The 110,916-nt window shown below is 42.6% G+C and overlaps 2 protein-coding genes across 2 annotated transcripts in view; one reads left to right on the top strand and one right to left on the bottom strand.

Moving 5' to 3' along the window:
- Window positions 1-1,191: 1,191 nt before the first annotated feature.
- On the top strand, window positions 1,192-83,339 carry LOC116578429 (serine/threonine-protein kinase ULK2-like). The gene is given in 28 exon segments (XM_032322761.1): window positions 1,192-1,316; window positions 2,531-2,623; window positions 3,738-3,779; window positions 14,882-14,914; window positions 15,415-15,451; window positions 19,803-19,976; window positions 21,059-21,132; window positions 22,710-22,811; window positions 23,960-23,996; window positions 23,999-24,017; window positions 25,349-25,431; window positions 28,893-28,940; window positions 29,270-29,358; window positions 34,843-35,014; window positions 48,264-48,324; window positions 56,652-56,789; window positions 60,161-60,306; window positions 62,242-62,322; window positions 64,235-64,521; window positions 66,040-66,227; window positions 66,820-66,923; window positions 73,479-73,628; window positions 75,171-75,379; window positions 77,040-77,218; window positions 77,857-77,975; window positions 78,350-78,507; window positions 81,338-81,473; window positions 82,268-83,339. Coding segments are annotated over 28 exon segments (3,108 nt in total). The 5' UTR covers window positions 1,192-1,226; the 3' UTR covers window positions 82,327-83,339.
- A 26,265-nt stretch (window positions 83,340-109,604) lies between these two features.
- The window catches only part of LOC116577915 (predicted GPI-anchored protein 58), a 1,570-nt gene continuing 258 nt past the window's right edge, over window positions 109,605-110,916 (bottom strand). Inside the window, exons 1-3 of the mRNA XM_032321706.1 lie at window positions 110,909-110,916; window positions 110,599-110,768; window positions 109,605-110,526 (exon numbers count right to left, since the gene is read on the bottom strand). The exon at window positions 110,909-110,916 is cut by the window's right edge and continues 258 nt beyond it. Coding sequence (XP_032177597.1) covers window positions 110,096-110,526; window positions 110,599-110,768; window positions 110,909-110,916 — 609 coding nt within the window. The 3' untranslated portion in view covers window positions 109,605-110,095. The remainder of the gene's footprint in view (window positions 110,527-110,598; window positions 110,769-110,908) is intronic.

Here is a 110,916-nt window from a genome sequence, read left to right on the forward strand (position 1 = left end):
CCTTAAAGCTATTCAAAGGTAAGCCTGAGAGCAAACTAGCAGGATATCTGGTGGCTGGAAGCAGGGGTTCTCATTATGAGGGCCGTGGAAAATGTATTCAATACCGAGTCTGCGTGCATAAACATTTCTCCGGAAGAGGGTCTTGAGCAGTTCTCAGCTTCTCACAGAAGTGAAGGGACCCCCAAAATGTGCAAAGCCCCTGCCCGACTACATCTTCAGGGACCCTGGGGAGTAAACGCAGACCGGTCAGGGAAGACACGCAGCTTGGCAGCACGACCTCCGCTTTCCGGGGAAAGCCGGGCTCTAGGAGATGCTCCTTTGCTCTGACCGGTTCCCTGAGGTCTGTACTGCACAAGAGATGCCTGGTCCCTCCTGAAGTTGGGAGTTCACGACCCGCTTCCCCGAAGCCCGCCTCCCAGTGGGCTCCAGCCCGGGGCGTGGCAGGCTCGAATCTGCTCCCAGACCCAGCACGAAGGCTGCAGCGTGTAACGAGCTGTGGTTCCAACGGCTCGCATCACGACCCGCTTCCCCGAAGCCCGCCTCCCAGTGGGCTCCGCCTGGGCGAGGGACTGGGGACGGGCCTCGACGGCAGCGCCGCGCCCCGGGACCCGCGCGCACTCATTTTCCTGGCGGAGGGAGCCGGCATCTGCGGGCGCTGCGTCCTACAAGACGTGCTGACGTCGCGGAGGGCCGGCAGTCGGCTCGGGAGCGGCCGGCGCGCGCGTGTGCGTTAGGCCCCGCTGCGAGGCAGGGAGGCGCGCACGGACGGTGGTTGTGCTGGTCCTAGGGCGGCGGCCGCCTCCGCAGCAGCACCCGGGGCTGAGGGGGCCGACGCGGCCGGACGAGCTGGGGATGGGGCGGACCGAGCCCCGCACCTCTCCCGGTCGCGCGTGCGGCTCTGGGGGTGCACAGTGACGGCTGCGGCGCCCCTGGCCGGGCAGCGCTGAGGCCGCTTCGCCAAGGGAGCCTTCGGCCGGCGGCGGGCCGGGCCATGAGGAGCGGCCGGCGCCGGGCCAGGCCTCGCTGACCCCGGCCCCGCGCGGAGGCCTTCCCCGTTTCTGCTCCGGCCTCTCGGCATGAGTGTCCGCTCGGGCCGGGGGCCGCGGCTGCCCCAGTCCGGCGGCCCGCGGGCGCGCTCCGGGCCGGCGGGCCAGCGGTGTTGAGCCCGGCCCGCCCCGCTGCCGCTGCCCGCCCTCCCGTCTGCTGTATGCCCCGGGGGCGCGGCCATGGAGGTGGTGGGCGACTTCGAGTACAGCAAGAGGGACCTCGTGGGACACGGGGCCTTCGCGGTGGTCTTCCGGGGGCGGCACCGCCAGGTGAGCCCCGCCGGCGGGGGCGAGGCCGGGGTTTCGTGGGCCGCGGCCGGACTGGGTGATCCTGAAACTTGGCGACGCCGCGGGCGCAGAGGCCCCCCGGGGTCGGCTCGCCGCCCTGAGGCCTGCCATTGTGCGCGCTGTCAGTGTCGCGGGGTTTGTTTTGGTCGGGCGAGGATTGTTTTGAGGCCGAAGCCGCTAGGCAGCGCTCCACCTACCGACGGGCCGCTCGGCCTCTGATTTCCTCCTTGCAGAGTGCCTGGCAACCGGAGTGCACTTAGGGGCTCACCGCCCTGGGCCGCGGGGACGTGCCTTTCCACCAGAATGTGCCCAGGATACGAGTCGGAAAGGACAGCACGGTCCCCTGCCCAGCTCGGGGCTCGGGCGTGGACGCACCTTAGGTTTTTCCGCGCCCTGGGCTGCCAAGGCTTGTCACTTTTGAGGTCGATAATTGCAGACCCAGCGGAAAACGGGCTGGTTTCCCGTTAGCCCAAGACTTTCTCAAACTCGGGGCGGGGTGGTATTGCATTTCCCGGCGTTGGTTCCTCTACGCGCTGACGAGCCCCGTACCACCTTCCCTAAGTGGGGTTAGACTGGCGGGTGGAAAAGATGGTTGGACGCTTCCTTTTTCCATCCCAGTAAACATGAACGCAAATTCAAAAATGTCTTAAAGCTCTTGCTGTTCCACAAACAGGGTCCCACGAGGTTTTCGAATCTAAAAAATTTGGGAAGAGCACGTAGGGAGTGGAAATAATCAGAGGCGTTTGAAATAAATCCTTGTTGTTCGCAAGGGGCCTGTTAAAAGTGGGCTTTTTTTTTTTTTTTTTGCTTATCAGAGTAATAAAAACTTACTTTCCTTTAATATGAGAATAACCGCAAACTCTACGGAAAGTAATTAAAAGAGGGCTAAATCTTGCCAGGCGATCAAATACCGCCTTCTAGTTTATTATCTGCATTTCTCTGTAACTTTAAAGTGGCTGTAAACTTTGTCCTTTGTTTCACTTCCTGCTGGTTACTATGTGGTCTTCATAGTTACTGTTTTTAGTGGCTGTCTTGTAGGACATTAGCTTTTAATTTATGCAATCCTTTTCCTATTGGAGATTCAGATTCTTTTCCATCCCCCCCTCCCCCCAGTGTTTATGAATTTGCTAAGAACACCTTGTAGATGATGTTTCTGTAAAACAATTTCCCGGAATAACACTATTTTTCCTTTTCAGAAAACGGATTGGGAGGTAGCTATTAAAAGTATTAATAAAAAGAACTTGTCAAAATCACAAATACTGCTTGGGAAGGAAATTAAGATCTTAAAGGTATGCTGCTTTATGTGGTATTTCATACTGGGTTAAAACTTATTTTAAATTAATGCATGATGACATCTTTAGTAATTTTGGCCCTTGGAGCCAGGTTTGAGAATTTTCACCTGTTGCTCTCATTTTTGCATGCTCAGTTTTTTGAGACATTTGAGTACTCAGAAGCTATTTTTAAGAATAGAGGTTTGTGGCCTGTGGCCAGCGCCTAGAGGGATTCTGTGAAGACTGATTTTAGCTTCTAATTTCTTCTTTTCTCTATTGTGTTACTGTTTGAGAAGAGGCACAGTCTTCTTATCCCTTTAGCCCTTCTCTTGATCTCTTTCAGGTGACACTTAAATATGGGGGTGGAAATTGGGGGAAGATAGAATCTTTTTTCCTTGTAAATCGAAAAAAAAATTTATTTACCTTGGAAGTGGTCTTTTTAGATCACTCACAAGCAGTGTTATCCAAGTGCTTTGGGGAAAAAATGGTCATCCAGTCAAATACATGTGGAAAATCCCGTTTACTGCATACTTCTTGGAGAGTCACAAAGCACTTTGCTTAGTAAAGAAAATCTGAAAAATTACGCAATGAAGAAACTGGCTTAGGTGTGTTTAACTTTGTGTTCCCCAAGCTGGTGTGAACATAGAGCTCTCACCTCAAACCAGCTTTCATCAAAACTACTACTCTGTGGAGAGCTCTTTGGTAAGAATTATAGCTCTTTGAGCTAAGAATCATGCTTCGTTTTCTTTCAGGCAAATAATGTGCTCTTAAAAAGCACTTCGGAATTTCATGCCTTTATTGCTGTTAGAAATGTATATTGAATTCGAAAGACCCCCAGAGAGTCTGGTCATACTAACTGTGACATTTATTTTGTCCGTGAGAGTACGCACCTTGTTAAGTGTCTAAGTAGGAAACGATCTTGGTGAAGAAGCATTTAGGGTTCAGGTAGTTTGATTGGGCACATTTCCTCTTATTCTTTGTAGATTGAATTGTTCTAATCCAGTAATGGAAGTGTAGTATATAGAAAGTATATAGTACGTATATGTGTGTGGACACTTAGTATTTATTTGCATGTTAAGATATATTTATTAGAGCGATCACAAATATTTTAAATTCTCAATTTCCTTAACAGGAACTTCAGCATGAAAATATTGTAGCACTCTATGATGTTCAGGTACCTCCTTATTATTATTATTATTATTATTTCTTAATTTGCATGTTAGTAAAGAACTTTGCTGTTTCTTACAAATTTAAGTGGATTGTAATAGAAATAGAAAATTGCCTTATTCTTGTTGGAAAGGTATATAATTTGAATTACATGTTTATTAACTAAAAAACTGTTTAAAGTAGTGTAGAGGGATAGGAGGGAATAATGTGCTGCACGAGTATAGTTATAGTTGTACTACAGGAGTAGTGTTGCTTTAGGTCAAGGAGAGGAATACTGATACCAGATCTAACATTTCTTTTTTTCCCTACCATTTCTGTAATAAATGTAGAAAGGACTGTTGTGGGCTATTTAAAAATCAGAGCTTTATTTTTACTGCAGAAGCAACATTTGTTAATTGTAGAAGTATTAGGAAAAAAATAAAAACAAAGAAAGCATACATATTCATCACCTGATATATCTGTGTTTATCACCATGGCATACAGGAGAGTTGAAATTTATTTGGAGGTGGGAAGGCAAAGTTCTGAGGTTCTCTTCTAAGGCAACATTTTTCCCCTTGGAAATCCTTTTAAAATGCCCAATTTTGGAGAAAATTACTATTTTGGGAGGGGCAGAGCCCCGGAATAAGTAGTTATCTTATATTTAGGGGCCATATTGTGTTTTAAATTCTAGAATCACTGTTGTCTAGTGTGGTAGCCACTGTGTGAGAGCCACGGTTGATCTGAGATCTGCGGGGAGGGGCGGGGAGGGCAGCAGACTCGGCTTCTCCCTGAATTCTCACTAAGATTCTTACTAGGACTAGGGTGCTTGATTTACTTTATTTCCTTCTTTTGTTTTTCTTAGTCTGGACAGTTGAATCCCAGTAAAGTAAATGGACATGTTATATGAGCCTGCTGTATGTGTTTCTAGCTCAAACCTTTTCTGTGCACACTTCCATTACTCGAATTCATTTGTTTTCTGAAGCTTGGAGTGACTACTATGTGCCAGACATTGTTCTAAGGGTTAGGAATAAAGCTGGGAGTAAAACAAAGTCCTTGCTTTCAGTGTGCTTAATTTTAGTGGGGTGACACAAAATGGACTATGAGACAAAAGGACAAAACGTCCTTCATGTGCTTCTTTTTTGCATGTAGTGACTTTTCACGTAGTCCTATCATACTATGAAGTATTTAACTAAACCCACGTTACAAGATGTTTATTTTTTTCCATTGTAGAAAGTGTTATGAGGGTAATAAATAAATTCTGAACATAGCTTGGATTCTTTACATTCAGTTTCTAGCGTTGGAATCACCAGGGCAGATAAATAGCACACAGAGTTGTAAAGTTTTTGACTGTAGTGTGTGATTACTCTCCCCCCAAATTGCAATTTAAATTTCGTGTGTAGACTATGCGAGTGCTGTGGGATGTGCTCATTACCTGTTTAAATGTGCTCATTCCTTTAAGAAATTGAAAGCAGCATAGCAAGAAATGGGAAAAAACTTTAAAGTCAAAACTAAACTTATCTCACCATCCCTGGTTGAAATGTTGATTCTCCTCAGAGCTGTTTGTGTAGTTCATCTTACTCTCTGGAGACAGAGGGCACCAAGTGGTACAAGTCAGTGCCTGGTACAAAAATTGTTTAAATGATATTAACTCTTAATTTCCCTTTTTTTTTTTTTTTTAAAGATTTTATTTATTTATTTGACATACAGAAATCACAAGAAGGCAGAGAGGCAGGCAGAGAGAGAGGAGGAAGCCGCCGACTTCCTGTGGATCAGAGAGCCCGATGTGGGGCTCAATCCCAGGACCCTGGGATCATGACCCGAGCTGAAGGCAGAGGCTTTAACCTGCTGAGCCACCCAGGCGCCCCTAATTTCCCATTTTTTGAGAAGCACAGACAACCCTGTCAATTGCAGAGGAGATTTGGCTTTCAGAAAATAGAGAGTATACTTAGATTTCATTCTATTAGAAAAATGTTCTTAAGCACTAGCTTTGGTTGTAGAGTGAGATATTTAGGAGTAACAAGTACTCAGAAACCTGAATTATCAAACGATCATGAATTTTAAGATGACTGCATTAAAATGTTTGTATTTTGTGCATTGTGTACTACTAGAAATATGTACATTTATGGAATATCAGTCAAATACATTTTTGAGCATTTGACTAAGGAGTAAACAGTCTTAACCTAATATTTTAGATTTGCTTCCTTAATTGCTTCCATTATGTTGGTAGAGACAGTACAGTAATTTTATCTACTTGAAATAAACATTGTTTTTCCTGGCCATCAGTTTTGGAGATTTGTCTAAAGTTTATGGATACACTTTTATAAATTGAGAACTTCCAACACTGTAAAAAATCAAGTTTCAGTTTAGATGACACTTAAAAAGCAACATGTTTTCCCTAATGAAAAAAATTAATATATCCCCATAGTTAAAATAATCATTATGAACATGAATAAATTAGAAAAGAAATAGCAATTTTCAGAGATAAATTGAGTTTTCAAAATATATATATATATGCAGCTATAATCATTTATACTTAGATTTTTAAGCTTTGCATTGTGAGGGACTTAATAGTATTTTTATATAAATGCAACTTGTTTTATTAGACTTAGTGTATTTTGGATACCTTTTCATATCAACATAGTACCGTAGGCTAAATGATAATTACTTGAAACCCATCTGTGGCCATTTGGGTTGTTTCTTATTTTTCCCTGTTAGAAACAGTGCTGCAGAGAAAGCTGTGTACATATCTTTACTAATTTCAATGAGTGTTCCTGTAGAGTAAATTCCTGGTCATGGAATCATCTGGTAAAAGCTATTAGCATGTTGCCTTGCAGAAGGTTGTACCAATTTATTTTGATTTAATGACCTGGTTAGTTGTTTTTTTTTTTTTTTTTTCCTTAAATCATTAATGCATTGGCCATCTTCATGTTTTATTTGCTTTTTTGTATTTCTTCTGTGACTTTCCTGTTACCATTCTGTGGTGCTTTTGTTGTGTTCATTGTTCTTACTGATTTCTTTGTAATTAGTATTTCTTGGATGAGTTAATTAGAGTATACAGGAGTAGAGTGGTAAACAAAATAGAAATGGTCCTTGCATATTGGGGAAGAGGACACAAGCAAATAGCTACTTATTCTAAGTGTGCACCATGCTGTGAAGGAGAAGAGGACAGTTAAGACCTTTGAGAAGAAAGCGTATGGGGCTGAGGGGAGTAGGGCTCCCCACTTTGTGGGGTGGAGAAGACTTGGTGAAGAAATGGTGTTAAGCTTGATGGAAGAGTGGGAGACGGCCAGGCTTAGGTACGTGGGAGAAGGGCAGATAAGAGCCCCAAGCAGAGAAGTCTTCTGTATAGAGCAGAAGGGAAGGATGAGAGCTTGAGGAGCTGGGAGAAGCCTGGGTCAGGGGTGGGAGTGCAGGGGTGAGGGGAGGGGGGTGGTAGCTGGTGATGGCCTTAATGCTGGCAGGAGCCACAGGCAGTCTTGATTCTGACTTCAGTGGCACTAAGTCACTGAAGACTTTTAAGATCAAGAGAGAGATACCATTTCTGTTTTTCAAAAGATACCTATCTTTGAGCCTTGTGGACAAGAGATAAGTATTGTCAGGAGTACTTTACCGGCATACTTGTCAATTGTCAGGATAAATATCCACCACTAGGTAATTTCTAGTGTTGTGAGGAAAAGATGATTCATTTAATAAAATGGTGCTGGCAAAGCTGAGTTGTCTGAGAAAAAGTAGTATGGATCCCTATTCTCATCATTTTCTTTCTTTCTTTTTTTTTTTTTTTAAAGATTTTATTTATTTATTTGACAGACAGAGATCACAAGTAGGCAGAGAGGCAGGCAGAGAGAGAGGGGGAAGCAGGCTCCCTGCTGAGCAGAGAACCCAGTGTGGGGCTCGATCCCAGGACCCTGAGATCATGACCTGAGCTGAAGGCAGAGGCTTTAAACCACTGAGCCACCCAGGTGCCCCAGTTCTCATCATTTTCCACAGTAATTCCCAAATGAATTAAATGAATTAAAAAGAATGTAATTTCCAAATGACTTTAAATATATAAAATAAAGAGCAAGAGTCTTAGAATAATATATATATTTTAAGATTTTATTTATTTATTTGTTTTTTTTGAGACAGAGCACTAGCAGGGAGGTGAGTAGAGGGAGAGGGAGAAGCAGGCTCCCCCCTGAGCAGGGAACCTGATGTGGGGCTCGATCCCAGGACCCTGAGATCATGGCCTGAGCTGAAGGCAGACGCTTGACCGACTGAGCCACCCAGAGCCCCAGGAATCTTAGGATAATATTTAGATGACTATAATTCAAGAGTTGGAAAGGTATTTTAAGTCAAGAAACTCAGAAGCTATAGAATTTTTCAAAAGTTGCCTTATGGCAAATAGTACCATGAACAAATGGACAGCCATAAAAAGGAACAAACTTGATACCTGCCACAGCATATTAATTTTAAACATAAGCTTGTGTTTCAATGTCCTGATTGGGTGGGGGCCTGTGGTGCAGGTCCTGAAAGAATTCACTAAGCACAGAACAGAGGAGGTAGACGTTTGCTGAATATGCCGTAAGGGAGCAGTGGGCAGGAGGGAAGGGAGAGACTGTCTTTGGAGGAGGCAGTGGTGGGGACTGTATTTATAATGCAGAGTGAAGCGGTAGGGGCACATATGGAACTTTCCATTTTTTGGTATCTACGTGGTTACGTTGGTCACTTAGGCTCTGTGGCCATTTCGAGGCGGGTCACTTAAGGAGCCTGTTTGCAGCATGGAGGTCGTTGTGGGTCTTTCTGCCTGGCTCACGTTTCCATTGCTCAAGCCTATTGCCTAAAAGTGGCCCCTATAGTGCTGAGGAAAAGAAGCCAGCCATATACAGCTCCTGTATACGATTCCGTGTTTGGGAGCTCTGAGAAGAGCAGAACTGAGTGAGGGTAGTAGAAGTCAGGGAAGGCGTAGGAGAGGGTGGTGCCTCCAGGGAGCCAAGGGGGTGAAAGAACTTTCTGGATGATAGAAATGATCTGTCTTTCGATTGGGAGGGTGGTTACACGGGTCTATGCATTTGTCAAAACCCCTGAAATGTATACTTCAACCGGTGTATGTTAATGAATATACATTATACTATAGTAAAATTTTAAAAAAGAGGAAGTATTTACAACACAACAAATACCAGGCTAATATCTCAAACATATAAATTGTCTCACAAATTGGTAAGGAAAAGATAACCCAAAGAGACAGTAAGCGAAGGATATAAATTGTTGGTTCTCATAAGAGAAATAAAAATGGCTAATGTGTGAAATATTCTCTCTCTCTCTTTCTGACAAATAAATAAATAAATAAAATCTTTAGGGGGAAAAAAAAGGGGCGACTGGGTGGCTCAGTTGGTTAAGCTACTGCCTTTGGCTCAGGTCATGATCCCAGGGTCCTGGGATCGAGTCCTGCATTGGGCTCCTTGCTCAGCCGGGAGCCTGCCTCTCTCTCCGCCTCTGCCTGCCTCTCTGCCTGCCTGTGTGCTTTCTCTCTCTCTCTTTCTGCCGAATAAATAAATAAATAAAATCTTTAAAAAAAAAATGGCTAATGTATGAAACGATATTCATGAACAAGTAGCAGGGAAATGTAAATTAAAGAAACAGTGAGATGTCCCTTCTTATACATCCCTTTGGCAAATTAAAAAGTGCCTCAGTTCCTACTGGTGGAAATGAGGAGGAGGTGTACAGTGTTCTCATGGATCGCTGGTAGAAATGGGAGTTGTTAGAACATTTTTGGTATGCTGTTGGACAATATTTTGCTTCCACACCCTGTAAGAATATTCTTAGCGTTTGCAGTCAGACTAATCCCGGTGATGTAAGTCAGGGCTTATTGGTCCTTTGCTCGGGCTCTGCAGCAGCTCCCCATGTTTATCAAAGTAAACGCCAAAGTTCTTATTTGCATGGCATGACCCTAATATCTCTGACCCGCCTCCTAGTTCCCTGGGCTTGCTGCTTCTGCTCCATTCACAGGGGCCTCCAGCATGGTCCCTGTAGCAGTCCTTTCTCAGGGCCCGCCTCTTCCTTTCCCCTAAGGCCTTTCTTCCCAGGTACACCGTATATACGGATATTTCTCTGTCTTTGTAGTACATATAGACATATTCTCAGCCTCCTTGAGGTCTTTACACAAGTGTTATGTTTTCAAAAAATACATTTCAGCTTTCTTCAGCCACCCTCAGTAGAATCGCAGTCCCCTCTCCAGCACTGTCTCCCTTCCCTACTTGTTTTTCAAAGCACTCATCACCCTCTAACAGATTTTATATACTCAATTCTTTTGTTTGGTGTCTCTCCCTGACTCTTACCTCTTAGAACTGAAGCTTAACGAGAATAGGGCATCTATCTCTATCCTCACCACCTAGAACAGTGTCTTGTGTATAGTGGGCAGTTAAAAAATATTTGAATGTTACCATTAGAAATACACACTTTTTACTACAAGAAAGTTGTGAAAAGATAACATACCAGCTGGAAATACTGACTATTTGGAGGGGTGGAGATAAGCAAAAAGGTGGAAATGGATTATGTTAAAACATACAAAAATGTAAGTATGTGCCCCATTTGTGTGTGAGTGTACGTATGAAGGCGTAAACTATCAGGTCAGTCTCAGATGGTGAGATGAAGGTGACTGTTTACTTCTTTCAAATGTGTTGTATCTTAAGGTCTTGCAATAAACATTTTGTAATTGAGGAATAAAAGTGATTTTCTTTTTTTGTGGGGGAGTATTCACTTCTGCTTTCTTTCTTTCTGTAATGCTTGGGCAGTCTTCTGATTATGAATTTGCATTCCAGGTCCTTTAATGCCAGTGAGGCAGTACATACATCTAAACATTAGTTTTTTTTTTTTTTTAAAAGATTATTTAATTATTTATTTGTCAGAGAGAGATGACAAGCAGGCAGAGAGGCAGGCAGAGAGAGGAGGAAGCAGGCTCCCTGCTGAGCAGAGAGCCCGATGCGGGGCTCGATCCCAGGACCCTGGGATCATGACCTGAGCCAAAGGCAGCGGCTTAACCCACTGAGCCACCCAGGTGCCCCTAAACATTAGCTTTAACCATTATGGTTAAAGGTTAGGTTATGGTTAAATGGTTAGGAAAAGGAATATTCTCTGTTATAAATCAGTGGGCATAGGTGTCTGTTAAAGTATGTAAACCACTGGCTACTCTGGAGAATGGGCAGGGGTGGGTATGGGGACACTGCGGGTGAGGGGTCTGGGTGATAGCGGTGGCACCCCTGGAAATGGAGAGGCCTAGATGGATGGGTGAGACATTTAGGAGACAGGGCTGATAGTAGCTGTGTGAGGTGAAGAAGAGGAAGCAGACTGTGTGAGGTGTGTGTGGTGAAGTAGCTGTGTGAGGTGAAGAAGAGGTGAAGCATACTCCCCGTGGAGCTGGGAGCCCTATCTGGGACTCCATCCCGGGATGCCAAGATTCAGCCATCCTGAGGCCCCGCATCTGTTCTTTAATAGCCTTTAGGTTTCATATCACGTAGGGAGTTCTCCACTATGAAATTATAAAAATGACCCTCTGCCATTTTCTTCTAGTCTTTGTGGTTTTGGTTTTTTGTATTTATGTCTTTGGTCTCTGGAATTTATGTGCAGAGAAATGATATAGGGGCTTATCTGATTTTTCAGAAGGGTAACCCAAACTTTTACCTGTTGTTGAGTACAACTGCAGAAGAGGGTGATACTTTCTGTGGGCCTGTTGCAAAGAATCAGACAATTTGAAGAATTACTGGCAAATCGGGTTTAGATTAGGGAAGTCCTTTGTTATCACTTATTAAGTTTGTAACTGGGGCCCAAGGGTACATGAGCACCTGGTGCCTGGGGTCCCAAATGGACCAGATTTGACCACTCACCACTAACAAAACACAAAGACAGAGAAATGAGTGGTGGTGAAAGGAAAAAGGAACTTTTCAGTGCGGCCAACACTGAGAAGACAGCCTAGAGTAACTCTCAAAAGACGATCTCCAAAGTGCTGAAAATACTTCAAGGTTCATGTAAGGAAAATGTGGGGCAAAGATTGGTTGGTACATGCAAGTGGACAGGAAAGGCCACCCTTAGGTGACCTGGGGGCTCTCTGAAGGCCACCTGATAAACATAACAAAAGAGCCCTTCATCTCTCATCCCTTAGGCGTTTACAAGGATTTTCTTTCTTCTTTTATGAGTAACCCATAGAAGTCACCTAAGGGGTGGAGAATGAATCAGGAAGAGTAGCAGACAAATGGTGAGGGGTGGGTTTCAGGAGTCCAGACTTTGCTTTCAATTTTTCTCATGCTCTTTACTGAATTGTTTTGTTACTTTAGTTTCTCCCTTTCTGATCCTGAGCATCTGATTTCTGCTGGAAAGAGCACCTAGTCATGCTATCTGGTTTTTAAATTCACTTTGTCTTTATTGTTCTTTCAAATTACAGAAGTAATAGGCCGTAAGTGGAAAAACAATTTAAGTAGTCTAGCAGTATATAAAGTAAAAAAGAGATGCCCTCTGCTGATAGCTCCCTTTATTTCTTTTTCCAGAAAAAAACCACTGTTGTGCGTCCTTCAAAAGACTTTATTTTTTATTTATAAACACCACCCCCTTGGTAAAGGGAGATGATAACCCAAGCCGGCTTACTCTTAGGATGCTCTCGGGCTGGCTAATACAAAGTAAACCCAAGGAGAATAATCCTGAGGATTGTGTTTTTAGTTGAACAAATTGTTTTTTAAATTGTTTCATCTAAATTTTTGTATTCTGGCATAGAGTTCTTCATAGTAATACCTTGCTTTTTTTTTTTTCCCCTTCTTAGGGATTTTCTATCTTATTAAGGAGTTTGAGTAGGGAAATGATAAATTGAAATTCATTGTGTTTAATTCTGTGGATGGAAGTTCCCCAGGGAGGAGTTGAGGATGAGGATTTCCTGAGTTTTAATCCAGGAGATCAGATGTGTGTTCAGCTTTGGGAAACCCTCCATGGTCTGGCTCACAGGCCTTCTGACCCTCCAAGTACCTCTTCGATTTCCACCCTAGTGCCCCACTACCGTCGGTGTTTCAGTTTGTCCGCAGACACCCTGAGTGGTTGTTTGCTCATTTTGCGGACTCTTTCCTGGCTCTCGGAGCTTACTTCTGCTCCAGATGTCTTACGTGCTTTGCTTAAAACGTGCGCTATTTTGTAGTGGAGGGTGGTGTTCAAGAGAAAATGATTGAACCTTTGGAGGTTTGTATGGCTTTAAATGTGGGCAAGAGAAGACTTTCATGAGACATCAAGGATGTTAAAATATTTCTTTCCATGTCTTCATGTGGAGTCAACAGTTTAGCCCTCCCTAAGGAATTCCTAGTTGTCTCTTGTCTTCAGTAGTTAGGATGTGGTGCTATTGTATGGTTAAGCAATACTGATTTGAGATAATATTTTTGTACTTCATACTTAGGGAGAAAACGACTGTGGTTTAATGAGATCGTAGTATTTTTAGGGATGATAAGGCATTTTGGTCTGGATTTGATCAGGTTAGATGGCTAAACATAGACCGATTCACCATAGACATGATTTAGCTAAATTAGAAATGTATTTTTGTTTTTTTTAATGATAAAAGGAAATAAGTATTTCTTGCAGACTTGCTTTTCTGGCCTGCTGGGAGCTGACGGCTCTCCACTTCCTTTCTGCTCATGGAAGTGCTGCTGTTTAGGGAAACCAGCTGTCTGTTTCAGGCTTTTGGCTTGGCTCTCCATGCTGGGTGTGATCCTGCTTGGGCAGGACTGTGGTTCCTGGTTCCCCAGCACAGAGCAGAAGGCGCTGCCATTCTTCTGAACTTCCAGATGCCTCCCTGTGAGGGCGGCGGGGGCTGGGGCTCAAAGAATTGGGTACAATGTGTTTGAATTTTTTGTCTAGTCCTTTGGAGAATTAAGTGAAGTAAATCATCCCAGGTCACGGAGTTTCTTGCAGAACGTTATTTAGCTCTTGGCTTGTGGCATCCAAACCCTTGGTGAACTCCGTGAAACCACTCTGTGGCTGTCCCTGTATGGCTTCTCGTTGCACAGAAGAGCTCTAGACTAGAAGCACTGAGATGCCAGTTTTTATTTCCAGTTAGTGTGACCTGATAACTTTATTGATAAAATCCAATAAAAACAAATAGTTGTAAAAATGAAGTTAAGAATGACCTACAAACGGATGTCCAAAGTTTTTATTATTAGGTTTAGCAGACATTAAATTATTTTGTTAAATTGCTTTAAGCCTTTTAAAATTTTTTATGTTTAGTTTCTATAATTATCTTATGTGGGCTAGTACCAAATAATTCCCTGATTGGCGCTGGTTCTTGAACTACACTCTGAGAGATACTGCCTTACCTCTCCTCTTACCCTCTGCCAGAACTCCCCATTCTTACATTTAGGATATAAGTGAAGCCAAGTGCTTTTGGGAAGGGCTATATCTTGAATCACATTTGAACACTGTCTCCAGTTAGGCTATAGGAAGCACAATTTAAAATTTAATTAACACTGTAAAAATTATTATTGAACAATCAAGAAGCCAGTTTTTGAATTACCCAGGCAACGGATCTGGATATAATATAGTATATGACTTTGAGAGATGTAGTAAAATTTCTGAAATCAGTTCCTTAAAAATCAGTCTGTTACCAAGACATATGAGGAAATAAATGTCTTTGCTTTGCCAACAATTCCCAGATAATTTGATTGCTTCCAAATAAACATAAGAATCAGAAAAACAAAAACCTAATCATCCTGGGTCATGTATTCCAGAAATCAGATTGCGCATTTAGCATTGCTAGATAGGATTATGCAGTCATTGCTCAAATCGTAAACTTTCCCAAATGGAAGTGCTTTTCTGAGGAGCAGCGACTTCTTCCTGCCCCCCACAAATTTACCATAGCTATGACCGAACAATGAATTTTTTTTTTAGTTCTTTCCATAAACAGAATTGAACAAATGACTATATAAGTGTCATCAAAACTTGGCTTGGCTTTGAAGTTGGGATGCTTAAATTATTGTGTTGGTTTTAAATTTCACTTACTAATAAATTTTGTGATTTTATTTTACTTGTTTAATAATTAATAAGTATAGTATTTTTATTAACTGCCATTATTTTTTTTTTAAATTTGTGCTTCATTCTTTCTCTAAATTCTATTTAATGTTTACTTTTCAGGAATTACCCAACTCTGTCTTTCTGGTGATGGAGGTAGGTAGTATATGTGCTGTTTAATTTACTTCACATTCCTTCTGGTTAATATGTACTTTAAAGTGGACAGTAGAGGGGTGCCTGGGTGGCTCAGTGGGTTAAAGCCTCTGCCTTAAGCTCAGGTCATGATCCCAGAGTCCTGGGATCAAGCCCCACATCGGGCTCTCTGCTCAGTGGGGAGCCTGTTTCCTTCTCCTCTCTCTCTCTGCCTGCCTCTGCCTACTTGTGATCTCTGTCTGTCAAATAAATAAATAAAATATTAAAAAAAAAAAGTGGACAGTAGATTGTTATTTGAAATTTTGAATTAATAAAGTCCATTTAGTGACTTAGATTCTACTTTATAAGGAATATATAATTTAAAATCTATACCATAATTCTTCATTTTTCAGGCTAGATTTACATTATATAGAAACTACTTTTAATTAAAATTAGCTGATCATGTATTGAATTAATCTTGAATTGGTTTCCTTATTGTAATTATCTTTTCTTTTATGTATCAGTACTGCAATGGTGGAGACCTGGCAGATTATTTGCAAGGTAATTTTTGTCTGTCAGTGTTCAATAAAGATAGTGCTGTGGTCTGTTGAATCCTCAGAGTTTCTTCCAAAATAATGCTGACCCTGTTTTCTGCACTTGTACAGAAATGTTCAATAAATATTTGTGTATCTGTTTAAGTGTGATTGCTTTGCTGACCAACTGTTGTTATTTGTGGTTTTATTCCTAAACTTGTGGATAAATGTTCCTTCTCTTTGGTACTGTTAGAGAGATGGGTCCTCTCCCCAAGAGAGAATAAGACCAGATGGTTTTCATCTTCAAAAGACTCTCCTGGGTTGCCAGCAGTGAACCTTTAGTCCCTTTCATTTCTTTCAAAATTAAAAAAAAAAAAAAAAAATCACAATGCAAAAAATATACCTAAGAATGTGTTTATCAATGTGAATCTTTCTTGTAAATTAAAAAGTTACAAAGGATTAATTAAAAGTAACATTGAAATTTTTCATGGCAGAGCTAAGATTTTAGTACTAGATGGTGCTTGAAATTCTGTATCCAGAATGTGTATGGGCAGGATGGATATAAGGCATTCAGATCAAAATGTGTCTGTCTCCCACAAGTATGGTTTAAAATTGTGTTAGGTGAGGCCAGCTGTTGATCCCCTAAAATGCAAGGGAAATATGCAAAAAAATCTCAACCTCTAAACCAGTCATGGCGGTTGGTGGTGACCCTAAGACTTAAAAAAGGGTGTGGACAGTTTACGAGAACATAATTAAAATGTTCAGTTTCACCTACTAATTAGGGAGTGCAACTGAAAGTGAGCTTTGAAAAATCTTTGAAATATGAAACATCGCTGACTTTCAAAAGCTGCACCGAGATTAATAGGAAGAGCCCTGGGAGTGTTGCCCCCGTGCCTGCTTGGTGTGGCGGTGGGTGAGGTGGCCCCTGGGCGCCAAGCTCCTTGCTGCCCATGGTGGCGGCGGGCCTGGGTGCATAGGGGACAGCGGCGACCCTAGGACGCTGACGACCGTGGACGCCACACGGTCCACCGCCAGCAGAGCTCCAGCGGTCCGCATACATCAGCTGGCCGGCTGGGCACTGCAACTGCCACCTCGGAGAAGGAGAGAGCGGGCGTCCTGTTCGTCCTGATGGGTGAGAGGCAGGCCCCAGGGGAGCTGAGACCCCACCTGGTCCCGCGTGCTCCTGCCCTGAGGGGACCGATGCTCCGTGGCTCCTGCTTACCTGGGCCAGTCCTGCCTGCCCTGCCTGCTGTGGGCCCTCCGCAGCAGCCGAGCAAGGGCGGCAGGACCCCTCCGGAGCCAGCACGCCTTGGGGAGGCACGGGGGACAGAGACAGTGTTTGGAAGCTTGGTTTTTGGCTGATTGTTGCAGAAGGAGAGGAGGGAGTGAGTGACTGAAGGAAGGAAATTGGTGTCCCTCCCCCGAGTTAAAAAAAACATAAATAGTGGAAGCCCTGCCTGAGTCCTTCCCTAGTCCCACTCCCGTGCTTACCCCCTTACCTTGAATTTGGGAGTTTATTGCATGTGAAGTTTTGTATTTTTTCCAACCAAGATTCTTTTTTTTAATCCTTATTTTATATATATATATCTCCCCACCGCCAATGTCAGTTGCTAGTAGATAGAATGCAGTGAGTCAGGCACTTTCATTGACCACTGGCGGAAAGAAGTTCAAGCTAGAAAACACCCTGCTTCTGCCTGCCCAGTCAGAGAATCTCGAGTTCCCGGGTAAAAGCACCTTCCACCGGGGTCAGATTGAGTGGCTCCATATCAGTTCGCTGCCCTCATTAGAGTATCAGTTTCCCTCAGTAACAGAAGTCCTCCTGGCTGATGCAGGCGCTGCTGCTGGTGTCGCTTAAGTTAGCTTCTGCAGCAGTTTCCAGCGTTATGTTGAGCTCCTATTTGATATCACAGAGCAGGAGTGTTAGAACAGGAGACCCGTGAGTGAGGCCTTCACGAGCTTGAGGACTGGAGTCAGGCAAGCTGGTTTACAGCAGGGCCCCCTTCACAGCGCTTGACTGCTGTGGTTTTGCTCAAGTCCTTGAACCGCTCCCTGGTCCCTCTCTGCCACAGTCCTTAAAGGAATCCCTTATTGTTTGAAAACACTTGTAAAGACATAGAAAAGAAATCCAGACCTCAAGGAATTTTCCAGAGTTAAACCACCCAGTAAGACAGCTACCAATGTCATGGGGCTACGGAGCTCCTAAAGTGTGGGCTAGTCCGAAGACAACATGCAAATGTGAATGTATTTGATTTTGAACATTTCAAGGAAGAAAGCAATGATATCTCTCTGAGGATTTTATGTTGATTACAAGTGAAATTGTTTTGGGTGTATTAGATTAAATATATGTTATGTAAACCCGTTTATTTTTAGTTTTTAAAATGTGGCTACTAGAAAATTTGCTTTGATAAGTAAAATGCCATTCACATTTTCAAAAGACAGAAAGCAGATTCTATGGATTGTAAGTGAAAAACATTTTAAATTAATTAACAAGTCGTACTTTAACATGCATTCTGGCAGGATTCATTGAGTGTGGCAGCTGTGCTGAGTCTCCTCCCTCGGGGCTAACTTGCTCAAGAATTTATTTATTTGGAACAGTTTTGATGTTGGCCATGCCTTTGAAATACTTAAATTTTATGGGAAATTCAGTTTATAGGGTTGTGTTGAGAAGTATGCATTCCATGTTCATAGAACTATGTGAATGTTTACTATAGTTTGTGTACAAAAACAGCTTAGACTGGATCACTCATCACCACCCCCCCACCAAGAACAGTGCTAGAATTTGGACTCTGAAGCAAATAAATTTTAAGTATACTCAATTGTATGTAATGAGGCAAAAATTCAAGGTCGAGCAGCTGCAGTCATTTAAAGTAGCCCTAGAATGAAAATGTAAATGAATGAAATGTAAAATTGTTCATTCTAATTTTTGCAAAGTAACAAGTAAAACATTACAAAAATAAAGATCTAATCATTGGTTTGACCCACCCACTAAGATCTGGAAGAATACGCTCCATATTTTTAGCAGTGCTTATTTCCAAGGGATGGCATATGGAAGATACCACTTTTTATATGTTTTAGTGTATTTATAATTTCTTTTTGTTTTCAATGAACATCAAGAAAAGAGCCCCAAAGGATTAAAAAAAAAAAAAGTAAAACAGAAAAAACTATTTATAAACCATGGGGACTTACCTTATTTGAAGATGTTCAGGACATAAAATGTCATTATATTATGTCTAAAATGATCTTAAAACTAATATTTCACTTGTTCCAAGAATAACATTATTTTTATCTTCTTAATTGCATATGGAAAGTTTATGTAGATCATATTCTAGAGTTGTATGTTCACATACAGAAGTATGTTCACAAATGATTTAGTAGGGAGGGTCATGGATATTAAATCCCTAATGTAGATTCAAGGAATCACACTTGTGACTTTTAGATTCATTGTAATAAAAAGCTTATCTTTGTGTACTGACTATATTTGAATAGTTACTCTGTGCCAGGCTTTTTCTAAAATCTTCATTACTAAAGGTGCTATGTTGTTGGACTTTTACAACACCACCATGGGTTAGTCTGTTTCCAGCTTTTCTTGATGGGGAAGTAGGCCCCGGAGGGTTCATCATCCGGGGTCATGCAGTGAGGAGGTGGAGGAGCTGGGATTTGGAGAGAGGCAGCCTGACTCCCGATCAAGCTGTTAACATTACGTATGCCCCAGCATACACACAGACACACTGGAGTGGCCACCGTCTTATGGCTACCCTCCAGTAACATCCATACTGTCTCTCTAAGGTACTGAAAACAAGTAGAAGTGCTCCTTCTTAAAAGTGCCTAGTGATGAGAGATACTGTGGTGGGACAGGAGTGTTGCGGCAGGAAAGACGAGGGAGAGCCCTGTGCGAGCGCAGACCCCTCACAGCTACGAGTGGTGGAAAAAGGTCCCAGTCTCCATTCATTGACCCCACCTGCATTTAATTTGTGCTCACATAATGCCCGGAATGAAATCTGGACGTTTATCCCAGACTGTTGGCTGATGACAAGGGGGCACTTCTATTTTAGTTTGCCGGGGCGCCTCCCATTTGCAGGGTACCTGTTGTGCTTAGAGTCACGTGGGCACCTTCACTGGTAAAAAAACAGGGGAAAGAAAAACACCAGCGAAAACAAGAGATGCAAATTATAGCAGTTCTCTTTACAGCAGATCAAGTGAAACGTTTGAGGTGTCTGCTCTCTTTTCATAGACTTAAATTATTAGAGTAAAACGGAAAAAAAAATGTGACTCCCGGTTCCTCATTCCCTCTCTGTTCTTAACTTGATTCTGTTGATGGGAGATGCAGATGGTATTTGATTTTGTGTGCTTAAATATTTATGCGATTCCTTTTCTACCAGCTAAAGGAACTCTCAGTGAAGATACTATTAGGGTGTTTCTGCATCAGATCGCAGCTGCCATGCGGATTCTGCACAGCAAAGGAATAATCCACAGGGATCTCAAACCCCAGAACATCTTGCTGTCATATGCGAATCGCAGAAAATCCACCATCAGTGGTATTCGCATCAAAATAGGTAAACGGCCATGTAGTGTTTGATGCAAAGGACAGCCTTGAGACTGTAGTTTTAGAAAATTTTAGCTCAACTTTGTTGGAATGATGGGTTTTGTTGATGCAGATTTGAAATTTTAATTGAGTTCAGCAAGGTGCATTTGGATATGGGAACCCTGTACATTACTGGCAGCCTACCCCTAGTCTCAGAATTGAGGGGCCCATGTTAGGAACTCCAAGCACCTCCCAGCACTAAACGCTGTTCTGCTTCTCATCAGAAGGAAGCTGATGTATGGTCGTCGTAGATGCAGTTGAAGAAACCGGGCTCTTCACAGCTCATGGAATTGTAACACAAGGGATCTAAGAGACCATTTAGATCAACCTTCCTTTCTTTCTTCCTTCCTTCCTTCCTTTCTTTCTTTCTTACAATTATTTGAAGCAATTTGTAATCCTAGGTATTTTTTAAGCTTTTCTTTGTGTGCTTAGAATTTTTTTTTTTAACCATTATGGAAAGAAATTTCTGGAGGTACTTGGGTGGCTCAGTTGGTTGGGTGTCTGCCCTTGGCTCTGGTCATGATCCTGGGGTCCAAGGATGGAGCCCTACGCTGGGTTTCCTGCTCAGCCGGGAGTCTGCTTCTCCCTCTCCCTTTGCCCCTCTCCCAGCTCACTCTCTCTCTCTCTCTCTCTCTTTCTTTCTCTCTCTCTCTCAAATAAAATCTTTAAAAAAAGGAAGTTTCTGATTTTATGTATTTTACACCTGGATCTGGAGAAGGGAAAAAAAGAAGTTCTAATTCTCCACCTGGCACTGATACTTAGAGCAGTATTAATGAATTGTCTATTACAATTAGGGTTTTCTCTCACAAAGCTTGGTGCTCGCTCCCTGAGTACGAAACCGGCAGAGCAGGGACTTGTACAGTTGGTGATCACTTCCCGTTCTTAGCTTGTTGAAACTGAGGTCGAAATTTTCTTCCTTGGCAGGCAGGCTTACCCAATAAGCGACAAATTTCTCACAGTTCCTTTGTGCCCTCTTGTGTCTTGAAGGTATGATCTATGTGAAGTGTGAGTAAAGATATGTTTTGTTTTTCTCCCTTTTATTTTGTGGACTAGCGGATTCTGGGTTTGCCCGTTACCTGCAGAGTAACATGATGGCTGCAACACTGTGTGGGTCCCCAATGTACATGGTGAGTGAGGGTTTTTTTTTTTAATTTAATTTAATTTAGTTTAATTTTTTAATTTTTTATAAACATATAATGTATTTTTATCCCCAGGAGTACAGGTCTGTGAATGTGAGTGAGGTTTTTTTTGTCCTTGCCTGTGTATGGTGCCATTAGCACTGGGATTTTAAGTATGATGTTCGTTTCTAGTTCAGGTGTGATTTTATGTGTAGCCTAAACTGTTGTATTACTAACAGTGATTGTATTACTGGTAATGCTTTACGTCATCTTTTGCTTTAAAATAGTGGACTATAAAGGTCACTTTTACCCATTAGCTGATTTTTTTTTTTTTTAAGTAGGCTCCAACACCCAGCATGGAGTTCTTTTAGCTTAAGTTTTTAAAAAAACTAATTATGAGTGGTAAAAAATTCCTTGTTCGAGTAAATTGAAAATACAGATTCACGAAGCGTGGTCATGCTGTACTTGGTGTATGATATTAGAGAAAACAACAACAACAACAAAACCCTCTTGGGCATTTCCTCATCTTCAGGGTGAACATGCTCATCTTTTCATGTTGTTTCTCTTGACAAGATCTCTGGGTCATAGAAGATTTTTCAGTTAGTGTTAGAAGTAAAGCTGAAAAATTGTAGTTCCATCTTCATCCTTCCGTACGGATGTTGTCATGTCTGAAAAGGGAAGGCTATGAAAGTTCCGGACCAGTGGGAAGCATCAGGCCTGAAAGTAGCTTAATTCTGGAGCTTCAGAATTCTGCCAAGTAAATGCATGTACCTGTCTCAGTTCTAAGTGTAAATGGGCTTATGGTCAGTAAGGATTTCCTCTGATCTAAGTCAGTGAGAAGCTTACCAGGGATGACAGCTAAAAATGGTACAAATGGAAAATAAATTTCCCTGGCTTTGAGTGTGTTTGACATTTCTGTTTAATGTTTGTCCAGATTACTGGCATTTTAAAGCAGCAGCATCCAGTAAGAGGTGGGAAGAGAGCTGTAACAGAGCAGCAGAGAAGACAAATGCCTTTGCTTTTAAGACAGTCCTTACTGTATTTTCATCATAGTTTGTGTATTATTTTAAAAGCTTTCAAATGAGCGGAAAAACAGGGAGTAATACAGCAAACACTTGTGTACTTGTTGTCCATTTTTAACAAAGGTAACATTTTGCCATATGTACCTTGATCTTTTTTTTTCCCCCAAGAAAGAAGTAAAATATTTCAGCAACAGCCCAAGTCCTTTAAATCTTTCCCTCTTCCCACATCCCACTCTTCTACCCCAGAAGTCACCTCTGTGTTGTAGCTGGTGTGTATTTTTATTATAACCTTAATACTCTAACTGCATTGCTGTCCCATAGTAATACATAGAAATGTTCGTTTCTATACATTGCTTCTTTTCATGCAGTGTTGTTTTTGAGTTTACCAGTAAATCCCAGTGTACGAATGTGGTTTAAGCTCACAGCAGGATCACCTGATTAGGGAAGTGTCATAGTGCGATCTCATTTTAGCATTTGTTAGGAGCGTGAACTTTACCAGTTAATTTATCAATATTAGTAAGATAAATAACATCATGCATGTGTCTGGTATGATTTTATCCCCAGGCTCCTGAAGTTATTATGTCTCAACATTATGATGCTAAGGCAGACCTGTGGAGCATAGGAACAGTGATATATCAATGCCTAGTTGGAAAACCACCTTTTCAGGTAGCCTGACTTTATATCTGTGCTCAGTTTTGGGATCTTCTCATTTTGCAGTTGCCTTTGACTTAAGAAAACAGGGAACACTTTGAAAACGGTGCTTTTGGTTCCCTTGTGACTTGTTTTGATTTTGTTACAGGCAGAAACTGCTATAGTGAGCCAGAACATCTTTTGCTTTTCCTTTTTTTATCTGCCCTCCCTTTGTCGTTGGCCTGGACATAAAGCTCGCTTTATGTTTCCCAGGCTGGTGACAACTAGCCAGGGACAGGACTGACACCCTGGTGGGAAGTGGTGTGAACAGTGATGTTCCATGCTTCCTGCTTACCTGGGTGTGGGAGGCCCTGCACTCCACATGAGGGCAAGGCCTGGTCTCGGAAGATGAGCGGGACCGCCTCCAGCTTCCTGGTCCTGGCACTGCTGGGTGAGAGAAGGCTGATGGTTTAGTTTTGGTGGACATTATTTGGGGTTATTCTCCCCTCTTCTCCACTCCGCTCACATCCTGTCAGAAAGAGGCCCTCCAGAACGAATCGTGATGAGTTCCTACTGCCCAGTTACAGAGAGGTTTTTCTGAACCTGAAAACTGGAACAGAGTAAACAGAGTAAAAAAGGATGTAAAATCAGTGCCCCGCCTGGTTTAGACACTTACCCTCTCAGCCCCGTTGGGGACAGAGGGGCAGCAGGAGGGGCAGGTGGAGGGGGGCGCCACTAATCCTGCAGCTCTTACTGTGTGGGAGGGCGGCATCTGCTGTCGAGGAGGGACTGAGAGGCAGCTGTTGGTTTCTTTCCCTTCCTTGTGCCCTTGGCAGTCCTAAGAGAAAATATACCCTGATTGTACACAATAAAAATGTAGGTGTTAGGCTGGCAGGGTGACCTCCAGAGTAGTTGTTCTGAACTCTTCCTAAGTTTCGGACTCCTCTGGGAGACTGACCTCGGCAAAGATACCCTAAGTCCAGATAGGCAGAATTCGCACAAAGTTCCAGAGGTTTTTAAGTTCCTGGTGCCCATCTGTGGCCCCTTCTGCAGCCCAGGACTTTCAGGTTCAGAATATGTGCTTTATAGCCAGCATTTGAGCATGGATCTCATGATTTGAACTTTCTGCCCCCATCGTCTAGGGAATAAAACCTTGTTGTTTTTGTTTGTTTGTTTTTAAACAGGCCAATAGTCCTCAAGACCTCAGGATGTTTTATGAAAAAGCAGGAGCCTAATGCCTAGGTACGTATTTGGTTATGCTGGGTTTTACTGTCTGTGAATGCAGCATTATTTGAACTCGTGTTACCGGTTTCCAGTCTTGAATCTTTCTTCAGTTGACAGTAATGGGAGAACATTCATTTTAACCAGAAATCTGAAAATTACTGGTGCATCACAGGTGCCTGGATAGTGCTGGCCATTTTTTTTTTCTTTTTTAAAATGTAAAGTATATTTAAAAGGGAAAAAAACACACACACAGAAGTTTTACATGTTCTTGGGGGGAAGGGAGACACAAACAGAACAGATGTGTGTGAACTAGGCAGTCAGTCCCTCCCTCGGTCTTCCCTGCTCTCCAGGATGACATGGGCTGGCTCTGTACCTCCTGTAGATATGTACACGTACATGTTTTGTACAAATTACATCATACTTGGCAAATTGTTCTGCAACTTTTTTTTACTGTACAGTGTATCATAGACACCAGTTAGCGTCAGGATATAGAGAACTACTTCATTCTTTTAAATGGTTCATAGAGTTTCATGGCTAAATGTTTCATATTTTGCTAAATCAGATCCTTGTTTTCATTTTTTGGTTACTCCAAACAGTGTTGAGTGAAGTGTGTGTGTGTGTGTGTGTGTGTGTGTGTGTTGGTGTACAGTCCTGTGTATTTCTTTAGGATAGACTCCTGGACATGGAATTAGGAGACCACAAGGGATGCTCTCCCAATTAGCTAATGCAGCACCGCCACAGAGTGCTTGTTTCCCCAGGGTTTCACCAACACGGGATGTTATCACAGCAGGTGCCTCACAAACAGAAGGGGACCAATTGGCTCTTTAATTTGCATTGTTTCCTTTACTAGTAAAGTTGGTGCTTTTTCATTTGTCTCATGTCCTTTTGCAGTTTTTATTCTGTGAATTGCATGGTCCTATTACTCATTTTTCTATTGGTTTGTCTTTTTCTTAGTGGATTTTAGGAAGCTGTATTATTTCTCACTCGAATTGGAGCTGTGCCATTTTCCAGACAATGGGAGGTGGCTCTTCTTCTAATAGAGAGTTCTGGCAAATATGAGTGCCAGGCTGATTGTGCTTCTGAAGTGCTTTATGCCTGCACATACTCAGATAATATCAATAAACACAATGCAGGAACCTCCCGAATTGATGCCCTTTCTCAAAGGCAGTTGCTTAGTATTTTGTTTTGTTTTTCTTCTGGAAGGAATGAGGCTTTACCATGCTCTTCTTGGTTTAAGGTGTGTTTGTGAATCTACATATACATTTTCACTTACCATCGTGAAGGCGAAAGTCGTGTGTTTAACCTGTATAAACTCACCACTTAAGAGTCTTTTTCTTCCTTTCCCCCAGTATTCCCAGAGAAACATCACCTTACTTGGCTAATCTCCTCTTGGGTTTGCTTCAGAGAAACCAGAAAGATAGAATGGACTTTGGTAAGTAATATTTTCAAATTCTGTGTGCGTTCTAATTTGATTTCTGTGTATCCCCCAAAAAGTTATTTTTAAAAAGATACTATAGAGTTTTCAGGAGAAAATTCAAGTCAGTTTCTTTCTTTCTCTTCATCTTTTTTCTTCCCTTATTTTGTAAATATTTATTGAGTGCTCGCTATGTTCTAGATACAGGGGGTAGAGTTAATGAAGAAAATCCCTGTCATCACATAGCACATATTCTCGTGCAGGAGAGGCAAACAAAGGGTAAAGTCAACGCACCATAAAGAAGGTGATAAGTGCTCTGGGAAAGACAAGGGAAGGGAAATGCCCATGGGGGAGGGATTGAAAGTTTAAATTCCATGAAGCCCCTTCTGAGGAAGTGGTCTTTGAATAAAGACTTGATTGATGGACAAGGGATAGTGAGACAGTGGGCGGTGTGCTTGTCTGTGGGAAGAGCTCGCCAGGTGGAATGAACAGCCGGTACAAATGCCCAGGGCTGGGAGTGCCGTGTCAGCTGGAGGAACAGTTAGAAGACCAGTTAAAGACGTGGGCTTTTGCTCAAAATGTGTAGGGGAGAGTGTGAGCTCAGGAGTAATAGGATCTGACCCATGTTTTAGAAAGGATCATTCTGGTTGCTTGTTGCCAACAGACTGTGGAGCGGGGTGGTGAGGACAGGAGCCCGGGGACCAATCTGGGGACTACAGCAGTTACCCCAGTGAGAGAGGAAGGGACTCAGGCTGGAATGACAGCCATGGAAGTGGTCGGGAGTCCCTTGAATTCTGCATGTTTTTGGAGGTAGAGACCATAGTATTTACAGATGAATTGGATGTGGGGTGTGAGAGAGAGAAGACTCAAAGATGCCTCCAGGGTGTCTGGCCTGGGTGCGTGAAGGAATCGAGTTGTTTGTTACAGACATGCTTGAGGCTCTGTGGCCAGAGTAGGCTCTGGGGCAAATCAGGGGTTCAGCTTGGATCTGTTAAACTGAAGACACACATTTAACGGAGGGATGCAGATGCCCAAAGGGCATTTGGAGTCCAGAGGAGAGGTCTAGGCTGGGGATGTATTTCGGAGATCTGGGAGGAGGCAAAGGAGGAGAAACACTCCAGAATCCTGGTGGAAAGTCCCTGGCCTTGAAGATGAGGTTTCAGGAGACAGGCAGGGGCCGCTCCGTGGCAGTTTGGTTTTCACGGCAGTGTGAGGGCTGTGGGAGAATGGGCTCTGGGTGCTCCGCAAGGCCTGAGTTCAGATTTTTACATTCTGAAGGCGAAAGCCGTATCACTGATATTGAGCCTTTCTTCTTTTTATAATATAATCATTTAAAGCTAAACATTTCTTTTTTTTTTCTTTAAAGATTTTATTTATTTGACAGAGAGAGATCACAAGTAGGCAGAGGGGCAGACAGAGAGAGAGGGGGAAGCAGGCTCCCCGCTGAGTAGAGAGCCCGATGTGGGGCTCAAACCCAGGACCCTGGGATCATGACCTGAGACAAAGGCAGAGGCTTTAATCCACTGAGCCACCCAGGCGCCCCTAAAGCTAAAAATTTCTAAGTATTTTAACTTTACACGGTCTAGGAATGCTTAATACTATAGGGATTGTCCAGTCTTGGAAGGCTTTGAAAGAACATTTTCCCCTGAAATTGTCTGGGTCTCAGCTCCTCTTTGGGGGCAGTTTGTTAACTTGTTTTTATCAATCTCATGTAAAAGATTGTTCTTTTCGATCTTACTCGTAGCAGTCATATGTAAAAACAGCATGACTTAAATGTCAGACCAGAAAAGCCATAAGACATGTTCAGTGAAAATGCTTTTTAAATTAACCTTGATCTTGACATTTTTAGAAAGAAATAAAAAAGTGTTTGATTTTTCCTGTAGTAATTAGTTGTAATATTAATAGAGATTTGCAAAACCTTAGTCCAGAGTTTTGGTCTCTTCATGTGTGTTATGGAAGTCCATATAGGTTCCTGGATAAGACAGACCAGGGTTTGAATTCTCATCCCTCAGCTTGCTGGCTTTGACGTTGGAGAAGATACATGGCCTTTATGCACTTTATCCTTGTCTGTAAAAGGAAGATAATCCTGTGTGTTAAGTTTGTGAGGATTAAATAAACTGGTATGTGAAGCACTCAGTTTGTTGTCCTAGCAAATGTCCTCAGTAGACAATAGCTCTGGAAGTTTCCATATAGGGGACAAGGTGAATAGTCTGAACATGTATTTTCTTAAAGTTTTGTAAAGTTGGAACTAAATTTCAGCAAATGGACTTGGTAAATATTTTTATCTTTCAGGGGGAGAAATTAAATTGAGAGTTGCTCTGTAACCATGAGAAATAGGGGTCAATACTGAAACAATAGACTCATCAATAATAGTTTTAAAATACTAGATTATATATTAAGTATTTGTATATTTTCCCTGCCATAGCAATGGATTTGGGATGTGGTTTCAGAGCATTTACATTCAGTTCTTTTCTGTTTCATCCCTATGATGTTCATTGTAAAAATTAGCATTAAAAATCTTATATGTCAAACCAGAATTTATGTATATGTATAGTAATTTTTGTTCCAAAAATTATCTCTGGTAGAAAATATATTTTTTTTCAAAACCCTCCACATTTCTATTCCTTAGCAAGTCTTGCAACTGATATTTACACTGAGTGGCTTTTGGTGATTTATTTCAGTAAGACCCCCAGGGCCCTTCAGAGTGGAAGATACGCTAGCCTGACCCTGAGTTAAGCTTTTCCTGATCTTGTACCTCCTCATTTAAATCCCATGCTGGTGTCACGCCGCCCTCCTTGCCTGCTCTGTGAGATTTACTAGCATACAGGTCTGGGACAGGAGATTAGCTTTATGGGTTTTTAAAGAATTAATGAAATATTTTAAACACACAGGAAGGTAAAGTAAAATAATGAACGGCCATGTCCTCCTGACTTATTTACCTTTAATTAGCAGACTTATTATGTAGGTTTTATCCTTGGTAGACAGCCAAAGAAATTAAATCAGACTTAGAGATTTTTAAAAAAATGTGAAACCAGCTGCAGGAATATCTCTTCTGGGATAGAAGGATGGGATTTATTATATAAATCAGCTGCCTGGATTGCCTCTAGGACAGTTAACCCCAGCCGTGCTTCCGTATACACTTTGGGGTCCTGCTCACAGCCCCCTGCCCCCCACAGGAGGACAGGGCAGGTCCCCGAACATGCCTGCTTTCGTGGAGCCTGCTGCGTTGGGAATGCGTGTTTGCAAAACTCACAATTATTATTTTAAATTTTTCGTGAATTAAGATTGATTTATAATCTGATAATTTTTATAGAGGATTTATAAAAATCATAGGCTTCTACAGCGGAAGGAGATGGAGGCTACATAAAGAAGTTAATAATAATTATTTATGATCTCAACACTGTTAAATACATCAACAAGATTAACCCGTCTGCTACTCAACCTGAGCTTAAGGGATGCATTCTCCATTTTCATTACAGAAGCATTTTTTAGCCATCCTTTTCTTGAACAAGTTCCAGTGAAAAAATGTGAGTACCTTTTTTTTTTTTTTTTTGCATTTTTGCTTGAAGAGTGAAGGCAGACAGACTTAAAGGAAAAATTAGTATTTTGTGTCACAAATTAATTTTTGATTGTGCTTCTCAAGATTTCATTGAGCTTTATTTATTGAATTCCAGTCATTTTTTTTCCCCAAGTCCCAGTTGAAATATTTGTAGTAATTGCTGCAAGTTTAGTTTTACCCACAGGAGCTGTAATAAGTAGGTAAATGAATCTGGTCAGCACAGCGATGTCGTCTCTTAGACGAGCTGTGTAAGTCTCTGCAGCGCACATCTCTCTTCACCTGTGTTTCTCCCCCCAGCCTGCCCAGTTCCAGTGCCCGTGTATGCAGGCTCCGTCTCTGGGAGCTCCTGTGGCAGCTCTCCATCCTGTCTCTTTGCCTCTCCACCAGTAAGTTTTGGTTTTATTAACTATAATTTCAGAGTGAGTGCTATTGCCTCTGTCCCTAAGGGAGCCTGGGATACATTGTGGATTCCCTTCTGATGTGCAGTGTTTACTAGAACTTACATTCTGACGTGCCCATTCCAGTGCTACTGCTGAGCTTTGGACAGAGAACATTATTGTTGAGTCAGATGGACCTCGATTTGCACTCTGCCCTCTGTAGCTGTGTAAGCTTCAGCAAGAAATGTCACCCCCCGGGCCATTTTCCTCTCAACAGCGAGTATCGTACTCACAACTTTTGATGCCCCGTGGGTTGGAAAGGCTGACAGCTGCAGAGTACCCATCAGAGGCAGGGAGGCAGTAACTTCATTTTCTCCAGCTATCATCGCATCCGTCTGGGTGTTTATCGTACGTAGAATTTCCACTGGTGGTGAGTGACCGCGGAGCCACATTCCTCACACTTCAGTTCCCTGAATGCCGGTTCCCAGCCCTTCAGGACTTGCTCCACCCCAGCCGCCTCCCTCCTCTGGGCTTCCCTGGCCATTTTCTCTGTGGTTCTCTTTCCTCCAGCCTAAGTGCTGCTTCTAGATCCGGAGAATTTCTGCTCTGTGCTCCCAGGGTTTCACTCTGCCGTCTTCCGACCCTTCCCCCACTCCTTGCTCTGGGCTGTGACCTTGAGGCTTTCCCATCAGCTGAAGTTCCAAGGGCTCTTGTGTCAGCTCTGGTGACTGTTTTCCAGATTAGCCTGGCAGACGTGAATTTCTTGAATTCTGCCGGTGGAGGGTGGGGCAGTCATAAGAGGAAGTGATTGTGTAATTAGTGGGTTCGCCTTAGAGGTTTAAGAACATGGGACTCGGGAGCTTCTGCACCCCGTACTTGCTGCATTAGCCAGGTCCAATGACTTAATCTCTTTGAGCCTGTTGCTCCTAGGGAAAGCGAGTGTAATTGACCTATTTCATAGGTTCTTTTAAGTGTAAATGAGCAAAAGCACTTTACTATCATGTCTGGTACACAGTACTCAGTAAGTGGCAACTGCTGTTAGACTATTGTTTTCAAGGAAAACCTAACAGCCCATGGCTAAGGCAGATGCTGAAGAAGCCGATTGCAAACAGACAAAAAAAAACCCTTTTTGCCTAACCCTCCAGACTTAAACCAAGTTAGAAAAAGCAGATGGGATAATAAGACATTATATTCCCCTAAATTTTTTTTAAAAAGCTAAGAGGGGAAAAAATGTGTTGTGGATTTCCTGCTTCAGTCTGGAATATTAGAAAACACTGGATTTGGAGTGACTGGGGAGAAACGCGGAGGAAGTGTACTGGCATGGAGAGACCGTTGGCTTTATCTGGGGTCAGGCCCATCTGGCCTCAGCACTGGCCAGGCCGCTGGCTCATGCTTCACCTGGAGCAGCTCAGCTCCAGCGCTGAGCCGGGGCCCCCTCCTCTGTAAGGTAGGCTTCATGAACAGCAGCCTTGGGCGTGCTTGACAAATTGTAGCTATTATTATGAAGTCTCTATTTGATGCGGTGTGAGACGTGAAAAGCGAAGTTGATGCTTGAGAAAGGAACCACAGGGAAGAATCTAATTATGAGAAGATGTGGGAGAGAGCAAGAAGAGAGGAGCCTGTTTGTAGGATGACCAAGGAATGAGATAGAGGGGGTCCAGTAGGAGGTTCATTGACTTGGAGATTGCTTTGACTGGCGAGAGCCAGTTGGGGTTTTCTGTTGTGTGGGGCAGCATTGAAGGGGAGAGCGCTCGGAGCTCGGCTCAGGCTGCTGGCCAAGAGATGGAGTGCTAAGAGAGGTGAGGACATGCCAGGGGGAGAGAGGAAGCATATTTAGATGCTAGAAACTTTGGTGGGAAAACCATTTTTAGAAGGCTTTTATTAAAAGCTAATGGTTGGGCACCTGGATGGCTCAGTCCATAAAGCATCTAACTCTTGATCTCAACCCAGGGCTTGGTCTCAGGGTCGTGAGTTCAAGATCCATGTGGGGCTCCACACTGTGCGTGGAGCCGACTTAAAAAAAAAAAAAAGGCAAAAGAAAAAAAAAGGCAGCTTGAAATGAAAATAAAAAGGGAAAAAGGAAAGCTGAGGAGTAAAAGGAAATCCAGAATCTGTATAATTTCCAGATAATGAGAAATAGGATGGTTTAATAGGCCTTGCTTTTAATGTAAACTGCCAAAAATAAGATGGTTTTATGCATGCCTCCCCTTTCTTCCTACGGCTGGAGTAGACTCATGTGGAGGGTTGATACACACAGGCATGCACATACAACATTCTCTTTTTACATTCTCACACAAATACCCAGCTGCTACTTGATTCCAGACAAATCTTGAAAGGAAAAAAAAATCCAAGTCAGTCTTTTAGTTACGATAGTGGCTATAGGTTAAATGCTGTTTAGATCATGTTTCTTGGTTTCATAACATTTATTAAACACCTCGTCTGTGTAAGGTTCTGGTTGATACTAATGAATGAAACGACCAGGTCCCTTACATTAAGGAGCTTTGAATTTAGTTGTGTGGGGACGAGGTAGATAAAGCAACCACTGTTGGAAGCTTATGTGTGTGTCTCATTATTGCCTGTGGGAACATGAATGGGGAGCATGAAATCAGAGCAAGAACTCAGGAAGGCTGCTCAGGGGAGGGCATTGAGCTGACTTTTGAAGAAAGACCTAGCAAGGTGGATTAGTAAAAGAATGGTATTATAGGCAGAAGAATTCTCATTCATGAAGTTCCGGAAGCATGACGCCCTGAAGGAACCCTGGAGCCTCTCTCGGCCCACTTAAGTTTGTTAAAATTAAGTGAAATTTAACATTTTGTAACTTAGGCTAGCCACATTTCAAGTGTTCAATAGCTGTCTGTGGCTAGTGGGTCGCCAGCACACCGTGCGCTCAGATGTAGACCGTCTCCATCATCGCTGGAAGTTCTGTGGACAAGGCTCCTCGGAGCAGTCCAGGCTGGGGGACACAGAGTACTGGTGGCATGCGGAGGGGCAGGTGCAGCTAGAGAGGCAGGGGGCTGCTGTCTCTTGACGGGATTTGGCTGTGGGAGCCATCAGAGTGCTTTTAGGTGGAGGTGTGCTGTAAGCCGCCGCAGGGTGGAAGCCGGGGCTTGAGAGCAATAGAGAGTAGAGTGGTCGCTCTGTTAGAGCACGGAGAACCCACAGACTGTTGCACCTTTCTTGTTTTGTTTTTTCTTTTTCCGAGAACGAGGGCCTGAGCTGCAGGGAAGGTGGGGGCCAGGTAAGAGAAAGGTAGAGTTCACCAAGCTTGGAGCTGCTTGAACGGGAGACCGAATGGATGGATGATGGTGAGGTCACTCCGGCAGGGAGCGCGGGGAGCAACGCTTTGGAGCAGGAAGGTAGTGAGTTAGTCCAGTGCTCACTGGAGAGATCTAGGCCGCAGAGGTGAGGGGGTACTTGGAGGGTGAGAGTGGTCGCTGCGGTGCGGATAGAAATGTGAGGAGTGCGGGCCATGATGAGCACTGGGTGTTCCACGTAACCAGTGAGTCACTGCACACCGCATCAGACGCTAATTACGTACGGTGCAGTGGCTAACTGAACAGAATTTTTAAAAAATGTGAGGCGTAGAGGGTCCAGAGTGGCACCTTGGGGAACTCCACACTCCATCCCTCTCCTTTAAGGGATGGAAGAGAAGCCGGCACCCACAGAACAGACTAAGAAGTGGGAGGAGAAGCCGGTTCACTGAACGAAGGGGTTGAGCGTCGAGTGGTCTGCAGCGCGGGTGAAGCAGAGTGCGGGTAACACGACGTGGCAGGGGGAAGCCTGGCCAGCCTGGTGAAGACCGTGTGACTGCACAGGAGAAGGCAGAAAAGGGGTTATGGTGGGTTGAGCGATACGTAGGAGGTGAGGAGCTTGTGTCAGTGAAGATTGATAATTTCGAGAGACATCGTTAAAAAGTAAAGAAGTGAGAGAAGACGGTGATTAAAAGGACTGCAGGGATTTGAGGTGTGAGAAAATGGAATGAGTTTATGCACAGAGGGGAAGAAAACCAGAGGAAAGGGAGAGGGTGAGACCGTAAGGGGCAGAGGGAGCTGGTCCAGGTCTCTGAGGAGGTGGAGGGGACCGGACTTAGAGCACGGGGTGGAGAGACCAGCAGGGAGAAGATCCCTTCCACTCAGATGCTGTGGCTGCAGACGGTTTGACAAAGGCATGGAAGAGCTTGAGAAAGGGCCTGCCTAAACCACTGGAAAGAAATTGTGGAGTTAGATGCTTGGAATCACATCTCAGCTTGAGCACTTTTTAGCTGTGGGATCTTGGGCAAATTTCCTAAACTTCTGAGCTGTCTGTTTGTATCCATGTATGACATGGGTTTCAGAACAGGACTGGGGTTAGGTAAGACATGGAAAGCACCCAGCGGGGTCTAGTCCATGGTAGACGGTTGGTCATGTTAGTCTTTCCATTGTCCCTTCCCTTTATTACTAGACACACAAGGTCTCTTTAAAAAGTGATGAGGGGATTGTATGTCATGTGTGTCACACACACACACACACACACACACACACACACACATACACGATAGGAGATCTGATACAGATTTCATTGCACAGTGACATTCGAAGGAGCCCTAGCAGTGAATTGGGTGTTTAGGACATGGGTTTAAGATCAAAGGGCATTGTGTAGTATTTTTCCTTTTCTTAACTAGAAACGAAGGTTAAACAAGGTCATAGAGGACTTAACATAATAAATTAGGAAGTTCATTGTTTCAGAAAACCATTGTGTAACCAAGACATTTAATTAGAGGTGTCACTTGAGTCCCTGAACTAGGCAAATGCCACAGGACATACAACTGCTTACATCTGTGTATTTGCTTATATACCTTTTATATGCTTTCCTTTCCTTCCTGTCCTATCTCCTGCAAACCCACTCCTCCCCCTAACAAAAGAAGAACAAAAGCAATGTACCCACAGCCTGTAAGGTTTTCCAGATCTTGCTTTCTGTGAGCAAACGTAAATCTCTAGGCTTGAACGTAGCTATCCTTATCGATCTATTTACTTTTTTGCATAACGTGGTCTCTTGCTTTCCTGTTTATAATGTTTTCTTCACTGGAGGTTTAAAACTTTTTAAAATGTGTGCAGGATGTTGTTAGTCTAAAGTCCCTGGACATAGTGTTTTAGTCATCGAGTGAATAGTTTTTGAGTACCTGCTTTGCTAGGCCAAGAGCCAAAATGGGGCATGTTGAGATGATGAAAACACACCTCAGAAATTTCAGGAGAGGGAGACATGTACGTGATAAGTGGTATGATATATTTTTAAGTATCATTTTTGGAAAAAAATGATAGAAGTCTTTATATGAAGACACTTTAAACTGTGCTTTTCTAAGGGAAAGATTTTCCAAAGAGATTTCTTTTTTCCAAAATTTTAAGATGGAATTAACTTTATGCCCACTTTTATGAAGACAGTATTCCTTAGTCTAATGGCTATTCTGACGTGCATTTTATTACTAGGCCAGTTTTAATTTTATGTTGTTAATTTTAGTCCCTTCCAGATATGCAGCATATTCAGGAAGAAAACTTATCCTCCCCACCATTGGGTCCTCCCAACTATCTACAAGTGTCCAAAGATTCTGCCAGTACTAGTAGCAAGAACTCTTCTTGTGACACGGATGACTTTGTTTTGGTTCCACACAACATCTCGTCAGACCACTCATGTGAGAATCTTTTCTACTTGTACACATTATATTTCTTAATTTACTAGACTAGCATTTATTTTTAACCTTTATATCATGCTCTCTCGTGCAGGGCACCTTTTCAAAGGGGCACTTTATTTAGTTGTGTGAATTCCCAGAACTATATACCTACCATTCTAAAATCTGCTCAGTCATCTTCCATGAAGCAGTAACTTTGGATTCTGAAGGTAGATGAGAAGTTTGCAGGAAATGATCTCAAATTCTGTTTGTATCCACACAGAAAGAAATAGGAAAGTCAGCAGAATTAAAGGAAGACCTCTGTTGCAAAAACCACCTTAAGAGTCAAGGGAATTTAAAACCAGTCTGGATGCCCTTCAGAAGAGACTGGCATGAGGTCAGGAATGAGTTTCACAAATATATGGGGAGAATTTTTATAAAGGAAGCAGAATCCAAGTTGACTAAATACGGTCAGGGCTCTGAGGAGCAGTAAAGGGCACCAGAAGACCTACAAAAAAGAAGTTAGAGAAAACCATCAAGAAAGAAGGAACTGTGGTTTGGTGGTAAAGGAACGGGATCAGAAAAACTAGAAATTGGGTTCCTTCGATAATTGAATAGTATCAAGTTGACCATATGCAGGTTGGAGAAATTCATGTCCAGAGGTCTGTGTAGTAGTTTGTCAGATACCAATGGCACAGCTGCTACTGTTAGGCATCATGCCAGGTGTGAAGGCCGTCATCCCCAGAGCATGCGCTTTGGGGATGTATCCACTGGGGAAGGGGGCGCAGGGACAAGGCTGCAGGAGAAGGTGGGGCGGTTCACCATCGGTGCTCCGACAGCTGGGAGTTCCCTGTAAAAATCCAACATACGGTGGTTTTCTTCTATTTTAAAAAAGGAATTAAGACTTTAAAAATTATGCAGTATTTCAAGCAGGAAATAATACAGCAGATACGCAAATCCACCCCCATTCTAATTTTATTTATGTCAGTGTTTAGCCATGTTGTTTTAGATGTCTTTTCTTAAGGATAAAAAATGCTGTATAGGTACAGCCAAAGTCCTTTTCCTTGTTCCACTCTTGCTGGAGGTTAATTCTTACTGTAGATTTTTTTTATACTTCCGCATATCCTGTATCTATAAATGATGTACAGTGTTCTTGTGTTTTTACAGTTTTAAGTAAATGGTATACGGAACGTTTCTATAGCTTGTTTTTTTATTCATGTTTCTGTTACATACCTAGATACATATCTAGATACGTATGCAGTTCATTTTAATATCTGAAATTTACAGTATAACTATATTTTATAATACAACTCAACCACACGTTTTTCCATTTTTTGCTGAGGTTGACCTGGATAATTTCTATCTTTTCACTGTTCAAAGTATATTGTAACAGATGTCCTTGTATCAGAGTTTCTTCCACATGGATGCTCTAGAAATTTTCGACTTCAGATCTATAAAATATTGGTACAGACAAGTTGTAGGCAATCAGTAGTTTGTGCCATGCTGCCCCAATGGAATAACGGTGACTTATAAGAATTTTTTTTTTCATCTTTAAATCTTTAACTTTCCCTGGAATTCACTTTTGTAGATGGAATAAGGTAGGGATCTTAGTATTGAACATTCTGTCCTTTCTCTGTTGATAGACTGGATTTGTCCTGTTAGGTTTATATAAAGAATTGGGTTTGTTATAAGGTGTTCTATTCTGTTGGTCTATTTGTCTGTATTATAATCATTTTTAAATTTGTGTGTGTGTGTGTGTGTGTGTGTGTGTGTGTGTGTGTGTGTGGCGGGGGTGGGGTGATGGTAGAGAGCATTTTAGTATTCTTTGGAATCACCCTGGCTACTCTTGACCGCTTTTATCCCCATGTAGTCTAATTTCAGCTTGACAAATCCTACAAAAAAACATTTGGCGATTTTGATGTGAATTTGATTGGTTGATTTTGTAAGACCTATACAGGAACAGTTAATGATCTTTACAATATTAAATTGCCAAATCAAGAAAAGGTGTTTCTCACAAAATCATAGTAATCATAGGGGAAGAGAAGGAAAAACGAAATAAAAACAGAGAGGGAGGCAAACCATAAGAGACTCTTAACTCTAGGCAACAAACTGAGGGCTCCTGGAGGGGAGATGGGTGGGTGGGTGGGGTAACTGGGTGACGGGCATTAAAGAAGGGACTTGATAGAATGAGCACTAGGTCTTTTAGCCATCTGACAAACCACTAAATTTTCCCCCTGAAACTAGTAATACCCTATACATGAACTAACTCGAATTTAAATAATAAAAAAAGAGTATGCGTTTCTCTACTTATCTAGGTTTCCTTAATGTGTTTTGATAGATATTTCTATTTTCCTACATAAAGGACATTCACATCTTTTGTCTTATTCTAGTTACCTTTGTTTTTTTTTTCCCTTGTGTAAATACTGTATTTGGTGATTTTTTTTTCCAAAACCACTCCTGTCAAGGTCTCTGTGCTTCCAAATCTCAGGTTATTTCTCAGTCTTCAGCTTTTTGATGTATTTACAGCATTTGTTATAGTTAGCCAACCCCTTTTTAAAATTTTATATTTTTTATTTTTTTAAAAAATATTTTTTTGTTTATTTGTAAGAGAAAAAGAGAGTGAGAGCATAAGCAGTGGGGGAGAGGCAGGCAGAGGGAGAAGTGGCTCCTTCCCAAGCAAAGAGCCCAGTGCAGAACTGGATTCCGGGACCCTGGGATCACAACCTGAGCCAAAGGCAGGTGTCCACACACCCTTCTCTTTATTAAAAATTTGTTATTGTAAAATACATCATGCTTATATTTTAAAAACATTTTATTTATTTAGAGAGAGTAAGAGCAAGTGGAGGGAGAGAGAGGGAATCCCAAGGAGACTTTGCACTAAGCCCAACATGGGGCTCGATTTCATGACCGAGATCATGATCCAAGCTGAAATCAAGAGTTGGACACTCAACCGACCAAGCCACCCAGGTGCCCCAAAGATTTTATTTTTTTTAGAGCAGTTTTAGGTTTATAACAAAACTGAGAGGAAGGTACAAGTTTCCACATATCCCTTGCCTCCCCGTTCTCAGCATCACTCACCAGAACAGTACATGTGTTGCTGAGGATAAACCTACATTGACACATCACAGTCACCCAAAGTCCATAGTCTACTTAGAATTCATTCCTGATGTTGAACATTCTGTGGGTTGGGGGGAAGGTATAATGACATTTATCCATTATTATAATATACAAGGCATTTTTTAAAAAGATTTTATTTATTTATTTGACAGACAGAGATTACAAGTAGGCAGAGAGGCAGTCAGAGAGAGGAGGAAGCAGGCTCCCTGCTGAGCAGAGAGCCTGATGTGGGGCTCGATCCCAGGACCCTGGGATCATGACCTGAGCTGAAGGCAGAGGCTTTAACCCACTGAGCCACCCAGGTGCCCCAATATACAAAGCATTTTTACTGCCCTAAAAATCCTCTGTGCTCCCCACCTGTCCCTCGGAAACCACCGGTATTTTTTATTGTCTCTACATTTCTGTACCACAGTTTGTCCATTTACCTATTGAAGGACACTTTGCTTCCAAGTTTTGACAATTAAGAATAAAGCTACTATAAACATCTGTGTGCAGGTTTTTGTGTGGACATAGTTTGCAGCTCCTTTGGATAAATACCAAGGAGCATGACTGCTGGCTGGTATGCTAAGAGAATGTTTAGTTTTGTAAGAAAACACCAAACTCTTCCAAGTGGTTGTACCATTGGTGCATTCCCACCAACAATGAGTGGAGTTCCTGTTGCTCCACATCCTCACCAGCATTTGGTGATGTCAGTGCTCTGCGATGGGCTGTTCTGGTAGATGTGCAGTCGAGTCTCGTTTTTATTTGCATTTCTCTGATGACATCTGATGTTCAGCATTTTTCATGTGCTTATTCACCATTGTATAACTTCTTTGGTGAGGTGTCTGTTAAGATCTTTGGCCCATTTTTCAACTGGGTTGTTTGTTATCTTGTTGAGCTTTAAGAGTTCTCTGTATATTTGGGATAACAGTCCTTTATCAGATGTGTCTTTTGCAAATATCTTTGTTCAGTCTGTAGCTTATATTCCATTTTCTTGATATGGTCTTTCACAGAGCAGTTGATTTTAATTTCAATAAGTTCATCACTAATGATTAATTCAAACATTAAATAAATTTCTTTCACGGATTGCATGTTTGGTGTTGGTATCACAATACCCAGGGTCCTCTAGGTTATGTTGTCTTCTACAATATTTGCTATTTTTTTCTTTTATATTTAGGTCTGTGGCCCATTTTGAGTTAACTTTTTTTTTTAAAGATATTATTTATTTATTTGACAGAGAGAGACACAGTGAGAGAGGGAACACAAGTAGGGGAAGTAGGAGAGGGAGAAGCAGGCTTCCTGTGGAGCAGGGAGCCCAATGCAGGGCTTAGTCCCAGGACCCTGGGATCATGACCTGAGCCAAAGGCAGACGCTTAACGACTAAGCCACCCAGGTGCCCCTTGAGTTAATTTTTTTGAAAGGTCTGTATCTAGATGCATTTTGTTATTATTGTTGTTCTGTGGATGTCTACTTATTTTTTTTTGTTTTTTTTTTAAATATTATTTATTTATATTTGACAGGCAGAGATTACAAGTAGGCAGAGAGGCAGGCAGAGAGAGAGAGAGGAGGAAGCAGGCTCCCTGCTGAGCAGAGAGCCCGATATGGGGCTCGATCCCAGGACCCTGGGATCATGACCTGAGCCGAAGGCAGAGGCTTTAACCCACTGAGCCACCCAGGCACCCCTGGATGTCTACTTATTATAGCATTATTTTTTAAAGACTGTCTTTGCTCCATTGTATTGTCTTTGCTCCTCTGTCAAAGATTAGTTGACTAAATTTTTGAAGGTCTCTTTCTGGTCTCCCTATTCTGTCCCATTGATCTATTTGTTTATTCTTTTGCCAGTATAACACTGTCTTGATTACTGTAGTTTTATAGTGAGTCTTGAAGTTGGGTAGTGTCAGTCCCTTGTCCTTCTCCTTCAGTGTTCTGTTGGCTGTTGTGGGTCCTTTGCCTTTCCATTTAACCTTTAGATTAGTTTGTCGATATCCATAAAATGACTTGCTGGGATTGTCATTGGGATTGTAGTGAATCTATAGATCAAGTGGGGAAGAACTGGCATGTTGACAATATTTAGTCTTCCTATCCAAAAACATAGAGTATCTTTCCATTTATGTGTTCTTTGATTTCATTCATCAGAGTTTTGTAGTTTTCCTCATACAGGTCTTATATGACTTTTGTTAGACTTATACCTAAATATTTCATTTTGGCGGGTCCTGATATAAATGGTGTTGCTTTTTTAATTTCAAATTTTAGTTGTTTATTATTGAGATATAGGAGAGCAATTTAATTTTTAAATATCAACCTTGTATTCTGCAACCTTGCTTTAGTCACTTATTAGTTCCAGGAGATTTTTTGATCAATTCTTTTGGATTTTTTTTTACATAGGTAATCATGTTATCTTCGAACAATAGTTTCATGTTTACCTTTCCAAGCTGCATACCTTTCATTTCCTTTTAACTTATTGTATTAGCAAGGACTTCAAGAGCTGTGTTGAAAAGAAGTGGCGAGTGAAATAGGACTTCCTTCAGATTATGAAACTGTAATAACCACAGCCAATAGAGAAATCAATGGAAGAAAAAGAAAGAGAGAAGACATCCTTATATTTTTACCCAATCTTGATGGAAAAGCTTGGAGTTTCTCACCCTTTAGTATGGTGTTAGCGGTAGCTTTTTGTAGATATTCTTTATCAAGTTGAGACAGTTCCCATCCATTCCTAGTTTACTGTGAGATTTTATCATGAATGGTGGTTGGATTTGTCAAATTCTTTTTCTGTGATGTTCTGTCTATCAATGGGATAGATCACATTAATTTTAGAATGTCGAACCAGCCTTGCATACCTGGGATAAATCCCATTTGGTCATGGCATATAATTCTTTTTATACATTGCTGAATTCAGTTTGCTACTATTTTGTTGGAGATTTTTGCATCTGTGTTCATGAGAAATACTGGTCTGCAGTCTTCTTGTAATGTCTTTTTCTGGTGTTGGCATAAGGGTAATTATGGCCTCATAGAATGAATTAGGAAATATTCTCTCTGCTTCTATCCTTAGAAAGAGATTGAAAATAGATACTTGGTATAGTTTCTTCCTTTAATGTTTGATAGAATTCACCAGAGAACTCATCTGGGCCTCATGCTTTCTGTTTTAGAAGGCTATTAATTACTGATTCAATGTCTTTAATATATAAAGACCTATATTCAAATTGCCTGTTTCTTCCTGAGTAAATTTTGGCAGATGTGTCTCTCACAGAATTGGTCTGCTTCATCTATGGTGTCAAATTTGTAGGCATAGAGTTGTTCATAGTATTCCTTTATTATCCTTTTCAGTGAGATCCCTACTGGTGTCTCTGCTTTCATTTGTAGTATTAGTCATTTGTATCCCCCTTTCTGGTTTGTTTGTTTTTTTTTTTCCATCTTTTGTTAACCTGGTTAGAAGCTTATTGATTGTTGTGTTTTCAAATTCATTTAGTTAAAAATCTTTAAAAATTTCTCTTGAGATTTCTTCTTCTGCCAATTTGTTATTCAGAAGTATGTTTTCAGTCTCCCTGTATTTTGGGATTTTTCAGTTACTTTTCTGTTACTGATTTCTGGTTTAATTTCGTTATAGTCTACAAGCAGAAACTGATTTCGATTCTTTTAAAAAAATTTTTTTGGTTGTTTTGTTTTGTTTGTTTTAAAAAAGATCTTATTTATTTATTTGAGAAGGAGCACAAGCAGGGAAAGGGGCAGAGGGAGAAGCAGACTCCTTTCTGAGTGGTGAGCCTGATGCACGGCTCTGAGTTGAAGGCAGACGTTTAACTGACCGAGCCTCCCAGGAACACCTCTTTTAATTTTGTTAGGATGTGTTTTATGGCCCAGAATGTAGTCTATCTTGGCAAATGTTCCATGTGAGTTTGAGAAAAATGTGTATCCTGCTGTTGTTGGATGAAGCTGTCTGTAGATGTCAATTATATCTTGGTGATTAATGGTGTTATTGAGTTCAACTGTGTCCTTACTGGTTTTCTGCCTGCTGGATCTGTCCATTTTTGAGGGATAGGTGTTGAAGTCTCCAGCCACGTTAGTGGTTTCACCTGTTTCTACTTGTAAGTTTTACCTTGTATAGTTTGACACCTTGTATAGTTTGACGCCTTGTTAGGGGCATGCATAATGTTAAGGAAGAATTGCTATGTCTTCTTGGAGAATTTATATTTATGTAAATATAAATATATCATTACATAAGGCCCTTCTTTATTCCTAACTTTTCTTACACTGATGTCTGCTCTGTCTGAAATTAATATAGCTATTCCTGCCTTCTTTTGATTAATGTAAGCATGTTAGTGGTAGCATGGTCTGTTTTTCTCCATCTGTTTACTTTTAATCTGTGTGTCTTTATATTCAAAGTAATTTTCTAATACACAACATGTATTTGGGTTGTGTGTTTTAATCCGCTCTGAAATCTGCCTTTTAATTGGTGCATTTAGGCCGGTGACGTTAGAAGTGTTATTGATAAACCTGGATTAATATCTAACATTTGTTACTATTTTCTCTTCATTGTCCTTGTTCTTTGTTCCTGTTTTTGTCTTCCACTCTTTTTCTGCCTTTTGTGGTTTAACCTGACAATTTATTATGATTTAATTTTCTTTCTTTCTTAGCATATCAGTTGTACTTTTTTTTTCTTCCTTTATTGGTTGCCCTAGAGTTTGCAATATATATTTATAACTATTCCAAATCCACTTCATTATTTTTAAAAAGCTTTATTTATTTATTTTAGAGAGGGGACATGTGTAGGCAGTGGGGAGGGGTAGAGGGGGCGTGAGAGAATCTCAAGCAGACTCCCGGCCGAGCGTGGAGTCAACAAGGGGCTCAGTCTCACGACCTGAGATGGTGACCTGAGCCAAAATCAGCAGTTGGACACTTAACCAACTAACCCAGCCAGGTGCCCCAGTCCAGGTCCACTTTCAATTTTTTTTTAATTTTTTATTTTTTATAAACATATGTTTTTATCCCCAGGGGTACAGGTCTGTGAATCGCCAGGTTTACACACTTCACAGCACTCACCAAAGCACATACCCTCCCCAATTTTTTTTTTTTAAGATTTTACTTATTGGGGCGCCTGGGTTGCTCAGTGGTTAAGCCTCTGGCTTCTGCTCAGGTCTTGATCTCAGGGTCCTGGGATCGAGCCCCGCATCGGGCTCTCTGCTCAGCAGGAAGCCTGCCCCCCACCCCCACCCCGCCTGCCTCTCTGCCTGCTTGTGATCTCTCTCTCTTGCTGTCAAATAAATAAATAAATAAAATCTTTAAAGATTGTTATTTATTTATTTAAATTTATTTAAATAAATCACTAAATTTATTTAAGATTTATTTAAAATCTTTAAAGATTTTATTTATTTATTTATTTGACAGCGAGAGAGAGAGAGAGAGAGAGAGAGCAAGCGAGCGCACAGGCAAAGGGAATGGCAGGCAGAGGGAGAAGGAGAAGCAGGCTTTCTGCTGAGCAAGGAGCCCAATGCAGGGCTCGATCCCAGGACCCTGGGTTCATGACCTGAGCCCAAGGCAGATGCTTAACTGACTGAGCCACCCACATGCCCTCCAGGTCCACTTTTAAATAAAACTGTACTACTTCATGGTAGTGTCAAGTACCTTATAGTAACAAAATTCTAATTCCTTCCTGCCATCCCTTGTATCATCGCTGCCATCCATTCTAGTTGAATATAAGAATCCATAAGCCTATCCCTGTATACATAAGACATATGCAGTAAGCATACATAACTGAATATACTATTGCTATTATTTTGGCAACAAATCCCCTCAATTTTTATTGTCTGAGAAAGTCTACTTTTCCTTCACTTTTGACAGATAATTTTGCAGGGTTCAGAATTCTAAGTTGGTGGTTTACTTCTTTTAACACTTTAAATACTTCGTTTCATTCTTGCTTGTGCGATTACTGAGAAGTTAATGCAGTTCTTTGTTTCTCTCAAAGTATAGTGTTCTTTTTTTTACTTCTTTCAGAATTTTCTTTATTTTTAGTTTTTCTGTTAATTTGAAAATGATCTGCCTACCTGTAGTTGTTCTGGGCATTTATCCTGCCTGGAGTTCTCTGAGCTTTGTGAATCTGTGGTTTGGTGCCTGCCCGTTCTTTTGGGGGAAATTCTCAGTCATTGTTTCCAGTATTTCCCTCTGTTCCTTTTGTCCTTTCTTCTCTTTCTAGTAATCCCATTACACATGTTACACCTTTTGTAGTTGTCCCACGGACCTTGGATATTCGGTTTTTTTTTTTTTTTTTTAATATTTTATTTATTTATTTGACAGAGAGAAATCACAAGTAGTCGGAGAGGCAGGCAGAGAGAGAGAGAGAGGGAAGCAGGCTCCCTGCTGAGCAGAGAGCCCGATGCGGGACTCGATCCCAGGACCCTGAGATCATGACCTGAGCCGAAGGCAGCAGCTTAACCCACTGAGCCACCCAGGCGCCCCTATTCTGTTGTTTTTTAAAGGAAATCTTTGTTGGGGCACCTGGGTGGCTCAGTGGGTTAAGCATCCGGCTCAGGTCCTGATCCCAAGGACCTGGGACCGAGCCCCTCGTCAGACTGCCTGCTCATTGGGAAGCCTGCTTCTCCCACTCCTTTCCATGCCCCCTGTTTGTGCTCTCTCTGTCAAATAAATGGATAAAATCTTACAAAAAAAAAAAAAAAAAGCTTTGTTTTCCAGTTTTTGAAGATTTTGGCAATAATGTTCTCTAGTTCAGAGCATATTTCCTTAGCTGTGTCTGGTCTACTAATAAGGCTACCAATGGCATTTTTCATTTCCTTTACAGTGTTTTTTAATCTCTAGCATTTCTTTTTGGTTCTATGTTAGGATTTTCATCTCTCTCTTTATATTACTTGTCTGTTCTTGCTTGTGATCTACCTCATCCATTAGGGCTCTTAGCATATTAATCATAGTTGTTTTAAATTTCCAGTCTGATAATTCTAACATGACTTCCATATCTGGTTCTGAGGCTCACTGTCTCTTCAGTCTGTGTTTTTTGCTTTTTGGTATGCTTTGTTACTTTTTCTTGATAGTCATACATGATGTCCTGGGTAAAAAGAACTGCTGTAAGTAGGTTTTATAGAAGTGTGATGGGGAGCTGTGGGGGGAGGGGGAAGTGTTCTGTGACTGGGTCTCAGTACTTTAGTGAGCCTAGGTTTCTGGTCTGTGGGCTTCACACATGTTTCCCAGTTTCTTTCTCCTGCCTGAAGATGGGACAGGATGGCTCTAGGGCATTAGGGTTGGGTATTTACCTGCCCCCAGCTCAGTCTGGGGCTTAATTCGAGCAGGTAAAGCTCTGATTGTTTCCCCTGAAGGCTGGCCCTGCGAAAAACAGAGTGCTCACACCTATTTAAACCTGGTCCCTTTTCTCCTCCCCCTCCAAGAGGCAGGAGTGGATTTTTTCTGTTTACTAAGTGAGCATATGAGTTTCCCGGGATAAATCTGACAATATTATGGGCCTCCCTGTGACTAGATCCTTCTGGAATTTTTAACTCTGAGAATTGTCCACAGTGATCCTCTTGCAATTGTCAGTCCCAGTTCATGTTTTTCTGTCCTGGCTGTGCTTTCCTCAAGCCTTTTGCTGGTGAGTCTCTTCTCAGATAAACCACAACTCCGCGGGTGTTTGCCTTTCTGCCTCTCTAATCCTGCGGCATCAGTTTGCCTCGGTCCTTCTCTCTCTTTTGGATCCAAGAACTGTTGATTTTTCAGTCTGTTCAGCTTCTTACATGTGATACTGGGCCCAGAAGTCCCCATGTAAGATCTTTAAAACATCTGTACAATTTAAAAGTAATAATAAGACAAGTACCAGAGTGCACTCTGATTTTCTTCTTTTGTCTGATTTTATTTTTGTTTTGTCTTATTGCTCTAATTTTAGGGAAATTTCCTTGATGTTTTCTTTTCTTGAGTTTTTCATTTATGTTCTCATATTTTTAAGTTTTAGAAGCTTCCCCTTCTTTTGAGCGTTGTTCTGATTTCAGTGTGTAGTATTTTATCTCTAAGGACATTAATTACAATTTTTTTTAACTTTTCCATGAAAAATACTTCTTTTTTATCTCTCCCAGGTTGTTTTAGAGTCTGGGTTTCAGATTAGATTCCTTCCTTAGATGTTTGGTAATTGTCATATATTCATAATTAAGAATGGAAAATTAGAACGTTGTTTGAAAGCTTCGTATGTGGTGGGTCTTAAGGACAATGAGTTTACACTGATGATGTATTATGTATTCTGCTTCCTTTTCGGAGGAAATCTCCTGGAGAAGACTCCCTCATACCATGTGGGGGAAATTTCTATTGGCTCTTGGGTCTCCTAGGTCAAATAATGCTTCAATCAACTTTGTAACTTCTAAATTTTTGTGGCTATTGACTTTTCTATTCTTTTTGCCCTTGTGAACTTAGGTTCTCTTTTCTCTCTTTCTATAATATGGTATCATATCAAAATAACAATATAATTAACTAAAACCATTTAAAATCATTTTATGGGGGCCCCTGGCTTACTCAATTGGTAGAGCATGTTAGTCTTAATCTCATGGTCAAGAGTTCAAACCCCACGTTGGGTATGGAGCCCACTTAAAAAAACAAAAAAGTCTTTTTGTGGGTCTTTTTGTCCTTAGGGTAATCCTGTTAGGAATGTCCAATCAAATTACTAAACTTAAAGTCACTTGAAAAAAATTCCCTTCTAGTGATAACACTGACAGATTGTTACATAAGGTTATGTATGACGGAAGATGATAAATGTTTTGCTTCATTTTCACTTTTGATTTCTAGGGATCTTTTTTTCCTTTTGATTTTATCTTGTTTCATAATTATGTATGGCCCCAAACTCAAAGCTAGAAAATGAAGTACACTTAGTGAAATATAGCTCCTATCCTTGCCCCATCTACCTTGTTCCCTCCAGTACCATATCAGGAGCTATTCTCTTTAAAATAGGTCCCTTCCTCCCTCACTTCTCTTTATTCTCTTACCCTGATTTATTTTCCTTTATATACATTTTTAAATATTTATATTATTTATTTATTTTGAGAGAGCGTGTATGTGTGGAGCCGGATGCAGGGCTCCATCCCATGACCCTAAGATCATGACCTGAGCTGAAATCAAGAGTCTGATGCTTAAACTGAGCCACCCAGGTGCCCCGTTTTCCTTTATATTTCTTATCATGTCTGACACTATTACCTTCTTTCCTTACTAGAATAGAAGCTTCATGGGAGCAGGGACTTCAGATGTGCCAAAATAAATGCATTTCTCCATTCTTATTTAGGGCCCTTCAGAAGGATATTTGTGTTTGTTTCCTTTTTTTCCCTTTTTGAGTATGGGCTAGCAGTGTAACCTATACTTTTTAAAAACTTATTTGGTCAGCACTGCTATTTCATATCAACACATTGATTATGCCTTTACAGCCATTTAAAATCACCCAGACAGTGTGATATAATGGACATCCTAGTGACAAGAATGAGGAGAGCCTGCGTTCTGAGCTCAGCTCTGTTCCCATGTATAGATGATACCGGAGTAGGGACGCTGGCCTGTGGCAGGTGCTACTGTGCCTGAGAGGCCCCAGCTTCCACGAAGTCTTGTTCAACAACCCATGCAAGGCAGGAAGTGTTATGCGGGATGGGGGTGCTCCAACATTGGGGTGAACTAGACTTTGTTTACAGTCAGTTGTGCTAGAATGTCACTTGTGTGTTCCTAAAACTTAGCACTCTCTAAGTGCTAAGTGGTTAGTAAAAACCACAGAGTTCATGGGCAAATTGGAATTGAGGACATAACACTCAAAAACGTTGGTGTGTGGCATATTAAAAGGAACATCATAAAAATGTCAGCACAGTTTTTACTATGCATGTTAAATGGTGAAGAAAGATATCAGACTGAAGTAAATATGACACTTTACCTTGAAAAGCCCTGATGTTTGTTTATAGAAGTGTTACACTTTACCTTGAAAAGCCTTGATGTTTGTTTATAGAAGTGGGCACTGAAGGGTTCCACCTATGAATTCAGCTGGGTGCAGTGTTCAGTGTTTTTACTCATGGTTTTTACCTGCTTTTACTCGTGGAGGAAAGTGCATCTTAAGCAAGTGATAAATTTGTGTGGTGCTCAGTTTTTTCCGAATAATCATGTTGGAATGGTTTACATTTTTTTAAGCAGGTGGCAGAGCAGAACTGATGGTATTTTTCTCTTTCTCCTTTAGATGATATGCCGATGGGAACTACTGGCAGACGTGCTTCAAATGAGTTTTTGGTGTGTGGAGGGTATGTTTATATATATTAAATTAGAACTTTTTCATATTTTGGTTTTTGTGAGTAAAGTTATAGAACTTTGACCATGTTTTTGATTCTAAAATTTATTTTATTTCACAATTTGTCATTTCTTTTTTTAAAAATAGTTTAAGTTATAGATAAAAGCACATAAAATCTGTTGTCTTCCCCATTTTTAAGTTTACACATCAGTAGCTTTATGTATATTCACAATGTTGTACAACCAGTCTCCAGAACTTTTTCATCTTGCAAAACTAAAACTCAGTACTCATTATGTAGTAGCACTCCCCATTTCTCCCACATCTAGGTGCTGGTAACCACTGGTCTACTTTCCCTTTCTATGAATTTGACTGCTTTAGCTACCTCACATATATAATATGTGGAATATATAATATGTATCTTCTTGTGACTGGCTTAGTTCAATCACCATAATGTCTTCAAGGTTGGCCCATGTTGTAGCATTTGAAAAAATTTCTTTTAAGGCTGAGCCATAGTCCATTCTGTGTATATACTGGGTTTTGTTTATCCATTCATCTGTCAATGGACAATTGGATTTTTTCTCCCTCTTGGCTATTGTGAGTAATTCTGCTATAAATATGAATGTGTAGGTATCTGTTTGAGATCCTGCTTTCAATTTTTTTTGTATATATACCCAACACTGGGGTTGCTGGATCATATGTTATTTCTATTTTTAATTTTTTGTGGAGTTGCCATGCTGTTGTCCATAGTGGTTGTACCATTTTACATTGCTACCAACAATGTGCAAGCGTTCCAGTTTCTCTACATCTTCAGCAACACTTGTTATTTCTGTTTGTTTGTTTGTTTGTTTTTTAGATAATAACCATCTTAATGAGTGTGAGGTGATATTGTGGTTTTAATTTGCTATTATCTCTAGTGGTTTTTGAGTATCTTTTCATATACTTATTAGCCATTTGTCTATCATTTGTTGTTGAGTTGTAGGAATTCTTTATATATGTTGGATATTAACCCTTTACCAGATATATGATTTACAGAAGTTTTCTCCCATCCCAAAGATATTCTGTCCACTCTGTTGATGTGTCCTTTGAGCATAGAAGTTATAGATTTGATGTGGTCTCATTTGTCTATTTTTTTGTTCTGTTGTCTTGTGTTTTTGGTGTCATTTAAAGAAATCATTGCCTAATCCAGTGTCATGAATCGTTTCTCCTGTTTTTTCTTCTACAAGTTATATAATTTTGGGTCTTATATTTAGCTCTTTAATGCATTTTGAACTAATTTATGTACATTGTATAATGTAAGGGTCCAGCTGCATTCTTTGCCTGTGGATACCTAGTTTTCACATTTTCTGAAGAGACTGTCTTTTTGCCATCCAGTGGTGTTGGCATCCTTGTTGAAGATCATTTGTCCATATATGCAAGGGTGTGTTTCTGGGCTGTCTATTCCATTCTTTTGGTCTCTGTGTCTGTCGTTATGCCAAACATATTGTTTTGATTACTATAGATTTGAAATCAGGAAGTATGAAAGCTCCAGTTTTGTTTTTCTTTTCCAAAATTGTTTTGACTCTTCAGGGTCCCTGCAGATTACATATGAATTTCAGAATAGATTTTTCTATTTCTGCAAAACAATGCCATTGAGATTTTGGTAGGGATGGGATTGATCTGTATAGATCGCTTTGGGTGCTGTTGACATCTTTACAGTATTAAATCTTCTAGTCAATGAAGACAGGGTGTCATTTATAATTTTTTCCAGCAGTGTTTTGTAGTTTCCAATATACAAGACTTTCTCTTTCTTGGTTAGATTTATTCCTCTGTATTTGATTCTTTTTGATACTATTGTAAATAGTATACTATTGTAAATAGTATCAAAAAAGTATTATAGTATTGTATTGTAAAACATATTATAAATAGAGTGTTGTAAAAATTGTAAAAATAGTATTGTAAAAAGTATTGTAAATAGATTTATTCCTGTGTATTTTATTCTTTTCAATACTATTGTAAATAGCACTTTAATAGGCTTTAACCCACTGAGCCATCCAGGCGCCCCTAGTTATAGGCTTTTTATATATGCTATTTTTTATGTCAAGGTAATTTTTTTTTATTCCTTGTTTGCTGAATGCTTTTTATCATTAAAGGATGTTGGAATTTTGTCAAATGCTTTTTATGCATGAATTGACATGGTTATATGGTTTTTGTCTTTGATTTCATTAATGTAGGTATATTATAAATCACATTTGGTCATGGTACATGATCCTTTCAGTGTACTGTTGACTTTGGTTTGCTAGTATTTTGTTGAGGATTTTTACGTCAAATTTCATCAGGGAAACTGTTCTGGTTTTTTGTTTTTGTTTTTGTTTTTGTCTTTTGGTAGTATCTATGCATGGCTTTGGTACTAGTGTAATGCTCAACTCACGGAAGGAGTTCGGGAGTGTTTCCTTCTCTCTAATATTTTGAAAGAGTTTGAGAAATGTTGGTGCTAATTTTTTAAATGTTTGGTAGAATTCACCAGTGAAACATCTGGTCTTGGGCTTTTTTGTTATTAGGAAGTTTTGATTACTGATCCAATCTTGTTAACTAGTTATGGTCTGTTCAGATTTTCTCTTCCTTTATCATTCAAACTTGGTAGGCTGTGTGTTTGTAGAAAGTTACCAGTTTCTTGTAGGTTATCCAGCTTGTTGGCAAGCACTTGTTTGTTCATGGTATTCTGTTGTAATCCTCTCTATTTCTGTGGCATTAGTTGTCATTCCTTCTTTCATTTCTGATTTTGAGTCATCTCTTTTTCTTACTTAACCCAGCTAAGTGTTGGTTTTGTTGATTTTTTTTTTAAATGCCAACTCTTAGTTTAATTTTTCTGCTTTCTCAGTTTTGTTTATCTCTGCTCTAATCTTCATGATTTCCTTTTTTTTTTAGGAAATGAGTTTAGTTTGTACTTTTTTTTTTGGTAAGATTTATTTATTTGGGAGAGAGAGTGCCTGAGTGTGTGTGAGTGGGGGAAGCAGCAGAGGGAGAGAATCTTCAAGCAGACTCCCTGCTGAGAATGGAGCCCAGGGTGGGGCTTGATCTTACAACCTGTGGGATAACAACCTGAGCCAAAAGCAAGAGTTGGATGCCCAACTGACTGAGCCACCCAGGTGCTCCTATTTTTATAATTTTGAGGGGTAAAGTTAAGTTTTTGACTTGAGTTTTTTTTTTTTTTTTAATGTTAGCATTTACAGCCATAAACATCTATCTTAGAGCTGCTTTCGCTGTATTCCATAAGTCTTGGTATATTGTGTTTATATTTTCATTTTTCTCAAGATATTTTCTGATTTATTTTGTGATTTCTTCTTTGACCTATTGTTTATTTTATTTATTTTTTATTTTATTTTTTTTTATGATTTTAAAGATTTTTATTTATTTATTTGATAGACAGAGATCACAAGTAGGCAGAGAGGCAGGCAGAGAGAGAGGAGGAACCAGGCTCCCTGCTTGAGCAGAGAGCCCGATGCGGGGCTGGATCCCAGGACTCTGAGATCATGACCTGAGCTGAAGGCAGAGGCTTTAACCCACTGAGCCACCCAGGCACCCCAACCTATTGTTTGTTTAAGAGTGTGTTGTTTAGTTTTCATGTATTTGTGGATTTTCTAGTTTTCCTTCTCCTATTGATTTCTACTTTCTATCTATTATGATTGGAAAAGATATTTTGTATGATTTCAGTCTTTTAAAATTTTAAGATTTGTTTTGTGGCATAAGATGTGGTCTATATCCTGGAAAATGTTTCATGTGCACTTGAGAAGAATGTATATTCTTCTGTTTGTGGTGGGAAGGGTGTTCTGTATATATCTACAGTGTCTAGAGCGTTGTTTAAGTCCCTTTTCTTTATTGCTCATTCATCTGGTTTTTCTGTCCATTATTGAAAGCAGAGTATTGAGTTGTTCAGCTGTTAATGTAGAATTGTCTATTTCTCCCTTCAATTCTGTCGATACTTGCTTCATATATTTTGGAGCACTGATGTTTGGTGCATAAATATTTATAATTGTTATATTTTCCTGGTTAATTGGACCTTTAGTAATGTCTTTTTTTTGTCTCTTGTAACAGTGTTTGGCTGAAAGTGTCTGATATTAATATTGCCACTCCTGCTGTCCTTTGGTTACTATTTGCATGGAATATCTTTTTTTTTTTTTTTTAGGGTTTATTGGGCACCTGGGTGGCTCAGTAAAGTGATTGCCTTTGGCTCAGGTCATGATCCTGGAGTCCCAGGATCAAGTCCTGCTTAGGGCTCCCAGCTCAGTGGGGAGTCTGCTTCTCCCTCTGACCCTTACCACTCTCATGCTCTCTCTCTTTCTCTCTCAAATAAATAAATAAAGTCTTTTTAAAAATTAAATTAAGGGGCACCTGGGTGGCTCAATGGGTTAAAGCCTCTGCCTTCGGCTCAGGTCATGATCCCAGGGTCGTGGGATCCAGCCCCGCATCGGGCTCTCTGCTCAAGCAGGGAGCCTGGTTCCTCCTCTCTCTCTGCCTCCCATATCGGGCTCTCTGCTTGGCAGGGATACGGCTTCCCTTCTTCTCTCTCTTCCTGCCTCTCTGCCTGCTTGTGATTTGTCTGTCAAATAAATAAAATCTTTAAAAAATTTTAAATTAAAAAAGATCTATTTTTTGGAGAGAAAGGGAAAGAGAACATGCATGTGGAGGGGAGGGGCAGAGGGAGAGGGAGGGAGAATCTTAAGGAGGCTCCCCACTGAGTGTAGAGTGTGACATGGCGCTCAATCTTACATGAGATCCTCAATCGTGAGATCATGACCTGAGCTGAAAACAGGAGTTGGTTGCTCAACCGACTGCACCCCCCAGGCATCCCTGGGATATCTTTTTCAATCCTTTTCTTTAAGCTTAATAGGGGAAGATTTACTTTAGCCATTTTGTTATTTTTATGTATGTCTTGTGGCCTTTTTGCCCCTCACTTTCTCTCTTAATATCTTTCTCTGTGTTTTGTTGATCTTGTTGTGGTGACATGTTTTGATTATCATTTCTACTGTGTGTATTCTATAGATACATTCTTTGTGATTAATTTTGGGACTACATAAATTATCCTTAAGATATAGCAGTCCAGGGGCGCCTGGGTGGCTCAGTGGTTTAAAGCCTCTGCCTTCCGCTCAGGTCATGATTTCAGGGTCCTGGGATCGAGTCCCAGTTGGGCTCTCTGCTCAGCGGGGAGCCTGCTTCGCCCTCTCTCTCTGCCTACCTCTCTGCCTCCTTGTGATCTCTCTCTCTCTCAAATAAATAAATAAAATCTTAAAAAAAAAAAAAAAAGATATAGCAGTCCATGGGGCACTTGTCCTGGGTGGCTCCACTGGTTAAGCATCTGCCTTTGGCTCAGGTCATGATCCCAGGGTCCTGGGATCGAATCTCACATCAGGCTCCCTGCTCAGCAGGGAGTCTGCTTCTCCCTCTGCTTGCTGCTCCTCAGCTTGTACTCTCTTTCTGTCAAATAAGTAAATACAATCTTAAAAAAAACAAAGTGACAACAATCCATTTTAAGCTGAACTTCAGTTGCATACAAAAATTCTACTATAGAGAGTATGGGAGTTTACTCCCCCTTCCCCCTTATGTTATGTTCTTGATGTCACAAATCGCCTGTTTATGTGTTCCTAATAATCACGTAGATCTATAGCTTTTTTGGTACTTTTGTCTCAGACTCTATACAAGAATTGGGACATGCTGATCTTCCAAGAGAGGGAAACAATGGTGATAGCAGAACTGTATAATGGCTCTGACAGCTTCTGCTCTGCAGAGGGAACAGCATGTCCCCCATGGGAGCTGCTCTCTCAGCCTGCTGCCCAGGGCTTGTGGCAGGAGTACACACACTAGGCGATGTAGAAAGGGGTTCAGAGAGAGGTAGTGAGTAGTTTGAAAAAAATCATACACTCTACCACAGGATATTAAGTGCATATGGGAACAGATTATTACAAATACATTAAAATTATGCTGTATGCAAAATCAAAATGGTCTGATGCAGGAACAAGACATATTCTCTGCAGAGTCATTAAAATCCTGGAGCTCCATGTCCTAACAACTGTCATCTCGTAGGCCAGTCTTTATAATGTGACTGGTAGTATATCTCATTCTTCCCTTAGAACCTCACTTTTATTGAAATTATTTTGAAATATTTCACTGTATTTCTTTCCAGGAAAATGTCTGACCTCTAGACAAAAACTCATCATTTTAATAAAATAACAGCATATTGTATTTTGGGCAGACTGCTTAGTCTTTCTAGTATTCAATGCAGGTCAAAGATGACTTTCCACTCGTGCTGGAGACTCAGGGCCTGCATAGACCTGCCCTCTCCTCACCTTGGGCTTAGGGAGTCAGGTGATGGTTGAATTTTATTATTAATATAAAGCTAGACAAAGTGGCTGCAGTGGTCTTAGCTAGCTGGAGCTCTGGGAATTTCTCCAGGGAAGACTGTGTAGGTGGAGCAAGTGTGCTTGGAGATTCTGTCCAGACAGACCAGATTTACAGGACACCTGCCATGGCTGCTCACATCCTCACATGCTGGGGGAGGATTGCCTGAGATTCCCTGGGACAGGGGCTTTGAATTATGTATGAAGTTGCTAAGTTTACTTCTTGGGGTACTTTTATTCCACTCTAATTTTCCTTTGGTGATTAACTAGTACAGGAAAAATATCAGAACTTGAAAATGTATGTATTTTTTAAAAAGCCCTCAGTGTACACCAACAGTGTACTTACTCATTGAAGTGAGACCATAGAAAGATGATATTTCTTCCTTCACATTCTGATCCTTGATGACCTTGCTGGATGGCCTTTCAGTGGAACTTGGGCTCTAAGGTCTGTGTGCTCTGGGTTGCAGGCACTATGGTTGGTGAGTGAAGTCTGGTAACGCTGTTTAGTTTCCAGTAGTAGAAGTTTTTTGTTTTGTTTTGTTTAATTTTCAGGTTATAGGTCAACTTCACAATCAGGTATATAAATATTAAAAGCACAAATCATTGTATTTAAAAGATAGTTAATGTTACACTTGTCACTAATATAACATTGCATGTCGACTGTACTTCAGTACAGAAGGATGGATGGATAAATATATGATACTTAATGGGAATTACCTAAATGAAGAGTAGAGCTAATAGACTAAAAGCTAGAAACAACAGTCCCGACCACAGTGTGGTTAACACCAAAGATGTAGTTTCCTCGCAAGATGAGAAGTCAAAATAAATGGTTGTTGCCTTCGTTTCTGTGGCTCAAGGAATTTGTCTCTGGTTCTTTTGGCCTGTTCTTCATGTTTCAGAGGTAGCTGCTGAAGCTCCAGCAAGTGTACCACATTCCGGGTAGGAGGAAAGAGGAAGAATGGGTAGAAGGCTGCTACTTAGATCTTATTGACTGAGAGAGAGAGATGGCTGCAAAGGAGTCTGGGATGTATCATAATTTCACTGAGCAAATCACACCTTCCATAAAATTTGAGTTCTGCTAGTAAGAAAGAGTGGGCGAATGGCTATTGGGGAAAGCAGCTACGATCTCTATGATGGATGAGATTTTCTTTTTATTTAAATATGAGATACTCTAATGGTTCAGAAAGCCCTAAAGTGACACTTTAAAAGATAATCATCCTGTTTGTTAGCTAACTAGATCTCCGATCTCTTTATATCTGCAATGTAATTTGAGAAAAAAATGTTAGATTCATGGGGCTTTTTTAGTATTATAGACAGATAGAAGAATGAAATAAATCATCTTTTTTAAGGTCCAGTATTGTCCCTGATGTTTTTCATAGGTTGTAGATTGAATCAAAAAGACATACTGTTTCCAAATTTATGAAAAGCAAGGAGAGAGGCTATTACAGAAACCCAGCACTAACACTTCAACATGTAGACCTCAGATCGGTCATGTGCTCTGAGAGTTGTACAGTGTTATTTTCAATCTTTTTAAAAGAGTTGTTTGGGAATGCTTACTGCATTCATGACTTTTGTAAACATTCCAGTCATCTTTGCTCTTGAACTTCCTGTTCTTTTACCCAGCATATTTTCCTAGAAATATTTTTTTCTCCTCACATAATAATGAATAGCAGAACGTGAGCAGATGAAACAGAAATTTGCCAGCCTACAGACTTCTCCTACTGTTGCAGAGGAATGTTTTTCCAGTTCTTATTATGATTCTTAGTCCTCAAAAGGCTTATAAATGCCTGGGGAGTTCCAGTGTGATTTTTTTTTTTTGGCCTTATTTTTGAAATGATCATTTTTTATTCACATGAACATGATCATTTGGTCTCTTCTAGAATTTTCTCTCAATATCATCAAGGTGTCAAATGAAAGAGAAACAGTCTCACTTGGATTTCTTTCCTTTTTCAATTCATGATTGTTGCAGTCCGTGTCAGCCCACTGTGTCGCCTCACAGTGAGACAGCACCAATTCCAGTTCCTACTCAGATAAGGAATTACCAGCGCATAGAGCAGAATCTTACATCTCCTGCCAGCTCTGGCACAAATCTACATGGTTCTCCAAGGTAAGCGAGTATTTTTTTTTCCATCTTTTTCTTTTAAAAAATTTGTTGTTTTTGAAAGATCTGTTACTTTCCATGGTTTAACATAATCTCTTACCTGTGTGTATCATGGAGGTATACAAAATTGAAGAATAAAAAACTTCTGTAATGAATCTATTTTTTTAAAGATTTTATTTATTTATTTGACAGACAGAAATCACAAGTAGGCAGAGAGGCATTTGGAGGTGGGGAGGCAGACTCCCCGCTGAGTAGAGAGCCCGATGTGGGGCTTGATCCCAGGACCCTGAGATGATGACCTGAGCCCAAAACCACTGAGTCACCCAGGCATCCCTATAATGAATCTATTTAAATGGTGGTTAAGCTTAGCTGGATGATATAGTAGGATATGTATATATAATAATTCTTAAGAATTAAGGAAGAACTTATTAAAGATGAAACCTCACTGGTTGTACAGATCATTTACATATTATTTATTTCCTCTACATCCTGAAACCCCACTAAGGTAGCAAGAACGAAAAGGTCTAAGTCCACAAAGATAAGTTAGATAAGTTAGATAAGAGCAGAGGCTCAGAGGATGAGAGGTTTCAACACCTTTCTGGAAAACAGAAAAAAGATGAAGGGGGCCCCACTATAGTAGGGCCAGCATCAGAGTGCCCCACGGTGCCCCCGAGACCCCAGCCCCCAGAGCTCAGGGAAGGGAGAGCTGCAAGTGAGGCATAAGGCTGAAGACAAAAAAGTGCAATCTGGATGAAATAGCAAGAATACAAAGAAAAGAAAACTTGTGTGGAATATGTGTACCCTGAGAAGTAGGGTAGAGACTGCATCTGTAAATTAGAACAGAATGCTGTTGAAAACAATCAACATCAAAAAGACTTCTTGGACATTCCAAAATATAACTGAAAAAAAATAAAAATAAATGTTGAAAGACAAAGTTGAGACTGTATCTGAAATAAATGAATCAAATAAAGAAGATGGAAACTATGAATAAAAAATATTCTTCCAGCATTATGGAATGTGGGCATTCCAGAAAGAACAAGTTAAAGAAGAAAATTTCCAGGAAATAATCAAGAAAAAGTTTTCTGGAATTGGAGAGTAGATGATTTTAGATTTAAAGGGCTCACCAAATGCATAGTTGAATGAATGGAAAAAGGATGTCATAGGATGAGATGAAAACTCATGAGAGCTTTCTACAAAGGATGTTTTGGTGCAAAACCTGTGAAAATTATTAATGCATATATCTTTTGAGCCCAGCACTTGAACTTCTGGTAACTTACTCTGTAGCTACACAGTCCTTGCCTGTGTATGAAGCTACATATATACAGGTTGTTAATTTGATAATAGCAGAGGATAAGAAATAAGCCAAGTGCCTACCAGTAAGTGACTGAGTCCTTAACGTCCATCTGTGACAGTGGAGCACCTTCCTTCAAGAGGAAGGAAGCGCTCTCTGTACTGAGGTAGAAAAATTTCCAGGCATATTATAAAATGAGAAAAGCAAAGCGATAGCAGAATTAGCAGTGGTTTTCAAAGTGTGGTTTGTGTGTGACTCCCTTTTGAAAGGTTCATGAGGTCAAGACTGTTCTCATAATGATTGGGACACTCTTTGCTTTTTTTCGCTATGTTGACATATGCACTAATGATACGGAAGCAATGACATGCAAACTGCTGGTGCCTTAAAATGCATCAAGGTAGTGGCACCCAAATGCACTGTGATTTTTCATATCTCTTACCACCACACAGTAGTGGTACCAAGGAATGTCTTTAAGGAAGCAGTAAAAGTTACTATTTCTCTTCGAAAATCGCAACCTTAAGTAGCTTGTGGGCATAAAGCACTTTTGGTGCACATTGGAGTAGTTCTTTTAAGGAAAAGCATTTTCATGATTGTTTCATGATTGCAAGTTGAACTCACCCTGTTTTTCATGGAAACACCATTTTTTCATGGGAGAACAGCTGACAAACTATCAGTTGTGGGCATTGGGCAGCCATTTTGTTGAGAATAGTTGCCATTCCTAGAAAACAAGTGACATAAAATTTGAGCTCTTGAGCAAAAACTAGAATTTTTGAAAATATACTCACCATATTCACCACTGTGATCTTGACAGCTTCTCTCATGCCTTGACGGCCACTTCTGTTAAGATTTGCAGTGATATTTTGTTATGGATGTGACTTTTTGATACTGTGTGATATGTTAACATTTGGAATACCTGCATATACTCATTCAAAATGCCAAATGTTTAAAAATCCTGCATGGATAAAAAAAATCTAGTCCAAACACAAGATACCTTCCAAGGGATTAGAGCCTAGTATAAAACAAAATTTCATTGGCATGGTTTCAGATTCCACATTGCAGTGATTCTTTTAGATCATCCAGGAGTCCAATGGCTGAGTTTTGGTGTAGTCTCCAAGACAAACATCACAAAAATCTGAAAAGGCTTCCAAAATATTCCTCCCTTTTCTGGCTACATGTCTGTGTAAGGCTGGATTCTCTATGCATGTCCCCTAATATATGTGCTATAGAAAAGATTGAATACACAAACAATTCTGAGAATCCCAACTACTGAGCCAGACATTAAGAGATTTTAAAAAATGTAAAACAGTGTCATGCTTCTCATGAATTTATTTTGTTTGAAAATATAATTAATTTTCATAATCTTACATTACATGTAATAAGTTTATTCTTCTTAATGAATTCTTAATTACCAGTTTTTTTCAGTTTTAGCTTCTCATACAGTAAGTTTCAATAGATTCAAGTTTTATAAATAAAAACTCTGGGATAGGGGTGCCTGGTTGGCTCAGTCATTTAAGCATCTGTCTCTTGATTTCAGCTCAGGTCATGATCTCATGGTCATGAGATCAGGCCCTGTGTTGGTCTCTGTGCTGGGTGTGGAACCTGCTTAAGATTCTCTCTTTTCCTCTGCCCCTCCACCCCCAATCCCCTCTCTCTCCCTCTCTTAAAAAAAAAAAAAATTCTGGGATATTCAGTAATTTTAAGTGTATAAAGGGAACCAAAAACAAACAAAAAAACAAAATAGTTGGTATGGTATACATAACCTTTGTTAAAACAAGATGAAAATAATATTTTCAGTTTGTTTGCTTGGATATGACTTAAGGAATTCTGAAAGAATATCTTAGAAACTAAAAATAGTGGTAACCTTTGGAGTAGGACTGAGGGAGTGTCGAGAAGTAGGCAGATGGAATATAAGGATGGGAGGGAGACTTCATGCCATATAACTTTATACATTTTCTATTTGTTCCATGTGATTATATTACATATTTTTAAAAAGTTCTACTCCCTGACAGGTTGTTAGGAAGTTTTAGGAAAAAGGAAGGAGAGCCCAGAACCTGCCAGAGAGGGAGTCATTTATTTTTCTTTTCAGATCTGCAGTGGTACGAAGGTCCAACACCAGCCCACTGGGCTTCCTCCGGCTGGGATCCTGCTCCCCGGCGCCCGCAGACACAGTGCAGACAGTCGGACGAAGACTCTCCACTGGGTCTTCCAGGCCTTACTCACCTTCCCCTTTGGGTAATTAGAGTGGAACTGTTGTTTTCACCATTTTTCCACTGTGGCGGATCTGACATGACACTGTCTTTAGGAGCAGTGGCTCACGATGGCAGTGAGTTTCAGCTGATGGGGAGCCATATCCTACCCTGCCCACTCTCTACCTTCTCCCCAGCCCGTGTCAGCATCCCCAGATAATGTTTGTCTTTGTCGGGACTGCTGTTGGAAATGTAAAATGGATCTCACGGATAAGAAGTATCTCCACTGGGTTTGGGCTCCAAACGCACAAAATCAGAAACCCTAGATAATAATTGTTTGAAACACCTACCCTACGGACCACTCAGATTTGTAAAGATTAAGAGATACTCGTGTGTACAGCAGCACTGGCTTCGGTCCCCTGGGGGCCTTCCAGCTCTGCGAGGAAGAAGGTGGCAGCTTCAGCTCGGGTCTTTCCACCTCGCCTGGGAAGTCTGCACGACACAGAGGGGATCCCCGCTCGAGCAGCCCCACAGCCCAGGCAACAAAACCCCAAACAAACAGAAAAACCTAAAACCACAAGTTTCATGAACTGAGAGACAAAATGCTCCAACTTCAGAAAGCATGCAAGACAGGCCAAAGCAGCTGAGACTGCAGAATCTGAGGGAGACAGCACCGGTGTCGCGGGGCAGAGCGGGGTCAGGGGCAGAGAGGGCCCAGGGGCAGTAGGTCTCAAACTGGGCCCCCATATAAATAGGTAAATATTTTTTTACTTCTAAAAGGTAAATTTTCATACCCCTGTGAAGGGTTCCACTCACAGGCAAAACTGCTGAGGTAAGAGTAGGGAACATGAAGAAATTCCAAGAGGAGGTAGAATGCGAAGGATTGAAATGTGCCCAGGAGCCCTGATTCAAAAAAACCCCACCATAATGATAGTTTTAAAAAATGTGTATCACCACGCCTATTGCAGTGGTTCCGAAACTGCTGTTTAGCTGAAAAATCTTCCCCGAGCAAAATCCTGGCCCTCCCTCACCCCCTCAGCAGTTCCCGAGGCACCTCAGGGTCTCCTGAGACAAGAGCCAAGCCTTGTCCTTGCCCTCAAGGAAAAGGCCTCTCCTCGGGCTCTAACCTTGCTTTCCTGTGTAACCCCCCGGTTACAGACCTACGTCTCCCGTCTGCTTCATCTCCCTGAGCTTTCCCAGCTCTTCCTCTGGTTGGTTTGGGTTCTCAGAGGTGGATGCAGAGAAGGGAGCTGCAGAGACGTGCCAGAATAATGGGGGAGGCGCCTGGGATGGGTGCGGGGGGCAGGGAGAAGAGGGCTCTGGGGGAGCCCCTTCAGACCTCCTTGCAGCTTTGACCCCTGTGAGGGAGAGGGGGAGGTAGGAGGAGTGGGCCCGGGAACCTTGACTAGAGTGACTAGAGTGAATTAATTCTAAGGACGTTTTAGCCAGGCCCCAGGGGTGTGCCCAAGCCCTAGATGGTCCAAATTTCCTGACCTGCTTGAACCAGCCTGAATGAATGCCACGTCCACGTGCAGGTGTTGGCTGTGAGCAGCCTCGGGGAGCAAGGCTTGGGACGGGTGGCAGGAGCATGGTGGGTGCAGAAGGACAGCAGCTGGGCCATCCACCGGCTGTGCGGTCCACTGGCTGGGCCCCCTGCAGCTCCACAGCCTCCAACACCACGAACTCCTTCCTCCTGGGTCTGAAGTGACCTACCGGTTGCAGGCATTGGTTTGTTCCCATGGCTTTCTTTCCTGCTGCCCTTGTTTCAAGGCCGATTCTGCGGTTCTTTAGATCGTTGTGTGCCCAGCACCCCGCACCCCGCACCCCGCATGCTGGTTAGTAAGTGCCTGCTGAAATAAAGCTTTGCTCATCTGGCTTTATCGACTGTCGTGTACAGTGCAGCTGGTGCATGGCACACCTGTTCCTTCCGGCACTGGTTTTGAATCACCTCTCGTTCCTTTCCCCATTTCCCTGCTCACAGTTGGGACCATTCCGGAGCAGCTGAGTCAGTGCTGCTGTGGGCATCCTCAGGGTCACGAATCCAGGAGTAGAAACTCATCAGGTAGGAGATCTGTTTGGCATATTAATAATTTTAATCCTGTTATAAGTGGATTTGAGTTATGTTTTTCTAGCCTTACGAAAGGAATAGAACTGATATGAAATATTCTATCTGTTGTCCTACTTTCTAGGATCTTGGTCTAATGGGCTTTAGCATATCATATAATTAATCAGATATCTTCTTTGGGTATCTTTTCTCTTGGAAATTGTTATTTAATGGAGCTAAATTTTGGTCATTGTCTTGTAGATAATAAAAACTAAGCTAGGGACCCCTGGGTGGCTCAGTTGGTTTCTGCCTTCGGCTCAGGTCGTGATCCCAGGGTCCTGGGATTGAGCTCTGTGTCAGGCTCCCTGCTCGGCGGGAAGCCTGCTTCTCCCTCTCCCACCTCCCACCTACCCTCCTGGCTTGTGTTCCCTCTCTCACTGTCTCTTTCTCTGTCAAGTAAATAATAAAATCTTTGGAAAAAAAAAAAAAAGAAAGAAAACCAATCTAGAAAATGAAATTTCATTCCGTTAATACTGTTCTTGATAACAGCTGCTAGTTAGCGCGAGATAAACAAGAAATATAGTTTATTTGCTTTAATATAAAATATATAAAAGATATGTGCAAATCACACTTTTATTAGTCAAATTTTATATGTGAATTTGAGGAGTTGGCTAATTAAAGGAATCCTGTGTCACTGAGAAAAGCACCTTTTCTTAGTTTTTCATATTTTGTGTTTCCTTAAAAATAAACCTTAGATAACTTTCTCCAGATTTATAACATTCTGCTACTAATTTTATTTATTTTTCTGTGCATATTTATGCATATATACACGTATACACGCACACACACACAGACGGCAGAACCCAGTTCTGAAAGATTAAATACCAGATTTAGGATGAGATTAAGCTAGAAGCGGTCAGTAGCAAAAACTCCAATTTCCTTTTTGGGAAGATTATGGCTATAGGTCCGTACCTATAAATTATTGGTGGTAGTTTGGCTTGCAGCACGCTCTGAAGAATTTGTATCTGGAGCTTTGGGCTGGCTTAGTAGACCTGAAGTTGGCAACAAGGTCTGTGCGGGGCAGTCCTCTTGCCATTCCAGCTGTTCACCGTATCGGGACCCTATTTCTCGGGCTCTTACTGCAGTGTCCCCTGAGGAGGCAAGAGTTCCTGTGGACGAGGCTTTTCTTTGTGGAGAACAGGGACGCTTTAGGTTACAAATGAATTTCAGAGGACTCTGAGACTAATAAAAATAATTAAATTATCCATATATGCTTGTGATTTTTAGGCAAGTAAAATAACATCCCAGAAAAGTGTATTATCTAATTAGATAAAGGGATATTCTGGATTGGTTTGAAAAGTTTCTTTTAGCTGCTAGGTGAGAAAAGAGAGTAATACGTTGATATCCCCAAGTGTGCATTCACATAAGAAGTAGAAACATTTGGTTTCGGTTCAGCAGAGGTTTTTGTAGTTTTTTTTTTTTTTTTAAGATTTTATTTATTTATTTGAGAGAGAGACAGAGAACATGAGAGGAAAGAGGTCAGTGAGAGAAGAAGACTCCCTGCCGAGCAGGGAGTCCGATGTGGGACTTGATCCTGGTACTCCAGGATTATGACCTGAGCTGAAGGCAGTCGCCTAACCAACGGAGGTACCCAGGCACCCAGGTTTTTGTAGTTTTTATTGACATTGATCATTTATGATGTGGTTCTCTTGTGCTAATTAGAGTTATCTGCTAGCTGCTGCTAAGAGCGGCTGACGTACCCACCACCATTACCACCTATCCCCAAAATCATCTCTTGCCAAATACACAATTTTTAAAATAGCTCCTGAAGAACATGACATTCATTAGACTTCCCATTTCGAGTCCTGTCCTCTGACTTCTTCAGTGTTTGCCTGCACTCTGGGTTAACCTGCGTGTGTGTCCATGGCAGGTTCCCCAGTGCCACCGGCTCCATCACCACAGTCTCTCCTGTCGGGCGCTAGGCTGCAGAGCGCTCCGACCCTCACCGACATCTACCAGAACAAGCAGAAACTCAGAAAGCAGCACTCGGACCCCGTGTGCCCGTCCCACGCCGGGGCTGGGTACAGCTACTCACCTCAGCCCAGTCGGCCCGGCAGCCTCGGAACCTCTCCCACCAAGCACACGGGGTCCTCTCCTCGCAGTTCGGACTGGTTCTTTAAAACTCCTTTACCAACCATCATTGGCTCTCCCACTAAGGTGTGTTCATTAAGCTCCTTAGTCAGCATGACGACTTTGTTCAGTTAACGTTCGTTACGTGGAGCACGGGGGGCCGTGTGGTGAGCTCAGGTCCGGCAGCAGACCACCAGAGAGACTGGAGCAGAGAAGTCCGTTGCTCATATGTCTTGGCAGAAGTACCTGGCATGCCTCAAGAGGCTACACGGGAACGCCCAGGCAGGTGCAGACAGAGACAGGACCCGGGGCACATGCCTTTATTAGGGTCCGGGTTGGAGGACTTTGGGGTTCCTGAGCTAAAGCAGAATTGGTCAGTTTGAGCCGAAAAAATGGGATTCTAGTAAGCTCCACAGGAGTCTTTGTGTGTGCAGCATCCAAGGAGAAAGCCTGGGGGATGGGGGAGACTAGACCACCAGGGGTATTGGAGGAGTCATCTCCAGAATTTAAATGTACTTGTGACCGCAGTATGCTCTCGAGGACCTGCACTTGTATGCGGGGCCGGTGTCCGTTTAAGGCCCTGCAGCTGCATGGCCACATGGAGTGACGCGGAGTCCGCAGTGCTGTGGGGTAGCTTAGCTGAGCTCGAGACAGTAGTCCTCTTGTCCCCCAGGGATATGCTCCAAGACCCTCTGCAGTTGACTGAAACCACAGATAGTACAATAAAGTTTAAATTATAAGTTAGGCACGGTGAGAGATTAATAACTGTAACTGATAATACAATAGAACAGTTATAATAGGCCACAATGAATGAATGTGGTCTCTCTCTCTCAAAATACACTGAAAATATATATAATATATAATAATCATGGGGCAGTTTTTTTTTTTTAAGATTTTATTTATTGGGGTGCCTGGGTGGCTCAGTCGGTTAAGCATCTGCCTTCAGCTCAGGTCATGATCCCGAGGTCCTGGGATCGAGCCCCACATCAGGCTCTCTGCTCAGCGGGGAGCCTGCTTCTCCCTCTCCCTCTGCCTGCCACTCTGCCTGCTTGTGATCTCTGTCAAATAAGTAAAATCTTTAAAAAATTATTTATTTGAGAGAGAGAGAAAGCACAAGTGATGGCAGGAGGGGCACAGGGAGAGGGAGAAGCAGAGGATGTGAGGTGGGAGCAGGCCTGCGTGGGGAGATGAAGTGAGGGAGGGACGTAGGCATGTGACCCAGTGTTAGGCTACCACTGACCTTCTGACAGTGTATCGGAAGGAGGATCACCTGCTTCTGGACCAGGGTCGGCCACAGAAGGCGAAGCCACAATGGGGCCTACTGTGCTTGACAGAAAAGATTCATGGTGGTATTGAATAGCTACCATTTAAGGAGGACTTGCCATGAGCCTGGCATAGTCTAAGTACTTCATGCCGAATGCTTTTTATACATGATCCCACTGATTCCCGAAGAACGGAAGTTGAGGCCAGAGAGAACGAGTGAGCTGTCCACGGCCACAGAGGCTGTCAGTGGAAGAGTCAGGATATGAATCGAGGTCTGACTTAGGTCTGATGATTCTGAATGCTGCACGTGGGGTAGTAACCGGCTTGCATGTGTTTCCTCAGACCACGGCTCCTTTCAAAATACCTAAAACGCAAGCGTCTTCCAACCTGCTAGCCTTGGTGACTCGTCACGGGCCCTCTGAAGGGCAGACTAAAGACGGGAGTGACCCACGGGAGTGCCCTCACTGTCTCCTAGCTCAAGGCAGCGAGAGGCAGAAGCCTGAGCAGCAGAACAAAGCAGTGTTTGGCAGGTAAAAGACACCGTTTCCTCCCAGCCTTCAGTGTGAAAGCTGCAATAGTACATATATGTCTACGATAAAGACAGACCAGAGCAAATTAGTTTAGTAGCTGGTCTACGCCACTTGGGTAATGATATGAACTGTATACATTTAGAATCTCTGAAAACCACAGGTGCTTCCTGTGACTGAATACAGAGTCCTCACTGAATTTCCTGAATGTTCTCTGTCTGCTTTTTGTTTGTTTGGGTTATTGAAGTTCGTCTCTGCCCTGAATTGTCTGGTATCTATTTTTTGTCTCCTTATTCTCTGACTTCCCTTTAACCCTTTTGTGGCTTGGCTTAAATCTCCCTTATTATTTTAAATACTGGGATTTTTACAGTATACTTTCCAGGGACGCCTGGGTGGCTTCTATCTTCAGCTCCGGTCATGATCGCAGGGTCCTGGAATCCAGTCCCACATTAGGCTCCTTGCTCAGCAGGGAGTCTGCTTCTCCCTCTGCCTCTGCCTGCCTCTCTGCCTGCTTGTGCTCTCTCTTTCTCTGACAAATAAATAAATAAATAAATAAAGTAATCTTTCCATTATGAACATCGTTCCTTCTTTCTAGATCTGTCAGTGCTGGGAAATTATCAGACCAACAAGCGAAGATACCTTTAGGTGGACATCAGGGCAGCACGGACAGTTTAAATACAGAACGACCAATGGATATAGGTAAGAAAATGGGGTTTCTTTCTAGGTAGGTAATTTGCTAGTATGTGCATTGGTTTACTGTTATTGCTGCCACAGATTAGCACAAGTGTGCTGTTTTTAAAACAACACAAATGTATCGTTGTACAGTTTCAGAGGTCAGAGTCCTGCAGTGGGTTTCTCTGGGCTAAAATCAGTATGTTGACAAGGCTGCATTCCTTCTAGAGCCTGTAGGGGAGAATGCATTTCCTAGGCTTTTCCAGCATCTAGAGACTGCCCTCCTTCCTCGGATTGGGGTCCCCTTCCATCTTGAAAGCCAACAATGGCTGGTCTAGACTCCGACCTCCTGCCTCCTTCTTCTGCATTTAATGGACCCTTGTGATTATGTTGGACCCGCTGGATAATCTCGGATAATCTCTTTATGTTTAAACCAGTTCCATCTGCAACTTTAATTACCTTCTGCCATGTAATGCAGCCTATTTACAGGTTCCAGACGTTAATCCATGGACATCTTTTGGCCAGGTTGGAGGGCAGGAGAAAGTAGTTGTTTTACCTATCTGCTTCTGCTGACTGTTCACACACTCCCTGAGATTTCTTCACCCACTCCCTGCCACTTCATCTTTTTTCTTAGCACATCAAGACAGATGCTTGTGGGGTGTCTTAATCACCACCAGTTATGAGTTAGGAGGAATTCCGACCCAAGATTGGTTTTTATTGGTGGGGTAATACTGACCAAAGTTAGCTTAAATACACTTGTACTCTTGAGCATTTCTTATACAGTGAGTAAGTAGATCTTATAAAAAATACCATTGGTCACTGAGCTCCCCTAGCCTTTTTCATAGTTGTTTTAGGGACTGTTATGTTTACAGATCCACAACTAGATTACTTGGATTACCGCTTGTCAAAAAATAAAACAAAGGGCAGGTTGTGGACCATAACCCAGACTTATTTAACCAAATTTTCAGGGAATGGATTCTGAGAATCAGTACTTTTAACAAACTCCTGGGTTCCTGAGTGGCTCAGTTGGTTAAGTGTCTGCCTTCAGCTCACGTGATGCTCCCAGGGTGCTCGGATTGAGCCCCACATTGGGCTCCCCACTCAGCAGGGAGCTGCCTTCTCCCTCTCCCACTGCCCATTCCTACCCCCCACTCATGCTCTCTCAAATAAATAGATAAATTCTCAAAAAAAAATACTCTCCCCATGATTATTATGTACACCTAAATTTGGGATTCACCATTGTAATCTTTTCTCATTTTCTCTGTAATTTTTTACTGACTCTCCCATTAGCATCCGAAGAAGGAAATAATCTGGACCATCAAATATCTGATTGAACATGGTTTCTAATCCAAAGAGACTACTCCACTCTTTTCTTGCTTGCATGGTTTCTGAAGAGAAGTCCAATGTAATTCTTACTCTTGTTCTTCTATAGGTGAGGTGCTTTTTCTTTGGCTTCTTTCAAGATTTTTTCCTTGTCTTTAATTCTGTGCAGTTTGATATATGTCTAGGTGTAGTTTTTTTGGTATTCATCCTGGTTGGTGTTCTGTGAGCTTCCTGGATATGTGGTTTGGTTCTGGCAGTAATTTTGGAAAATTCTCGATCATTACAACTACAAATATTTCTTCTGTTCCTTTCTCTCTCTCTTCCCCCTCTGATATTCCCTTTACATATATGCTATACTTTTGTAGCTGTCCCACAGTTCTTGACTATTCCGTCTTTGTTTTTATTTTTCTTTTTATTTGCTTTCCAGTTTTGGAAGTTGATATTGGCTCATCTTCAAGCTAACTGTTTCTCTCCTGATCCATGTTCATCTACTGGGGAGCTCATCAAATGCATTATTCATTTCTGTTTCAGTGATTTTGATTTATAATGTTTCCTTTTGATTCTTTTGTAGAGTTTCCACTCTCTCTGCTTATGTTACCAATCTCTTCTTACATGTTGTTTACTTTTCCCTAATGAGCCCTTAGTATATTAACCATATTTATTTTAAATTTTTAGTCTGATAATTCCAGTCTCTGCTGTATGTGAGTCTGGTTATGAAGATTGCTGTTTCATCAAACTGTTTTTACCATTAAGTATATCATTTTTTTTAAAGATTTTATTTATTTATTTGTCAGGGATAGAGGGAGAGAGAGCGAGCGAGCACAGGCAGACAGAGACAGAGGGAGAAGCAGGCTCCCTGCCAAGCGAGGAGCCCAATGTGGGACTCGATCCCAGGACGCTGGGATCATGACCCGAGCCGAAGGCAGCTGCTTAACCAACTGAGCCACCCAGGCGTCCCACCATTAAGTATATCTTTTAATTTTTTTTTTTTTTTGAAAGCCTGACCTGATATATTGGATAGCAGGAATTGAATTAAGTATCATGAGGTTTTTTTGTTTTCCCGGCTAGGAGTTAGGCTGTGCTTAGTGTTCGTTGTAGCTGTAGGTGTCACGCTAAACCTCTCTGTGTTCTTTTTGGGTTTCCCTAGATGCCCCTTCTAAATAACATCTGACACCCTCGCCTAACTCTGTATTCTTTCCTGAGAGTTTTGTGTCTTAGCTCTTACATGTAGACCTGTGATCCACTTTAACTGACTTTCTTGTGGATGATGTGATGTAGGGGTCCGACTTCATTCTTTTGCGTGTAGATTTTCAGTCGTGCCAGCACCGTTTATTGCAAAGATTATTCTTTCTTCCATATTGTATTGTTTTGTTAGCCTTGTCAGAAAAATCTGTCCACTATAAATGTGTTTATTTTTGGATCCTAATTCTCTTTCACCAATCTATATGTCTTTTATTGTGTTGGTACCATACTGCCTTGATTATTTTATAATCAAGTAACTTTATAGTAACCAAGGAAATGAGAGTCCTTTGTTCTTCATTTTCAAGATTGTTTTGGTTATTTTGGGTCCTTGAGTTTCCATTGTGAAATGGAAATTTTATGAAGTGAAATTTTTCCCTGGACTGCTAAGTTGCTTTCACATATGAAAATCAGTTAATGTAATACATAATACTCAATATGCTAGAAATAGAATTTACTCACCTGATAAAGAATATCTATGAAAAATGCACAACTAACATCATATTTAAAGGTGGAAGATTGAATATTTTCCCTCTAAGATCACGAAACAGACAAAGATGCCCATTCTCACCACTTCTATTCTACATTGTATCAGAGGCTCTAACCAGGGCAGTGGAGCAAAAACAAAAAACAAAACACCAAGCTTGGAAAAGAAGAAGTAAAACTACCTCTCTTCACAGATGGCATGATTTTGTATGTAGAAAATCCTAAGTAATCCACTAAAAATCTATTTGAACTAGTAAATTCAGTAGCATTGCAGAGTACAAGTTCCGAACCTAAAAATCCACTGTATTTCTTATACACTGGCAAGAAACAATCTGAAAGTGACATTAAGAAAACAATTCTGATGGGGGCTTAAGTGGGTAGAAGAAGAATCAATGAAACAAGATGGAATTGGGAGGGAGACAAACCATAAGTGACTCTTAATCTCACAAAACAAACTGAGGGTTGCTGGGGGGAGGGGGGTTGGGAGAAGGGGGTGGGATTATGGACATTGGGGAGGGTATGTGCTTTGGTGAGTGCTGTGAAGTGTGTAAACCTGGTGATTCACAGACCTGTACCCCTGGGGATAAAAATATATGTTTAGAAAAAAAATAAATAAATAAAAAATTAAAAATTAAAAAAAAAAAAACAATTCTGTATAAGGTACCATCAGAAATAATAAAATACTTAGGAACAAATTTATACTTGTAAACTATAAAACTTTGGTTCTGGAAACTACAAAACACTGATGAGATAAATTAAAGAAGACATAAATAAATGGAAAGAAACCCTGTATGTATAGATCAGAAGACTTAATATTGTTAAGTTGGCTGTACTTTCCAAATTGAGCTGTAGATTGAAGAAACCTCTGTATGTGACACATGATTTTCCTCTTACTGCTCTGAAGGTTGTTTCCTAGTCTTTGGCTTTTACGGTTTTACTATGATGTTTCTGGCTGTGGCTCTCTTTGAGTTTATCTTCCGTTGAGTTTGTTGAGCTTCCTGGATATACAGATTAATGTTTTTCATCCGACTTGAGAAATTTTCAGCCATTATTTATTTGGATATTTTTTCTGCTTTTTTCTGCCTCTCCTCTCCTCCTGGCACCCCTAGCATGCATATAATACACATTATGCATAGGTACGCTTAGTGGTGTCTCCTAGTTCTTTTGAGGCTCTCTTTTCACTCTGTGCTGCACATTGTATGGTCTCTATCGATTTATCTTCAAGTTCATGGATTCTTTCTTCTGCCAGTACACATGTGCTGTTGAACCCCAGTAGTGAATTTTTAATTTCAGTTATTATTCTTTTTAACTCCTGAATTTGCACTTGGTTCTTTTTTATAATCTCTCTCTTTAATGATATTCTCTATTTGATGAGACATTATGATCATACTTTACTTAAAAATTTTTTTTCTTATTTGAGTATAGTTGACATACAAGTTCACATTAGTTTTAGGTGTACGACATAGTGATTCAGCATCTCTATACATTACGCTGTGCTCACCACAAGGGTAGCTGCCATCTGTCCCCATACATCATTATCATAGTATCATTGCCCGTATTCCCTGTGCTGTACCTTTTATTCCCATGACTTACTTATTTCTTAACTACAAGCCTGTATCTTCTACTCCTCTTCACCCATTTTGCCTTTTTCCCCTCACTTCCTCTCCCCTCTGGCAACCATTTGTTTGTTCTCTGTATTTATAGGTTTAATTCTGCTTTTTGTTTGTTTATTTTGTTTTTCCAGTTCCACATGTGAGTGAAATCACATGGTATTTGTCTTTTTCAGTCTGAGTTATTTCACTTGGGCATAATACCCTCTAGGTCCATCCATGTTGTCACAAAGGGCAAGATCCCATCCCTTTTTATGGCTGTGTAATATTCTACTGTGTAAGTAAAACACCTCCACCACATCTTCTTTATCCATTCATCTGTTGATGGACAGTTAGGTTGCTTCCATATCTTTGCTATTATAAATAATGCTGCATTGAGCATAAGGGTGCATATACCCAGGTGCCCCTAAGTGGTTGGTTGTTAAAGAAAGAATTTTTACCACAGTGCCTCTGTGATGCAGTTAAGTATCTGACTTTTGGTTTCTGCTCAGTTGTGATCTCAGGGTCGTGAGATCGAGCCTCATGTTGGGCTCCCTGCTCAGTGCCAAGTCTACTTAAGACTCTCTGTCTCTCACCCCCTACTCCCCACTCTCTTTCTTAAATGAATAAGAAAATTAATTTTCACCAGTTACAGTTGTTTCACTGAGAAGCAGGTCTCTGATGCTGCTCACTCTTAACACTGCCATTCTGAAAGTCGTCATTCTGTGTGCTGTTTTCTAGAAGTCAGTCACTACGAGTTGGAACAGTTTTGGAATTAGCTTGTTTGAAAAACCGTATTATGTCTCATCCCCTTTTACAAATTAATTTAAATTTATAGGGTTTGTAAGTCCTGCATGAATATGTGTTGTAATTTAAGTCCCAAGTTTGTATGTATGAAACCAGAGTTTTCTCCCTAAACAATATTTAGGCATAAAATGCATCTTTGATCATTTTTATCCTCTTTTTCTCTTCTCTTTTCCACATGAACTTTACTATCATCATTTGAAATCACAGATTTCTCTTCCTAATCAGGAAGTCTCCATTTCTGAAAATAAAAACTGCTGATAATAGGAAAAACTTAAGACCTTAAGAGAAATAGGGTCATTGTCTCTTAAAATACATCCATGACCATATTTAAATACACAAATACCTACAAATAGACACTGTTTAATTAATTTCCACTTACTCTTGGTGGCTTCCTAGAAGATTTTTTATAAACTCTCTGTTCTGTTAATTAGATGCTTCAAGTTTGTTATGCTCTGTTGTGGATAGGATGGACACTGATGGTAGGTTTTTTTCTGTATCTGGTTTTTAAATTTGTGATTTGTGTTGTTAACTGCCACCTCCATTCTGTGTCCTCAGAAATGTAATGTTTTTGAGATGCTTGAGTGTAAAAAGGCTTTGGACAACTTTTATTGATTCTGTGTGGTTTGGTGGAGAAGGACTTTCCACCTTCCCTTCCTTTAACCCACACCAGCCCATCAGGGCCCCTGACATTGGGTCCACTCCCATTTCTTCCTGACAGATGTATGGCTGCAATTCCAAGGCCCACATGTACTTTGACTCAACTTTCTCTGGCTCTTACACCGTGGAGAGTCCTGATCTCCCTTCTTCTTTCCTTCATATTTTTATCCTAAGTTCTTGGTTTCCACTTTTTCGAATGATCCTTAACAGATGTGACAGCAGCTCATGTCCCTTAGAAGTCTAGGAAGTGACTCTGAGTAGGCGGCTTTTGGTGTAAAGAAGGTTCATAGCTGAGAAGAGAGTACTATAAAGTACTACTAATGCAGACCTGTGTTGACTTTCTGATGTTAAGAGTAATAAGTACCTAATGTAAAAAAGCCCCTAGAAACCCAACTATAAAAGTAATGGTCTCCCTGTAACCCCACCCCCAAATCGAAACACCGTGGAAGCGAAGTAACATTGTGTGAACTTTTCGCTGTAGCCCCTGCAGGAGCTTGTGGTGGTGGACTGGCACCTCCTATAGGAACAGCAGCAAGTTCCAGAGCTGTCCTGTTCACTGTAGGATCTCCTCCACACAGTGCCACGGCCCCCACTTGTACCCATATGGTCCTTCGAACAAGAACAACCTCAGGTGAAGAATTGTCTTATTATCATTTTGGCTTGTGTTTGGAGTGCAGTGTTCTGTCGATGACTTGATGATGCCACTTGGGCGAGTCCCTCAGCTCTCTGAATTTTAGTTTCCTTACCAGTGACATTGAGATCATCACTTTCTTGACCTTAAAGGGGTTATAAGGCATAAATGGAACGTTATTTGTAGGGGGGAAACTTTGTAAGATAAGAGCACTGCATGTTGATAACACTGTATTATAGCGGTATAATGTACCTGTGACTTCTCCGTGATGAAGGAGCGGCGCATCTGCGGTGCTCATTGTGTCTTTATATTAAAGGCGTATTTCAGTACCTCTGGTAAATTTTTTGAAATGGTAGATGGTTGTTTATCTTTGCTTTTGTTCTTAGAAACCTAAGTTTCACCTTTTTTCATACTTCGGGTCCTAATCTTTGCACTTAGCCCTAGCTGCATTTAGATAGGCCAGTAGATTGGTTTTATCATCCATTCTCTATAAATAGGTTATTAATACCCCAAATTAAGGAAGTATTTAGCTTGGACTGGAAATGAGTTATCATTCAGCATTGTCGTCTGTATTGTACCTTGTGTCCTTTAAATTCTCTTCTGCTACATAAGTTACCAATCAAAATGTCGGGAGATTTATAAGCAAAGGATTATAAACAGGTAGCGAGAGAGGAAGTAGAGTCAATAATCTTGTTCTTCAGATTATTGAAAGTATTAAATAATAGTAAAATGTCATTTTCAGAAAGTGACATTTTATACCTGTTAGCTAAGCCAGTGCTAGAAGATGGAGGTGCCCAGCGTTGCTGAGGTGTGGTGGGGTCTGTGTGCTCACACCTGGGGTCGAAAGCAGTGTGGCAGTTGTCACAAGAGCTGTGAAGATGTAACATTTGACCTGTGGTAACTGCATTCCTGTTTATAATACCACTTCAGAGTACTTAAATCACAAATGAATCATCCAAAAGAAGGGAAAACTTTGGATTTCATTACAGTGTTATCTGTGGCTTAAAAAACCAGAAATAGTGTAAATCCTCCAGACAGTCATCACATACAGAAGTTTAGGGAACTGCTGTGCTTCTGTTGTGTTTTATGATGAGGAGGACTATGGGGCTACGGGGAGAAATGTATACACTATAAACTTGTTTAAAACAAGCCATGAAGGGGCGCCTGGGTGGCTCAGTCAGTGAAGTGGCTGCCCTCAGCTCAGGTCATGATCCAGGAACCCCAGGAGGGAGCCCTGCATCCAGCTCCCTCCTCCATGGGGTGTCCGCCTCTCCCTCTGCCCCGCCCCCTGCTCTTTCTCTCTCTCTCTCTCTCTCTCTCTGGCTCACTCGCTTTCGAATCAATAAATAAAATCTTTAAACAAAAACAACCTAGCCATGATGATGTCGATGAAATAGATGTATAAACAAGGAATAAAGTTGACCTTGGAGAAATAAAACCTCTTCATAGGCTCCACTGGGGTGTCCGTGACTGTTGTTGGGCTGGCGGGAGGGGCGGGCGCAGCCCACCTGCCCACATGCTCACCGTCCTGTCCCTTTGCAGCCAGCTCCAGCAGCCCCGGAGGTTCCCTGTGCTCTGCCAGTGGCCGCGTGTGTGTGGGCTCCCCGCCGGGGCCCGGTTGGGGGGCTTCCCCTCCGGGAGCCGAGGCCGCTCCCAGCCTGAGATACATGCCATATGGTGCTTCACCCCCCAGCCTGGAGGGGCTCGTCACCTTTGAAGCCCCGGAGCTGCCGGAGGAGACGCTGATGGAGGTGAGAAGAGCCACGGAGGGCGTTCTAGCCATGGGTGGTGGGGAAGAGCAGACTGCTCCCAGAAGTGCCCACGGTTTTTGTTTTTGTTTTTGTTGTTGTTGTTTTTCTTTTCTTTACCTCGCCTTGTCTTTTCTATTTGAAAACCACTGCTGACACGCTTTCAGAATAATGTGGACAGTGACACTCATCCAGAACAAGCTTTGGTTGATAGGAAGTGACAGATAGAGATTTTTCGTCTGAAGTTTAGTTTCTTTCCATCGATAGGACTTGGAAAGCATAATCTTGGTCCTGAAACCAGAACTTTTTATTTTCAGTGTTTGCTTTTCTTTATAACATAAAAATGACACACTTAGGCTTAAAAAGTAATCAAGCATAATTAGATGTGTCACTAACCCGGAGAAATAACCCTAGCAGGCAGAGGTTCTCATTGGTAGACCAGCCCCTGCCCTCCTGGAGCCAGTTGTGCAGGGAGACCCACATCAGAATCCTGCAAACACAGACTGAGAACAGGTGAGGTTCATTCAGTGACTGCAAAGGCTGTGTCAGTTCAGTTTCTCAGTCCTGCCTCCAGGACAGCATTCAGGAGCCCACACTGTCCTCCTGCTGATTACGGTGCTGACTTGGCTTGCATTTCCGTTAAAATGATCAGTTCTCCAGACCAACAGAGAACAGACGCTCTCTCCATGCTGGACCTCTAGCATTTCTGCTTTGTGTGAATGAGAATTAGGTATTTCACATAGAAGTTATAAAATGGTGCATGTAAAATATATCAGTGATTTCCTAGTAAATTTAGTCATAATTTTGAACATATGTTTAACCCAGGGGTAAAATTGGAAAAGCAGTTTTCAGAGTATTTTCAATCAAATTAAACACAAATTGTTTTCCAGTACATTTTATGGTATATTAGAATATATAGTGCTATATGCTGTAAGAGAGCAGGGAGATCTTCACAAGTTAATTGGTTTATTCTTTCTCGAGGAAATGATTCTCATCCTTTTTTAATCTTAAAGGGAGAATGAGAAGCTTAGTCTTAGTTGAGATTTCGAGAAACATTTATAGCTAAAAACACATCTCAAAACAACACTAATTTTAGACTACCCATTTTTAATGCATGCTATTATGTCTACACTTACTCCCCTCTTTAACTAATTGGACAGCTCACCAAGATTTAGAGTTTTGGTATCAGGAATCACTGTGAACTGAAAACACACCGGAAATTAAAATAAAGCATCTCTCAAACTGTAAGTCAGTAGAATTTGCAGAACTGTCAAGAAGTGTGGTTTAGTGTATGGAATAGCTTTTCAATCCCGATATTTATTTTGTCATGTTTTGTCTCAGATACTGATTTTATTGTTTGGTTTTGTTGTTGTCTTTATTGTTTCTAGTAAAAGCACGTGACCTCACATCTTTGAAACTTAATTTTGTGGCTGCTCTCATCCATACACACAAACGCACGCACACACCCACACACCCACATTTTGTTTCACCTGTGCTTATTTTCTTACTAGTTTTGGGGAATTTAAAAATTGTAGTCTGTTCTACTCATTCTGATGTTTGTAAGTATAAAAACACAGTAGCTTCAGCCACGGTGTATATACAGAAACAAGTATGCCCGTCTTCTTAGTTTCTAAGTTTCTAAGACAATTTGGCTTTGCCACAGAGAGAACACACAGACACCTTACGCCACCTCAACGTGATGCTGATGTTCACGGAGTGCGTGCTGGACCTGACCGCTGTGCGGGGCGGCCACCCGGAGTTGTGCACATCTGCTGTCTCCTTGTACCAGATCCAGGAGAGTGTGGTCGTGGACCAGATCAGCCAGCTGAGCAAAGACTGGGGGTACGTGCCCCCTTTGTCGTTTGCTTCCAAATTCTCCATGCTTTCTGTAAATTCGTGTCTGAGGTGGAGGTCCTGTCAGACACAAGAGATTGTGTCTCATGAAGAGCTTCAAGGGAGCTCTTGGTTATGTCACTGGCCTAGATTCCACTTGTGAGCCAAGACTCACAGATTCTACAGCCTTAATATTGCCTCTTCCTTGTGACTTATACTGTTGAAGGTATTTGATGATGAAGGGGTTGTATTGGTTCTTGAGTCTTTTCACACGCTTTTTTCTGTACTGAACCTTTTTCCTTCAGGAGTTATTTGTGCATTAAAAACGTCAAGGGGGGTGCACCTGTGTGGCTCAGTGGGTTCAGCCTCTGCCTTCGGCTCAGGTCATGGTCTCGGGGTCCTGGGATCGAGCCCCGCATTGGGATCTCGGCTCGGTGGGGAGCCTCCTGCCCCTCTCTCTCTGCCTTTTTCTCTGCCTACTTGTGATCTCTCTCTCTCTCTCTGTTAAATAAATCAATAAAATATTTTTTAACAAAATGTCAAGGAGGATGATACTCCTTTAGAAATGCTCTTTGGTGACCCGATGTAGAGGGCGGAGTGGGGCACGTTGGCTCACAGGATAACACTCTGCCTTCCTTCCGGCGCAGGCGCGTGGAGCAGCTGGTCTTATACATGAAAGCCGCACAGCTCTTAGCAGCCTCTCTGCATCTCGCCAAAGCCCAGATCAAGTCCGGGAAGCTGAGCCCGTCCACGGCTGTGAAACAAGGTATGGAGGCGTGCGACAGTACCCACACCGACGCCCGCGTCCTCGTGCCGCCCTCTTTCCCTTTACGCGGAGAGAGAGTTTGATGCGGAGTCTGTGCTAGTAAAAACTCTTAGATGGGCAAAGATGCCGACTTTTCTGGGTTGTGCTTTTGCCATTTAATTGATACAGAGAACAGCCAAAATGACTTTCTTTATTCTCAACTTTTCCTGAACTGGAAGAGAACCCATGAAAGAACCTGATTTCTGGTCATTTTTTCCCCCAAGGATCATTTAGTGCTACTTTCCTTAAATCGGCAGAAAAGGTGCATGTCACTGTGACTTTATTTTTATTTTGGGAGGAAAATTAAATTAGTTCTCATCTCAACTTCTTTCCAGTTGTCAAAAATCTGAATGAACGATACAAATTCTGCATCACCATGTGCAAGAAACTTACGGAAAAGCTGAATCGCTTCTTCTCTGACAAACAGAGATTTATTGATGAAATCAACAGCGTGACTGCAGAGAAACTCATCTACACTTGTGCTGTAGAAATGGTAACCCTTTTAAATATTGAATATTATATAGGCCCATCTTCTCAGTTGAATACCTACTTGGCATTTTCCCTTTATTATTTTTTTAAAGATGTATTTATTTTGAGAGAGAGCGCACTAGTGGGAGGGGGCAGAGAGAGTTTCAAGCAAACTCTGTGCTCAGCACGACCCTGAGATCACAGCCTGAGCCGAAACCAAGAGTCAGAGGCTTAACCAACTGCACCACCCAGGCGCCCTTTGACGTTATCCTTTAAAAAAAAAAGTTTCTGCCCTTAACCATTCCCAAGCCCCAAACATTGTGACTCCCTCTTAATGACAGGGGTAATTGGATGTTATTAGCCCAAGTAACGCATGAAGTGGCATTGGCAACCACACGTGGTGACATTTTATTGTACCTCTTAAAAATTGCTCACATTAGGCACAGTCTAATCTTTTTATACTTTGCATCTAAAGACTTTGGCTAGATCTGCATTTTCTGCATTTTCTACTGTTTCAGAAATTTGGGAATAAAACATTAGGAGAAATCCTGCTGTTCACCAGCACATGTGCCCCGCCTCTGCTTACTGACCCTACCTGAGTAAAGACGCAAAGTAAAATCTGCTTTTCCAACATGTTGTTGTACTATTGGAAATACTGTTTCTGTCTCATGGGGGGGAAATTGCTCTGAATAGAGATGAAATTAGGGACTGTTAAAGAAGTGATTAAGTGGGGGGAATTATCGACCAATCTTATTTTCTCCCACCTCCCCTCCAAATTTGTCCACTTGGAATGGTACTGTTACATTATCCGTGGCCTCATTTTGAAAGCCATTATCAAGTCATAGGAAAATAACTTTGGAATATAAACTGTTGATAAAAATAACATATATTATTTTGCTCTAAACTGTTGCTATGAATAATATGCATTCTGTCACTGTACTGAATTAAGACTTCATATGGTATATGATTTTTAGAAGTTTGCCAGAAAAAATGTTCTCTCCAAAGCAGTTGTGGCGCTCCCTTCTTTTCTGATAATGAGAGCAGTCAGTGGAGCTTGAGTAAGTTTGCCCAGGCTGCACAGCAAACTCACTGGTACTAGCACTATCTTTAGTTAGTTTTTTCTTCTTCCTTTTCAGAATGGACTTTCTGTACCCATTTTTTTTTTTTAAATTGTAAGTGGCCTTAAAGTATTGTTTGGAAGACACAGATGATATCGACAAATACATTAGGATACTGGGTTACTGACAGTCCTGGCATTTAATGATTAAAGAGAATGTTGAAAAACAAAATTCAGCCAAGTAAAACTGGAGATCTAACTGTCCTTGTTAAATGACTCACGAGTCAGGCAGCATCCCACCTAGCAAGCAGTGGGGACCTCTGCTGAGCTCAATAAAACAAAGGTTTTTTAAAAGGGAAGGAGAGGTCATAAAAAAGAAGAACAGAATTTACTAGTCAGAAGTGCATTGTTCGGGCAAAGTTGCCCTCCTAAGGGGCAGCAGAAGGTGCCCGTTGACTAGGAAATGCCATGTTGACTGGGTAACGTTACTTTCCTGAGTGACCGAGACGGCGTTCAGGTTGGGCATTAAGTCCTGGTTTGCTGACTCACCCTAAGTGATGCCATCTGGGCCCTCATTTCAGAATACTATTGGGAAAACTTCTGAAATACTCACAACCTGTGAATACTTCTGCTGTCCCTTCTTTCTGGAAAGCTCCTCCCACCTGGCCATCTCCTGCTCCTCCTCCAGACTCAGCCTAAACACCACTTCCTGGAGGCTTTCCCTGATCTTTTCTCCATCCATGGTTGGGTTAGACACACCCAGCGGGTATCCCCTACCGTTCCGGGGCTCCCTCTCTAGTACCACGTATCCCTTGGCGTTAGAATGCCATGTTTCCCAGCCCCACGCGTCCCTCTAGACGTGTACTCTCCTTCACCATGTGCAGAGCGCTGGGAATGAGGGAAGGTGCTCAGCGCACATCTCTGAACGAATGAACGACTATACCCTTTTGAAAATGCTTTGGGTAAAACAAGCTAAGAGATGACTTTTAACACCAATGAATTATCTTATTATTACAAGAAGTACTTTTTAAAAAAGATTTTATTTATTTATTTGACAGACTGAGAGTGATCACAAGTAGTCAGAGAGGCAGGCAGAGAGAGGAGGAAGCAGGCTCCCTGCTGAGCAGAGAGCCCGACACAGGGCTCAATCCCAGGACCCTGGGATCACAACCTGAGCTGAAGGCAGAGGATTTAACCCACTGAGCCACCCAGACGCCCCATTATTATTACAAAATGTACTTTAATGAAGTGTCAGGCTGTGCTAGTGTGAAAGTGTATGTTTAAAAGAAGCTTCTTAGTACAGTCCTAGAAGAGCCAGTTCAGGAGCATAAGTTTTGCGAGTCCTGTGTCTGAGTCGGAGACGACGTGAGAGCGCAGACGAACTCTTTTGTCAACAAGCTGCTGTTTTATTTTGCCTCTCTGATGAAGTTTTGAGTTTTTTAAAGATTTTTTTTTTTTTTTTTTTTTTGGTCAGAGAGAGAGCGAGCGAGAGCAAACACAGGCAGACAGAGTGGAAGGCAGAGTCAGATGGAGAAGCAGGCTCCCCGCGGAGTAAGGAGCCCGATGTGGGACTCGATCCCAGGACGCTGGGATCATGACCTGAGCCGAAGGCAGCTGCTTAACCAACTGAGCCACCCAGGCGTCCCGGTTTTGAGTTTTATATAGGTTGCTAGAGGATATCATTTTGTCAAAATGTGTTAATTTTAGAAAGATTCCATTAAAAGCTGCATTGCCCAGATGGATTCGTATTTTCTGGGAAAAGTTGAGACTCTTCTCATTTCTGCCGACTTGGCTTCAGGTTCAGTCTGCCGCCCTGGATGAGATGTTTCAGCAGACCGAAGACATCGTTTATCGCTACCATAAGGCAGCCCTTCTTCTGGAAGGCCTCACTAAGATTCTCCAGGACCCTGCCGACATCGAAAATGTACATAAATGTAAGTCGACTTAGAAGACAGACAACCCAGTTGTCTCCTACAGGTGCAGCAGGAGTGAGCGGAGTTCGGCACCATATGGCCTGGGTTTGGATCTTGGCTTCGGGCCGATCCCTTACCCTTCCCGTGGTCTGTTTCTTCTTCTGAAAGATGAGAGAGTTGTTCGAGGGCTCGAGATAATGCACGCGAAGTCCTTGTGACTTCGGATTTTCACACTGCATGACCATGTTGGCAGATGTGTGTTTGCATCTGTAGAGAGCTTTGGTTTTATTGTTAATAATAATAAAGGCAACTGTTCTAAGCCTCGTGAGCTTATTGGTGACTGAAGACTTTTATGAAGACTCCAGGGTAGATGTAGGATAGACAGCAGAGTGGAGATTAATAGGCTGCCGGGTGATGGTATCATTTATCAGAAAGAAGCCCTGGGTTTTGAAGAGGGGATGGTGGGCCCTTCGGAGTGTACATGCTCACACCACACAGCCTCGAAGGGATGCCAGTTCTGAAATGACTTGGAGTTGGGAGCAAGCTGGCCATTCAGACCTAAATGTCCTGTGTTTTACGTACCAGCCTCAGTTTTGCCACTGCACATCACCGAGCTGGAAATTACATCCAAAAAATTATCAGGCAGAAGGAAGACAAAATACTCAAATGGCCAACTTTGGGCCAAAGAAAGGTCAGGGGCAAGGGTGCACGTGGAGAATTAATGGTGATGGGTTTGGATTTTTTCCCCATTAGTTCTTCTTGCTTTGGTTTTGACAATAGACATGATTTTCATTATGAATTTATTTTATTTCTAGATAAAACTAGTATTGAAAGAAGATTGTCAGCACTCTGTTGTAGCTCTGCGACCCTGTGAGCCAGCCGCAGGCTTGTCCCTGGACCAGCGGTGGGACTGAGGAGAGAGGTTTGGGATGACAGCTTGGGTTCTGTTTCCCCAGCCCCAGGAAACCCTAGTCTCCCACCTGGTGACTACCAAAGAACAAGCGTGACTTCAAAAAGGAAAACCACCCAAAAAAACTACAGACTTGTAGGAAATCTGCCTTATTGGAGGCGTCAGCCCTTCCCTTTTCTGTGTAGAAGCAGAAGCAGAATATTCCACTTGGCTCTCGGTTTGGACGGGGTCAATAAATGGACCTTAGAAATAGAATGATCGGTGCAGTTATTCCTAAGGATAATTAAGAACGGAACAAAGTAGGTGGCTCTGTACTCAGTTCACCAGGGCAGTGTGTGAAATTCCACGCGTTTACTGAGGTATAAAGTAAAAAAAAAAAATAAAAATAAAAATAAAATAAAAATCGACATCTCATCCAGGCAGTGTGATAACTGGGGTCTGTTTGTCTGAACCTGAGCACGCATCCATTGACAGCCCAGGAAGAGCGAGCTCGAGAACGAGCTGAGAGAAGGCTCTTGGCAGAAGTGGTGAACTCTTCCATTTGATCAAATATGGACACATGTTCATCTTCCAACTCTTTCATATTGCACTAATTTATTAAAACAACTGTGTATTGGATTTTGCAATTTAAAACTAACTGAGGCACAATGGACTTGTTTAAAATATTTTACTTGATTATGTTATATACACACACCCTTTCCAGAATTCACATGTAACCTCTAGTGGACTTTTAAATGGTAAAACTTGTGTTCGTGTGAACCTTTGCATTTTTTTAACCTATCCATCTACACATACAGATTTTCTCAGTGGCGTTTTTGAGTTGCTGGCCGTTTGCTTTCGGTTGTATTTTTTATTGTGCATGCGGAGTGTGCATCGATGCCTGTGATCTCTAGGTTTACTAAAGGCTAGGTTTATTTGGGCAGTATTAGAGAAAAATACCAACTTGGGATCCTCTCAAGAATTTTAAAGGGCCAAAACAAGGTTGGTGACCTAAAGGCTTGTTGGTGATGTGGAGTTTCTCCATGAAGTTAGTGACAAATGAGATTTGTCTTCTCTTAGGAAGACGGGCAGCTCTTTGCAGCCTAACGTGCATGGTTCGTGTCCGTCCTGACAGTCCACCAACGGCTGGTCACGGAGAACGCGGGCAGGTCACGTCCCTCCAGAAATGGTTCCTGCATCATGTATGGTTTCGTTATCTTTTCCGCACCCGCTTGAATACTTGAATAAACCATTCTCCAGTTTTAATCCTTTTATTTTTACCCTTTTAGGTAACATAATCCAAACTCTGACAAATTGCACAGAAGCTCTTTGGCATTAATCTAATTTTAGGATACTGATGCAGACAGACAAAAACATGGTTTTTCCTTTACTTTGACGAAGTAATGTAATTTTTACCTTATTTATCTGTATGAAATTCCAGCAGTTAATTTGAACATTTATTTATACAATGTTTGTATTTTTAGGTCTTTAATACAGTGTTTCTACCTCTCATTTGTAACTGCATGCATTATTCTCGAAACTAGGTAAAACTGACAGAATCGTTGTGTAATAGCCTTTTTATTCTTGCGTGTACAGATGTATATTAAGGTAAAATAAAACTGACAAAGTGTTTCTAGGGTAAAGCTGGGTCCATATTACATGGCTTGTCAAGCCAGCTCCTTCCTCTGTGAGTCTGGAGGCTTGGGCATCAATGTCCTTTGTCCTGCCCCAAGATTTCGGATGCTCGGTGACTGTCCCGCCCGCTGCCATGCTCGGAGGCTACGCGATGGGGTTCCCACCCTCCCCTGCAGGGCTTCCAAACACTGTTACTAGGAATACTCTGTTTTGTATAATTTTTTTCAAGCATCCCGGGCAATTTCATTTATGTCCTCCTTGTTCTCAGCCACATTATCTCAAGAGGCCCTCCAAGCAGCTGGTTCATTCAGGCCCCTCCGCCCCGTCCCATCTTTTTTTTTTTTGAATCAGCACAGGATGAAACAGGTTCACTGCAAGTGATCGGTCTGAAGTCAGGTACCTAAGGGAGGTAGGTAAGCCATGCTTGTGACTCCCAAGTTCGTTCTTCTCCCGCCTGTGTAACGAAGGTCCGTCACGTGATAGATGCCGTGTGTGAAACTGTGATGTGTGGACGGCAGAGAACAGACTGTAAACTCATGAATAATGGTTCTGATTCTACCCCCATTATCAAGGCCAATTGTTTCCAGAGATTTTGCCTTGACTATAGCAATAATAAATGCTTTATGTTTCCATGAGTATCTTTTTAATTTCCTATCCTTGAATTCACAAGCACACTCACGGCTTGCCGCCCAGGTTCGAGCCAGAACGCAGGAAGTCAGCGACCACACAGACGTAAGGAGAGGAGTGCCCAGTGAATCAGCTGACCGGCGTGCGGTCAGGGTTTGCCCGAAGCGCGTCCAGTACCGGACCCCGTGCATCCTGCGGTCCCGCTCCCTTCTCTCTGCCCAGAGGACTAACAGAGTCCCGGAGAGGAGTTTACTGTCAGGGCTGGGGTGTCCTCAGTCTCCCCAGGGTGAGAAGGAAGAAGCTGAGTGGAACGTGACCTTTATAGGGCCTCGAGACAACTTACCCCTGGGGCCTGGACCCTTGAAATCTTCAGCCGAGGAAGCTCTCAGGACCTACTCATGCCCCTTCCTGGTTCCCCCAAGCCCTTGTGAGATTACACCTCCGGGAGAGTGTGGAGATGGTCTTTTCCTTGCCAGAACCAGAGGGAGCCCCATCTGAAACCATCCGCCTAGGAAAGCACCACACTCCGGGAAATGGGCAGTGAGCCCCAAAAATCCCAGCTCCTGTGAGTGAGGCGGAGCCACACAGCTGATGGATCAGTGTGATTGGGAGCCAACTGTGGTAGTGGAAGGTACGGAGGCAGAAATCCTGCTGTCCCTGCAGGGGCTGAGCAGAGCGAGAGCTCCCACGTCCGTGCCCTGCAGGCAGAACTCATCCGAGGCTGACCCCCCTTTCCCCAGAGGGCCTCTGCTCTTAGTTCGGTGTTCGGTGTGCCCTGAAGATCTTTCTCGTTGTTCAGGGTGTTCCTCTCAACAGCTTCCAGGGCCCCTCCCAGGAATGGGTCTGAGCCGAGGAGCCTGCAGAGGTGACTCTGCACTGGCACTTCCCGGAGCCCCACACCTCCCACCCTGGCACAGAGGCTCCCCAAAGTCTGCCCTCGGGGAGGCCACCTGGCACCGTCCTGCTCTGTGACTGTCCTGCTCTTTGGGAGTTGGCATCTGTCTCTAGGAGAGGCCAGCTCACCCCTTGTTCATTGGAAACGGCTCTCCACCTCCCCGGGCGTGGGGGTGCCCTGGGGCTCCAGCTGCCTCGTGCACAGCCGTGTGCCGTTGGGCTCCTATGTCTTTACCTGCCAGCAGGGGGTCAAGGGCACAGAGCTCAGGGAGTCACAGCGAGGATGGAACAAGTTCCTGAGCATGAAGTTGGAGCCACCCTGGGCCTGTGCCTACCCTCGGGAACACTAGATGTTAGGGTGCGCGCTGGAGGTCCACAGCCCCTTGCTGTTTGGTTTTGGGGAGAAGTGTGTTTGCTCGGGGCAAGGCCTGGCCTTAGGGCTCACTGGAACCACATTTGCTCCGGCTGGACGACTTCTGAAAGGGTGCGGCTCCTTCCCCAGTGGACCCACTGGGCAAGCTGTGTTCACATTGTCCCTTTTGGGTCAGTCTGGCAAATCAGGCAATCTGTCATTTTAGGCAAATGTTGTTTCAACCTAATATTTATTGCTTTATTCCATCCTCGTATCAACCCTTACTTGCCTCATTTTTCAGATGGAAAAACAGACTTGGGGAGTAATCCAACCTCCCCACCAAGAGAAAGGCCCCATGGCTGGGGTAGGGGCTGGACAGCCAGGCTGGGGGCTGGGATGGGGGGCCTGTGTGCAGGGGCCTCTCCTCCCTGTGTGATGTGCCTAGTGCCCCAGACCTGCTCACCCCCATGTCCTTGTAACACTTTTCTGGTGATGTCCAGGAGGAGGGGGAAAGGCAGGTTTCTGTGTGGTTTGGATGCATCTTCTGCGTCGCAGGAGGCCGCAGAGTTCAAGAAGCCGGTGAGCCCGCAGCTCTGTACAGCCCCTCCTGGGCCTGGAGCGGGAGCCCGAGAGCAGTAGGTTTCAAAAACCAGTCCTGCTAGACCCATTTTGCAGTTTCCCTGTTCGCTTCCACGTGTGCCAGTGAGAATGGACAGCGGGGAGTTGGCCCCATCCCGGATGAGAGGAGTCTCGATCCCAGGCTTGCCCAGGGGACTCCCCCTCCACTCCCTCAGCCCAGGAACTGCTTAGTGTCTCCCCGCCGTGGCCTCACACCCTCAACGTGGCCCTGTCCAGTGTGCGGTTCACATCTTGCCAGCCCCTCAGGGCACCAGGAGGAGCACAGGAAGGATAAGGCGGGGGAAAGGCTAATGGGAAATAAGGACATTCCCTTTGCGCCCACCGCACCCCTCTCCCCTGTGCCCTGTCAGGAGCCTGCCAGGGAGCAGCGGAATAAATGAGCCCCAGGCATGGGGGGGCCACAGATGTTGAGTTACCCAGCTCTGAAGAGGGAAGTGGATCCAAGAGCCCTGGCTGTCCTCTCCCCTGGACGCTAGTTTCTCTGCCTCCTTTCCTTCGGTGTAGGGTCACAGCAGGATTAGAACTCCCGGCTCCACCCTCCCCGCGGACCACCAAGGCCGGCCCGAAGCCACTTCTCTTTCTTCCCCCATCAGTCCCGTGCTATGTTCTCTTCAGCACGTCTGTGTTTCGGCGACATGAGCCCTGTCCTCCACCGAGAATGGACGACACGCCAACATTAACCCACAAACAAGCCGGCAGGGGACAAAAGCAAGTCAGCTCAGAATACAAAATCCGGCGTGTATCTGGGAAACGGGACACTTAGGACACAAGCAGCGTGTTGGAGGGACCACGGTTTCCTCTCGCAGGGTCCGAAAAACATCTAGATCTGAGCCAGGGTGGTCCAAGATACTAGGCGTTCACTAGCCGTGGTGAATGGCTTTGCTGAGTGGTTGAGGGTCTAGAAGAAGCAAGTTTGAAAAATTGGAGTAGAGACCTGGGGAGGCGGCCGGCCAGTGGATGGCCTTGGAAGGGGCACAAAGTTGGGTAGTTCACACCTATGGCCACTAAGCAACCCGGGTGGACAGGCTGACTTGTCCTGTGGAATCCGCTTGCCTGGATCCAAGCTCCCTGGTGCTTGTACCGTGAGCCCACCACAAGCCGGCCGTGGGGACAGAGTTGGAGGCTACCCATAGGCCTAGCCGGCTATATTCATTAATGCCCAGCCTGCCCGCAGAAGAGGCCAAGGCTGACCTCATTGTGCTACACTCTCCTGAGACCAGCCAGCCTGGTCCTGATGCATTTCTTGACGGCTGGTCCTCATAAGGTCCCACAGAAACCAGCAGCCACGATCGAGAGGTCACACACTCAGCAGCACATCGTCCCATAGGCTTTCTTCCTTCCCTGTCTCACTCAGGCTCCCCTGGAACCACACACCCGGGTGAAATCCCTGCAGCCAAGATGAGCCCTTATCTCTGGCTTTTTCGGGTACCGAGGCCAACACAGTGCTTTGAGCAAGACGGAGAGCCCAGGGCCGCTCACAATCCCTCCAGCAGGACCTGTGGGAAAACTTGTCATATGTAACTTCTGAAGCTTGGGGGACATTCTAGAAAGGCGCAGGACTGGAAATGTTGTAGAACTCGCCCTCAGGAAGAAGTAGCCCCCCAGACCAGTGGGGAAAGAAGAGTGGGATTTGGGGAGCACAGCACGAGAGCCACCAGTCCACTGTGATGAGTGGGTCACCTGCTGGGAGAAGTGTCCTTGGAGTGCGAGAAACCGGAGCCCCAGCCCCGTGCAGGGGAAAAGGTAACACGGAGCAGCCATTGTGGGAAACCATATGGTGTGTCCTCGATAAATGAAATAGATTTACCGTAGAATCCGGCCATTCCACTTCTGGGTATAGCCCCCCAAGAACTGAAAGCAGAGATGTGAGCAGATCCGTGTGTCCACGTTCATGGCAACATTACTCACAAGAGCTAAATAAAACATGGGCTGCACCCCAAGTGCCCACTGATGGATGAACGGATTAAATGTGGTCTTTGCATCCAGTGGGATATCATTCAGTCTTAAAAAGCAAGGAAATTCTGGCACCTTCTCTAATGTGGATGAACCGTGAGCTCATCTCCTCATGCTGGGTAGAGAAAGCCAGTCACAGAAGGACTGATCCTATGTTATTCCACCCGTAAAGGTACCTACAGTCGTCAGATTTGCAGAAACGGAAGGGAGGACGGTGTTGCCGGGGCAGGCGAGTTGGTATCAAATGGGGACAGAGGTTCAGTTGTGCAAGATGGAGAGTTCTGGAGGTGGATGGGGGTGATGGCTTCTATCGACATTTATGTGCCTGAGGCCACAGAACGTACACCGGACACGGGCAGGATGGTGACCGTGACAGCCGGCGTCCTGAACGATGGCTCACATGCACCAGCAGACGGGGGTCCCCAGAGAACGATGCTTGTTTGCCCTTAGTTCCAGCCCGGACCCTCCACGTCCCAGGCAGGCATCGTCAGTTGCAAGAACGAAACTTATCTTCTCTTATGGTTGTAGTTTTCACAGTAAAAGCAAGAAATAAACAAAAGTCTGAAATCAATGTGTGATGGGAGAGGCAGGGACAGAGCAGAAGGAAGGCGGTGAGATCCAAGAACAGACGGGCCCTGGGGCTGAGCGGTGATGACCCCGACCCCAGCAAGGGGGCTGAGCTGGAGCCCCCCCCCCACCAGGGCTGCCTTCGGTGCCCCTGGGTCCTGGAAATGGGACTGCGGGGAAGGGGACGGGGCTGGGGTTTGTGAGGGACAAAAGCACTGACCTGGTCTGGAGCCCACCATGGGGTCGGAAGGAGCCCCAGCCCACTCCTGGAGCCTGAGGTCAGGGACTCGAGAGGAAAAACCGCTCCAGGGGGCCGTAGGGGTCCCATTCCTTGTCCTCAGGGGCAAACTAGATTTCCAGTTCAGCCAGGGAGGGAGTGGTGGGTCTGTGCTTTCCAGATGGTCCAGGAGAGGGGTTTGGGCAGAAAGGGAGGGCATGGGGGCTGGCGGGGCTGGGCAGGTGAGGTGATGGTCTGGGGGGCAGAGGAGCTGGGGGGGGGGGCATGGATACTGGCCGTGATGGGATCTGTGAGGGAGCAGCTCCGGTGCTGTGAGTCCTACACTCCATGGTAAGAGGGTGTCAGAGCAAAGGCCGGTGTGAGAGTAGATGGAGAACGAGGGAGGGAGGAAAATAGTCCTTCCACAGGCGTCCAGGGGTCCCAGCCTCAGGTCTGAAGCTGGTCCCTACATCTCTCCCGGGGTGGGACTGCCACGGAGCCACCTGGGCCCCACACCCCTGGGAGAAGCGCTGGACTCTTGTTTGTCTTGAGGTGGTTGGCTTTGTGTCATCTTTCCCAGGAGGGCCCTGGCCAACACGTATCCTAAACTCCCCATCGTGCACGGTCCTGCCCAGCTCACCGAATTGCTCTGCGCTCCCTGGACAGACGGTCAGTGGTGGCTTGCCCCCGACGTCAGCCCAGGAAAGACCCTCACTATCCAGAGCCCTTTCTCTGTCACCCCTCTGCACCCCCAGCCTGAGCTTGTGCCCTTCTCCTGCCCATGGCCCTGCCCCTGGGCGCCTCAGCTTCCCCTCCCTGCCTCCTTTCCCCAATGCCCTGCTGCTTCAGTGGGAGCTTGTTGAGAACGGGCACACGGCGGGGGCCTGGGAAATTCTTGTTGCCTTCCTGAAGGTGCACAGACCCTTCCAGCAGCTTCTCTCTCTCAATGTCCCATGAATGGAGGGACCCCAGAGGGGTGTGTTCCCCCATGGGAGATCCCTCTCCTCCTCTTTATATGAATGAGTACTTTGTGTTCGCTGCAGAAGCCTCTTTTTTTTCCGAGAGAGGAAGAGGAGGGGAGGGGCAGAAGGTGAGGGGGAGAGAGAGAGAATCTTAAGCAGACTCCCCGTGGAGCCCAGAGTCCAGAGCCCCATGCGGGGCTCGAACACTCGATCTGAGATCATGATCTGAGCTAAAATCAAGAGTCAGACACTCAACAGTAGAGCCACGCAGGCGTCCCTAGAAATGTCTTAAAACACAACGAAGCAATAAACCTCCTATAAACCACAGATTATATTAACATTCCAGTTTGTCTTGCCCAGATTATTTTTCCTCCGCTTGCACAAAATCTTTTCCCCAAATGGGATGATACAGAATATGCTACTTCAAGACTGGCTTCTCTTATCTATGAATATATTGGGAACATGTCCCCTTTCTAGGGACCTGAAGTCTTTCACTAAATGGCCACACCCTCATTTACACAGCTGGTCCCATCCTGTCAGGCCTGAGGCTGTTTCAATTCTATGCTCATCACAGGTGATGCTGAAGCGAGTGGTGTCTCTGCTGGTTGCATTCACAATGGCCGTCACGCACCCAAGTCCACAGCACTGGCGGCTGGCCCTGGTGTTCCTGTCCCCCTCCACGGCCTCCCACCCCGTCCTACCTCAGGAAATTCTCCATCCTGGGCTTCTGTGATTCTACTGTTTTCTCTTCAGGACCTCAGGCTGCCCCTCCTCACCGTCACGCTGCAGTATAGACCAAGTCTACACTCTCGCTCTGGGACTCTGACCCAGCAAACGCTGCGACGACCATTTCCAGACAGCTGGGCTTGGATGTGCCCCAGACACCTGGAAATCTACACGTGTCCTCCCGAAGGCAGGAAAATACTCTGAGACGACGGCAGGTGGGTCCGGGTCAGGATTCATCCAAACCCGTAGAATGGACAACACCAAGAGTGAACTGTGACATAAGCTATGGGCTTCGGGTGGTGGCGATGTGCCAGGGTCGGGTCATCAGCTGTAAAAAATGCCCCATTTTGCTGGGTGTGTTGATATCTGGGGAGGCCATGGACGTGGGGTTCTGGGGATACGTGGGCGATCTCTGCACCTTCCCTTCCAGGTTACTGTGCTGAAGACGGCTCTATAAACCAGACTTAATTTAATTTTATTTTTTAAAAAGATTTTATTTATTTATTTGACAGAGAGATAGAGAGAGAGCGCAAGTAAGCAGAGCAGCAGGCAGAGGGAGAGAGAGAGAGAAGCAGGCTTCCTGGAGCCTGATGCGGGGCTCGATCCCAGGACCCTGGAATCATGACCTGAGCCGAAGGCAGCCGCTTAACCGACTGAGCCACCCAGGCACCTCTAGCCTTAATTTTAAAAATGAAATGTTTCAGCTGTGCAAAAATGTGTAAAACCCATTTAACAAACATTTATACCCTTTCTGCCCAGCTTTAGAAATTAAATACATGGAAAGCCTGCTGTGCCTCCCTTGCCCACCACCGATTCCTCTCCCTGTTGCCCCCCAGATGTTTTCACTGTCCTGATTGGGCTTTACCGTTCTCCACACACATCTTTCGGCCAAGGTCAGGCTTACACACACAAGGCTGAGGCCAGTTCATCTGACCTCGGCCCGTCTCTCGCATTTTGGGTTTCTGTGATTGGTCTCCCTGGCCATGTGGTCATGGCTGGCCATCAGGTCCCCGTCAGCGTCTGCCCTGGTCACTCCAGCCACTTCTGTCTTCCCAGCTGGATGGGAACCCTGTGACAACAAGGGACATCTCTGCCTCTCTGTCTCTCTCAATCTCTGTCTCTCTTAATCTCTCTCTCTCTCTCTCTCTTTTTTTTAATCACCCTATGGCTCTAGCATTTGGATCCCAGGGGAGGTTAACTAGAAAAATGTGTTGATGTGTTGCTGCATTTCCGGGTCCTCGCAGATGGGTTTTTAAAGATGTTATTTATTTATTTTGAGAGAGAGAGAGAGCAAAGGAAGGGGCAGAGGGGGAGGACAGAAAGAGGAAAGGATTCCCAGCAAACTGCCCGCTGAGTAGGCACCCTGATATAGGGCTCGATCTCAGGACGGTGAGATCCTGAGCCCAAACCAAGCAGAGGCTGGAGGCTTAACCCACTGAGCCACCTGGGCGCCGACATGTGGATGGGTTTTAAAAAACATTTTTATTGTGGTTAAATATACAGGACCTGAAAGTTACCATCGTCACCGTCTGTAAGTATACCGCGCAGGGACACTGAGTGCATTCACGCTGTTGCATGGCCATCCCGCCAGCCACCCGCAGAACCCCTTTTCTCTTTCTAAATGGAAACTGTCCCCACTAAACACCAGTCCTCCCCTCCCCCACTCCCACCACTGCCCCGCCCCGTTCTCTTCCCCCAGCCCAGGGGCAACAATGTTCTACTTTCTGCTTCCATGAAACTGACCACACTAGGTTCCTCCTGGAAGTGGGATCCTAGCCTGTGTCCTCTGACTGGCTTATGTCACGGAGCAGAATGGGCTCCAGGTTCACGCATAGGTCAGATCTCCTTCCTTTTTAAGGCTTAACAATATTCTGCCGTATGTTAGTTGTGCAGATGGTTGGAAGAGGACCACGCACTGTGTGGGTGTCTCTGTGGTCCCAAGAACAGCTGCAGCCCCTCCCCAGTATCACCTAGGGATGGACACTGGGAGGAAAAAGTGAAGATTTGATGAGCACAGTCGGACACGGCATGAGCTCCAGTCTGGGAGTCACCTGCAGGACTCACCAGACCTCCAACCCCCACCAGATATCCCAGCGCCTGCAATGTCCCATTCCCTGGGGCTCTGTACTTTCTCTGCGCTCTGGCCCTTTCCCCCCTGGGTCCCCATGGGGATCCCCCTCAAAGTGGAGGGGGCAGAACTAGTTCCGCTTTCTCCTCCAGCATCTCTCAGCCGTGTAAGCAGAAAACTAGAAACTGGGCTCAAGGGTAAGGGCAAGGGTCAGGGAGTCATGAACCTAAGTGTCCTTTCCCACCACCCACCCTCAAAAGCTGGACTTCCCGCCTCTCCAGGCCAACAAGTGGGGCTCCAAGAGAGTCACTGACCGAACTCGGGGTTTCTGCAAGAAGGTGGGGTGGGGGTTGGCAATTCATTGCCCCCTGGGACTGCATCCTCATGCAAGTAACTTGCATCTGAGCTGGTTGAACTAGAAAAAGAAGAGAGAGCTGGCGGGTGCAGGGAGGCCATCCTGGGGTGGGGGCAGAGTGAACATTTGTGGTTTCCTCTGTGCTAATTCCTTGCTGGGTTAACCGTGTTGCCGATAGCAGGGGAGCTGCTGGCTAGGAGAGGGGACCCCTGTGGGAGGTGCCGTGGATGGTGTTGTGGGGGTGGGGAGGCTACGAGGCAGGAGGAAAAAGTCTTTCCCTTTCCTGGGAACCATGCAATGGCCAAGCCAGCCTGTGTGGATGTCTGCCCACAGAGGGCGTCAGGAGCACCAGTTGAGTAAAAAGGCTTTGCCTGAGTCCATTTTCCCCCTGCCAGCCCCAGCGACCTGGTGGTGGTGGGGGGGGGGGGGGGGGCTGAGGAGACGTGGGGTGGCAGAGGGAGTGAGACCCCTGCCGCTTCCTTGGGGCCACAGGCCAGACCTGAGCCGGGACTGGGGGGCACAGGGGAATGGGTAGGAAGAACATTCATGGGGATGAAAGTGTTAAATTAGTCTGGACTGAGCTTTTGATACAGGAAATTAAGCAGGCAGTGAGAGGAGCTCCTTGGAATGTTTGAAGGGAGGAAAAAATGAAGATTTGATGAGCACAGTCGGAGGCAGTAATCGAAAACAAATTTGGAAAGCCATTTTGTACTTATACCTCAGTTGGTCCAAACATGAGTCTATAATTAAAAGTACAAAATTCTCCAGAGGGAGAGGAAAAACCAAAGGGTATAGATGCTTGGGGGTGGGGGTGGTGGTGCAGAAAGTTAAGCCCAACCTTCATGTCACAACCAAGGCCTGGGAGTCCCAGGAGAGGGAGGAGGAAGTGAACATATCCAGAGCTCCTGTCTTGGGGCAGGAGAGGGACAGAGCGGCTTAGAGGGGGAAGCGGTTGGAATTTTGCTTTCAAATAACTGTAGAAAAATATGCATCTGATTTGAGAGCAGGGAGAGGGATGGGGACCATCGGTGGAGGGTGGAGATGAGCTTACAAGTTAACCAGGAGAAAGGGAACAGAGAGTAACCATCTGAGAGGAGAGAACAGTGTAAACAGTGAGCCAGAAGGAAACGGAAAGAATGGTATCAAGTATTTCAGTCATCGTGTGAAGTCGGGATGGCGTATAAAACAAACCCTGGCTAGATGTTATTTACAAGAAAGGATGCAAAAGAGCAGGATGAGAGAAGGGTTGGAAATAATTAGGTGTGAGAGTTCAAACACAAGTAAGGCAGTACTGATGGTACTAACATCCGACAAAGAGGACGTTAAGGGAAAAATGGGTGAAGATGAAAAGCAAAAAGTATAAAGAAGATCAAAGTGTTGGGGCACATGGGTGCCTCAGTGGGTTAAAGCTTCTGCCTTCAGCTCAGGTCATGATCCCAAGGTCCTGGGATTGAGCCCCGCATCGGCCTCTCTGCTCAGCAGGGAGTCTGCGTCCTCCTCTCTCTCCTCCTGCCTCTCTGCCTATTTGTGATCTCTGTCTGTCAAATGAATGAATAAAATCTTTAAAAAAAATATTAAAATGGCCCTTAGCTTTTTACAAATCCACTTACTAAGTCATTCACTTACTTTACTGAAATCAGCTGAAAAAGAGTGACATCACCACTGAGCTCTGACTATGCATCAGTTGAAAATGGTAAGAGAAGTTTGATTGGAGAGCAAGTTCTTTTGCAGAGCTATCTTGTTTTGAGAATAAGGCTTATTTCAGGAAAAGAATTATTCTTTGTTGGCAATTCCAGTTGAGTTGGCAATTCCAGAAGAGAGTGGCTTTTAGCAGATACTTGTGGGACTCATATTAAAACAAGCTCAGCAATAAAAACATACTTTTTGGAAAATTTTTGAAATATTATTAACATATAGAAACCCTAAAATTATTCTAGTCCGATTCACTTGTTTTGCCTAAGAGAAAACTGAGGTTCAAAGGTTTTTTTTCTATGACCTTATTTGTCAAATATAATTATACTATAATTATTAATTTTTTAAAAAACTAAAAATATCATATAAAGTTTATTTTTTAATGATTTATTTATTTAATTGAGAAAGAGAGTGCAGCACAAGTGGGGGGAGGGGAAGAAGGAGTAGGAAAAGGAAAGAAGCAGACTCCCTGCTAAGGGCAAAGCCCACCAATGTGGGGCTTGATCTCAGGACCTGAGATCTTGACCTAAGCTGAAATCAAGAGTCAGAGGCTTAACCAACTGAGCCACCCAGGCACCTCTGAAAATATAACATAAATTTTAAAATGCTATACAAATATAAGGTATTATTATTATTATTATTATTACTCCTTATAATTAGAAATAAACCTACAAATAGCTTAAAAGTTTTCAAACTGAAAGAGAAACATGAAAAAACAATTAAAAGATTTCCACTTCCAGGCAAGATAGAATAATAGGAACCCATCTACTCTCACCTGAAACAACCAAAAACAGAAAAAAATATGTGAAGTTTTTAAGAACTAGATATCACGCAATAGGAAATGAGAGATAAAAAACAATTGCTCAGATTGCTGCCTTGAGAAATTTTTCTAGATCATGGTTCAGCAAGCCGGAACATATGCAAAGACCACCAATTCCCTGGGTTGAGGACACAGCTAAGAGTCTCAGAAGACCAAAGCAGCTAGTTCCTAGGACAAGGTACTAGGGGCAATTAACAACATTTAACTAGATATTATGGATGCAAAAATGGTACAATTAAAGCCATATCAATAGAAACTATCTAATGTAAAATACAGAAAAAGGAATCTTCAGGGGACCTAGGTAGCACAGTTGGTTGAGCATCCAATTCTTGATTTTGTTCAGGTTATGATTTCAGGATCATGACATCAAGCCCTGTATCGAGCTCTGTGCTCAGTGCAGAGTCTGCTTGAGATTCTCCTTCTGCCGCTCCTGCTCATGTTCTCTCTCTCTCTCTAAAATAAATAAATAAATATTAAAAAAAGAAAGAAAGAAAGAGAGAGGGAGAGAGAAGGAAAGAAAGAAGGAATCCTAAAAAAATAAAAATGGGGGCGCCTGGGTGGCTCAGTCATTAAGCGGCTGCCTTAGACTCAGGTCATGAACCTGGCCGGGGTCCTGTGACTAAACCCCACATTGGGTCCCCTGCTCAGCAGGGAGCCTGCTTCTCCCTCTCCCTCTGCCTGTTGCTCTGCCTACTTGTGCTCTCTATCTCTGTGTCAAATAAATAAAACCTTATATAAAAAAATAAAAGATAAATGAACAATGAGCATCAGTGAGCTTCAAGCAGCCAAATATATGTGAAATTTGACAGTCAAAAGTAAAGTAGAGAAAAGGGAGAAGAGAAAAAATATTTAAAGAATAAATAGCCAATTTTTTTTCCAAATCTGCAAAATTTATAAGCTGACAGATGCTAAACAAACCTCAGCCACAAGAAACACAAAGAAAACTACACTAAGGCATGTCGTACTCACATTACTCAAAACCAGAGATACAAAAAAAATTTTTTTGAAGAACAACCAGAGAAAAAGAAATACTACATATTTCTTCCATATAGAAAAACCAGAATAAGAATGACGGCATATTTCTCTTCAGATGTAAAAACAGTGAAGCAAATCACCTTCACAGTATGGAAAGAAAAACGTGTAAACTACAATTTTATACCTAGCAAAAATATCTTTCAAAAATGATGGCTAAATGAAGATTTATTCTGACATAGAGAAATTTGAGTAATTCCTCACCAGGAGACCCACACTAAAAGAAATGTTAAGAGGAGTTCTTCAGGTATATTGAAAATGATACCAGATGGACATATGGAGAAATGAAGACCAGAAGTGTAACTACAAGTGTAAATGTATCCATTGCACATAAATTTTAAGAGCAATGGTCCATAACAGCATTTTACGATAAAAGCTGAAAAAATTTATCAGAATCAAATCTGCACTAAGATAAATGTTAAAGGATACTCTTCAAGGTGCAGGGAGAAAGTGTGACATCAGACAGAAACTCAACTCTACAAGAATCAAAAAACAACAGATGGTCAATAAGTATGTAAATACAAAAACGTTTTTGTTTTCATAATTTCTTTAAAAATACAACTGCTCATTTAAAACAAAAATACTAGCATTCAAAGGTGGAGTTTTCACTTTAGAAGTAAAAGGTACCACAAAATGGTACAAAGGATGGTGGAAATACAATTATTCTAAGTTTATTGCACTGAGAAGAGGTAAGTGTTAACTGGGATCCATGAAGTGTAAAGTAGCCTAACACTGATTCTAAATAAACTGTTACATGTGAGCCCTAGAGCAGCTACTAAAATTTAACAAAAAGAAATACAGCTAAAAAGCCAATGGGATAAATAAATTAGATACTAAAAAAAAAAATTGATAATTCACTGTTAAGAGAATAGTTAAGGAAGCCATAGACTGGAAGCAAATATTTGTAATACTCATATTGGAACCAAAGAGTTATATCATAATAAAAGGACAATTGCAAGCTTAATAACAATAAATAATGCAATAAAAATGGCTAAAGATTTGAACAAACAAAAGAAGAAATACAAATGTTCAACAGGCAAGTGAAAGAAGCTCAAGGTCATTATTTATCAGGGAAAAAAGGCAGTGGTAGTTGAGGTGATGGATATGTGAACTAGCTTGAATGTGATGATTACTTGACAATATATATGCACATCAAATTTTACAGTTTAATTATACACAGTTCTTAATTGTCAGGTATATCTCAATTAAAAAAAACACTATGATATACCACTTCAAACCCACTCATATACATAATATGGGATCCAACAATTCTACTGTGAAGCACTTAATCAATGAAAATATGTAATTCACAGAAACACTTGTATATGAATGTCAATAGCATCTTTATTCATAATAGCTAGAAACTACAAATAATTCAAATGTACTTTAAGAGGTGAATGGATAAGTCAATTGTGGTAGATTCATTTCATAAAATACGGCTCAACAATAAAAAGAACAGTAAAAAGAACAATAAAATGTGCAGCAACACAATCAATCTCAATAACATTATGATCAACAAAAGAAGTCAAGCACAAAAGAGCATGTATTGTATGATCCCATTCATAAGAGATTCTAAAATGGGCAAAATTTATCCATAATGACAGTAATCTGAGTAGCGGTTGTCTGGTGCTGGGGATGTAGGGGATTGACTACAAAGAGACAAGAGGAAAATTTCCAGGGGTATGGGAAATGCTATGTATTTTGATTAAGATGGTGGTTACACAAGTGCATACATTTGTCAAAACTCACTGAGTGTGTGTGCATTTTACGACATGTAAATTATACTTTGAAAAAGTGGGTTGATTTTAAAGAAAACTAACGTGTGATCCGAATAAAGCATTTTTAGTAGTGGTTCTTATTCACGCTCCTACAATAGCTATCATTTTAGTCTTCCCAAGTATCCATGTCCTGATGAGTAAAACAAAGCATTTGCATTCAATGATTTGTAAGCTCCCTTCCATTTAGTTTTGAACAGTTTCGAATGCTAAAGTTAACTTAAGTACAATTAATAAACTTCCTGGGGGACGCCTGGGTGGCTCAGTGGGTTAAGCCGCTGCCTTCGGCTCAGGTCATAATCTCAGGGTCCTGGGATCGAGTCCTGAGTCGGGTACTCTGCTCAGCGGGGAGCCTGCTTCCCTCTCTCTCTCTGTGCCTGCCTCTGTCTATTGTGATCTCTCTCTGTCAAATAAATAAATAAAATCTTTAAAAAAAAATACATTTCCTGGGCCTGATGTTATTTTGGTTCCTATACAAGTACAGACATATGCATACACATGTACATATGTAGCATGTATGAAGAAACACATCTGCATGTACATGTACATGTACATATACATATATGCATACCTGTATACAGAATACAAAAAGCTAATCACCTTTTTCTCTGATAGGCTGACTTGGTGGTACCTATATTCAAAAATACTCAGAATATAGGCTTTTTAATATTAATATTTGCAATCCTTGTGAGTTAAGAATGTTTCTTCTTACTGTGTTATTATAAACAAGAACAGTTTTGGTGTCTTTGGTATTCTTATGAGCCCAGATGGGATCCTAGTTTCTGCAGAACAGTCTTCTTCAACAGCCCTGCTGCTCAGAACAAGTGAGCATCCTGTATCTTGTGTCAGACTGATGTGTTCAGGATCACAAGAAACACTGAGCACACTTCACCCCTGTACTTCAGTGTCACAGCACCATCACTTAGCCATCATTCACTGAACATGCATTATCCACGAGATAGCAGAATGAAATAAATCCTACAACATTAAAGCTGTGATCCCTGAACTTGCCTGTTCATAAGCACCTTGCCCCCACCCCCAAGAGACCTAGTGATTGGAAATCCCTGGAAAGTCCCAGGGTCCTTATACTCCAAGGACATGATGACGTTCAGGATGAGGCTAGTCTGGGAAACCCCGGCCTAATGTGAGAAACCACAGAATTTACTTCAACATCTCAGGCAAATAGATCACTTCTCAGAGATATTTGGCACATTTTAATGTATTCAGATTTGGACTGACTCTTTCTCTGAAGTCTCACTGATAATTAGAGGGTAAAGGCTAAGTGGTAAATGACAACCAGACACCCAGATTCGAGGCCAAGGGGGAAGTCACCGTGGTATTGTCCATTAAGTAATCACCTCTTCATCAGGCAGATATTTCAACCTGGGTCCTGAAAATCAAAACAAATCATAGCATTTCTCATCCAAAATACCCAGAATGTGAATTTCCAAACAAGGGTCTCAATGGAAGCAAATGTGCTGGTGGACATTGGGTATGTGTCTGATAGTCAAATATTTGAGCTATGCAGAGCAGCTGGGAGAGTTGCCTGCAGGTTGGGTGACAGGTCCAAAGACGGCTCATTTAAAACAACATTTTTTTACCAAGAGAGAATAAATGTTTTTCTCATTCATAAAAAAAAATTTTAAAAAACACACATTTTTAAAACCTATATTCTTGAAGCCTGAAAGACAAGATTCACATCTGATCCAGAATAACCATAGCCATCATCTCTAGTTAAGAGGCAGGTGATAATCTCATTTTCCAGTCCTTCTGTCATTTGAAGATTGTTTATCTTTCTGTAAATCAGTGACCTATCAGCGTTCAGATTTCCTCAGGAGTCTAAAAGGTTTGTAGTGAGCAGATAAACCAGATTGGGTGGGGTTGGGGGGGTGTCAAAGGACAAACTTATTCCCCAGCCCAGTGCCTAGTCTCCTCAAAATCCCCTGTTCTCAGTTTCCTATGTCAATTTACCAGAGACTTAGGAAGCAGGAAATCACTAGAAAGTAGTAATTCTCTCTAAAGAAAATATGTGTGCCACTCTGACAACGTCAGTGGGGTCAGAGTGCAGAAGGAGATTTAAATATTCTGAAATTGACATCAGTCCAAATGCCCCCTCTTCCTGGTTTACAGATGGACTGTTTCAGAGGAGCCAGCTGGTCAAATCCCAGCAAAACTTCAAAAACATCATACTGGGAAATGAAGACAATATCCAAAATATTATCTGTGGAGTCGGCTAAGCCTTTTTCATTATAAAATTCCTGGAAATTCTCTAGTAAATAAATAAGTAAGTAATATTTTTTTTAATATCTGAACCTGCTGATTTCTTCCTCCTTCTGTAAAGTTGGGTAGTCAGTCAGAATTCTCTAATTAAATAATTTCCTAACATAGCTAATAACCAGATCTTTTTAAAAGTACATATTCGAAGCCTCACCCTAATTCAGTGGGATGAGATCCAGAAATATGTGGACTAAAAACCCTCGTACCTGACAAAATTACAACTGATATTTGAATTGTTCCACACAAAATTTACAGAAAGCAAAAAATCAGGAGAAGAAATGGTATATGTGCATTTCTAAGGCACAACAGTTTATGTGAAACTAAAATATCTAAGTATACCCATCTGACACACTTTTAATGTAAAGACTTTTTTTTTTCATATAGGTCTACTTATTGAACCATAAAGCCATCTTTCTTGCATTTTCATATCCACAGTACAGATATGCAACTTTCAGGTTTAGTTTCTTTGAAAAAGAAGAAGGACTTGAAGGCATTTGTAAGGAAATCTGAGCCCTTCGATTTTTATAATTTTTCCATCACAGTTTCCTTGTCTCCATACAAAAATAAACAAACAGTATTACTTTCTTTGCACTCATTGTATCAGTTGCATTATTTACACTGGATCATTAGTAAATTTAGGAACAAGCACAGCATATGCATCAAGCAGATTGTGCAGAAGTGCTGTTGAATACAAAAGAATGGACTACAAGCCAAGATCAGTCGGTTTGCTGTGGACATTAGTCAGTATGTCTTGCTGGAGCAAAGAAAAAGTTTGGTAAACCAGAGAGTGTGTTGAATAAAGGCTCATTAGCAGAATCTCTACCATATTTCTTAAGACCTCCACACATGGGTGATTAAGATGATGATCTAAGCCTGGGAATTATTACCCTAAACTGGGTCTTTTCAGACTTGAATGTGCATACAAATCCCCTGAGAGTCCTGTTAAAATGCAGATTCTGGTTCAGTTTATCTGGAGGAGAACCCATGAATCTGGATTTCTTTTTTTTTTTTTTAAGATTTTATTTATTTATTTGACATATAGAGATCACAAGTAGGCAGAGAGGCAGGCAGAGAGAGAAGAGGAAGCAGGCTCCCCGCTGAGCAGAGAGCTTGATGCGGGGCTCGATGCGGGGCTCGATGCGGGGCTCAATGCGGGGCTCAATGCGGGGCTCGATCCCAGGACCCTGGGATCATGACCTGAGCTGAAGGCAGAGGCTTTAACCCACTGAGCCACCCAGATGCCCCTGAATCTGGATTTCTAACAAGCTGCTAGCTTGTTAACAATCTAGGTTGGGAAGCTCTAAATGAGAGCGTTTTATGCCACATGAAGTTCTTTTTTTCATTTAAAGATTTGATTTAATTTGTCAGAGAGAGTGGGAGAGAGAGAAAGAGACCACAAGCAGGGGGAGTGTCAGGCAGAGGGAGAAGCAGGTTCCCAGCTGAGCAAGGAGCCCAATGCAGGACTGGATCCCAGGGTCCTGGGATCATGAGCTGAGCCAAAGGCAGACACTTAATCACCGGAACCACTCAGGCATCCCATAAGTTCTTGATGAACAGCAAAAACTAGAGCTTCAGGGGCGCCTGGGTGGCTCAGTGGGTTAAAGCCTCTGCCTTCGGCTCAGGTCATGATCCCAGGGTCCTGGGATCGAGCCCCGCATCAGGCTGTCCGCTCCGCGGAGAGCCTGCTTCCTCCTCTCTCTCTCTCTCTCTCTCTCTCTGCCTGCCTTTCTGCCTACTTGTGATCTCTGTCTGTCAAATAAATAAATAAAATCTTAAAAAAAAAAAAAACTAGAGCTTCAGTGTTGCAGCACTGAATTTCAATTTTCAGTTGAAAATGGATATTCTTTCTACTCCCATTTCATAAAGTTTATTGAAAACATTAAATAATTTCTTTAAAACAGAAGAGTTTAATAACCCATCATTCTCAATCACGGTATAAGGTCTTTTGATTTTTTCCCAACTATTCTGGGGACTCAAGTTTCTGTCTTGTAGAAAGAAGTTTTAGGGTGAGGACCAGAAGGCCTTTTCATTTTCTACTGATGTCAACAATTCCCTTTTTCTGTACCCACAGCAAAATAAAAATTGAACTATTTGCTCTTGTAGGTTTGGGTTTACAGGGAAGGTAATTATATTTATAGAAAATTCATCAGGATACCTTCTTCTAATTCTCTCTTCCAACACTAGCTGTGCAGTTTGGGCTAAGCCAGTGAACGGTAGCTAACACAAAGCCAAAATCAGTGATTTCTTGGCAGCAAATCATCTCCTTCATGAATCATCATAGGAAAGACAGCAAGGGAGTCTGACAGAAGAAGTAGGAAGAAAAGTAGAAGCAGCTCTAACAGGTTTTCTCTTGCTGTGGTGGTTTATTTCAATTGTCAGTGGGTCACAAAAGAAATTTTTAATCAGAGTCCCATTTTCTTTCATTGATGTGGCTCCTACCACGACTGATACTTGATTTGAGCCATCTTCAGCAGCCCACAGCATTATTCCAACACCCACAACCAAACTATAGCAATGATACACTCACGTATGGGATGGAATTATGGTGATGGATATTTTTATTAAGCAGCATTTATTCCATCTGGCCTGAAACAAACAAACAAACAAAACAAAAAACAAGTGTGAATCGACTGCAGGGAGAGAAAGGCTGGTCTCTACCGGAGTGAGGAGGGCCAGCCCTTGATTGTCAAAAATCCTCCTAGGTCCAGGGTATGGAACCTTGCCAGCAGCCTACAAGCCAGGGCACTCAATGCCTCATCTTTCATGGACATCATTCACTATTGAGAATCCATCCACATCTGGACTTCTGACTCCTACTTAGTGGAAAATGTTACTAGAAAAGCACAAAGCAATTCTCTTCAGAATCCCAGCAAGCTCTTCAGGGAACAGAAGAGACAGAACAGGAAAGCCACTAAGTGGGCTGCTGCCGGTTAAGTGGAGGGTGACTGTCATGCCCACATTCCCATGTGTTTTAAAAATATCCACACATGAGAGGCACCTGGGTGAATCAGTTCAGTTAAACAACTGACTCTCGATTTTGGCTCAGGTCATGCGTGATCTCAGAGATCGAGCCCCACGTTGTCAAGCTCTGTGCTCACTGAGGAGTCTGCTGGAGATTCCCTCTCCCTCTGTCCCTCCCCCTCTTCCTCTTTCTCTCCTTCTCTCTCTCTCTCTCTCAAATAAATAAATAAATAAATCTTTTAAAAAATATATAACCACACATGAGAACTTTGAGACTTTACATTGAGAGAACAAGATGCTGTTTGCCACAGATCCTGCTACTTATAATCAGTGGTCCAGCTTTTAAAATTCTACTTCACGATAGCATGCCACACAAATTTCTTTGTGATCTCTTAACTGTATCAGAAACATGGTTCCAATATTTTAGATGCCAGAGACCCCTCAAGACTATGATGGTCACCTGTGAACCACTTTCCCAAGACACAAAAACAACCTTCTGCATACAACTTCCAGGATTCCTAAGATGCCCTAAAGATTTTCTTCTTCTATATGGCTACCAAGAAACAAACTGACATTCTAATAAAATATGGATATTCTCTGAGCCTTTCAAAAAAAAAAAAAAAGTACTGGTATGTACTAAACATTGTAAACTCTGGGTCAGAAGCCCAGCAACTTCTGTCCCATTCAGAAAACTATCTGCTGTCAGCGCCGCCACTAAAGCCACCAGCTTCCTGTGCTGGGGTCAATGGAACAGACTTCAGTTATGTAAGATTATTCATTTGGTGCCACCTACAGTACCGGTTTGATTGTTCGGGATTTCCACACTCGGGAACTGCTCTCGATGACTACCTGTGGCGTCACTGCCGTTCTGAATCATGCAAACGAGGATGTCTTATCCTCTGACTCAAAAGGCTTTATTTCACTGAAAATTATTTTAAGGACTGCAAGCAGAAAGCTGGTCTTTGCTTAGATCTGACTTCCCAGATAACATCACTTTTCCTTTCCTCACAGGGATCCAGGCTGCTGCAGAGGGAAACTGGGAAGCGGAAGGTGGGGGGAGGGGTGTGATGGATGGGATCCTGTGGATCTCAGCTTGAAAAAAGTGCCCCTCTTCAGGCAGCGAGGTGAGCTCCACCACCCTTGTCAAATTTCGCGCAGCAGCTAATAGTACATTTCCACGTACGTACTTTTCTCCTTATTTTCCCCAAGGAAACGGCGAGTCAGGATATGCACGCACAGCATGAAGGACTGAAATATCCTTGTTTAAGTAGCTCAGCAGCTATTAAGTGAAGTTACTTGGTTGTGTCCATTGTAGGCACAAGATTCTATTCTGCACTGGTCAGGCAGCATCCTCCGAGGCCAACCATCTTTGTCCTCTTGTACTCTATGCGGAAACCCTATGAAGTCATGAAAACAGACATTAAAGTAGGATTTGAGTCCCCCCCAAAAATAAAATAAAATAAAATAATAAAAATAAAAGTAGGATTTGAGTCCGAATGGCTTAGTCATGTGACTTAGTAGCTGTGTGAACATTAGCAATACAACTGAACCTCTTTGAGCCTCAATTTATTCAGCTATAAAATGGTGTGAAAATGGTACCTATCTTAGGATTGTTGTGAGGATTAAATCAATAAATACAGTACATGTAAAGTTCCTAGATCAGTGTGCAGCATACATTAAATACTGTGTGAAGGTTAGCTATGATTATTATTATGTAAGTTATCACTGAAACATTTCTGTAACTCAAGAGTTAAAGCCAGAAGAAACACATTGTTTTTAGTTTACAGGACAAAAGGCAATACAGCATAGACTCCGGAGTCTGGTAGCTCATCACAGTGGAAAATGCTGCAGCAGGTCAAAGCCTGCTGAGTTCAAAAATCATGCCTTAGCTGAGCCACTTCGTAACTGTGTCTGCAGTTAGCAGGGGATAATAATAGATTCTACCTTCTGGAATCTTACTGGCATTTAAGTCACACCACACAGATAAAGCACTTAGCCCACAAGGAGTAGTGTGCAATTAATGTTAGCCATCATTATAACTAAAAATTAATGTATACAATACATGTATACAAACTATACAATATAGGCAGTAGACATCCATTCATTTGAAAACCATCGTTGTTGCACATACTATGTGCCATAAAAAAAGAGTTCCCTTATTCAGTCCTCATTAACAACCTCAGGAGGCAGATGCCTCACACTACTTTAAATATGAAGAAGTAGGACACATCTTTACCAAATTGTAGAACCCAGGACTCCATCCCAGGCTCCCAAGACAATGCTCTTCCAGTGCTGCCCAGTGGAACTTTCCACAGTAATTTCACCGTCAGTCTGTGTCATCCAATATGGTGGCTTCTGGGCACATGTAGTGACTGAGGCTAGATGTGATGAATGTGCCTAAAGGAGAGAATTTTTTATTTGATCTAATTTCAATTAATTTAAATTCATTTTAATAGCCAGATGTGGCCGGCGACTATTGGACAGCACAGCCTAGGCTACCATATCGAATTTCTTTAACCAAAGGGCTAGTCCCACTATGGAAACTAGTAAATACTCTAATCTAAATTGTTATTGGCCAACTTTTGTCTACACTGCTTGCAGCTCCTTCACTTAGGATTTTATTACTATTTTCTTTTTTTTTTTTTAATGGCCTTTTCTGATACAGACATCAGAGACTTTGCCTCCCAAGTATTCCACTAGTAGCGGCTCATTGTTTGACTTTTTATCACTCGCTCTGAGAAGGAGTTCTTGTTGTACTTGTTCAATACCAGATACTATTCTTTAGCCATTGGCCCCATGTGGACAGTTTTCTGCCCCTGCCCATCCCATATTTTTCTAGGTAGGGCAGGAGTTCTGTTTTGCTATCTTTTGCAGAACTACCAACTTTCCAATTACCATCTGAACCGAATACGGGCAGAGAGAGACATTGTGACACTTTTTATGTAACACCACGAAGCTTGTCCTCCAAACTATGCTTTTGCTTTTACTTGTACTTCATAAAATTAATTTCCCAGAGCAGGCCTGTCTGACTGCAAATAGTCATCCTTTCCTCCACCTATGCCCCTCTCCCCATGCCTATAATTTGGTAAGTATGAGACAAGTTTAGAGATACGCAGAAAAAAAAAGAAAAGAAAAGAAAAAGAAAAGAAATCCAAAAAAGGATCACACTTGTCTCCTAAGTTAAATCTATTTTGCAATGGAGAAAATAATTTCATTTGAATGATAATCTGTGAATCTAGCTGCCCAGTTTCATTCTGGCTGCATCACATTATTCATTGTCTATGCTCTGTGTAAACCAGCACTGTCCCATTTGTAAGCAGGACAGAGAGTAGGGTCTCTGCTACTTTCACCCAAATCCTTAGATAGCATCACTCATAATCAGTGTTTTCGAAATCTCATTTACAAAATCACTACTGGAATAATTTTTCTTGGAAGCCATGTGACAGAAGCCCCACACACTTGAAATCCTAAACAAATTTTCAAAATAGGGCATAATGATTTATCCAGTGATCTTTAAAAGGGAATTTCGTGGCATCTGTGGGCAAGGCAGCCTATGCAGTCCAAGGAGGAGCTCATGTGCACACCTCCTGCTAAGTCATTTCCTCTCTTTGTTTTTAGACTAGGATTTCCAAGCAGAATATTCATATCTGCTTTCTGTATGTACACTGACTCAGCTTTGCCACAGTTTTGTAAGCAAGATGGGTACATGTGTTGTGTGTTTATCTTGCCGATTTTTTTTTTATCATGTTAGGGTGGTGATCTTGAAAAATTTTAATTTCTCTTGTTTTCATTGGATTCTCTCTTCTCTCCCACCTTCATTCCTATTAATGTACTCATAGGTTATCATTTGTGTGATTGTAGGAACACTGTGAGTCAAAGGGATTAACAGATAATTTTGATATGCAAATAGTTGTAATAGAGGGCACTTGTCTTAGCTCTTACCAGAAAGGAAAAAAAAAATTTTTTTTTAATTTAAAAAAATGAAGTTCAGTGTGTTGCTCTCAGGAGACCTGAGAATCATACCATTATAGACATAATCCTTTTAATCTGGCTGCCACAGATCTGTTCTTGTGCCATATAAATTCTCCTCTGTCTGAGGATAGCAAAGACTCCCAGTCAAAACTTGGCATTCACAGGTCACAAATGTCAAAAGCTGACAAGTCTCCTTGCTGGATGGGCTTTTATGGGTGTGTAAGAGTAAACTTTAAAACTAATTTTAGAATTTGTCCAAAAAGCAAAGGAGGTAAAATCAGTTGTAAGTTGAGAATTATTAAAAAAGAAAGACACCAGTTTAGCCCTAAGTCTTTCATTTTGAAGTATTTTAATGTGAGTATGATAATTTCCAACTGCTGTGAAGGGAAAAAATTTCTGTGTTCTTGCTTCCAATTTGGTTTACATCAATAAAATTCATACCAACTAGAAAGCAATTCTTCAGGTAGGAGAGAATAGAAATCAGAGAAATAGAGATGAATGGATTAAAATGGATGTTTATTATTGATCTCCAGAAGATTAAAAAAGGAAAGTACCACAAATCGTAAGGGCTATCTTCTGCTACGTCTAACTCATTTCTACATTCCTGAAAACTGAGACATGCATTTATTCCATAATCAGACAACCTGCTAGGTAGCAGAAATACAAGAAGAATAAGATACAAACTTTGCCCCTAAGAAGCTCATAGCCTAGCCTAGGGGACTTTCTTAAGAGAAAGTCTTAAGTGCAGGGATATGAGAGGAAGAGCACAAAGAGAGCCTCAAAGCAATCAGGCTTCCTGGAAGAGGTGGAATCTGATCTATGATTTCCTTTTTTTTTTTTTTTAAGATTTTATTTATTTATTTGACAGAGAGAGATCACAAGTAGGCAGAGAGGCAGGCAGAGAGAGAGAGGAGGAAGCAGGCTCCCTGCTGAGCAGAGAGCCCGATGCGGGACTCGATCCCAGGACCCTGAGACCATGACCTGAGCCGAAGGCAGTGGCTTAACCCACTGAGCCATCCAGGCGCCCAGATCTATGATTTCAAGGATAAGTAGGAGGTAGGTATGTAAAATGGAGGTGGAAAAGAACAAAGGGCCAAGAAGGAGGAGCATGGTGAATAAGAAGAATTAAAGTATTTCACATTATTAGTCACATTGAAGTGAATTGCAAATTCATGAGAGCTAACCCGAGAGAGGTCAGAAGGAACTACATCTTAAGAGCCTTATTTACAGCAGGTGATAGAAAGTGTTTTACTGTTTTTGTTTGGTTGGTTGGTTGGATCAGTTTTGTTTTTTTAGGTTTTTTTTTTCAAAGTTTTATTTATTTGAAAGAGTGAGCAAAAGAGAGACAGAGAGCATGACCAGAGGAGGGGAGAGAAGCAGATTCTCTGCTAAGCAGGGAGCTTGATTTAGGGCTCCATCCCAGGACCCTGGGATCGTGACCTGAGTGGAAGGCAGATGCTTAACTCACTGAGCCACCCAGATGCCTAGCATTTTACTGTTTTAAACAAGAAAAAGAAAAGAAAAGAAAGAAAGAAGAAAGATCTTATTTTAAAAAATTGTTTTTTCAGGCTCTTCTTCTGCATCTGTTAAGATGATCACGTGGTTTTGTCCTTCAGTCTGTTAATGTGGTGTGTCACATTTATTGATTTGCATATGTTTATCCAACCTGCGCTCCAGTGAAAAATCCCACTTTGTCATGGTGTATATAATCTTTTTAATTGAATAGCTGAATTCAGTTTGCTGTATTTTATTGAAGATTTTTATACATATGTTCTTCAGGACATTGGCCTGTAATTTTCTTTTCTTGTAATGTCTTTCTGGCTTTGAAACAAAGGTAATGGTCATCTAGTCCTGAGCTTTCCTTTGTTGCGAGGGATTTGATAACTGATTCAACCTCATTACTCTTATAGATCTATAAATATTTTCTTTTTTCTTTTTATAATTTTAATGGTGTATCAGGTAGCTTGTACTATATAACAAATTACCCCAGGACTTAGAGATTTAAAAGAATGACTGTTTAGCTCATAATCATGAAGGAAGTTCTTCTGGTCAATGTTAGGGTCCGTGATCAAAGAAACGAGACTGATACAAAGCGAAGGTCAAACAAAACCTTATTTCGCGCCAAGCATCAAGAATCAAACTGACCGGTCAGGGCTATCTCTTACAAAAAGGCGAGGAGGATGATCCCGACAAGGTCACTCCCAAGAAGGCCGCTCTGGAGGAGGCTGCTCTAGATGAGGCTGCTCCGCAGATGAGGCCACTCCGTGATCGGAGCCGCTCCCAAGAAGAGGCCACTCCCAAGATGAGGCCGCTGCTCCATGAGGTTGCTCCCAAGAAGGGGCCATTCTGGACAAGACCGCTTCCCGGACGAGGCCGCTCCCGACGACAAAGAGGCAACGATGACAGCGACGATGACGAGGACAACCCGGATGACACAGACTCTGCTCCCCACGATGCCACTCTGACAAGGCTGCCACCCAGAGGAAGCCACTGCTGCGGACAAGGCTGCTCGTGGCTCGGGGTGGCGAGGCATTTTGCGGCAAGGCTGCTGGCGGCTAGGGGCCATTGGCATCTCTGGGCCACTGGCGTCCCGGGACCACTGGCATCCAGGGGCTGCAGGCATCAGGACCGCTGACCGCTGGGCCGCTGGACTGCTGGTGTATCAGCACTGCTGACGTCTAGGGGCTGCAGGCGTGGGGACCGGGGACCACTGGACTGCTGGACCACTGGTATCTCGGGACCGCTGACCGCTGGGCCGCTGGACCACTGGAGTCTCAGGGCCGCAGGCATCAAGGGATCGCTGACAGCTGGACCACTGGGGTCTCAGGGCCGCAGGCGTCGACGGACTGCTGACAGCTGGACCGCTGTTGTCTGGGCAGCTCGGGGCTGCTGGAAGCTGCACGTGGCTGAAGGCTGCAGGTGGCTCAGGGACCTCAGGCGGCTGAAGCTGCAGGCGGCTGGAGGCTGCAGGCGGCGGCTCCGGGCCGCCAGAGGCAGGACAGCCGCAGGCGGCTGGAAGCTGCAGGCGTTTGGAGGCTGCCTGCGGCGGCT

Source organism: Mustela erminea, chromosome 18, assembly GCF_009829155.1.
Source record: "Mustela erminea isolate mMusErm1 chromosome 18, mMusErm1.Pri, whole genome shotgun sequence".
In the NCBI taxonomy this organism is placed as follows: domain Eukaryota; kingdom Metazoa; phylum Chordata; class Mammalia; order Carnivora; family Mustelidae; genus Mustela; species Mustela erminea.